Below are 144,179 nucleotides of genomic sequence, written 5' to 3'. Positions count from 1 at the left end.
GAGACCATGCGCCGCCTCCCGCTGGTTCCGCTACTACCGCTGCAGCTCGCCCTGCTCGTGGCCGCGGGGGCCCCCGAGGCTCCGGTCAGCGCGCCGCGGAGCCTGGTGTGGGGGCCCGGGCTGCGGGCGGGCGTCGTTTTGCCCGTCCGCTATTTCTACCTGCAGGCCGTCAACTCGGAGGGCCAAAACCTCACTCGCTCGCCCCCAGGTAGCGTTCGGCCGCGGGCCTCCCTCGCTCCGCTGCCCGCTCCCCTCCGTCCCCGCCGCCCGTCCCCGCCGCGACCGCGCCTCTCGGGAATCCGCCCGCCGCCGGCGTGGCGTCCTTCCCCGGAGTCCGGTCACTTCCTCTTCTCTCCCCTCCCCGGACCCGAAGGCGGGAGGCAGTTGCAACAAGAGTCTGCTGAATGAATAAATGAACTCCGAGGGCCCTTCCTTAGTTAACGTGCAAGGACTGATATTCCGAATGGATGGCTCCCAGGGTGTTAATGAATGCAGTGTGAGTCTCAAGTTGGAGATGGTCTTTCCACCCCTGACTAGTAGTTGTCTGATCTGTTACAGCTTGCAGGGAGAGCCTTCACGTGTTGAGTCATCAAGCCCAAGAATCGGATCGGGTTACACTGTTTAGCCCTAATGGGTTTGAAACAGCTCCCTGCTACACAAAGGAAATATCAGAGCAGTAGGCAGAAAGGAGGCAGTTTTGCAGACTAGGTTATTTTCTTAAGAGTTTTGAGTTCTTGAAAGCAGATTGCAGGAATTAGCGAAACTCAGAACGCATTAGGTTTTACCTCTACCGAGGGTGGATATCATCCTGAATCCCTTCTGCCCAGTCATCCTCCCACGTTTCTCTTTAATATCTTACCTTTGCAACGTCTTACAACTTGTGCCGCTAGTTTCAAGTTGTTGCCAGTCAGGATTTGATAATTTATGTCTAAATTATGTCTTGCTAACTGGCACCCTGTTTTATCAACAAAGAAACAATCAGAATACCCAGTGCCCCTTCCGCTGCCAGTGGAAAACTGAGTACTTTTTTTTTTTTTTCAGCTTTAGAAAGACTCTCCATGGCCCTAAGGATTAGAAGAAAAGATTCTTAAACCCAGATTCAGTCTTTCACCATGGGGTGTATTTTCTTCTTTATAGTTTTCTTTGTTTTCTAAAATTAATTTTATAATGTTATAAATGGGCGAGGACTTTAGAAAGAAAAGAAGATGGAAAACTAAGGAAAATATTAATTTATACATGAAAAAGGAAAGTTACATGATCCAAAAGGAAATACTGTTAATCTTACTTTTAATGAAAGAACTATAAATTAAAATAAAATTCCATTTTTTAATCTAAAAATAATGGCAAAAATATTTTAAGTGGTAATACTCAAAGCTGCTAATGAGATACTCTCAGACAATGACCTTCATCCTCTGCTGGTGGGAGCACAATTGGTCAAATGTTTCTGGAAAGTAATTTTCCCAACATATGAAGAGTCTTAAACATTTACAAACCTAATGTGCAAAAATGAGTTTCAACAGTTAGAAAATGTAATTTTTTAAAAATGTATCATTTATGAAAAATGTCCATGCCCTTTTGAAACTGATAGGTGTTGTTTCAGCGGGCTCCAAGGAGCCTGGCCCTTTATGTTTCAACACAGAAAGAATTCAACGAAAGGCAAAGTAATAGATAAGAAGTGATTGATTAGAATAGAACACTTGTGAGGCTTACAAGTGGGCAGGCAAGCGTTGCTCTCCCCTGAGTGCTTAGTGGGTTGCAGTTTTATAATCAAAGGAAGACAGGGGACGGGGAGAAGACCTTCTTTGTCTCTCTTGGGTAGATGTCACATTTCCATAAATGATTGTTTTTTGTGTGTGTGCACAGAGCATGTGCTGGGGGTCATTAACTTGATGACACCACTAGGCAGGTTGTAGGCCTTATTCTCCACTATTGTTTTATTGTTTTTAGGGCATCTGGCAAAGAGCATGTTTTGGGGGTCATTAACTTACTGGGCTCACTGGGCAGGATGTAGGTCCCATGCTACTATTGTTTGGGGGCATGTCTCCTGCTTCTGTTGCATGATTTTGTTGCTAATCAAGTTAGCTTGATTTTGTTGTTAAGCAAGCCAATCTGGCTTTGATGCTAAGCAACTTGTTCTGCTTTATGAGTCAAGCAAGCCCACATTGTTTCAGGATTTTCCCATTACTTTCTTGAGTGATCATTAATCTTACTGTGGTCTCCCAAAGCCCCCTAAATTTCCCTCTCTATCTACAGTTCCCTAATGGGGTTTCTAAGCTAACTATTTGACTATCCTACTCAATCCCTTGAATTTGACTATCCTACTCATTCCCTTGTGACCTTGAATGAGGAAAAAAACCAATTTATATCTTTATTTTCACTAACATGACTTAGATTATTTCCTTCTATTCTGAATGTAGGCAAAACCTGTTGACACTGTTATATTCCCAGCATCTAACATAATGCCTGGCAGAGTTGCTCAGTAAATATTGTAGAAGAAAAGAAAGAAGGGGTGGAGAGAGGGTGGTTGGAGTATGTCAAGATGTCAGGATACAAGTACTCATTTTCTCCTCAGTCATCCTCTACCTTCATCAGTAATGATATCTTCATAAACTTATCTTACCTCCTAGTTGTGTAGCACTTCAGTGTTTTGAACTGTGCCCTGCTTAATTTGCTCTCCTTAAGCATCCTCTGAGGTAGGAAGGGTAGATACTATTCTCTTCACTTTTCCTATAAGAAACCAGGTTAGTGAAAACAAATGTCTTTCCTGTGGCCCCACAGTGGATAAGGATCAGAGTCAAAACCAGATACCCAACCCTTTCAATATCTAGTTCAATGGTCTTTCCCTTTTATCAAATCACTGGTAATATGATCACTGTGAACCAGTTTTCACTAAGATCCTAGAGTATCCATGGTAAGCAGGAAGCCAGACATTTGGGTGGATTTCCATTTAGCCTCAAGGTGTAACAAGTTGGCCTTCAGGGACTCTGTTCCCTTGGCCAGATGGAGTCAACACTTTTGTTGCAGCTGTAGAGAGCCTTAATAAAATTCCTAAACAACAAGGGAGGTGCTGACTCCATTGTACCAGAAATGTCAGAGGTTATTTCTCCAACTATGAATTTTGGGAACCTATATGTTAACATTACACAGTGTGACAAGTTGGATTCAGAATGGGCTTTGAAAGAAGAAAGATTCAAGCTGTGTGCAAATTTTGGCTCTGCTACTCATAGGTATGAGACCTTGGGCAAGGTATATACTTAAATTCTTCAAGGGAGCCTTGGCTTCCTGATCTGTAAAATGGAGTGACAAATACCTTCCTCACAAGTTCTTGGAGGAAATAAATAAGGGAAAATGCATATGAAAATCTCAAGCTCAGGGACTGGCACAGTCCCCCTGGCTAAGTAAGTGAAATATGTTCTTTCCATATCAAAAGTCGGCAAAATTTCTGATTCTAATGATGTAAGGCTTTGATACTGCCAACCTCCTTTTGTCTCCTTTAGTCACTGCATTCTCATTCAATTAGCTATCTTTCCTAAAGAAGGGTGGATTTGTGGAATAGAAAAGCTCAAGCTGAGCTTGATTCTGTTCCATTATATTATCCCCCAGGGCAAATGAGAATTCACATTCCTTCTATCTGAAGCAATTTGAAATGGCATTCTTCTCATTTTCTCTTTTATGATATTGGAATTGCTTATTTCTATTTTAGTGTAATCAATTTAAAAATAATGAAGTGTTTTGGAAATAGCTTTCCTTTGTAAATCCAGCTCCTTCCAAAATATCACATAGTCATTAATATGCTTGTCTTATATCTGTTTTGTTTATTTAAAAATCATAAACTTACAGAGAATAGCACTATTTGATAGGAGATAAGAAGACTTTTCTGTCCTGTTTCCAGTCTGGGGAGAGAATGGTGGAAATGGCTTTTTAGTCTCCAGGCTCTGACTTCCTGATTTTCAGTCTACCATACCACATTGCCTTTCTGAAACTTGGGCGGGAAATAACGTAAAGCAATAACTTACGTGTTTCATTAAGCATTTCAGGTAATTGGCCAACATTTATAATAATTTCACATTAAGTTATTACTTTTTAAAATAAATCCCTTAAATTTATCTGTTATAGTTCATTTTTTTTTAGCAGATGTCTTTCATAATTCTATCACACTTCTTTCAAGAATCCTAAATTGTATGTGTTTGGTACTTAATTATGTAGTAGCAATATGTCAGATACTACATTACTATTACTAAATTGAAGAGACTGAGAAACATTTTTACCGACCCACAAGAAAAAATAAAACCCCTGAAGATCAAAAAAAGTAGAAACATCACTCACTAGATTTAGAAACTAAGAATAGGAGAAACAAACTTTTTCTTCAGTACTTTCAAAAATATATGTTAAATATGCTTAATACAATAAAATTTAAAAATAAAGCAACTATACTCCGATAAAAATTAATTTTAAAAACCAAAAAATATGCTTAATATTTGAATATTATGAAATATGATAATGTGAAATGAAAGACTATTTGATCACAAATTATTGTTTACTAGGACTGTGTATTTCAGAGGATTCACCACTTTTTTTTTTTTTTTTTTTTTGCGGCACGCGGGCCTCTCAGTTGTGGCCTCTCCCGCTCCGGAGCACAGGCTCCAGACGCGCAGCCTCAGCGGCCATGGCTCACGGGCCCAGCCGCTCCACGGCATGTGGGATCTTCCCTGACCCGGGCACGAAGCCGTGTTCCCTGCATCGGCAGGCGGACTCTCAACCACTGCACCACCAGGGAAGCCCTCGCCATTTTTTTTTTTTTAACAATTCCTTTGATAGGTGATTAACTGTGGTTAAGACATTAACTGATCTTTATTCTTAAAGCTCCTGAGGATCAGATCTGTAATGAGTGCAGGTATGTCCGCTGTACTCTCTGAAGAAAGAAGTCCCAACATTTATTCCTGCAACAGTATTGTTTCAAAGCCTGAAAAGTCAGCTAATATATTGCAAAATGAGAAGGGAAAGTTTGATAAGTAGGTATTGTCTATCCTGGAACAGAAAACCCCCAGAATTTTGGATTTGAAAAGGTTGTTAGATCATCCTAGTATAACTGTTTCATTTCAACTTGAGGAAACAAATTTAGAGAAGTAAACTCTAGTATTTACAAAGGTATGTGAGTTTGTGTGTACGTATGAGTGTGTTGCATTTGTGCAGAGTCTAGTAACTAGCTATAATCTCTCTCTACTTAAGGAAATGGGCTTGGAAGTATAGCTTGAAATTTGGGTTAATAAAAGGGAAATTTCTTCAGAATTGAGGTTTATTAGGTATTAAAATGGTTTACAAAGAAAGCTTGTGCATACTTTACAAGGAGTAAGTTAGATTGCCTTAGAGCTATGTCATCCTAAAAGTTTATGGATTTTTAACTACCTGGGCTTTTAAACCTACCCAAAGGAGAAAAGATAAAATAGGCAAAAAATTAATCTCTTCCTTGTTTTTTTAAGAATTATTTTATTCAATGATTTTGTTCACTCAATAAATCTTATTGAATGACTAAGGAATCAAATGTTGAATCAGATCCTTGGTTTTGAGACATAAATCAAACGTAGTTCCTGGCCTCAAGGATCTTCCAAACTAAAATAATTTTGTTTACCATTGATAGTACTGAAAAAATAACTTCTGCGTAGAGACACTTACCCGATAATTAGTAAAACAAAATAACCATGAAATAGTAGAATTACTTATAATTTTTTTTTCTTTCAGGCCAAACACTATTCAAAGTAGTAATCAAATCTCTCTCACCTAAAGAGTTAGTTCGGATTCACGTCCCTAAACCTTTGGACAGGAATGATGGGACATTTTTGATGCGATATAGGATGTATGAAACTGTCAGTGAAGGGCTGAAGATAGAGGTCCTTTATGGTGATGAACATGTCGCTCACTCTCCCTATATTTTGAAAGGTAAGTAATTATTACATAAACCAGAGCCAGCCTTATGAGTAGACTCCATGGCTTTTAGAATTCATTATGATTACCTTAAAGTCATGTGCAACAGGGTAAACATTATATATGTATCTTCTGGAGCTCAATTTAACTTGATATTTTAAGGGAGAGAAAAAACTAAGTAATTTAAAGCGATTTAAATGACAAGCAAAAAAATCTTGTGTGTTTACCGGGGTAGTTACCATCTTTAGTACTCTTCATTCTTTTGCATAGATACATATTTTCATCTAGTACCATTTGCCTTCTACCTAAAGGATTCCCATTAGCTTTTCTTTTAATGTGAGAATGCTGATGATTAGTTCTTCCAGCTTTTGGATATCTGAAAAAGTCTTTATTTTGCCTTTATTTTTGAAAGACAGATGTCTGTCAAAAATTATAGGTTGACAGTTTTTTTTCTTTTAGTACTTGAAATATACTTTTCCACTGTCTTCTCACTTGCATTATTTCCCATGATAAATCTTGCATCATCTGTATCTTTGATCCTCTGCTAAAGGTTTTCTCTTTATCAGTTTTTTTGAGCAATTGATTATTATGTGCTTTGGTGTAGGTTTCTTCATGTTTCTTGTGCTTGGGGTTTGTGGATCTTTGGGTTTATAGCTTTCATTAAATCCAGAAAAAATTTGGCCATTATTTCTTCAAATATTTTTTCTGTTCTACCCCAGCTCTCCTCCAAGAATTCTAATTGCCCATACATTAAACTTGAAATTATCCCATGACTCAATTATGCTCTTTACATTTAAAAATATGTTTTTTCTCCATTTCGTTTTGTATAGTTTCTGTTGCTATATCTTTAAGTTCACTAATCTTTTCTTCTATAATGCCCAATTTGTCATTAATTCCATCCAGTGTATTCTTCATTGCTTGATGCTTTCTCATCTTCTTGAGCTTTTCTCTAGGATGCAGTTACTTGGAATTAGTTTGATCCTTCATATTTTCTTTAACAATTTATTAGGCAGGCCCAGAGCCATGTTTAGTCTAGTGCTAATTATTCCTTACTACTCAGGCAATACATCTCTGCATACTCTATCCAACCTCTGTGAAGAATGCTTTCCAGTCTGGCTTGTATGAATAGGCACTATTCCCAGCCTTGTATGAACAATGGGTATTGTTGCCTCTAATCCTATGGATGGTTCTTTCTCTGCCTTGGATAGTTTCCTCAAACATATATATTGGTCAGTATGCCTTAAATATTTGAAGGGAACCTTGTACAGATCTCTGGAGTCCTCTCTGTGCAGTGAGTACAACTCCTACAACTTTTAGCTGCCTTGATCTCACTGGACTTTCAGCTCTTGTCTCCTCAGCTCAGTGAGACTGCTGGGCTCTGCCTGTATTCCTCCTCCATGTTCCACAACCTAGAAATTCCCTTAGGTAGTAAGCTTTAGGAACTGTAGGGTTTACCTCATTTGTTTCTCATCTCTCAAACTCATTGTCCATTGCCTGATGTCCAATGTCTTAAAAAAAATGTTGTTTCATATATTTTATCTGTTTTTTGGTAGTTTCAGGCAGGAGGGTAAATTGGTCCCTATTACTTGTCTGAAGTAGAAATTCTCAAGAAAATTGAATAACTTTAAAAAATTATTTTTATATTAAAATAAATATGGATATATTTTGAAATAATATATAAATTCTGTATAAATTATTTTTTAAATGAGTCTTCAGAATAGTTTTATACTTATGTCTGGCCACTTTAAAATTACACTGCAAGATGCCCCTAGGTTTCATATTTCCTCTTTGAGATGTGCTGATGAAGGTAGTTTTAGGGACTCAGAGGAAGAGACTTCATCTTGTCTTAAAAAATCACCACCCCTAAAGGTAAGTTGTTTTATGCTCATCAGGCATGTATAACTCATTAGAAATAAATTTTTCAATAAATTGACCGAGAGTAGGTTATATTGGGAGAGAGCATATGCTATACTAGGTTATCTAGGGTGGGGTGAAAGGGGGATAGAAGGTGAGAGCACAAGACTCTGACATTACTACTTTTACCACTGATTTGTTTAGGGCAGATTATCCCTGTCTGGATAATCTTAGAATTTACCAATAAGTCATCCCATGCTCACAGCAGTGGCAGAAACAACTCCCTGTGTTGCAGTGCATGTTAATGGAACTTGGCATTGTATGTGTTTTGCTTTCCTTAGGACCAGTGTACCATGAGTACTGTGAGTGTCCAGAAGAGGATCCTCAGGCCTGGCAGAAAACTCTGTCTTGTCCAGCCAAGGAACCACAGATTGCAAAAGATTTTGCTTCTTTCCCCAGCATCAATCTCCAGCAGATGCTAAACGAAGTTCCAAAAAGGTTTGGGGATGAGAGGGGTGCTATTGTTCATTACACGATTCTCAGTAACGTCATCTACCGGAGATCTTTAGGGAAATACACAGACTTCAAAATGTTCTCAGATGAGATTTTGCTGTCACTGGCAAGAAAGGTATGAGAATGAATTCATTGATTCTAAAAATAGTTTAATTATTTATTTGTAACATTTAATTCTTAGAATAATAATGGTAAAGAATGGAAATAGATTCCAGGCTTGAAAATGTGCATCTGTCTGCCACCTGAGTGTTCATAGGTTCTTCACCTTTATGGATATCTCTTTCCTTTAATATTTAATTTAAGTTAAATGGCTTGAGCCCCCATCCCAGGTAAGTAGGCCATATAGTGCTCTCTCAAGGTTTCTGTGAACTCCCAGACATTTACAGCTGCAAGGTGACTTCTTCAAGTTCCCCAGTCCTGCTGAATACTCCTTCCATTCAGATTTCACTTTCTACAGCAATTTTCTTGTCACCTCAAAGTAAGTTGAACTGAGGACACATTTTCCTTGTTTTATCCTAAGTGCATTGCACACTTTGTTGAATGTTGGGGTAACAGAGAGAGGTTATTTTGTGCCAATGCAGAGTAAATAAAACAAAACAAAAATCCTAACATTTAAAAATAGACATCTCTGTGTTAATCAGACTCTCAGTCATACTTGCCTCTGGGAATTTCTCACTGGTTGTTCTTGATCTTCTGGGGGTTTTTTTGTTGCTTTTTTTTTTCGGTACGCGGGCCTCTCACTGCCGTGGCCTCTCCCGTTGCGGAGCACAGGCTCCGGACGCGCAGGCTCAGCAGCCATGGCTCACGGGCCCAGCCGCTCCGCGGCATGTGGGATCCCCCTGGACCAGGGCACGAACCCGCGTTCGCTGCATCAGCAGGCGGACTCTCAACCACTGCTCCACCAGGGAAGCCCCCTTGATCTTCAAGTCTTGGCTTCTTACTAAACATGACTGGGGCTTCTGTCTTTCAAAAGACTTCTCCACATCCCCAGCAACTCCTCCCCCAGTCCCTCTATTCAGCCCCTCTTTCCACATTTGCCAAATTCCTATAAATTCCTCTTAAGCAGAGCAATTCAAACTGCCTTTAGTTATTTCTTGTTCCTGATTATGCAGAGTAAAGGATGAGGATGGGCATTTTTTACCTTTCTCACCCAGAAAGACCATCAAGGTAGTTTTCTAAATCAAAAGCCAGCTTTCCTGATGTGAGTTATACAATTTCCCAAGCACATGGAATGTAGGGCTGCAATCAATTCTTATTTTAAATAGCAGTTGCCTCCTACCTCCCCATCAGCCCACCGTAAGAGCATGTGAGCATATTATGGGCATCTGATCCTAAAGGCGGTTCTTTCTTCCTGGGCTACCATCAATCCACTCTGCCCTGTATTTCTGTATCTTGTACTCATGTGGTTTTTAACTAGGAATGATTTTGCCCCTTAGAGGAATTTGGCAATGCCTAGGGATATTTTTGGTTGTCGCAACTGGGGAGTTACTACTAGCATCTGGTGGGTAGAGGCCAGGGATTCTGCTAATCATTCTACAATGCACAGGACAGCCCCCACAGGAAAGAATTACCCAGACCAAAATATCAATAGTGCCAAGATTGAGAAATCCTGCTCTACAGTGAGAACTTCTGATGTGGCTCTTACTAATGAGCTACTAAATGATAACAGGGAAGCACTAAGGTGAATAGTCATATCCCTTTGCCCTTCCCTTTTGTTCCAGGTTCTTTGCCCAGTGACTGAAAGGAGATCTACGATAAGTGAGACTCACCTCTGGTCTTTGAACAGCTCACTCTAGTGGAACTTGTTTTTGTTATTCAGAAGTGAGGATGGGGTATAAATACAAACAAGTAATTGTACCACAACACGATAGGCCCATAAGAAAAGTAGGTACCCAGGGTTAAAATGTCTGAGGAAGGCGAGTCATAGAGGAGGTAACATTAGCTCTGAGTGTGAAGGATGAGAAAGGAGACTCCCAAGTGAATAAGTAGGAGAAGGGCATTCTAGGTGAAGCAAATTACATATTACAGTGGGTGGCATTTTCAGAGAGTAACTAAAGTTTTCTGGTACACAGGCAGATGGAAGATGGTTTCAGAGCTAAGCTAGAGTAAGAGAGTGGGGCCTGAATTCCAGCCAAAGAGTTTAGACCTTGTCCTATAGGCTTAAGTTTCTGTTAAGCTTAATAGTAACATTAATTTGGGTTTTAGAAATTTGGACAGTAATGTGGAGAGCAGATTAGAGTGGGGAGAGGCTAGAATCAGAACATCTAGTAAGGGACAACTATTGCAACAATCTAGGTAAGAGATGATAAAGGCCTAAACTAAGGCATTGACCATGGAGATAGAAATGGATAGCAGATTCCAGAAACAAACATAGATGTTATAAAAAGGCTTTATAGTGAAGGAAAACAGGGGCTTGGGTCTAACTTAATTCTCACTTAAGCAGCTGGCAGAAAAGGTGCTTGAAGCCACTCATTCACACCTTTCTACACAGTTTCCATATCTATAATACACAACAGTTTTAAATGCCACCTCTGAGCAGAGGTAGCTAACTCCTGCTCAAGTGAATTGTTATGTACAATCCTCACCCTTGATTTTCTGATACTACTGATAACTGAAAGGCATCCTTCTCTCTTCTACTATTTTCAAATTTCAGTTTTATCAGAAATATTTTAAAAGCCAAAGAACTGAAGCATTTAGTACCAAAGACTGAGGTCTTCCCAGCACTGATAAGCATTCTTTTGTTTATTTAGGTCCTTCTCCCAGATTTAGAATTTTATGTCAATCTTGGAGATTGGCCTTTGGAGCATCGAAAAGTCAATGAAACCCCTGGCCCCTTACCTATAATTTCATGGTGTGGCTCTCTGGATTCACGAGATGTTATCCTTCCAACATATGACATCACCCACTCCACACTTGAAGCTATGAGGGGTGTTACAAATGATCTTCTCTCTATTCAGGGAAATACAGGTAAAAGTCATTCTCTAAGAAAAAGCTTAGAAGTAAGAAAGGTGAAAGGAATGTTCAATCAGAGAGAGTATGTGTACATATTTAAATAACCATTGTTCCAGCACCATGAGAAATTTTCCTCTTCCCTCTTTCTGCCTCTCTTGATCCTTTACAATCTGAATTCCTTTCCTCCTATTTGATGACCTTAGGTTTATGGTACTACACACCTTTTTATTAAACCGAACTCTCTGAGTAGAAAAAACCCTGCCTTGTCTTAATAAGTCTCTATTTCTATTTAGAGCAGTTTAGTGGACTTATTTAGTAGACAAAACTAGAGACTCCTTGTAAACTCTCTAAAGGTAATGGGAAATGAAAACTGACCTACTTTTAATTTGATAACAGTAAATTCCTGAAAAATATGCTAAAATATTAAAGAGGTTGACCCCCTACAGTTACTATGTTTTATGATTTATCCCTTAGAACACTGACAGGTGTTAACTAATTACTCTTTTTAGAATAATAGAAAGAGAGCTAAAGTAATTCTTCCAGATTATTTCCCTCCCAGGAAAGAGAGGATATAAATATATATACATAGTTAAGTTATACAAAATTTATTTGCATTTAACAACATATTAGAAAAATTCTTCACTGTATTCAAAAGTGATGTGCTCAAAATTCTGAGCAACCTAAGAATTAAAGATATGTGGATGTTACTTAATTCTATACTTTGTTCTAGTCACTCTAAGAACAAAAGCCTAGCTCTTTTTTTTTTTTTTTGTGAAGCACAAAAGATGGAAGAAACTAATGCCTTGATGAGTGAGCCAAGTCATGTAATCTCTTTTTGCTTTGAACTTGATCCAGCATTATTTTGGATAATTCCTAATGTCATGCAATAGAAACTCCACTTTTTGAGTGACTTCTCACTAGTACACTAAAGGAAAAAATTAGAGCATATTTTTCAAAAGTAACATTTACTTTAGATGTGTTGATGATAAAAGAGCTTTAGCATCTTAAATGACAAAGGTAGATTAAAGATTATTATACTTATCATAATATAAAAATGTCAAATTCATAATTGTATTTTTTTATGGTCTCAAACCTCTAGGACCTTCCTGGATCAATAAAACAGAGAAAGCTTTCTTTAGAGGTAGAGATAGCCGAGAGGAGAGGCTCCAGTTGGTGCAGCTGTCCAAAGATAATCCACAGCTACTAGATGCAGGAATTACAGGATATTTCTTCTTCCAAGAAAAAGAAAAGGAGCTTGGAAAAGCTAAATTGATAGGTTTCTTTGACTTCTTTAAGGTATGCAATTAAGTCTTCCTGGATAGACATGAAGTGATAAACTTGTATTAAAAGTCAACCAGGGCTTCCCTGGTGGCGCAGTGGTTGGGAGTCCGCCTGCCGATGCAGGGGATGCGGGTTCGTGCCCCGGTCCGGGGGGATCCCGCGTGCCGCGGAGCGGCTGGGCCCGTGAGCCATGGCCGCTGGGCCTGCGCGTCCGGAGCCTGTGCCCCGCAACGGGAGGGGCCACGGCAGTGAGAGGCCCGCGTACTGCAAAAAAAAAAAAAAAAAAAAAAAAAAGTCAACCAAATAGCTGGGGTTGGGCAGATTTCTCCCATCTTGTGACCCAACACACACTTCCTTATCAGGCATAGGGAATTATGAAACTCATGCAGTTTCTTTTTTGTTGTTGTTGTTGTTAACTTTGTCTACCAAATAGCTCAGAACTGTATTTAATACTCAAAATATAGTACAAGGATTAACCTAGAGTTTTGGTATATTTCCCCATTTTTCTCTTTTTTGTATTTTTTAAAATAAACTGGTAATATAAATGTCTTTTACATAAAATGATCTTATAAATAAAGAGTATGAATTCTATGCTAGTAAAACGGGGTTCAAGTCCTGCCTCCAGTCCTGCCTCTGCCACCTAACTGTGGGGCTTTCATCTCTTAGCACCTCTCGCCTCTAATATGTGTGAGCCTGCCTAGCTCCTTCAGAGCACCATATAAGGCTCAAAGGAGATAGAGGTGTGACAATGTGACAAAATCTGACTGGCTGGTAAAGTCCTTGGTACCAGTTATTTAAGAAAAAAGTAATTACCAAATCTGTTAGTATATCCTGTTCCTCTCAGTGTGATATAATGAAGAGAGCATGGGATTTGGGCTCATAGAATAGAGGTTTATAATATCTCTGAAACAAATTTTATCATTAATTAAAAAAAAGAGAGGGAGATGATAACATCTGATTCACATTATTATAATTGAATGAAAAGTGACTTTAAATGTAAATCAAAGTTTATTAATCCAACAAATATGTCCGTACTGTGTCACCAGCATCACACTAGTCCTTAGTCTTCTCCAGGCTTCTGTCTCCTCCACTCTAAAACCGAACTTTGAGATAATAATGCCTTCCTTTTTTATACTAACATGGGTATAAGGAACAAATGAAATAAATGAAAGTGTAAATTGTTATCAATATTAAGCTTTACTAAATATAGAGCTTTGGAAATAGTTTTCTTACCTGGTTACAGAAATCTGAATTTCCCATTACATAGACATAGTTGAAATAGGTATTCCTATTTCCTAAAATTATTTATTATCTTTAAATGTGTTGTATTTATTAAAATTGACCCGTTAAATGATACTTAATGATTTTAATAAAAAGAGAAGATGTGTGTTACAAAATAAAATATAAAACTTGTAAATACTAAGATTGGGAAATAACTTCTTTATATTTAATGTTACAGTGTTGACAAGAAGGAGAAGTGAAACAAATGACTGTTAAAATTTTTGTTTATGTTTGTTTTCATCTTTTAGTACAAGTATCAAGTGAATGTGGACGGGACTGTGGCTGCTTATAGATATCCATACCTCATGCTTGGTGACAGTTTGGTTCTGAAACAGGACTCACCATATTATGAACATTTCTATATGGCACTAAAGCCTTGGAAACATTATGTTCCAATTAAAAGAAATCTTAGTGATCTACTAGAGAAAGTTGAATGGGCCAAGGTATGCTTTCTGCCATTTTAGTTTCTTTAGGCAATCACAAATTCACCAGTATTAGTTACACAAGTTCCATCATAACACAATTTAACTTGACATAATTTAGTCAAAAGAAATGTTATTTTGTGAAATTTTTGTTCCCTTGAAATATCTGAACAATCAACATCAGGACAGTTTTGAATACCCTCTATCAATATGTTTGAGGATTTTTAGAAGATTTGAAGTCCAGTGTTATATAGAATATAGATTTTTCTAAAGTATCCTTATTCATGCACACATACCAAATGCAAATTACAGATTAAAAAGACCAGGGTTAAAGTGCTTTATGCACAAGAAAACATTTAAAGCAATTATGGTACCCTTTTGTTTTCCCCAGTTAGAAAAAAAGGCACAAGTTCTTTTTTTAATTAATTTTTATTGGAGTATAGTTGATTTACAATGTTATGTTCGTTTCTGCTGTACAGCAAAGTAAATCGGTTTTATATATATACATATATCCACTCTTTTTTAGATTCTATTCCCATATATGTCATTACAGAGTATTGAGTAGAGTTCCCTATGCTATACAGTATGTTCTTATTAGTTATCTATTTTATGTCAATCCCAATCTCCCAATTTATCCCTCTCCCTACTCTTTCCCCCTTGGTAACTATAAGTTTGTTTTCTATATCTGTGACTCTATTTCTGTTTGGTAAATAGGTTCATTCATACCATTTTTTTTAGATTCCACATGTAAGTGATATCATATGATATTTGTCTTTCTCTGACTTACTTCACTCAGTATGACAATCTCTAGGTCCATCCATGTCACTGGTAATGGCATTATTTTGTGCTTTTTTATGGCTGAGTGATATTCCATTGCATATCTACCACATCTTCTTTATCCATTCTCTCTCGATGGACATTTTGGTTGTTTCCATGTCCTGGCTATTGTAAATAGTGCTGCAATGAACATTGTGGTGAATGTATCTTTTCAAATTATGGTTTTCTCTGGATAACAAGTTCTTAATGAATCACAAGTTTCCCATAAAATAAGAACTCTTTTTTTTTTTTTGCGGTACGCGGGCCTGTCACTGCTGTTGCCTCTCCCGCTGCGGAGCACAGGCTCCGGACGCGCAGGCTCAGCGGCCATGGCTCACGGGCCCAGCCGCTCCGCAGCATGTGGGATCTTCCTGGACCGGGGCACGAACCCGCATCGCCTGCATCGGCAGGCGGACTCTCAACCACTGCGCCACCAGGGAAGCCCCCAAGAACTCTTTTTTTAAAAAAGAAAAAGTATTAAAAAGCTCTTGTGTTTTATTGTGAAATTATAAAATTTACCCTTACATTGTAAGACTTTGTTTCTCAGAAGCAATGTGGCTATGGAAATAACTGGGTGCCCCTGAGGCAGAATACTTTTGTGACCCTTTATAAAGAGTCAGAATTGCTTGCAAATGGCTTTTCCTGTGGGCAGCATGATAGAATATTAGCTATTTTCTAAAAGTATAATTAGGAATGCTGACTATTCCTGGTACTGAAGGAACAACCTGTGGGTACTAATAACTGAATTTTTTATTACAACAATAATATAGTCTTTCATAGGTACCATTTTACAACAACTTTTTGGCTTAGACTACATATTTAAATAGAGCTTTTAAGAGATGTTATAAAAACTAATTCATTCTATTCTAGTTGTATTTTAATATCAGGCAGAGAGGGTTAGATTAGGGGAACAGATGATGAGCCCTAGACTTCCTGGGTAGCTAGGAAAGTACCAAGATAGTCATGATGGGGGCTGTATGTGGGCTGTTGCACTGGGCGAGGGGGGATCCAAACAGGTATGATTATTTCTATATAGCAGAGATGTCTAGGAAAGTACTTTGTCTATTTCCATAGCCTCATTCTTAAGTTATATTTTCATGTTTCATCTCTCCCATGCTGTTCACATTCAACCCTACATCTGTCCTACCTCACATTCACAATTAGCTTTCTTTGTGAGTCACAGGAGTAATCTTCATTCATTGTTTCTTTTTAAACTTTTCAGGAAAATGATGAAGAAGCCAAGAAGATTGCAAAAGAAGGGCAGTTGACTGCTAGGGATCTGCTACAGCCCCACAGGCTTTACTGCTACTATTACAGAGTACTACAGGTCAGTTCAGAGGATCCATCTGCTTGGTTGAGTGTCCTCAGACCAAATGCATGGCCTGAATGCTTGCTTCCTGGAGGGGTTCAAGAGTCAGTCAGCCTGTGGAACTCTGGCTATGCTGAGGCACCAGCCTATAGAAAGATAGCGCTAAGTCGCTTTGTGGCCTCCATATTTTTATCTCCATTCAGTATTATGAAAAACAATGCTTAGCGCCATTACAAATATAGATTAAAATCTCTGAACCTCAGAGAACATCTTTCCTCATATGGAAAATAGGAGAGTTGGACTAGAGATTATTAACATCTCTTTCTGCTCAAAATATCTACCTCTTTGTTCTCCTTACTACTTAAGACCCACACTTTTGCTATCAGTACAGGATGGAAAACAAATATTTAATTTGTTGAATAAAACAAACAAATGAAAAATACAGTTGACCCTTGAACAACATGGGTTTGAACTGTGCAGGTCCACTTAACATGTGGATTTTTTTTAGTAGTAAATACTACAGTACTACACAATCCAAGGTTGGTTGAACCCACGGACATGGAACCATGCATACTGAGGAATCACATATATGGAGGGCCAGCTATAAGTTATACACAGATTTTCAGCTGTGCTGAGGGTCAGTACTCCTAACCCCGACATTGTTTAAGGGTCAGCTTTATTTATAATCTAAAACCTTAGGGCTGAATTCTGAAGTACAGATATTTACTATACTTCCAAGAATCCAAGGATTGGTTCTTTGAATAATTAAGTTGTGTTTTACTCAGTAAAATTTAGCCAGAAGAGAAAAATAAGAAATTATATTTTTGTTGTTAACCTAAACTTATTTTTCTGTGAGGCAGAAAAAAGATAAATTTCCTCAGATGCCTGAGGCTACTACCCTCTCACAGAAAAATTAAAATGATTAATTACACCATTTATTAGAAGCAGCCTTTTCCTTAAATGAGTTCTTTTCCCTCTGCTAGTCTGGCTGTAATTTTAATAGTAGGAGTTTCTCCCTCTGATATATTAATTAGGCTCATGTACACATGTCAGTATTTTGTTGGATTTGACCCAGGACCAGGAATGTACAGCTAAATGTACATGGAACCACTGAACTGAAAAATCCAATGTATAGGAATATTTCAGTCAGTGGCCAAAAAGGAGGGACATTTCACAGGCCTGTCGCCATTTACAAAGTGTGTGTGACTACAGGCCTAAAGGAAAGGATGTGTGAAACCACCAACTTTATTGTGAGATGCTTATCATCTTTGTTCACTGATTTGAATATTCAGCAAAGTTAATTATTCATTAACACATGGAGGATGAATTCGAGAGGTGCTGTTGTTCAAGTAGGGACATCCCGTTACAAGAGTCTTCTTTCCTATACACAAAATAGTGGATGGGGCTCCTTGCTAGATTATGAAATATTGCACTAGTGCCTATAATAACTAAAGTTAAAAGGTAACTTTAGGACTGAGATAAACCAGACCTTTGGTTTTAGTCTGAAGATACATAGCCACTAGAAACAATAGCATGAGGGGAGCGGGGAGGATTCAGTGGAATGAAGTTTGGACTAATCTTTCCATTGCCTTCAAACACATTCCAGAAATACGCTGAGCGCCAGACCAGCAAACCCGAAATACGTGATGGAATGGAACTTGTTCCTCAGCCGGATGACAGTGCATCTATCTGCCAGTGTCACAGGAAAAGGCCTTTAAGAGAAGAGCTTTAAGTCAGCCCATGTTCACACTCCTGTATATGCCGGCAACGTCTTTCATGGCAGCATTCAGATGGAATCTAAGCTGTGAAGACTGTGAAGACAGCCTGGAAGACTGTATGCAGGGGACTGCTTCTCTTGGTGGCTTCATATAATGTGGATGGATAGAGCAGTGTTAGAGCAAGTATTACCAAATATCTTAGGATATTAATATCTTTTGAGTAAACACTGCTATTATCAGCATCATAGTTTCTCTGAAAAGAAAACTTGGGGATCATAGTAGATAGAGAGGTTTGCCAAAATATAAATAACTCTCTATGAAACTATTTACATTGTATTTATTGGTTTGTTTCTATCCCTTGTTCACTTTCCCTCTTCCCCTTCCAATGATGAAGAAAAAATATTTTTGCAGGGCTTTTTTACCCCCTCACTGCATAACTTCTCCTCCTACAAGCTGCTTTTGGCATTCAGTAATAGCAAGTTTCCTCTTGGAAGGTCTGATATGAATAATTAAGGAAGATGAGAATGACTCTGTTATTAAAGGTAGCTTGGAAACTATGAAGGGAAATTATTTTAAAGCTCATTCATATCTTTTTAACTAAGTTTTACCAAGGCCTGAGACAAAATTAAGGAGAGGTAGTGCCTTAAGCTAGTTAATTCCCAGTCTATCTGAGTTGGACACCCATCAAGGACAACACAGTTATTAAATTAGATGAGAGCATCCTATCGGTATCTTCATTATCTATATATTGAATAGATAAATGATAACTGTAGTCAGATAGGGATCTTTAATTCTTTTTAATCGTTAAAAGGGATGCTTGAAAAACCTCTGCAACAAGCTGCAGGAAGCCTGGTATCTTGGGATTCACTAATAAGCTAATGACAAAAGCAAGCATCCATTCTTCACTACACCCCTTCTCTATTTCACTGTGCTGTATTGCTAAGATAAAAACTTGGGAAATTTCCTTTGCTTTTTAGGACAGGGTGAAGTCTTAAGACCCAGAAATTCATTACACACTCCTTGTAATACCACCAATATGAGATTCAATTCATTAAGAACACACTCCCAAAACAAGAAATATCCACACTCCAATTTAAAAATATTTACTCTCCTAATTTAAATATTTACTCAACCTGGAAAACAGTGTAAGCACTTTAAAATAGTCATATCTATTCTTTACTGAATATCACTAGGGACACAGAATTTTTTTAACTAGACAAAAGCAAAAGCACATTTAGTAACAGTGTAATCAAAGCCAAGTATCCATGGAAAACACTAATACCCACCAGTTGTTCAAAAGCACAAGTGCACAAGTATAAAATAAAGGGCAAGCTGTACAGTGACCAGATCCTAAGGAGGAGAGGGATGTGAGGATATTTAAGTTAATATAATAACTACATTTGTCAAAATAAGCTATCAACATTTTATGTTTATTAATAAAATGTTGGAAACACCTTAAATAGCCATCATGAGGGAGTTAGCGAAATATATAGCTATACATCAAGGAATACAGTACAACCATTAAAAAGAATGACCTAGCTCTAAATGCACTATCATGAAAGATTTCCATGACAGTGTTCAGTGAAAAAAGCAAGTTACAGAACAACACATATAATGTGAAAACATTTATGTAAAAAAATATATCCATGTGGTTGAAAGTTTAGAAGGATATTCACCAATATCTGAGGAAAATGGAGAGAAGGGAATTTTTACTTTTTGCCTTGTACCTGTCTATGATATTTAAAATGTTTTTACTGTAAGTATGAATCAGATTGGACAATAAAGAAAAATACAAACCTAGGAAAAGAAAAAAATGCACAAAAGATATACATAGGAAAATAAAATGGATATTTATATTTTCCATTATGCTATTTTTAAATGTACTATGTCTAGAATTTTATATCATGTGACATATTATTTACACTTTTTTAAAAAAGTAAATTTTCTAAATAAAATTTTGAAACATAAATTTATTTTTTAAGAAAGAGTATTGAATCACCTATAGCTTTGGTATTTCTGTAACTGGGTTGGTCTAATTTTAATTCTATTATGTCTTCATGAATAAATTGATCAAAACTTCTACCACAAACACTAAATCCCTAGTGAGTAGAAATTAATATTAAAAGAAAAGATATTTGGGCTTGACACAGTTATTTTCTGTCATTTCAGATGCAAATACTGTTAAGTGCAGTGTCTTTGTCAGTTCACGCTACCATTATAACAAATATACCATAGACTGGGTGGCTTTGACAGCAAATATTTATTTCTAACAGTTCTGGAGGCTGGAAGTCCAAGATCAAAGTGCCAGCAGATCTGATGTCTGATGAGAGCCCACTTTCTAGTTTGCAGACTGATGCGTTCTCATTGTATCCTCACATGGCTGAAAGCAAAGAGAGAGGAAGCAAGCTATCTCCTCTCTCTTCTTATAAGGGCACTAATCCCATCATGAGGACTCCACCCTCATGACCTAATTAGCTCTCAAAGGCTCTGTCTCCAAATACCATCACATTAGGGATGAGGGTTTCAACATATTAATTTGGGGGGTGGGGTGGGGACAAACTTTCAGTCCATAGCAGGCAGGGAGAGGAAAAATTCTCCCCTGACATAATAAGGCCAAGGTTAGAAAAAATATAAATTTATTTGGAGGGATAGGAAATCATCCTTGTGGTGGTGAGGCATGTTTGACTTCAAATAGTTGAGGACAAAATTAACCAAACTGTAAAAATCCCTCTTTTATGCACAGAACCACAGTTTACCCTATCCCAACCACTGCTGTGCCTACCCCCATGCCAACCTCTTGTGGAGCCATTCCACTTACTGAGATCAAAGTTGTCTCTTTTAAGCCAAGTTCTCTCTGTAGACCTGTGTGGAAGAAGAAGCCACACTAAACTTTACTGTGATAAACAACACTGCAACATTTCTTAGACACAAGAAAAGAAGAAGACTGGAGTTTGTTTATTCTATAGGAAGAAATAGCAAATCCTGGAAGTGTGCATGGGGAGGGTAGGGGGTGGCTTATGTAGAGGGAGTTATATACAGCCAGAAGTGAGGAAAGAAAGTTAGAAAAGAAAAAATATTTTCATGAGCTGCCTGTTTTGTTTCACCCCCAACTAGGTGTACTTCAATACAATTTGATGCTAACTACTCAGATTCAGCATCAGATCCCACAGGTTTAGGGCTCACTGTTCCACAAGACTGCCTTTACAGACACCAGGCAAAAGTGAGGTCCCCAGGCTACCCACACTTCTGACCAACTGGCTGCAAATTCAGGGGTTCCCATGACCCCTCTCAGGTTCAATAATTCTCTAAAACAACTCAGAAAACCCAGGAAAATGCTCTACTTAACTACTACAGTTTCATTTTAAAGGATACACATAGGGCATGGTCTAGAAAGGAGCACAAAGCTTTCATGCCCTCTCTCTGGGGGGCCAGGGCATGTCACCCTCATCATTGTGCTACTAATCAGGAAGCTACACTGAGCTTTGGTGTCCAGAGTTTTGGGGCGAGTCTCATTACGTAGGCATGGTCAGTGGACTAAACCACTGACCATGTGATTGAACTCAATATCCAGCCTCCTTCCCCTCCCAGGAGGTGGATAGCTAAAGTCCCAATCCTCTAATCATGTGCTTGGTCTTTTTGTGACCAGTCCCATTCTGAAGCTACTTAGGAGTCCCACCATTAATACCTCATTAGCATAAAAAAGACTTCTTTCTATCACTCAGGAAACTCTAAGGGTTTTCAAAACTCACTACCAGGAACCAGAGACAAAGATCTGGTATATTTTTTATAATATCACAACACCTCTGAGAGCCTTGGAACTGAGGACTACCTAAGTCACCAGGCTTGATTCAAGGGAATGAAGTAGCAAGATCAACCTCACTCCAGAAGGTTTGGGACAAATACCTGACTATTACAGTATGTGTTAACCAAATCCCATATAATTTAGTTCATAGTATATGATAAGAGGATATTTTAAACAGGCAGAGTGTAGTCTCTCTCTGATTTCTAAGGGTTTTTATACACAATTTTAATGTGAGCTACTGGACAGCAAGAAGTAACATGCTTCAGATGACAGTGAATCAGATAGAGAAATATAAGAGCTGTTTCCCCTTCATACTCCACCCCACCCCTATTCTTTCACCTTCCCAAAGAGTAAAAGGAACATTCTGCCACCACCTATGTCACTGGTACCACTAGCACTGCAGCTATGGAACAAGCTCTTGTCACCTACGTGGGCTGAATAAGTCCTCTAAGGAAAATGGCTTGTCTTCTGCCCATGGAGGAATTCCTAAAGAATCAGACTTTGAAGGCTAACAGTATTTGATTGCAGGACTTCGATAGGACTGGGGGAAATCAGAGACCCTACACTTGCAGGGCACGCACAAAGTAGTGTGTGCATCGGGACCCAGGGGAAGGAGCAGTGACCCCATAGGAGACTGAACCAGACCTACGTGCTGGTGTTGAAGGGTCTCCTGCAGAGGTGGGGGGTGGCTCTGTCTCACCATGAGGACAGGGACACTGGCAGCAGAAGTTCTAGGAAGTACTCCTTGGCATGAGCCCTCCCAGAGTCTGCCATTAGCCCCACCAAAAAGCCCAGGTAGGCTCCAGTGTTGGGTCACTTCAGGCCAAACAACCAACAGAGAGGGAACCCAGCCCCACCCATCAGCAGACAAGCATATTAAAGTTTTAGTGAGCTCTGCCCACCAGAGCAACACCCACCTCTACCCACCACCAGTCCCTCCCATCAGGAAACTTGTACAAGCCTCTTAGATAGCCTCATCCACCAGAGGGCAGACAGCAGAAGCAAGAAGAACTACAATCCTGCATCCTGAGGAACAAAAAACACATTCACAGAAGGATAGACAAGATGAAAAGGCAGAGGGCTATGTACCAGATGAAGGAACAAGATAAAACCCCAGAAAAACAACTAAATGAAGTGGAGACAGCAACCTTCCAGAAAAAGAATTCAGAATACTGATAGTGAAGATGATCAAGGACCTCGGAAAAAGAATGGAGGCAAAGATTGAGAAGATGCAAGAAATGTTTAACAAAGACCTAGAAGAATTAAAGAACAAACAGAGATAAACAATACAATAACTGAAATGAAAAATACAGTTGAAGGAATCAATAGCAGAATAACAAAGGCAAGGCAGAGGAACGGATAAGTGACCTGGAAGACAGAATGGTGGAATTCACTGCTGCAGAACAGAATAAAGAAAAAAGAATGAAAAGAAATGAAGACAGCCTAAGAGACCTCTGGGGCAACATTAAAAGGCAACAACATTCGCATTATAGGGGTTCCAGAAGAAAAGAGAGAGAAAGGACCCGAGAAAATATTTGAAGAGATTATATTCGAAAATTTCCCTAACATAGGAAAGGAAATAGCCATGCAAGTCTGTGAAGCACAGAGAGTCCATACAGGAGAAACCAAAGGAGAAAAACATGGAGGCACATAGTAATCAAATTGGCAAAAATTAAAGACAAAGAAAAATTATTGAAAGCAGCAAGGGAAAAAGACAAATAACATACAATGGAACTCCCATAAGGTTAACAGCTGATTTCTCAGCAGATACTCTACAAGCCAGAAGGAAGAGGCATGATATACTTAAAGTGATGAAAGGGAAAAACCTACAACCAAGATTACTCTACCTGACAAGGATCTCATTCAGATTTGATGGAGAAATCAAAAGCTTTACAGACAAGCAAAACTAAGAGAATTCAGCACCACCAAAGCGACTCTAAAACAAATGCTACAGGAACTTCTCTAAGTGGGAAACACAAGAGAAGAAAAGGACCTACAAAAACAACCCAAAACAATTAAGAAAATGGTAACAGGAACAAACATATCAATAATTACCTTAAATGTGAATGGATTAAATGCTCCAACCAACAGACACAGGCTTGCTGAATGCACACAAAAACAAGACCCATATATATGCTGTCTACAAGGGACCCACTTCAGAGCTACGGACACATACAGACTGAAAGTGAGGGGATAGAAAAAGATATTCCATGCAAATGAAATCAAAAGAAAGCTGGAGTAGCAATACTCATATCAGATAAAATAGACTTAAAAATAAAGAATGTTACAGGAGACAAGGAAGGACACTACATAATGATCAAGGGATCAATCCAAGAAGAAGATATAACAATTATAAATATATATGCACCCAACATAGGAGCACCTCAATACATAAGGCAACTGCTAACAGCTATAAAAAGAAAATCGACAGTAACATAATAATATTGAGGGACTTTAACACCTGACACCAATGACAGATCATCCAAACAGACAATTAATAAGGAAACAGAAGCTTTAAATGACACAATAGACCAGATAGATTTAATTGATATTTATAGGACATTCCATCCAAAAACAGCAGATTACACTTTCCTCTCAAGTGCACACAGAACATTCACCAGGATAGACCACATCTTGGGTCACAAATCAAGCCTCAGTAAAGTTAAGAAAATTGAAATCATATCAAGCATATTTTCTGACCACAACGCTATGAGATTAGGAATGAATTACAGGGAAAAAAATGTAAAAAACACAAACACATGGAGGCTAAACAATATGTTACTAAATAACCAAGAGATCACTGAAGAAATCAAAGAGGAAATCAAAAAATACCTAGCGACAAATGACAATGAAAACACGACGATCCAAAACCTATGGGATGCAGCAAAAGCAGTTCTAAGAGGGAAGTTTACAGCTACACAAGCCTACCTCAAGAAACAAAAATCTCAAATAAACAATCTAACCTTACACCTAAAGGAACTAGACAAAGAAGAACAAACAAAACCCAAAGTTAATAGAAGGAAAGAAATCGTGAAGATCAGAGCAGAAATTTTAAAAATAGAAACAAAGAAAAGAATAGCAAAGATCAATAAAACTAAAAGCTGGTTATTTCAGAAGATAAACAAAATTGATAAACCATTAGCCAGACTCAGCAAGAAAAAGAGGGAGAAGACTCAAATCAATAAAATTTGAAATGAAAAAAGAGAAGTTACAACAGACACCGCAGAAATACAAAGCATCCTAAGATACTACAAGCAACTTTTGCCAATAAAATGGACAACCTGGAAGAAATGGACAAATTCTTAGAAAGGTATAACCTTTCAAGACTGAACCAGGAAGAAATAGAAAATATGAACAGACCAATCACAAGGAATGAAACTGAAACTGTGATTAAAAATCTTCCAACAAACAAAAGTCCAGGACCAGGTGACTTCACAGGTGAATTCTATCAAACATTAAGAGAAGAGCTAACACCCATCCTTCTCAAACTGTTCCAAAAAACTGCAGAGAAAGGAACACTCCCAAACTCATTCTACGAGGTCACCATCACCCTGATACCAAAACTATACAAAGATACTACAAAAAAAGAAAATTACAGACCAATATCACTGATGAATATAGATGCAAAAATTCTGAACAGAATACTAGCAAACAGAATCCAACAACACATTAAAAGGATCATACACCATGATCAAGTGGGATTTAGCCCAAGGATGCAAGGATTCTTCAACATATGCAAATCAATCAATGTGATACACCATATTAACAAACTGAAGAAGAAAAACCATACAATCATTTCAATAGATGCAGAAAAATCTTTTGACAAAATTCAACACCCATTTATGATTAAAAATTCTCTAGAAAGTGGGCATAGAAGGAACCTACCTCAACATAATAAAGGCCATATATGACAAACCCAAAGCAAACATCATTCTCAATGGTGAAAAACTGAAAGCATTTCCTCTAAGATCAGGAACGAGACAAGGATGTCCACTCTCACCACTATTATTCAACATTGTTTTGGAAGTCCTAGCCACAGCAATCAGAGATGAAAAAGGAATAAAAGGAATACAAATTGGAAAAGAAGAAGTAAAACTGTCACTGTTTGCAGATGACATGATACTATACATAGAGAATCCTAAAGATGCTCCCAGAAAACTACTAGAGCTAATCAATGAATTTGGTAAAGTTGCAGGATACAGAATTAATGCATAGAAACCTCTTGGATTCCTATACACTAATGATGAAAAATCTGAAAGAGAAATTAAGGAAACACTCCCATTTACCACTGCAACAAAAAGAATAAAATACCTAGGAACAAACCTACCAAATGAGACAAATGACCTGAATGCAGAAAACTATAAGACACTAATGAAAGAAATTAAAGATGATACCAACAGATGGAGAGATATACCATGTTCTTGGATTGGAAGATTCAATATTGTGAAAATGACTATACTACCCAAAGCAATCTACAGATTCAATGTAATCCATATCAAATTACCAATGGCATTTTTTACAGAACTAGAACAAAAACTCTTAAAATTTGTATGGAGTGACAAAAGACCCTTCAGGGAAATCTTGAGTGAAAAAAGCAGAGCTGGAGGAATGAGACTCCCTGAGTTCAGACTATACTACAAAGCTACAGTCATCAAGACAATATGGTACTGGCACAAAAACAGAAATATAGATCAATGGGACACATAGAAAGCCCAGAGATAAACCCACGCACCTATGGTCAACTAATCTATGACAAAGGAGGCAAGGATATACAATGGAGAAATGACAGTCTCTTCAATAAGTGGTATTGGGAAAACTGGACAGCTACATGTAAAAGAATGAAATTAGAACACTCCCTAACACCATACACAAAAATAAACTCAAAATGGATTAGAGACCTAAATGTAAGACCGGACACTATAAAACTCTTAGAGGAAAACATAGGAAGAACACTATTTGACATAAATCACAGCAAGATCTTTTTTGATCCACCTCATAGAGTAATGGAAATAAAAACAAAAATAAACAAATGGGACCTAATGAAACTTCAAAGCTTTTGCACAGCAAAGGAAACCATAAACAAGTCGAAAAGACAACACTCAGAATAGGAGAAAAGATTTGCAAAACGAATCAATGGACAAAGGATTAATCTCCAAAATATATAAATGGCTCATGCAGCTCAATATTAAAAAAAAAAAAAAAGCCAATCCAAAAATGGGCAGAAGACCTAAATAGACATTTCTCCAAAGAAGACATACAGATGGCCAAGAAGCACATGAAAAGCTGCTCAACATCACTAATTAGTAGAGAAATGCAAATCAAAACTACAATGAGGTATCACCTCACACCAGTTAGAATGGGCATCATCAGAAAATCTACAAACAACAAATGCTGGAGAGGGTGGGGAGAAATGGGAACCGTCTTGCACTGTTGGTGGGAATGTAAATTGAAACAGCCACTATGGAGAACAGTATGGAGGTTCCTTAAAAAGCTAAAAATAGAATTACCATATGACCCAGCAATCCCACTACTGGGCATATACCCAGAGAAAACCATAATTCAAAAAGACACATACACCCCAATGTTCATTGCAGCACTATTTACAATAGCCAGGTCATGGAAGCAACCTAAATGCCCATCGACAGATGAATGGGTAAAGAAGATGTGGTACATATATACAATGGAATATTACTCAGCCATAAAAAGGAACGAAATTGGGTCATTTGTAGAGACGTGGATGGATCTAGAGACTGTCATACAGAGTGAAGTCAGAAAGAGAAAAACAAATATCGTATATTAACGCATATATGTGGAACCTAGAAAAATGGTACAGATGAACTGGTTTGCAGGGCAGAAAGTGAGACACAGATGTAGAGAAGAAACGTAGATACCAAGACACCAAGGGGGGAAAGTGGCGGGGTGGTGGTGGTGGTGGTGGTGTGATGAATTGAGAGATTGGGATTGACATGTATACACTGATGTGCATAAAATGGATGACTAATAAAAAAAAAATCCCCTTCTCTTATACTAATTCAATAATTATACTAATAATCTCTTATCCTAATTCAATTTTTTCCTTATCTCTTGTCTTTACATAGCTTATAAATCTTTTCCTTCTAACTGGAAAGCAAGAATATTAATTTCGTTAATATAATAGTACATACTGTATAATAATAAGAAAAAGAAGAGATAAAAAAGAAGATGAGGAGAATAAGGAAGGATATGACGAACAGAGGGAAGGAAGGAAAGAAAGATTTTTATAAAACCACCCAGAAGTTCCTCTGAGTTCTGTTTCCTAGTAAATTGTCCTAGATTGAAGCAGGTGCATATAAATAAATAAATAGAAAAACTGATGGTTTTAAGTCTTAATGATCCTTTGTGACTACTTTAAACATACTTTTTCTTTTAAAAAAGTGAAATATTTTTACATGTATTAGAGCAATAGAAAAAGGTCTGAGCCTATTATTAACGAATTACTGAATTCTTCTGGACCAGGTTAAAGGTAAAATAATATTAATACATGCTCAAATAGTAACCATTATAATCTTTTTTTCCTTTTTTAAGTAATTCAGACTGGTACACCACTAAAAATATGTAGGGCTTATTTTTAAAGTAATATATTTTAAAAAAGTACAAATATACATAATGTTCCCATGACTACATTTTTACAGTTTATTATTCATAGCTACTGTGAATTAATGCATCAAGTAACTACATGAAAGGGAACTAAAGCTCACATCTGCTTATTCTGATTTGTGATAATAATTTTAAAGAACTCTGGAAACGCAGTGAGTCAATGAATTAGCCTATAGGGAATTTCTTCTGTACAATTCTGTATTATGTAGGGAACATTTTCTTCACCTGTTTTTTTTTCCCCTAGACGTTAATCTTCCTTACAAACTAATTGTATTACTTGCATGAGCATAGGAGGAAAATAGCAGAACCGGGCAGTTTCTGAGCAAGATTATTTGACATTGCAATAAGTGACAAACTAAAACAGGGCCAAGTGTGAGACATCTGGAATTCAAGCAAATCAAACTTGCTTTAGATCTGCATATTTGTGTAATTTAAAGTTATCTAGGAATTCATTTAAGAGGTCATCTGTTTTCACTTAAAAATTGGTTTAGGCTTTACCAGCTAAAGAGCTTATATTTAGAAGTAGCATTGGACTGCAGTCACGTGTCACTTATTCTTTTATCCTGCGCAGGATTTCTCAAAAAGCTAGAAGGGTCAGTTCTTTTATGTATAAACGAATAAATTAATTCAGTAGAAAGGATTTCACCACACTTCTCCAACATCTTTAAAGTCCTTGGTTGAAGCAACCGGGCGTTATAAAATATTGAGCCCAGCTTCGCAGAAAGTCCCTTCGGTTTCCCTCCCGTCCCAAATCCTTTGCCCCAAAGCCACTGACAGCCGCTGTGAGAGCTTCTAAGAGGTCCAACCACGTTCACATTCCCCGATTTTGGATCTCCGGGACTCGGAAAGGTTGGCGGCGGACCAAACTCGGAGCCGAGGGGCGGGGCCAAGAGGCGGGACGGGCGGGGCCAAGAGGCGGGACGAACGGGGCCAAGCCCCGTCTAACAAAGCGGAACTAGATTTACGTCATTTCTGTCTGCGGCGTTACCTGGGGCACAAGTGGAGCTCAAGCCGGCGGCGATTGGCAGGTGAAGGGAATGGTGTACCCTCCCCCTCAGCCGCTACTGCTCCCACTCGGCTTGCCTCTGGGGCTGCTGGGTCTGAGCCTCCTCTGGTTCAGTGTGTTGACGGCCCCAGGTCCTTGAGGTCCCATCCCTATCCAGCCCTCCTAATTAAGCCCCCATTGGGCATCTAGCCTCTCGTTTAAAATCTTGGTCAGGATTAACCCCTTCCCCCGTGTTTCCTCTCCTCGCCCTCGGTGAACTCGCGTTCCTCTGGTTGAAAAGAGCTCCCGGCCCATCTTTCGCTCTCTCAGTGCCCCACTCACCGCGCAGATACTGTCTAGTCCTTCAGGCCGAGCGGGAAATACTTAATATACCTCAAGTGTTTTTCTGCACGTTTTTTCTGTTCGATTCATGAAATGGTTTTCCGTCTTTTCATTTCATCATTTAGAGATGGAAAGGGCAAAATCGTTTTTAAGGAGGAGGCTAAGCAGTTGTTTTTTTTTAACCTCTTCCGCTCTTGGTATAAAGGACCACAGAAGAAAAGGAAAAACGAAATTACAAAATTGATAAAGATCGCGAAACACATTTGTTTATTCAATAAAACAGTAGGGGAAACAAAATGGGAAGCATAGGTTCTAATCCCAGCAAATTAATTTTAATTCTATTTTCAAACTTTTAAATAAGTAAATGGAACTTAGATTTCAAAGACTTAACTTGTAATCTTTTTCTCATGAAGCCTGAATAGATCAGCGGAGCCATGATCTATTATAATAAAAGTTTTTGAATTGGGATAGATAAAAATCTTATCTCTGAATCTGCAAGTGGAACCCGGATGTAAAATCCTCATGACCTGAACAGTGGCTTGATAGTACTTTTTAGTATCTTAGAATTTCTGAAGTGTTTTCACATTAATTTATTTGGAGCCTCATAATAACCATATGACATCAGTATTGTTTTTTATTTAAGGCCAGCAACTCTCCCTACCCCCTTTTCTTCTCTGGACCTTGTCCTTTTAAACTACTCGAAAGACTTTACCCTTAATAGCTAACAACATCTTAATGTGCCTTAATGTCTCCCATATTTTAAAAAATTTCTTGAATCCAATCCCACCTTCCAGCGAATACCCCTTATTTCTGCTCCCTGACAGCACTCCAAAGAACGTTTACATATTCACTGTCTCAGCTTTCACACTTCCTCAACACAGGCTTTCTTCCTTGCTGCTCCAATAAGCAACTTTAGTTGGCCAGATCTAATTCTTTATCCTCCATTTACGTGACTCTCCACAATTGAGCACTTATCTTTCTTGAAATGTGTGGAACTTTATCATTCCTCAGTAATGTGACTCATTTCTGAGTCAGGTAATAATTTTGAATACTGAAAAATATTTCATCACTATTTTGTGCTCTTCATAGTGTAATGGTGACATGCAGAATTAGTGTGCGTTAACATTTTCAAATGCTACTGTCTTAAATCTCGACAACCAACAAAACAATAAATCAAGCCCTGATTTGTAACGTTTGTCAATTTCTATAATATAAATACTCCCACACTGGCCAATTTCAAGCTACCAACATGCCTCAAGAACTGGAAAGATGTGCAGTAGTGCACCATGATATAGTTTACACCATACAGATACCAGTAGATAATATGCAGAGACCAGTAGTTCTCAACCTTGGGTGACTTTGCTCCCCAGGGGACATTTGGCAATGTCTGGAGATATTTTCGATTGTCACAACTGTGCTACTACATCTGGTGAGTAGAAGGCAGGGATTCTGCTAAACATCCTACTGTGCACAGAACAACCCTCACAACAAAGAACCCAGCCCAGAACATCAATGGGTCACTGTTGAGGAACCCTGCAATAAAAATAAGTAACTGCAAGAAAATAAATAGTAGTAAAAAATAGTGTAAGAAAGGAAAATTTTTTTTCTGTACTCTCAGGTTTGGTGCTTGGAGCCTGCAAATTAAACTGACAAAATACAGATTAACAGGAGAAAAGACATACAAATTTTATTTGATGTTAATATTTTAATTTTACATATATACAGGAAAGGAAGTGAAAACCCAAAGGGGTGCTTAGCCCTTGGAGCTTGTATATTATTTTAACAAATGGTGGTAAATTTGTGAAGTGACAAGACAATGGGAAAGAGATTTGGGTTTCTAGAGGTGGTAAATTGTAGGAGGGTAAATATTTGGGGAAAGCTCATGGAGAGTAAGGGTTATTTAAGTAAGGCTGGTTTGTGCAGACCCATCTCAGTGCCAGTGATAATGGTTATTTTTCTCCTCCTGGTATAGGAGAGAAGAGGGGGAACACCTTCACACAGGGAAATGTATGTCCTGCTTTTAGGCAGATAAAGGGAGGATAGAGAGCTTTTCCTACATGTGCTATTTCTCAATTTTCTTAAACTCAAAATAATCCTTATGCCAAAGTAGCATATTTTGGGGTGGTATATTCTGATCACCTTCAATAGTAAAGTAATTAGTAAGTGATGAGGTTTGAGTGTGTATTACCTTTATTTTATTTAATTGTAAGCTTAAATAATTTAATTTTAAGATAATGACTGTTTAAAAACTAACTCACAAAATTCTCAAAAATTTAAAATTTGGCTCTACTGAACCAAGTCAGCTCTAGTACATTGCCAAACCATGCCAGTCAATTTCCCATATAATTATAGTCATTCCTGCCTATTTCTATTACCTTACCTCCCACTCTTCTGTCTCTTCTCTGCGCTCCAATGGCACAGTTTTCTTCCTTTCTACCACTTCAACACACCAAGCTCCTTATCTCAAGGCATTTTTACCTTTTGTTCCCTGTGCCTGGAACCCTCTTCTACGAACATTTTCCCATGGTTCCCTCTTTGCATCATGAAAAGTAGTGTCTCCTAATTAGAGAGGCCTTCCTTGGCTGTTAGTACTAAAATACCCCTTGGTCATTCTTTATCCCTACTCTTTTATCTTCATTGCACATGTACTTCTTTTGGTATCTACAGCCATATTTTAAATAACGTTATTCTACTTATTCTTGATTTCTTTTTTTTTCTTATTTTTTAAATTAATTTTTATTGGAGTATAGTTGATTTACAATGTTATGTTAGTTTCTGCTAATAAATCAAAGTGAATCAGTTATACATATACATATATCCACTCTTAGATTCTTTTCCCATATACATCATTACAGAGTACTGAGTAGAGGTCCCTGTGCTATACAATAGGTTCTTGCTAGTTATCTGTTTTATATATAGTAGTGTGTATATGTCAGTCTTGATTTCTTTTAGATTTGGCTGTTTTCTGGTAGCCTCTTAAAATATAAAATGAGAATTTAGCTCTCTTACACCAACCATACGTACATACACACACTGATCCTCTACCCTCATCTTCCTAATTAAAAAAAAAATCATGTCATAACACTAAGTAGGTTCCAAAAATTTAATTGCATTCAATATAAAAATGAGTTATTTCAAAGCACAGTTGACCCTGAACAATGTGGGATTAGGGTTGCTGACCACTCCCTGCAGTTGAAAATTCGAATACAACTTTTGACTCTCCCAAAACTTAACTACAGTAGCCTTACTGATAACATAAACAGATGATTAACACATATTTTGTATGTTATATGAATTATATAATGTATTCTTATAGTAAAGTAAGCTAGAGAAAAGAATGTTATTAAGAAAATCATAAGGAAGAGAAAATACATTTACAGTACTGTACTTTATTTGTTGGTGCCATGAGTTTACATCATCTGTTTACATGATGAATTGTCCTTCTGTCATACCCTCAACATTATTGTCTTATATGGTACAAAGCCCCATAGACATTTTACGTATTACTAATACTAGACATCAAAAATAAAGATAATGTGAAAAAAATCATATTAATCTACTGGTATAATGATTCATGCATTGATAATGAAGGGGCAGAAATATGACTGCTTTATGGTAACCTAGTGTAATTGATGCTATTGCTTCACAGTAGCCTGGCCTATATACTAATGAATGAATTATAAAATGTTTATGTTGTACAGTGCTAATCATATTCATAGTACAGTACTGGAAACTTTGTTAACATTTTAAAACCACTTACCTGTGATGATAGACATATTCAGTTTCTCCAGTTACAGGGAGAATGAGGCACACTGTAATGGTTACTAGATTTTCACATGAAGACACTCACACACATACATAACAGATAAGTTTATTAACTATACAGCATGAAGATTATTTACTATTCATTAAGTGGAAATGTATCATCATAAAGATCTTCATCCTCATCATCTTCACGTTGACTAGGCTGAGTAAGAGGAGGGATTGGTCTTTGCTGTCCCAGGGTGGCAGAGGCAGAAGAAATATAGGAGGTGAAAAGGGAAGTAGGAGAGGCCAGCATACTCAGTGTAACTTTACAGAAATAGGTCATAATTTCTGTCTGACTTTTTGCTTTTTCATTTCTCTAAAAATATTTCTACATGGTTCCAATCCTTGTTCCACTGTTTACTTTAGTTTCAGTGCCCATAGTATAGAAGAGTCCATGTTGTAAAAGAAGTCAAAAGCAGTCTTGAATAATAAGAACTCTTCTGCCAGATCGTCTAAATGTCAATTTGTTTTCTGGCACTGCTTTTTTTACGTTTTCTTCCTTATCACCTGGAACTGGTTCAGAAGCACTCATCTCCATCAAGTTGCCTTCTAATTCCTCTGATGTGGTGTCTTAATATCGCCAAGATCCATATCGTGCAACCCTTCACCCCCTACCTTTTTTGCCATATCACAATCCCTTTCATGATTTTCTTGATTGGCTCTGTAATAAATCCTGTGAGGTCATGTACAACATCTGGACACAGTTTTCTCCAGCAGGAATTTATTGTTTCAGGCTTGATGGCTTTCGTTCCTTTTTGTATAACAACGATAGCATATTTTATGGTGTAATCCTTCTAGACTTCCACGATGGTCTCTCTATGGAGGTTCTCTGATAGAGGTTGACAGTCCTTTCCAGAGAGTACCATGTGTAATGAGCCTTCAAGGTCCTTACTGACACCCTGATCTGGAGGCTGAATTAGAGACATTGTATTTTCTGGTCAAGTAGACCACTCCCATGCATTCAGTGATGAAGGAGTTCTGAGTGACCAGGGGCATTGTCCAATATCAAAAGAACTTTAAAAGGCAGTCCCTTATTGCCAAGGTACTTCCTGACTTCAGAGACAAAGCATTGATGGAATCAATTCAGTAAAAGTGTGCTGGTTGTCTGGGTCTTCTTGTTGTACAGCCAAAAGACTGGCAGCTGGCATTTATCTTTTCCCTTCAATTATTAAGGGTTAGCAAGTTTATAAATAAGGTCAGTCCTGATCATAAACCCAACTGCATTTGTACAAAACAGTAGAGTTGGCCTATCCCTTCTTGCCTTAAATCCCGGTACTCACTTCTCTTCCTTACTAATAAATGTCCTTTGTGGCACTTTTTTTTTCCAGAATAGGTCACTTTCATATGCGTTTAGAACCTGTTCAGGGAGATAGCCTTTCTTTTCTCTTCAGCAGGCATCTGAACTCGTCTGCTGACTCTTAGTTGGCAGAAGCTGCTTCTCCTATTATCTTTACATTTTTTAAAGCCAAACCGTTTTCTAAAATTATCAAACCACCCTTTGCTGGCATTAAATTCTTCAGCTTTAGATCCTTCACCTTCCTTTTGCTTTAAGTTGTCATATAATGACTTCACTATTTCTTCAATCATATTAGAGTCTGTAGGTATGGCTTTCTTATAGCAATCCTGCACCCACATAAAAGCTACATTTTCAATATAAGACAAAAAGGTATTTCGCAAAAAGTGCAAGGTTTTCACTTGCACTTTTCACTGATGGCATAGCTGCAGTGACAGCTTCATGAATTTCCTTTCCTTTCCTTTTTTTTTTTACAGTGGTCCTTACACTGGATTCATTTATCTTAAAATGGCAGGTAACCACTGCTGCAGACCTCAATCTACAGTACATATTAAGCAATTCATCTTTTTCTTGTAATGTCTTGAGCTCTGTTTCTTGGAACACTTCCAGCATCACTAGCAGCTCTTTGTATGGGTCCCATGGTGTTATTCAGGGTTTACATTAAACATGATGAAAAATAGGTGAGAACTGAGAGAGATCACTTTTCACTGTGATATTCAATTTACTGGAGAGATGACCTGCTCATATGGAGATGATTAGTGTCACACAGCATTTTAAGCAGATTCAACACTTGAGCTCACTGCAATAGCAACAAGAGGTGGCTATGAAATTACTACACTGGTACGGTATCTTCTACAATTAATTTTATGCAGGTATGTTTAATACTGCATCTTTACATTTGTTTACTATTCTCTCAGCTGCAAATGGCACCATGTTCAGTCTGTGTGTGCATTAAGTTTTGATAAATTTTTACTTTTTATAATAGATTCGTGTATATTTTACACTAGCAAATGATGAAATAAACTAGTATCTACATATATTTTATGCTGTCATGACATACCTCTTTATTTGTTTATATTCCTTGGCTATGCAGTTCACCTATAAGTTTTTTCAGACTGTTACAAATCTCCAAAAATTTTTTCCAATATATTTATTGAAAAATTTGCATGTAAATGTACCCATGCAGTACAAACCCATGTTCAAGGGTCAACTCTAATTAAATATCCAGGGAAAGCCTGCTTTGGAGTCAAGAACCAGTCAGCAATCATGTTGTATCCAAATTCATGTTATTGGGGGTGGCATTATCATAGGGTATATAATTATGAGGTATTACTGTTGTTGTGTCATACATTTTGGGAGGATTAATATTAACATAGTTATGGTTGTATACTTATTCATACTGAACCAAGACAATAGCTTAGTTTGGGTTTTGTTTTGTTTTTTGCCCCCTTTCAGGGTGACACTTAAAATACACAAGTCAGATCATATTACTTCTCTGGTATAACCCTCCAGTAGCTTCCCATCAGAGTTACAATAAAATTCTAACTTTTTACCATGGAAAGCACTATGTAATCTGTGATCCCACTACCTCTCTGCTTTTATCTCCTATCACTCATTTTCTCTATAGTTGGCTACAGTCACACTGGCCTTCTTCCTGTTCCAGTTTCCTATTTCATTGCCTTCACACTTGCTGTTCTGTCTGCCTAAAAAGCTCTTTAGGTATATAAATGGCTCATTCCACTTCATTCAAGTTTCTGCTTAAACAACAAAGAATTAATATAATATGTAGAATTTTTAGCCTCCTTTGTCACTTATTGTATTATTCCCTCCACTAAATATTTATTTAAAACTCTTTTAATTGGTGCATTATATTAATGAAAGGTTAAAATCTGCTTCTAATCCCCAACATTCATCATACTAAACTCAGTCTAAACAAGAGGACTAAAGCAATACTAACAACAAGATCATGAACCAAGATTAAGATCCTTATGAGTGGTGTCTGATATATGTACAGAGGCATCAGGTATTGGTAGATTCCAGTTTATAGATTCCAGTTTCTAGAATGTTAAGCAAATGCTATTGATGCTACATGAGCTGTATGAAACTAAATGTAACTTCTGGCCCTGATTCCAAGACTAACTTTAGATCAATCTTCAGTGGTGAAGAAACTTTTTAAAATTTTATTTCCAATGTGTTGCAGACCATTGCTCTTGTAAAATAACAATGAATTACTAGAGAAAGAAAAAAAAATAACAAAGATCTACAAACCCACTGATCGTGTGTGTGTGTGTGTGTGTGTGTGTGCGCGCGCACCATAACAATATAAAATTTCTATAAAAACTTCAAACTACTCTCAATTTCTTTCGTTATCTCTTCTGGTAACATGCAGTTCAGAGACTGGCATAGGTCTGTGGACCACACTCAAAGTAGTATAGCTTTTAGAGATCCACTTACAGGAGATTCACTCTAAACCCTTATGACCTATCCCTCCCACACCCTATTTCTGCTATAACTTGTCAAGTTAAACCTGCAGTGAATTGTTCACCTGCTGGTGACAAACTAATTTTTAAAAACTGTTATTATTATTCAGCTAGTACATGTTCATTACAGACATAAGCGAAAAAAACATTTTAAATTCCTCCTTAATTCTATCAGCACGGTTAACATTCATATTCACATTTGTATGTACATAGTTATATATATACATACACTTATCTATTTGAATAGGGGAGGGAGAAGCTAAGACAAATAGCTTATTACAGATAACTGTTTAATAAACTGCTCTTTGAAAATTGAACATCGTAATATGAAACATTTTCCATGTCAAGGTGTACATTCACAGCATCACTTTTAATATTCTCACAGGATTCTATTTTATGAAAGCATCATAATTTATTTAACCAATTTTCTATTCAGTCAGCCAGCAAATATTACTTACTGATCACTTACTCTTGGTCTACAATTGAGAATGTTTTGGGGAAAATTATATAATTTGCATGAATTAACACTAATGGTATCTTGTGCTATCACACACACACACTCACATATGTTGCTTTATACCTTCAATCACTAAGCATTGATAACAGGGGTAAAACTCACATAAAGTTAATTATTAGAAAGCATATTAAAGACCCACAATAAATATGTCCCATTTTGTCCCAATGGGACAAAAATGTCCCATTTATGTTTAGTTTTTCACTTTTGTAAAATCTAGAAGTTATGCACTCTCATAGAATGCTTATAGGTGTAAACTGATTACCATTTTTGAGGACAATTGGCTGTGTCAAAATTTTAGTGTGCATACTCTACTCTTTTTTTATGAAGTTATGTATATCTGAGCTACATACACATCATAGAAACAAAATCACAGAGTATAAAAGAATATACCAAAATAAAATCTCCTTTTCATTCCTAAATCTAGTCCCTTAGTCCCCCTGGTCCCTCCCCAGAGGCGATCAGCAGTTTTCTTGTATCCTCTTTCAGAGAGAGTCTATGCAAATATATATATATGCATACCTTTTCTCATAACGTTTCCACTTCTAAAACTCCATCCAACAGAAATAATTGCTCATGTACAAAAATATATGTATAAGGATATTCATTTTGTAATTGTAACAGCAAAAAAACAATAGAAACAATTTGTCCAATAATAAAGAGTAAATAAATTATGACATATCTATACTTAGAAATACTGTGCAACTATAAAAAGAATGAGGAAGATCTATATGTATTAACATGGAAAATCTCCAAAATATATTGTTAAGTAAAGAAAGCAGAAAATATGTATCGTTTCATCACATTAATGCAAATAAACAATCCTCTATGGTATGTGTGTGTATATGTATATATACATATATAGTCCAAATTTAAATATATAAGAAAAGAGCTGGAAGAATCACACACCTATTAATAGAGATAAAGATAACCTTTTGAACAGAGGAGTGGACAAGAAGAAATGGGGAATGGGGGATTTTCGCTTTTTACTCTATAGTACTATATTGTTTGAAATTTTTACTACAAGAATGTATATGTGTATTATTTACATAATAACTTTTAGAGTAGATAAATCTAGGCAATGCTATGAATAATTTTGGATTTTAAGCATAAATTAAATGTTAACTAGGGAATGATATTTATATATTTTTCTAATGCTGTTTAAATATTGCCCTGTTTCTATGGTTATTTGTGAATAACCAGGTAAAGGTGTTCTGTATATTGAACAATGCAAAAGAACATGGACAGAAAAACAAAGTAATGAATTGAAGTGACCACCATGTTTCAAAATTCAGTATAATGATTTACCTGTTTTTTCCTCACATTTGAAAATTAAAATTTTGATACAATTTTTATTTATGATAAATCTCAGCAAGGTTTTCTTCTGTGTTTATCCCTTTTAATGATAGAAGTAGTGAGTGTCCTTAAAAATTATTAAAACCGATTATCACACTATTTACAAAGAAATTAACAAATCTTTTAAGTACCAAATATTCCTATTATTTATGCTAATAGTTATTTATAAGTTATGAGAATGCTTATAATGTTCAGTTATGTTATTTTTTATCCAGAATAATGCATGTGAATAGTTCTTATATTTGAAAATAATTTATATTATAATAATAGATACAATATATTGAATGGTTATGATGGACCAGAAACTGTACTAAATGCTTTACCTGTATCATCTGATTTAATCCTCACAATTCTATGAAGTGGGTACTATGCCTCCCCATATTTTACAGATGAGGAAACTGAAGTTGGAATAAGTTAAATAACTTTTATAAGATCACACAATTAAGTATGAGGTAGAATATGATTTAAACACTGGTCTGTCTTACTTCAGACCCAAAGATTTAACCTATATCCGCATGCTTCCTATGTTATTAATCCTATTTGAAGAGAAAAAAAGTCACAGAGAATTTTTTTCATAGGGCATTTTCTCCTTACTCTTAAAATTTTCAATTTTTAAAACTCAGCAATATACACAGTTAGGAAGAAAACATCTTTAGTTTTAAGCCTCCATGTAAGTTTAAACATCAAAAAAAGAAAAACAATTTAAATAAAATATGTAAATAGGTTTTTCTTTCATTTTTCCTTATAAATGATGTATCTTTTAGCAGTTTTTCTGTTTGGTCTCTGTCTCTCTAAATATAATGCACATATTAGTAGATGTGTGTTATATATACAGTCCTAAATTCTTCAGGACTTTGGGATTTGTAAATCCTTTTAAATTTAGCATTTTACAATAACAGTTCAGAATTTTTAAATTTTAAGTAAAATTATATTCACTTAGTTTGGACTATGATAAAGCATCTCAGAACCATGTTGCTACTGCAAGTGTAATGAGTGACATTTATAAAATGAAGTATTAATAACTCTGAGATTAAGTAAAACCCATGTTTCTCTCTGTGTTCAGTATAGGGCCTTTTTTCCCCTTTTCTTTTTTTTTGACCATTGGAGCCTTGTGTCCTTTATAAGGTAAACTCAGAGACTTGTGAAATTGAAAGTCTCTTTGGAGTTAATTTATTACAATGCGTTTATTTTACAAGCAATGAAATGGAAGCCAAAAGATGTTATGCTATTTGTCCGTGGTTATGTTAAGTAGCGCTGTGAACTAAAACTAAAATACATCTTCAGTCTTTCAGTTCAGTAGTCTTCCTTCCCTAATTATGTGTAAGAAAACTACACTTGCAAATCTTATGTATACCTTGTATTTCCTCTCATTATGTATACTGGAAAATGAATATAATTCCTGTATTAATTTATATAACCTAAATTTTAAAAATTCTTGCATTACACTTTTCTCATAGCACTGGGACAATATTGGAAAAATTTAATTATTTGACCTACTCAATCATTCAATTTTGGATGAGATCCTTTTTAGGATAATAAATATTTAAGTAGCATAAATAAGAATTTAGCTTACTCCAGTTTATCTGTGTAGTAAAATAGACATAAGATGAAATTTATCATCCTAACCATTATTAAGTGTACAGTTCAGTGGTATTAAATACATTCATAATGTTGTGCAACTATTGCCACCATCCATCTCCAGAACTCTTTTCATCTTGAAATTCTATACCTATTAAACAATAACCCTCCATACCCCCTCCAAACTCCCGGCACCACCATTCTTTCTGTCTCTACAATTTTGACTTCTATAAGTACTTCATGTAAAGGGAATCATACACTATCTGGGTTTTTTTTTTCAACTGTTTTTCTTTCACTTAGCATAATGTCCTCAAGGTTCATCTATGTTATATCATATGTCCGATTTCCCTCCTTTTAATGGAAGAATAATATTCCATTGTATGTATATATTACATTTTGTTTATCCATTCATTGTTAATGGATACATGGTTTTCCGCATTTAGCTATTGTTAAAAATGCTACTATGAACATGGGTGTACAGAGATCTCTCTTAGAGACCCTACTTTCAATTCTTCCAGGGAAATACCCAGATGTGAATTACTAGATCATATGGTAATTCTATTTTTAGTTTTTTGAGGAATCACCATATTTTTTTCCATAGTGGTTGTACCATTTTTTATTGCCACTAGCAGTGCACAAGGGTTCCAGGTTCTCCACATCCTTACCAACACTTTTTTGTAGTAATCATCATAATGGGCATGAGATGTTAACCCATTATGGTTTTGATTTGCATTTCCCTAATGATTAATGATGTTGAGCATCCTTTCATATGATTATTGGCCATTTTGTATGTCTTCTTGGAGCAATATCTATTCAAGTCCTTTCACATTTTAAAATCAGATTGATTGTTTTTTGTTTTTGTTGTGGTTGTTGTTGAGTTTTAGGAGTTCTCCAAGTATTATGGATATTAATCCTTTGTCAGATGTATGATTTGCAAATATTTTCTCTCATTCTCTGATTTGCTTTTTTACTCTGTTAATTGTGTCTTTTGATGCACAGAATGCTTAACTTTCATGAAGTTCACCTTGTCTGTTTTTTTCTTCCGTTGTCTTGTGCCTTTGGTATTGCCAAATGCAATGTTGTGAAGATTTTGCCCTATGTTTTCTTTGAAGAGGTTTATGGTTTTAGGTCTTACATTTGTTTTTGATCCATTTTGAGTTAAATTTTGTGTATGATGATTGATATGGGTCAAATTTTATTCTTTTGCATGTAAATATTCAGTTTTCTCAAACCATTTATTGAAAAGACTGTCTTTTTCTCCATTGAATTATCTTGGCATCCTCAATTAAAATCACTTCACCATATATGGGAGAGTTATTATTGGGTTCTCTATCCTATTCCATTGATCTAATGTTTGTCCTTATGCCAGTGCCACATTGTTTTTGAATACTGTAGCTTTGCTGTAAGTTTTGAAATCAGGAAGTGTGAGTTCTCCCACTTTGTTCTTCTTTTTCCAGATTGTTTTGACTATTCTTGGTCCCTTGAGATTCCATATAATTTTTAGGATGGGTTTTTCCATTTCTGCAAAAAAATGTCATTGGGATTTTGGTAGAGTTTGCACTGAATCTGTAGATTGTTTTGGGTAGTTTTGACATCTTAACAAAGTTAAGTTTTCCAATCCATGAACATGGGATGTATTTCCATTTATTTATGTCTTCTTTAATTTCATTCAGCAATGTTTTGCAGTTTTCAATGGACAGATTTTCACTTCCTTGGTAAAGTTAATTCCTAAGTATTTTATTCTTTTTGATGCTATTGTAAATAGAACTGCTATTGTAATTTCCTTTCTAGATTGTTCATTGTTAGTGTATAGAAATGCAACTGATTTTTATGTGCTGACTTTGTATCCTGCTACTTAGCTAAATTCATTTACCAGTTCTAAAAGGGCTTTTTGTTTTTGGTTTTTGAGGGTTTTATGGTGGAATCGTTAAGGTTTTGTACATATAAGATGACGTTATCTGTGAACAGAGATAATTTTACTTCTTCCTTTCCAGTTTGGTGTCTTGTATTTCTCTCTCTTGACAAATTACTCTGACTAGAATTTTGAGTATTATGTTGAATAGAAGTGGCAAAAGTGGATATCCTTGCCTTATTCCTGATTTCAGAGTAAAAGCTTTCAGTCTTTCACCATTGAGTATAATGTACACTGTAGAATTTTCATTTATGACTTTTATGTTGAACTAGTTTCCTTCTATTCCAAGTTTATTGTTTATTGAGTGTTATTATCATGAAAGAGTGCTAAATTTTATCAAATGCATTTCCTGCATCAATTGAGATAATCATGTAGGTTTTGTCCTTACTTCTGTTAATGTTTTATATTATATTGATTGATTTTTTAAACACAATCTAATAGGAAAAATAGATAAATAAATGAAATTAATAAAGCTTCAGTATCCTACAAGAAATACAATACTTAATATCTCAGGTGTGGTCTGGTCAATACTAGTTGAGATCCTAAGAGTATGCCTAGTAGTAGACACAGTCCCTACATCACATGTTAATTCAAATCCTGCTTGAGGCAGACGTTATAGGACTTCATCTTAAGACTTCCATTACATTACTTTCTGATTTGTATATTTTTCTACTAATTGAAGACTCAGAGATTACATCTTGTCATATGACAACTATCAGATGGAATAATCCAATGCTCTAAGTGAAAATTCATACATTTCTTTTTTTAAAAAAATTCAATTTATCTAAGCTAAAAAAAAGAAAAACCCAAAAGTGATTAACCTATTTCGCCCACCCTCCACTGTCTCTCCACCTCTGGAGGTTACCAGTCTGTTCTCTGTATCTATAAGCTTGGTTTTCTATTTACTTTTCTGTTTGTCTTTTTTTTTTTTTTTAGATTTCATATATAAGAGAGATCATAAGGTATTTATCCTTCTCTATCTGACTTATTTCACTTAGCATAATGCCCTGAGTTCTGTACATGTTGTCACAAATAGCAAAATTTTCTTATTACCTTATGGCTGAGTTATATTCCATTGTGTATATATTCCATATCTTCTTATCTTCTTTATCCATTCATCAATCTATGGGACACTTAGGTTGTTTCCATATACCACTGAACTGTTTGGCTATTGTAAATAATGCTGCAATGAACATGGGGTGTATATATCTTTTCAAGTTAGTGTTTTCATTTTCTTCAGGTAAATACCAAGAAGTAACATTCCTGGATTATATGGTAGTTATATTTTTAATTTTTTCAGGAAACTTCACATTGTTTTCCATAGTGGCTGCACAAATTTACATTCCTACCAGCAGTGCATAAGGGTTCCCTTTTCTCCACATGCTCACCAACACTTGTTATTTCTAGTATTTTTTTTTTTTTTTTTTTTTTTTGCAGTTTGTGGGCCTCTCACTGTTGTGGCCTCTCCCGTTGTGGAGCACAGGCTCAGGACGCACAGGCTCAACGGCCGTGGCTCATGGACCCAGCTGCTCCACGGCATGTGGGATCCTCCCAGACCAGGGCACGATCCCGTGTCCCCTGCATTGGCAGGCAGACTCTCAACCACTGCTCCACCAGGGAAGCTCTCTAGTCTTTTTTATAATAACCATTCTAACAGGTGTAAGGTGATATCTCATTGTGGTTTTGATTTACATTTCCTTGATGATTAAGGATGTAGAACATCTTTTCATGTACCTGTTGGCCATCTGTATGTCTTCTTTGGGAGAATGTCTATTCAGATCTTCTGCCCATTTTTAAATTGGATTGTTTGTTTTCTATTGCGTTGTATGAATTTTTTAACATATTTTGGATTTTAGCCCCTTATCGGATATATGATTTGCAAATATTTTCTCCCTTCAGTAGTTTGCCTTTTCATTTAGTTGATGGTTTCCTTTGCCGTGCAGAAGCTTTTAGTTTAATATAGTCCCACTTGTTTATTTGTACATTTGTTGCTTTTGCTTTTCGTGTCATATTCAAAAGTCATTGTCAACACCTATGTCAAGGAGCTTATCACCTTTGTTTTCTTCCAGGAGTTTTATGGTTCAGGTCCTATGTTCAAAATTTTAATCCATTTTGAGTTAATTTTTCTGTATGGTGTAACATAGTGGTCCAGTTTCATTCTTTTGCATGTTGCTGTCCAATTTTCCCTGCACCACTTATTGAAAAAACTTCTCTTCCCCCATTGTATATTCTTGTCTCCGTTGTCATAAATTAATTGATTATATATGTGTGGGTTTGTTTCTCTACTGTCTATTCTATTCCATTGATCTGTGTTTCTGTTTTTTTATGCCAGTACCATGCTGTTTTAATTATTATAGCTTTTAAATATAATTCAAAATCAGGGAACATGATGCCTCCAGCTTTGTTCTTCTTTCTCAAGATTGTTTTGGCTAATAGGAGTCTTTCATTGTTCCATGCAAATTTTAAGATTATTAGTTCTATTTCTGTGAAAAATGCCATTGGAATTTTGATAGGGATTACATTGAATCTGTAGATTGCTTTAGGAAGTATTGACATTTTAATAATATTAATTCTTTTAATCCATGAGCATGGAATGGTTTTCCATTTATTTGTGTCTTTAATATCTTTCATTAATGTCTTGTAATTTTCAATACATAGGTCAGTCACGTCCTTGGTTAAACTTTTAAAATATTTATTTATTTATTTGGCTGCGCCGGGTCTTAGTTGAAGCCTGTGGCATCTTTAGCTGTGGCACGTGAACTCTTAGTTGAGGTATATGGGATCTAGCTCCCTGACCAGGGATTGAACCTGGGCCCCCTACATTGGAAGCTCAGTGTCTTAGCCCATGGACCACCAGGGAAGTCTCCTCCTTGGTTAAATTTATTCTTAGATATTTTATTCTTTTTGACGCAATTGTAAATAGAATTGTTTTCTTAATTTCTCTGTCTGATAGTTCATTATTAGGGTATAGAAATGCAACAGATTTTGTATGTTTGCTTTGCATCCTGCAGCTTTACTGAATTCATTTATTAGTTCTAAGAGTTTTTTTGTGGAGTCTTTAGGGTTTTCTATATATAATATCATATAATATCATGTCACCTATGTGAAGAAGTGTTACTTCTTCCTCTCCAATTGGATAACTTTCATTTCTTTTTCTTGCTTAAATGCTCTGGCTAGGACTTTCAATACTATGTTGAATAAAACTGGTTACTGTGGGCATGCTTGTTTTGTTCCTGATCTTTAATGAAATGCTATCAGCATTTAACTATTGAGTGTAATGTTAGCTGTGGGCTTGGATGACCTTTATAATGTTGAGATATATTCCCCTCTATACTGGATTTGTTGAAAGCATTGATTGCTTTTTGTATCTTGAACCATCCTTGCATTCCAAGAATAGATCCAGCTTGTTCATTGTGATAATAATTTTAATATGCTGCTGTATTCTGTTTGGTAGTATTTTGTTGAGCATTTTTGCATCAGAGTTCATAGGGATATTGGTCTGTAGTTGTCTCTTCCTGTAATGTCTTTGTCTGGCTTTGGTATCACCATAAAGCTGGCCTCATAGAACGAGTTAGGAAGTGTACCCTCCTCTTCAATTTTTTGGAAAAGCTTGAGAAGGATTGGCATTTCTTCTTTCAAAGTTTGCTAAAATTCACTAGTGAAGCCATCAGGTCACGAGCTTTTATTTGTCAGGAGATTTTTTTATTACTGGTTCAGTCTTTTTACTAGATGCAAAAAAAGCATTTGACAAAATTCAACATCCATTCATGAGAAAAACTCTAACCAAAGTGGGTATAGAGGGAAGATATATCAACATAATAAAGGTCAGTTGCATCAAACCCGCAGCAGGCACCATACTCAATGGTGAAAAGCTGAAAGCCTTCCCACTAAATTCAACAATCAGACAAGGGTGCACGCTCTTAACACTACTATCTAACATAGTACTGAAGTCCTAGCCACAACAATCAGACAAGAAAAAGAAATTAAAAGTAGGGAATATGTAAAACTGTCACTGTTTTATTTTAAACATCTTTATTGGAGTATAATTGCCTTACAATGATGTGTTGGTTTATACTTTATAACAAGTGAATCACCTATTCATATACATATACATATATTCCCATATCTCCTCCCTCTTGTGTCACCCTCCCAGCATCGCTATCCCACGCCTCTAAGTGGTCACAAAGCACCGAGTTGGTCTCCCTGTGGTATGCGGATGCTTCCCACTAGCTATCTATTTTACATTTGGTAGTGTATATAAGTCCATGCCACTCTCTCACTTCATCCCAGCTTACCCTTGCCCTTCCCCATGTCCACAAGTCCATTCTCTACATCTCCGTCTTATTCCTCTCCTGCCCCTATGTTCTTCAGAACCTTTTTTTTCTTTAGATTCCATATATATGTGTGAGCATGTGGTATTTGTTTTTCTCTTTCTGACTTACTTCATTCTGTATGACACACTCTTGGTCCATCCACCTCACTACAAATAACTCAATTTCGTTTCTTTTTATGGCTGAGTAATATTCCATTGTATATATGTGCCACATCTCCTTTATCCATTCACCTGTCAATGGACACTTAGGTTGCTTCCATGTCCTCGCTATTGTAAATAGAGCTGCAGTGAACACTGTGGTACATGACTCTTTTTGAATTATGGTTTTCTCAGGGTATATGCCCAGTAGTGGGATTGCTGGGTCGTATTGTAGTTCTATTTTTAGTTTTATAAGGAACCTCCATACTGTTGTCCATAGTAGCAGTATCAATTAATATCCCATCAACAGTGCAAGAGGGTTCCGATTTCTCCACACCCTCTCTAACATTTATTGTTTGGAGATATTTTGATGATGGCCATTCTGACTGTTGTGAGGTGACACCTCATTGTAGTTTTGATTTGCATTTCTCTAAGGATTAGTGATGTTAAGCATTCTTTCATTTGTTTGTTGGCAATATGTATATCTTCTTTAGAGAAATGTCTATTTAGATCTTCTGCCCATTCTTGGATTGGGTAGTTTGTTTTTTGATATTGAGCTGCATGAGCTGCTTGTATATTTTTGAGATTAATCTTTGTCAGTTGCTTCAATTGCACATATTTTTTCCATTCTGAGGGTTGTCTTTTCGTCTTGCTTATGGATTCCTTTGCTGTGCAAAAGCTTTTAAGTTTCATTACGTCCCATTTTTTAATTTTTGTTTTTATTTCCATTTCTACAGGAGGTGTGTCAAAAACGATCTTACTGTGATTTATGTCATAGAGTGTTCTGCCTATGTTTTCCTCTAAGAGTTTTATAGCTTTATAGACCATACATTTAGGTCTTTAATCCATTTTGAGTTTATTTTTGTGTATGGTGTTATGGAATGTTCTAAATTCATTCTTTTACATGTAACTGTCCAGTTTTCCCAGCACCACTTATTGAAGAGGCTGTCTTTTCTCCATTGTATATTATTGCCTCCTTTATCAAAAATAAGGTGACCATATGTGCGTGGGTTTATCTCTGGGCTTTTTATCCTGATCTATTGATCTGAATTTCTGTTTTTGTGTCAGTACCATACTGTCATGATTACTGTAACATTGTAGTATAGTCTGAAGTCCAGGAGCATGATTCCTCCAGCTGCGACTTTTTTTCTCAATATTGCTTTTGTTATTTGGGGTCTTTGTGTTTCCATACAAATTGTGAAATATTTTGTCCTAGTTCTGTGAAAAATATCATTGGTAGTCTGATAGGGATTGCAGTGAATCTGTAGACTGGGTAATATAGTCATTTTCACAATGTTGATTCTTCCAATACAAGAACATGGTATATCTCTCCATCTGTTTTTATCACCTTTATTTTCTTTCATCAGTGTCTTCTACTTTTCTGCATACAGGTCTTTTGTCTTCTTAGGTAGGTTTATTGCTGGGTATTTTATTCTTTTTGTTGCAATGGTAAATGAGATTGTTTCCCTAATTTCTTTTTCAGATTTTTCATCATTAGTGTATAGAAATGCAAGAGATTTCTGTGCATTAATTTAGTATCCTGTTACTTTACCAAATTCATTGCTTAGCTAGTAGTTTTCTGGTAACATCTTTAGGATTCTCTATGTATAGTATCATGTCATCTGCAAACAGTGACAACTTTACTTCTTCTTTTCCAATTTGGATTTCTTTTATTTCTCTTTCTTCTCTGATTGCCATGGCTAGGACTTCCAAAACTTGTTTAATAGTGGTGAGAGGGGCAACCTTGTCTTGTTACTGATCTTAGTGGAAATGGTTTAAGTTTTTCATCATTGAGAACAATGTTGGCTGTAGGTTTGTCATATGGCCTTTATTATGTTGAGGTAAGTTCCCTCTATGCCTACCTTCTGGAGGGTTTTTAATTGTAAACTGGTGTTGAATTTTGTCAAAAGCTTTTTCTGCATCTATTGAGATGATCATATGATTTTCATCCTTCTATTTGTTAACATGGTGTATCACATGGATTGATTTGTGTAATTGAAGAATCCTTGCATTCCTGGGATAAACCCCACTTGATCATGGTGTATGATCCTTTTGATGTGCTATTGGATTCTGTTTGCTAGTATTCTGTTGAGGATATTTGCATCTATGTTCACCAGTGATATTAGCCTGTAGTTTTCTTTTTTGTTGTGACATCTTTGTATGGTTTTTGTATCAGGGTGATGGTGGCCTCATAGAATGAGTTTGGGAGTGTTCCTCCCTCTGCTATCTTTTGGAAGAGTTTCAGAAGAATAGGTGTTAGCTGTTCTCTAAATGTTTGATAGAATTCCCCTGTGAAGTCATCTGGTCCTGGGTTTTTGTGTGTTGGAAGGATTTTAATCACAGTCTCAATTTCAGTGCTTGTGATTGGTCTATGTATATTTTCTATTTCTTCCTGGTTCAGTCTCGGAAGGTTGTGCTTTTCTAAGAATTTGTCCATTTCTTCCAGGTTCTCCAATTTATTTGCATATAGTTGCTTGTAGTACTCTCTCATGATCCTTTGTATTTCTGCAGTGTCCATTGTTATTTCTCCTTTTTCATTTCTAATTCTATTGATTTGAGTCTTCTCCCTTTTTTTCTTGATAAGTCTGGCTAATCGCTTATCAATTTTATTGATCTTCTCAAAGAACAAGCTTTTAGTTTTATTGATCTTTGCTATTGTTTCCTGCATTTATTTTTCATTTATTACTGATCTGATCTTTATGATTTCTTTCCTTCTGCTAACTTTGGGGGTTTTTTGTTCTTCTTTCTCTAATTGCTTTGGGTGTAAGGTCAGGTTGTTTGTTTGAGATGTTTCTTGTTTCTTGAGGTAGGATTATATTGTTATAAACTTCCCTCTTAAAACTGCTTTTGCTAGGGCTTCCCTGGTGGTGCAGTGGTTGAGAGTCCGCCTGCCGATGCAGGGGACACGGGTTCGTGCCCCGGTCCGGGAGGATCCCGCATGCCGCGAAGCAGCTGGGCCCGTGAGCCACGGCCGCTGAGCCTGCACGTCTGGAGCCTGTGCTCCACAGCGGGAGAGGCCACAATGGTAAGAGGCCCGCGTACTGCAAAAAAAAAAAAAAAAAAAAAACCTGCTTTTGCTGCATCCCGTAGGTTTTGGGTCATCATGTTTTCATTGTCATTTGCTTCTAGGTATTTTTAAATTTTCTCTTTGATTTCTTCAGTGATCTCTTGGCTATTTAGTAGTGTATTGTATAGCCTCCATGTGTATTTTTTATGGATATTTTCCTGTAATTGATATCTAGTCTCATAGCCTTGTGATCAGAAAAAATACTAGATACGATTTCAATTTTCTTAAATTTACCAAGGCTTGATCTGTGACCCAAGATATGATCTATCCTGGATACTGTTCCATGAGCACTTGAGAAGAAAGTGTATTCTGTTGTTTTTGGATGCAATGTCCTATAAATATTAAATCTATTGTGTTTAATGTATCATTTAAAACTTGTGTTTCCTTATTTATTTTCATTTTGGATGGTCTGTCCATTGGTGAAAGTGGAGTGTTAAAGTCCCCTAGATTGTATTACTGTTGATTTCCCCTTTTATGGCTGTTAGCATTTGCCTTATGTATCGAAGTGCTCCTATGATGGGTGCATAAATATTTACAATTGTTATATCTTTTTCTTGGATTGATCCCTTAATCATTATATAGTGTCCTTCTTTGTCTCTTGTAATAGTCTTTATTTTAAAGTCTATTTTGTCTGATATGAAAATTGTTACTCCAGATTTCTTCTGATTTCCATTTGCATGGAAATCTTTTTCCATCCCCTCACTTTCATTCTGTATGTGTCCCTAGGTCTGAAGTGGGTCTCTTCTAGACAGCATATATATGGGTCATGTTTTTGTATCCATTCAGCTAGTCTATGTCTTTTGGTTGGAGCATTTAATCCACTTACATTTAAGGTAATTATTGATATGTATGTTCCTATTACCATTTTCTTAATTGTTTTGGGTTTGTGATTGTAAGTCTTTTCCTTCTCTTGTGTTTCCTGCTGAGAGAAGGTTCTTTAGCATTTGTTCTAAAGCTGGTTTGGTGGTGCTGAATTCTCTTAGCTTTTGCTTATCTGTAAAGGTTTAATTTTCTCCTTTGAATCTGAACGAGGTCCTTGCTGGGCAGAGTAATCTTGGTTGTAGGTTTTTCCCTTTCATCACTTTAAATATGTCCTGCCATTCTCTTCTGGATTGCAGAGTTTCTGCTGAAAGATCAGCTGTTAACCTTATGGGGATTCCCTTGTATGATATTTGTTGCTTTTTCCTTGCTGCTGTTAATATTTTTTCTTTGTATTTAATTTTTGATAGTTCGATTAATATGGGTGTTGGCGTGTTTCTCCTTGGATTTATCCTGTATAGGACTCTCTGAGCTTCCTGGACTTGATCAACTATTTCCTTTCCCATATTAGGGACGTTTTCAACTATAATCTCTTCAAATATTTTCTCAGTCCCTTTCTTTTTCTCTTCTTTTTCTGGGACTCCTATAATTCGAATGTTGGTGCATTTAATATTTTCCCTGAGGTCTCTGAGATTGTCCTCAGTTCATTTCATTCTTTTCACTTTATTATGCTCTGTGATAGTTATTTCCACTCTTTTTTCTTCCATGTCACTTATCCGTTCTTCTGCCTCAGTTATTCTGCTATTGATTCCTTCTCAAGAATTTTTAATTTCATTTATTGTGTTGTTCATCATTGTTTGCTCTTTAGTTCTTCTAGTTCCTTGTTAAACGTTTCTTGTATTTTCTCCATTCTATTTCCAAGATTTTGGATCATCTTTACTATCATTACTCTAAATTGTTTTTAATGTAGACTGCCTATTTCCTCTTCATTTGTTTGGTCTGGTGGGTTTTTACTTTGTTCCTTCATCTGCTGTTTTTCTCTGTCTTCTTATTTTGCTTAACTTACTGTGTTTGTGGTCTCCTTTTTGCAGGCTGCTTGTTCGTAGTTCCCATTGTTTTTGGTGTCTGCCCACAGTGGCTAATGTTGGTTCAGTGGGTTGTGTAGGCTTCCTGGTGGAGGGGAGTAGTGGCTGTGTTCTGGTGGATGAGGCTGGATCTTGTCTTTCTTGTGGGCAGGACAGTATCTGGTGGTGTGCTTTGGGTTTTCTGTAAACTTATTATGATTTTAGGCAGCCTCTCTGCTAATGGGTGGTGTTGTGTTCCTGTCTTGCTAGTTGTTTGGCATAGGGTGTGCAGCACTGTAGCTTCCTGGTCATTGAGTGGAGCTGGGTCTTAGCGTTGAGATGGAGATCTCTGGGAGAGCTTTCGCCATTTTATATTACGTGGATCTGGGAAATCTCTGGTGGACTAATGTCCTGAATTCGGTTCTCCCACCTCAGAAGCAAAGTCCTGACACCTGGAAGGAGCACCAGGACCCTGTCAGCCACACACCTCAGAAGAAAAGGGAGAAAAAAAGAAAGAAAGAAAGGAAAAAGTAAGGTAAATAAAATATAGTTATTAAAATAAAAAATCATTATTAAAAATAAAACATATTAAAAAGTAGAAAAAAACAGAAAGAAGAGAGCAACCAAACCAAAAAACAAATCCAGCAATGATTAGAAGCTCTAAAAACCATCCTTAAAAATAAAAGCAGACAGAACCCTAGGACAAATGATAAAAGCAAAGCTATACAGACAACATCACACAAAGGAGCATACACATACACAGTCACAAAAAGAGAAAAAGGAAAAAATATGTATAATGTTGCTCCCAAAGTCCACCACCTCAATTTTGGGATGATTCATTTTCTATACAGGTATTCCACAGATGCAGGGTATAAGTTGATTGTGAAGATTTAATCCACTGCTCCTTAGGCTGCTGGGAGAGATTTCCCTTTCTCTTCTTTGTTTGCAAATCTCCTGGGGTTCAGCTTTGGATGTGGCCCTGTCACCGCATGTGGGTCGCCTGAGGGCATCTGTTCCTCGCTCAGACAGGACGGAGTTAAAGTTCCAGCTGATTAAGGGCCTCTGGCTCACTCAGGCTGGGGAGGGGGAGGGGTATGGAATGCGGGGCAAGCCTGCTGTGGCAGAAGCCAGCATTACATTGCAACAGCCTGAGGCATGTCATGTGTTCTCCCAGGAAAGTTGTCCCTGGATCACAGGACCCTGATTGTGGCAGGCTGCACAGGCTCCCGGGAGGGGAAGTGTGGATAGTGACCTGTGTTTGCACATAGGATTTTTGGTGGCTGCAGCAGCAGTCTTAGCATCTCATGCCCATCTCTGGTGTCAGCCCTGATAGCTGCGGCTCACGCCCGTCTCTGAAGCTAGTTTAGGCGGTGCTCTGAATCCCCACTCCTCACGCACCACAAAACAATGGTCTCTTGTGTCTTAGGCAGGTCCAGACTTTTTCCCAGACTCCCTCCTGTGGCACACTAGCCCACTTCAGGCTGTGTTCACGCTGCCAACCCCAGTCCCTCCCCTGGGGTCTGACCTCCGAAACCCGAGCCTCAGCTCCCAGCCCCCAGCCGTCCCAGCCAGCAGGTAAGCAGATAAGTCTCTCAGACTGTTGAGTGCTGGTTAGCGCCAATCCTCTGTGTTGGAATCTCTCCGCTTTGCCCTCTGCACCCCTGGTGCTGTGCTCTCCTCTGTGGTTCCAAAGCTTCCCCCCCCCCGCCACCCCCCCGTCTTTGCCAGTGAAGGGGCTTCCTAGTTTATGGAAACTTTTCCCCCTTCACAGCTCCCTCCCAATGGTGCAGGTCCCATCCCTATTCTTTTGTCTCTGTCTTTTTCTTTTTTCTTTTGCCCTACCCATGTAAATGGGGAGTTTCTTGCCTTTTGGGAAGTCTGAGGTCTTCTGCCAGCGTTCAGTAGGTGTTCTGTAGGAGTTGTTCCACATGTAGATGTATATCTGATTTATTTGTGGGGAGGAAGGTGATCTCCATGTCTTACTCTTCTGCCATCTTGAAGATCTCCCCAAAACTGTCACTGTTTGCCGATGACATAGAGAACCCTAAAATCTCCATGCAAAAAATACTAGAATAATAAATGAATTCAGCCATTTTGCAGAATAAAAGATTAGCATACAGAAATCTGTTGTGTTTCTATATACTAGTAATGAAATATCAGAAAGAGAAAGGAAAAATATCCATTTAAAATTGCATCCAGGGACTTCCCTGGTGGCACAGTGGTTAAAAATCTTCCTGCCAATGCAGGGGACAGAAGTTCAATCCCTGTTCCAGGAAGATCCCACATGCCATGGAGCAACTAATCCTGTGTACCACAACTACTGAGCCTGTGCTCTAGAGCCCACGAACCACAACTACTGAGCCCATATGCCACAACTGCTGAAGCCTGCAAGCCTAGAGCCAATGCTCCACAACAAGAGAAGCCACCACAATGAGAAGCCCATGTACTGCAATGAAGAGTAGCCCCCACTCGAAGCAACTAGAAAAATCCTGTGTACAGCAACAAAGACCCAATGCTGCCAAAAATAAAAAAATAAAATTGTATCCAAAAAAAAAAAAAAAAACCCCCATTTAGGAGTAAACAAACCAAGGAGGTGAAAAACCTATACTCCAAAAACTATAAAACACTGAAGAAGGAAACTGAAGATGAGTCAAAGAAATGGAAACATATACCATGACTTTGGATTAGAGGAATTAATATTGTTAAAATGGCCATACTGACCAAGGCAATATACAGATTTAATGCAATTTTTGTCAAAATACCCATGACATTTTTCATAGAACTAGGATAATCCTAAAATTTATATGGAGGTGTTGAGAGCTCAAGATGGTGGAGTAGAAGGATGTGAGCACAACCCCTTCTTAGGAAAACACCAAAATCACAACTAACTGCTGAACAACCATTGCCAAAAAATGATGGAACATACCAAAAAAGATACCCCACATCCAAAGACAAAAAAGAAGCCACAATGAGATGGTAGGATGGGCGTAATTGTGATAAAATCATATCCCATACCCACTGGTGAGTGACCCAGAAACCACAGAAGTTATCCCACAGGAGTGAAAGTTTTGAGCCCCACATCAGGCTTCCCAGGCTGGGGGTCCGACAACAGGAGGAGGAGTCCCCAGAGAATCTGGCTTTGAAGGCCAGCGGGGTTTGATTGCAGGACTTTCACACACTGGCGGAAAAAGAAACTCCATTCGTGGAGGATGCACACAAAGTCTTGTGTGTACCAGGAACCAGGGGAAAAAAAGCAGTGAACCCATAAGAGACTGGGCCAAACCTACCTGCAAGTATTGGAGAGTCTCCTGCAGAGGTGGGGTCAGCTGGGCCTCACTGCAGGTACAAAGAACACTGGCAGCAGCAGTTCTTGGAAGTCCCCACTGGCATGAACCCTCCTAGAGGCCACCATTAGCCCCACCAAACAGCCTGTAGTCTCCAGTAATGCATCGCCTAAGGCCAAACAACAAACAGGGCAGGAACACAGCCCCACCCATCAGCAGACAAGTGGCTTAAACTCTCCCTGAGCATGGCCTGCCCACCAGAGGGACAAGATCCAGATCCACCCACCACTGACCAGGAACCAGCCCCTCCCATCAGGAAACCAGCACAATCCTCTTAGACAACCTCATCTACCAGAGGGCAGAGAGGAGAAAAAAGAACTACAATCCTGCAACCTGTGGGACAGAAAATGCAATCACAGAAAGTTCGTCAAAATGAGATGGCAGGGACTTCCCTGGTGGCACAGTGGTTAAGAATACACCTGCCAATGCAGGGGACACGGGTTCAATCCCTGGTCTGGGAAGATCCCACATGCTGCAAAGCAACTAAGCCCATACACCACAACTACTGAGTCTGCACTCTAGAGCCTGTGAGCCACAACTACTGAGCCCACGTGCCACAACTACTGAAGCCCACGTGCCTAGAGCCTGTGCTCCACAAAAAGAGAAGCCACCGCAATGAGAAGCCTGCACACTACAACGAAGAGTAACCCTCACTTGCCACAACTAAAGAAAACCCGTGCACAGCAACAAAGACCCAACACAGCCAAAAATAAATAAATAAATATTTTTTTTTAAAATGAGGTGGCAGAGGAATTTGTCTCAGATGAAGGAACAAGATGAAACCCCAGAAAACAACTAAGTGAAGTGGAGATAGCCAATCCAACAGAAAAAGAATTCAGAATAATAATAGTTAAGATGATCCAAGATCTCAGAAAAAGAATGAAGGCAAGGATCAGGAAATGCAAGGGATGTTTAACAAAGACCTAGAAGAACTAAAGAACAAACAGACAGAGATGAACAATACAATAACTGAAATGAATACACTAGAAGGGATCAATAGCAGAATACATGAGGCAGAAGAATAGATAAGTGACCTGGAAGACAGAATGGTGGAAATCACTGCCACAGATCAGAATAAAGAAAAAAGACTGAAAAAAATGAAGACAGTATAAGAGACTTCTGGGACAATATTAAATGCACTAACATTCGCATTATAGGGGCCCCAAAAGGAGAAGAGAGAGAGAAAGGACCTGAAAAAATATTTGAAGAGATAATAGCTGAAAACTACCCTAACATGGGAAAGGGAACAGTCACCGAAGTCCAGGAAGTGCAGAGAGTCCCAGACAGGATAAACCCAAGGAGGAACATGCTGAGACACATAGCAATCAAACTGACAAAAATTAAAGGCAAAGAAAAAATATTAAAAGCAACAAGGGAAAAATGAAAAATAACATACAGAGGAACACTGGTAAGGTTATCAGCTGATTACTCAGCAAATACTCTCCAGGCCAGAAGGGAGTGGCATGATATATTTAAAGTGAGGAAAGGATAGAACCCACAACAAAGAATACTCTACCCAGCAAAGCTCTCATTCAGATGTGATGGAGAAATCAAAAGCTTCACAGACAAGCAAAAGCTAAGAGAGTTCAGCACCACTAGACCAGCTTTGCAACAAATGCTAAAGGAACTTCTCTAGGTGAAAGAGACCAGCAACTTAAAACAACCTTGTACATATATAGACTGCTATATCAAAACCTCATGGGAACTGCGAAACAAAAGACTACAGTAGATACACACACAAAAAAAGAAAAAGCAACCCAAACACAACACTAAAGCTGGCCATCAAACCATAAGAGAAGAGAACAAAAGAGGAGGGGAAGCAAAAGACCTACAAAAACAAACCCAAAACATTAGGAAAATGACAATAGGGACATACATATCAATAATTACCTTAAACGTAAATGGATTAAATGCTCCAACCAAAAGACATAGACTGGCTGAATGGTTACAAAAACAATACATGTATATATGCTGTCTAAAGAGACCTACTTCAGACCTAGGGACACATACAGACTAAAAGTGAGGGGATGGAAAAAGATATTCCATGCAAATGGAAATCAATAGAAACCTGAAGTATCAATATTCATATCAGACAAAATAGACTTTAAAATAAAGACTGTAATAAACGAGACAAAGAAGGACACTACATAATGATCAAGGGGTCAATCCAAGAAGGAGATATAACAATTGTGAATATATATGCAACCAACATAAGAGCACCTCAATATACAGGGCAAATGCTAATGGCCATAAAGGAAGTTGACAGTAACACAATAATGGTGGGTGACTTTATTTTTTTTTTAACATCTTTATTTGAGTATAACTGTTTTACAATAGTGTGTTAGTTTCTCCTTTACAACAAAGTGAATCAGTTATACATATACATATGTTCCCATAACTCTTCCCTCTTGTGTGGTGGGTGACTTTAACACCCCTCTTTCATCAGTGGACAGATCTTCCAGATAGAAAATCAATAAGGAAACACAGGCCTTAAATGACACATTAGACCTGATGGATTTAATTGGTATTTATAGAGCATTCCATCAAAAGTAACAGAATACACATTCTTCTCATGTGCACGTGGAACATTCTCCAGGATTGACTACGTGCTGGGCCACAAAGCGAGCCTCGATAAATTTAAGAAAATTGAAATCATATCAAGCATCTTTTCTGACCACAACACTACTATGACATTAGAAATCAACTACAAGTAAAAAACACAAACACATGGAGGCTAAACAATATGCTACTAAACAACCAATGAATGGATCACTGAAGAAATCAAAAATACCTAGAGACAAATGAAAACAAAAGCACAGTGAGCAAAAACCTATGGGAAGCAGCAAAAGCAGAAAGAAACCCACACACCTATGGTCAATTAATCTACAACAAAGGAGGTAAGATGAAGCAATGGAGGAAAGACAGTCTCAGTAAATGGTGCTGGCAAAACTGGACAGCTACAAATTAAAAAATGAAATTAGAACACTCTCTAACACCATACACAAAAATAAACTCCAAATGGATTGAAGACCTAAGTGTAAGACCAGACAATATAAAACTCTTAGAGGAAAACATAGGCAGAACACTCTCTGACATAAATTGCAGCAATATCTTTTTCCATCCATCTTCCAGAGTAATGGAAATAAAAACAATAATAAACAAATGGGACCTAATTAAACTCAAAAGCTTTTGCACAGCAAAGGAAACCATTAACAAGACAAAAAGACAACCTGCAGAATGGGAGAAAATATTTGCAAACAATGTGACTTACAAGAGGTTAGTCTTCAAAATTTACAAATAGCTCATGCAGCTTAATATAAAAACAAACAACTCAATCAAAAAATGAGCAGAAGACCTAAATAGACATTTCTCCAAAGAAGACATACAGATGGCCAAGAGGCACATGAAAAGATGTGCAGCATTGCTAATTTAAACAAATGCAAATCAAAACTACAATGAGAAATCATCCCACACCAGTCAGAATTGCTAGCATCAAAAAATCCAGAAACAGTAAATGCTGGGGAGCACTGGAGAGAGGGAACTCTGTTGGTGGGAATGTAAATTGGTATAGCCACTGTGGAGAACAGTATGGAGGTTCCATAAAAAACTAAAAATGGAGTTATCATATGATCCTGCAATCCCACTCCTGGGCATATATCTGGAGAAAAACATGGTCCAAAAGGATACATGCACCCCAATGTTCATTGCAGCACTGTTTATAATAGCCAAGACATGGACACAACCTAAATGTCCATCAACAGATAAATGAATAAAGATGATGTGGTACATATATACAATGGAATATTACTCAGCCATTAAAAAGAATGAAATAATGCCATTTGCAGCAACATGGATGAACCTAGAGATTGTCATAATGAGTGAAGTCAGACAGAGAGACAAATATCATATGATACCACTTATATGTGGAATCTAAAAAAAAAAATGATACAAATGAACTTATTTACAAAATAGAAACAGACCCTCCGAGTTAGAGAAGGAACTTATGGTTACCAGAGTGAGGTGGTGGGAGGGATAGTTAGGGAGTTTGCGATTGATTGATTGTTAAAATGGATAACCAGGTTTCCCTGGTGGTGCAGTAGTTAAGAATCCACCTGCCAATGTGGATTGGGGACACGGGTTTGAGCCCTCATCCAGGAAGATCCTACATGCCATGGAGCAACTAAGTCCATGCACCACAACTACTGAGCCTGTGCTCTAGAGCCCGTGAGCCACAACTACTGAAGCCCGTATGCCTAGAGCCCATGCTCCACAACAAGAGAAGCCACTGCAATGAGAAGCCCGTGCACTGCAATGAAGAGTAGCCCCCGCTCGCCACAACTAGAGAAAGCCTGTGCACAGTAACAAAGACCCAACTCAGCCAAATAAATTTTTTAAAAATAAATGGATAACAAACCAGGACCTACTGTACAGCACAGGGAACTCTGCTCAATATTATGTAACTACCAAATGGGAAAATAATTTGAGATAGAATAGATACATGCATACATATAACTGATTCACTTTGCTGTACACCTGGAACTAACACAACATTGTTAATAAACTATACTCCAATATAAAATAAAAAGTTAAAATAAAATAAAATTTATATGGAACCACAAAACTCCCTGAATTCCCAAAGCAATACTGAGAAAAAAGAAGGAAGCTGGAGGCATAACACTTCCAGACTTCAGATAATACTATACAGTAATCAAAACAGCATAGTATTGGCATAAAAACAGACATATGGACCAATGGAACAGAATAAAGAGTCCAGAAATAAACGCACACACCTACAGTCAATTAATTTACAACAAAGGAGGCAAGAATATACATGAAGAAAAGACAGTCTCTTCAGCAAGTGGTTTTGGGAAAACTGGACAGCCACATATAAAACAATGACATTAGAACATTCCTTCACACCATATACAAAAACTCAAAGTGGTTTAAAGACCTAAATGTAAAACCTGAAACCATAAAACTCCTAGAAGACAAGATTTGCAGAACACACTTAGATAAAATCATAACAATATTTTCTTGGATCATTCTCCTAAAGCAAAAGAAATAAAAGCAAAGAAGCCCCCAACTGGGACCTACTTAAACTTAAAAGCTTTCACACAACAAAAGAAACCATCAACAAAACAAAAAGACAACCTACAGAATGGGAGAAAATATTTGCAAATGGTATGAAGAATGGGGTAATAATCAAAATATGTAATCAGAACATACAGCTCAATATCAAAAAAACAATTCAATTTAAAAATGGGCAGAAGACCTGAATAGACATTTTTCCAAAGAAGACATACATGTGGCTAACTGGCACATGAAAAGATGTTCAGCATTGCTAGTCACTAGAGAAATACAAATCAAAGCTATGAGATATTACCTCACATCTGTCAGAATAACTACCATCAAAAAGTCTACAAGTAACAAACATTGACAAGGATGTGGAGAAAAGGGAACCCTCATACACTGTTGGTGGGAATGTAAATTGGTGCAGCAAATGTGGAAAACAGTATGGAGCTTCCTCAAGAAACTAAAAATAGAACTATTATATGATCCAGCAATTCCACTGCTGGGTATATATCCAAAGAAAATGAAAACACAAATCAAAAAGATATACTACCCCCAATGTTTATAGCAGCATTATTTACAGTTTCCAAGATATTGAAACAACCTAAGTATCCATCAACAGATGAATGGATAAAGAAGATGCGGTATGTATATATACAATGGAATATTACTCAGCTGTAAAAAAGAATGAAATTCTTCCATTTGCATGTGAATGAACCTAGAGAGTATTATGTTTAGTGAAAAAGTCAGACAAAGACAAATACTCTATGTTATCACTTACATGTGGAATCTAAAAGCTAAAACAAATGAATGTATATAATAAAACAGAAACAGACCTACAGATATAGAGAACAAGCTAGTGGTTACCAGTGGAGAGTGGGAAAAGGGGAGGGATAAGATAAGAATAAAGGATTAAGAGACACAAACTACTATGAATAAAATAGACAAGCAACAAGGATATATTGTACAGCACAGTGAAATACAGTCATTGTTTTGTAATAACATTAAATGGAGTATAATATTTAAAAATAATGAAAATAATACAATATTATAAATCAACTATACTTCAGTAAAAAAGAAACAAATTGGAACATATTAGGCTATCAATTATAGGTGTCAATTTTAATTTTTATTATAGTTATTTTGATATCAAAGATCATTTTCATTATTTCCTTTATACTTTTATTTGATTTTCATTGAGTTCTAGTGGCAGTTTCATAATGGAGTATATAAAGTAATTTAAAATATACTCCTTTGCTTATTCTCTTTTAGGACTTTTGCATGGCTTGGAAACAGGAATCAGAATTTACAAAGAGAGATAGAGCTGCTAGAGTCATTCAGAAGGCCTGGAAAAGTTTCCTTGTGAGTTTATTTCAGTTTTTTGCAGCTTTATTGAGATGTAATTGATACATCATATAGTTCACCTGTTTAAAGTATACAATTCAGGGACTTCCCTGGTGGTCCAGTGGTTAAGACTTCGCCTTCCAATGCAGGGGGTGTGGGTTCGATCCCTGGTTGGGGAACTAAGATCCCACATGGCTTGTGGCCAAAAAACCAAAACATAGAACAGAAGCAATATTGTAACAAATTCAATAAAGACTTAAAAAAATAATAAAGTATACAATTCAATAGCTTTTAGTACATTAAAGAGTTGTATATCACCCTTTGCTTTATAAGTAGACATTTTTTTAAGTTTCAAAGAGTTTACATTAATTAGTTATCTCATTAACCTCACTAATATTTATTGAATTTCTGATCTGGGCCAGGCACTTTAATAATGGCTACTATGAGCAAAAGTATCACTAACTGGCTTATTTGGATTTTACCTCTAAAAATTTTATATCTTGGCTCTGGAATCAGGTTTGTGAGCAAGTGTTAGGGATATATTCACTCATTTAATATTTATTCAGTACCTACTCTTGAGGATGTAAAGTATATCTGGATTAATGTAGTAGTTTCTCACCATGCTCTAGTGTGAGTAGAACTAGTCTCCTTATCCAACAAGGAATATTCCAAGTTGATTTACTGGGTTAAGTGAGAGCCAAGAGGTGAAATGACTTCTCTCTTTTCTCTAGGATAGCATAAACACTCTGTCTGTGTGTGAAGTGGTATGGCTCTCTTTCTAGCACACAAAAATACCTTTATATCAGATAATGATGTCTTGAAAAATAATTTCCATTGTTTGCCTATGCTGGGGCACAACTACTGATTTCCAACACTAAAAAAAAAGAATTTCCTTTAAAATCTACTATTCCTTTGTTGGTTTCTAACAGCATACTTGTCATCTAGGCTTAAGCTTTTCTGTCATTTGTAACTTCTTCTCTCCCACATTCAAATCCAATCAGCCACATACCTTTGAACACCTGTTATGTTCCTGACACTGTGCTAGGCATTTTACAATACATCCTTGTGTTTAAGGAGCTTCAGTAGAGAAGCCATGTATATAAACAAACGTGGGTGTGTGTATTTTAACAAGGTAGTAGATTGAGCACACATTTTCACTGTCTATCCCTCTAGAACACAACTGAAGTGACAATGTATAGAAAGTTAACCCATAACAGAGAGAAGGGAGTTCATGAGCAAATAGGAAATTTTATCTCATACGAAAAATAAATGGTAGTATCCTGTTGGACATATCTATGTAGAAGACTTGCCTATACATACCTTAAAGAGGCACTAGTGAGATAGCTCGTTTGTCATTGGAACCCTAGAAAAGATATCAATTAGGATTTAGCAATTGAAAAAGGCTAAAAGGAGAATGACTATAGACAATGGGGTTAATCGAAGGTCTGTACATGGAATAGCTGTGCCAGTTGTCTCCACTGTCACTTCAAGACCCAAAGCTATAGGCAGGTGGATATTTATTATTAGTCAAAAATCTATTGGTAGAAGGACATTTACCATTGTGCATAAGAGAAACAAACCCAGAGTAGCCCACAGCTTTGGAAAGATGGCAGAGGTAGAGTCAAGAAAAAAGATCCTTTTGGTTCCAGAAAATCTCCTGAAAAAGAGGAAGGCTTATCAGTTCCTCAAAGCCACTCAGGCAAAGCAGGTGCTTTTGCAAAGGAAGGAGCAGGGGAAAGGAGAAAAACTCAAGTTTAAGCAACTAGAATGGTTCCTACATGAGTCCTGGCGGCAACTACGTGACAGGGTGCAACTCAGACAACTAGAAGTGAAACCTCATGGCTTGGAAGTGCCAGATAAACACTCCTTGGCCTTTGTTGTACACATCCAGATGATTAATGGGGTGAGTTTACTGGTGCAGAGGACCATTGCAAGACTTGGCCTGAATAAGATTTTCAGTGGTGTCTTTATGAAAGTAACCCTTTAAACCATAAAAACACTTCATATAGTGGAACCTTATGTGACTCGGGGATTTGCAAATCTGAAGTCTGCTCAGGAACTCATCTTTAAATGTGGACAAGCCAAGGTCAAGAATAAAATCTTCACACTGACAGACAACACAGTGATTGGGGAGCACCTGGAGAAGTTTGGTGTCATTTGCTTGGAAGACCTCATTCATGGAGTTGCCTTCCCAGGGAAGGATTTTCAGGTGATCTCAGGGTTCTTGTGCCCTTTGCAACTCTCAGTAGCCCATCATGCTACCAAGAATAGAGGGGACTTCCTCAAGGAAGGGGGTTCACCTGGCTGTCAAGGTGAATGCATCAATCGACTCATCTGACAGCTGAACTAAACCCAGAATATCTGAAAGCACAATGCATTGGAAGCATGTGTTTTTGTTTTATGGAATTGTTACCTATTATCTTCAAGGAAGACTATTTTCTGCTTTATCTTCAGAAACTGGAGGTGAAAGGTCAGGAAAAAGATGATGATGTTCATAGAAGGCACTTTTTTTTTTTTTTTTTTTTTTTTTGAGGTACAATGTTGTGGTCTCTCCCATTGTGGAGCCCAGGCTCCGGACATGCAGGGTCAGCAGCCATGGCTCACGGACCCAGCCGTTCCATGGCATGTGGGATCTTCCTGGACCGGGGCATGAACCCACATCCCCAGCATCGGCAGGTGGACTCTCAACCACTGTGCCACCAGGGAAGCCCCACAGCAGGCACTTTTCATCCCACCTCACTTCCAAGGAAAAGTTCCTGTGTGTTTTCTGTGATGACCACCATCCACCATTGAAACCAGCAAAGATTCACTCCATGGAGACAGGAGTCCTGTTTTATCACATCTTCTATCCTGGGGTTTAATATTGGTGAATGAATACCCAAGCATGAATACAAGACAGCAATGAACCAAGCCCAGGGCCTTGTTTTGGAAAGAAGCACACAAAAACAATGCTCTCTGCTATGAGTCCATGTTCTAACTTCAGTGACAGCTTGGCAAGCTCTCAGATGTGACTGTCTCTAGGTGTATCTGGTAACTTCCTTATCCTTGCCTGCAATTGGCTTAGTGCATTTCTCTAGCTCAAAATTTTAACCTACTCTTGGATCTATGAGACGGATGGACACTTTCCCCAGCCAAATGGGTTGTTTCCTGTTAAGAACATGGTGGTAGATTGCTGAACCCCTGTACCATTTATGACTCAGGGAAATGCCCCCCATTTATTTCTGCTGGGCTTCAAGATGGAATTTTCTGGTTTCCCTGATGATCAGTCCTCTTCTTAAAACCCAAATCAGAAGCTGAAAAAGAATGGATATATGTATATGTATAACTGATCCACTTTGCTGTACACCTGAAACTAACACAACATTGTAAATCAACTATAACACAACATAAATAAAAATTAAAAAACAAAACTAGGGACTTCCCTGGCAGTCCCGTGGTTAGGACTCTGTGCTTCCAATGCAGGGGGTGCGGGTTCGATCCCTGGTCAGAGAACTAAGATCTCATATGCTGTGCAGTAGCACAGCCTCCCCCAACAAAAAAAAAAAAAAAAAGAAAAAGAAAAAGAAACAAACCCTGAAGGATTATCTCTTTAAAAAATTTACATGAACTATCTGGGAAAGCTAGTTCTAGCATGGATTTGGTACTCAGCAGTAAAACCCTCTTAATTTTAGTATTTGAGAGATGCCTTGCTTAATTGTTGGCTACCTGATCATACTTCTCTAAGAAGTCTGTTGATTAACTTATTCCACCCACTTCACAAAGCTCCAAGGCAATCTTCCCCATGAGTGTGAACAGTGGAAAACTGGAGACTTACACAAAAGCACAGGATACTTACACTAGCTCCCTAGAAAAATTGACACAGACCTTCATTCGTCACTACTAATGGACAATCACCTAACATTTAAGGAAAACCAATGATGTAGAAACAGAAAGAAAAGAAAAATAAATAACAGAATCTGAAGGAAATAAAAATGGTAATCAATTTAGCTTAGATCAGTATGTTGAATGGTTCTAGGAAGGTTGTATCTGGAGACTAAATAGTACCCCATGCACTAGAAGGTATGACTGAGAAGTTGAATTTAAAAAGAGGTTAGAGGGAGGTGGAGTCAAGATGGTGGTGTGGGAAGATGTGGAGTTAACATCTCCCCACAACTGGGGTGCCTGCCAGCAGCTGGTGGGAGACTCTGACACCCAAGGAGACAGGAGGAACCCCAAAGTGAACCAGTAGGACATAGGGGGACTGATGGGGGGAGGAGAAGTGGAGGCCAGACAGAATCAGCACCCCAGAAGCTGGGGAGATCAGGAGAGGCAGGGAGGAGGGACTCTCTGGGAAGAGTGGGAGAGGACCAGAAGGTGATTGCCTGGCCCACTCAAGCCCAGGAAGCCTGCTGGGCTCCCAGGAGAGGTCCCCTGCCATGCCTGGGACCCTTCTGTTCCTTGAGCCTAAGCCCCACTCTCCACAGCCCCCAGGGCCTTTTCCAGCCCTGTAGGTCCTGAGCATTGGCCCCACCCACCACCCAAACCTCACACTTGCTTAAGCCCCACCCTCCACAGCCAAGGCCTGCGCCTCTCTCCCTTTTTTTTCTTTTCCCTCTTCTTTTTTACTATTGTGGTACTGATGTACCTTCTGGTTGTTGATTCTTCTGTATTTTTATTTTTATATTCTTCCTAACATATCTGTTAGTTTCTTAGTCTAATTTTATTTTTTACTTTGTTGTTGCTTTTTTTTTTTTTTGCCAGCCCAGGTGGCTTGCAGGATCTTAGTTCATGAGCCCAGAGCCAGCCAAATCTCCTAAGGTGGGAGCTCCAAGTCCGAACCACTGGACTAACAGAGAACCTCAGACCCCAGGGAATATTCATAGGAGTGAGGTCTCATGGAGCTCCTCATCTCAGCACCAAGACCCAGCTCTACCCAATAGCCTACAAACTCCAGTGTTGGAAGCCTCAGGCCAAACAACCAGTAAGACAGAAACGCAATCCCACTCATTTAAAAAAAAAAAAAAAAAAGAGAGAGAGAGATGGCAAAAAAATATGTCACAGATGAAGGAGCAAGGTAAAAACCTACAGGACCAAATAAATGAAGAGGAAATAGGCAATCTACCTGAAAAAGAATTCAGAGTAATGATAGTAAAGATGATCCAGAATTTCGGAAATAGAATGGAGGCACAGGCTGAGAAAATACAAGAAATGTTTAACAAAGATCTACAAGAACTAAAGAACAAACAAACAGAGATGAACAACACAATAACTGAACTGAAAAATACACTAGAAGGAATCAATAACAGAATAAAGGAGGCAGAAGAACGAATAAGTGAGCTGGAAGACAAAATAGTGGAAATAACTGCCAAGGAGCAGAATAAAGAAAAAAGAATGAAAAGAATTGAAGACAATCTCAGAGGCCTCTGGGACAACAATAAACACACCAACATTCGAATTATAAGGGTCCCAGAAAAGAAGAGAGAAAGAAAGGGCCTGAGAAAATATTTGAAGAGATCATAGTTGAAAACTTCCGTAACATAGGAAAGGAAATAGTCACCCAAGTCCAGGAAGCACAGACAGTCCCATACAAGATAAACCCTAGGAAAAACACACCAAGACACATGTTAATCAAACTAAGAAAAAATAAATTCAAAGAAAATATATTAAAAGCAGAGTTTTTTCTGTAATTTAAAATATTTTTATCAGAGTACTTTGTGTACTTCTTTAAAATAAGTAAAATAATGTAAAAGAACTTACACTAGAAAGCAAGTCTTTACCCCATCTCACTACCTTTCACCTTCATACTCTAAAAGCAACCACTTTTATCTATCTTTTTGTTTTAGATCTTCTAGTCACTAGTTCCATGCTTCAAAATAATACGCTTATTATATTTTACTTACCAACTTTCGAAGTTATCTGTTGACTTTCTGCAAATATGATTAAAAATTTACCTTACTTATCCTCCAAAACCCTACTTACCTCCTCCCTGAGTATCATAAGTCATTGTTTTAATTCCTCTGTTTCTTACCTTGCTGCTTCAAAGACCTTTGTTTCTTGTTCCATCATGCTAACAAAGGATCACTTGACTCCTCATTATATATGATGAGGATATAAATATCCCTATCCTGTTCTTCACATATCTTCCAGTATTGAAATTCCCAAGTTCCATCACCTCTCCCTTGTCAATATTCACTTGGAGGAGTTTTTCAAATATCCTGAATACAAATCCTTTATTGCAATATAAAATATCATCTTCCAGGGTACCTCACTTCCCTCTTAAAGGTGTTTTTGCTGTCTTTAATTTTAATAAGATCCAGTTTATCACTTGTTCTTTATGGTTAGTGCTGTCTGTGTCCATTTAAGAAGTGTTTATGTAGAAGGTACTGTCATCAAGATGATGTCAAAAGTCCAGGTCCCCCAGTATTCCAGGACGTTTCTTGGGAGGTGCACTCAGGTCTTGCCTCATGAGGACCACTGGGGGAATCTGCAGGGCTTGACCACTGGGGATTTGATAGAGACAGAGGAAAGAGGGGGAGGGCTGACAGCAACCTGTGCTCAGATCTTGGCAGTTTGCATTACCGCTTACAGCAATACCTGAGCAGAGATCTCAGCCAGGCTCTGCCCATCTGCAGAGCTGAGCCAGTGGCCCCATCTAGCCAGGGAGCTCAGTTGGCAATTCTACCTGATATGGGTCCCAAATCAAAGGGCTTTACTGACTACAGAACCTGTTTTATGGCCACACTTAGGCAAGGAAGCAAATTCGCAGTCCCACACAATTTATGAGCATAGTCTTCAGTCCTGCCAACCAGGAAGCCTAGCCAGTCATAGAGCCCAGTAACAGATCCAAGCCTATGGCCCTGCCTAATTACTGAGTACAAACTGCAGCCAGGGACTTCCCTGGTTGTGCAGTGGTTAAGAATCCACCTGCCAATGCAGCGGACACGGGTTCGAGCCCTGGTCCGGGAAGATCCCACATGCCGCGGAGCAACTAAGCCCATGTGCCACAACTACTGAGCCTGTGCTCTAGAGCTCGTGAGCCACAACTACTGAGCCTGAGTTCCACAACTACTGAGCCCGCACACCTAGAGCCAGAGCTCCACAACAAGAGAAGACACTGCAAGGAGAAGCCCACACACTGCAACGAAGAGCAGCCCCTGCTTGCTGCAACTAGAGAAAGCCCGCGTGCAGCAACGAAGACCCAACACAGCCAAAAATAAATAAATAATTTTTTTTTTTTTTTTTTGTGGTATGCGGGCCTCTCACTGTTGTGGCCTCTCCCGTTGCGGGGCACAGGCTCCGGATGCGCAGGCTCAGCGGCCATGGCTCACGGGCCCAGCCGCTCCGCGGCATGTGGGATCTTCCCGGACCGGGGCACGAACCCGTATCCCCTGCATCGTCAGGCGGATTCTCAACCACTGCGCCACCAGGGAAGCCCAATAAATTTATTTTTTAAAAAACCTTTTAAAAAACTGTAGCTAAGGGGAGCCTAGCCAGTGACTCCACCCAAATGCAGAGCACAGCCTATGACCCCACCCAGCTAGGGACCCTGGACCCCACCCAACCAAGGAGCACAGTCTCTAGACCCCCCACAACTGCATGATATAGCTGGAGGCCCTGCCCAACTAGAGAGCCTGGCCAGTGACCACCCCCAACAGAGGAGCACACCCAGCAGCTTACCCCATCACAAAACTCAGCCTACAGCTTTGCCCAACTTTGGGGCAAAGCCTATGGCCCTACCTGATCACAGAACACAGCCTGTGGCTGCATCCAACCACAAAGCCTTGCCTGTAGCCTTGCCCGAACATGAAGTCTGGCCAGCAGCATCATCTGGTAAGAGAGCACATCCTGAGGCCTCACCTAACCAGGAGTTATTGCAGAGCCCAGCCTGCAGCCCTGCTCAGTTGCAGAGTCCAGCCAGTCGCACCTCCCTGCCAGGGAACACAGCCTATGACTTGGCCTAACCAGAGGTGATTGCAGAGCCCAGCTAGTAACCCTGCCTGAAAACAAGTAAGCCATCATGCCCACCCGAGAACATGGGCAGTGACCTCACCCAAATTGACACCCCAATAGCAAGCCTCCACCTGCCCATGGATGCTACCAGATGACCCATCCATTACCCCAAGCTGAGCTAACCGATGAAAGTCTTTCTCTGCTGAAGGGAACCTCTAGAGTCTGGAAGAAAAGACCACTTACTCAGATGCACAGATACCAAAGTAAACATGACACCACCAAAAGAAACTAATAAAGCTCAAATAATTTACTCAAAATATAGGTCTGTGAACTGTCTAACAAAGAATTCAGAATAATCCTCTTGAGGAAATTCATGAAACTACAAGAACATGTAGACAGACAACTACATGAAATTGGGAAAAAAATACATGAACAAAATGAGAAGCTCAACAAAGAATAAAAGCTATCCTCCAAAAAGCCAAAAAGACATCCTAGATCTGAATAATAAAAAAACTGAGCTAAAGAATTCCAACAGCAGACTTGATCAAAAAGACAAGAGATAAGTGCCGGCAAGGATGTGGAAAAAAGGGAATCTTGTACACTCTTGGTGGGGATGTAAACTGGTACCACCACTATGGAAAGCAGCATGGACATTATTCAAAAAATAAAATAAAAAATAGAGCTACCATATGATCCAGCAATTTCACTTGTGGATAATTTTCTGAAGGAAATGAAATCACTACCTCAAAGAGACAGCTGCATCCCCATGTTCATTGCAGCATATCTACACTAGCCAAGACATAGAAACATCCTAAGTATCTGTTGACAGATGAATGGATAAAGAAAATGTGATAATGTTTTATATATTATATTATATATAACATTTAATATTAGTATAGCATATTAATATTATTTATAATGGAATATTATTCAACCATGAGAAGGAAGGGAATCCTGCCATTTGTAACAACATGAATGGATCTGGAGGGCACTATGCTAAATGAAATAAGTCAGGCAGAGAAAGATGAATTCTGTATAATGTATGCTCTCATTTATATGTGGAACCAAAAAAACCCTGGACTCTTAGATATAGGGGGTATGTTGAGCTGGAAGGGGCGGTGGGGGTGTAGGGGAGGGATGAGTGAAGATCATCAAAAGGTACAAACTTCCAGTTATAAGATTAATATGTTCTAGGAATGTAACGTACAGCATTGTGACTCTCGTTAACAGTATTGTGTTAAATAATTGAAAGTTGCTAAGAGAGTAGATCTTAAAATTTCTTACCACACACACAGTAAATGGTAATTATGTGAGGTGAAGGATGTGTTAACTAAATTTTTGTGGTAATCATTTCACTATATATGTAGATCAAATCATCATGTTGTATACTTTAAATTTACACAATGTTATATGTCAGTTATGTCTCAATAAAGATGCAGAGGAGTTAGAAATATTTGTTTAACCTAAAGTCAGAAGATATTTTCCTTATGTTTCTTCTAGAGGCTTAGTTGTTTAGTTTCACATTGAGATCTGGTATCCATCTCCAACTAATGTTTGTGTATGATAACAGGGACAAAGGTCATTTTTTTTCCTTATGGATAATCAAACTACCAGGTATCTTTTATTGAAAAATACCATCTTTCCACAATAAATTGCAGTGGTACCTTTGTAAAGTCATGAAATCATATATGTGAACTGTTTCTATAGTTTCTACTCTTGCATTGGACTATTTGTCTATATTTGGGTTAACATGACATTGTCTTAATCTGTAGCTTTATAATAAGAGTGGATATATGGTAATACAATCCTCTAACTTTGTTCTTCAAGATTATTTTACCTATTTTAGGACTTTTGCATTTCCATATAAACATTGGAATCAACTTATTTTAATTTCTAAAAAATATTTGTTGACATAATTGGGATTGCATTAAATCAATTGATCAATTTGGGGAGAACTAATATCTTACTATGCTGATGGTTTTTTTTTTAACGTGGCATATCTCTTCATTTATTTATATCTTCTTTAATTCCTCTCCATAATGTTTTGTAGTTTATAGTGTAGTTTATAGTTTTGTAGTGTATAGTCTTATACATCTTTCATTTGATTTCTAGGTTATTTGGCTTTGTATGCTAAAGTAAGTGGTGTTATTTATTAAATTTTATTATCTAACTGTTCATTTCTAGTTTATATAAATATTTATTTTTATATACTGGACATTACTGGGCAATAATAAGTGTAAATATACTGGACAATAAGTGTAAATATACACTTATTATTTCTAATTGCTTTTTTTTTTAAACATCTTTATTGGAGTATAACTGTTTTACAATAGTGTGTTAGTTTCTCCTTTACAACAAAGTGAATCAGTTATACATATACATATGTTCTCATATCTCTTCCCTCTTGCATCACCCTCCCTCCCACCCTCCCTATCCCACCCCTCTAGGTGGTCACAAAGCACAGAGGTGATCTCCCTATGCTATGCGGCAGCTTCCCACTAGCTATCTAATTTACATTTGGTAGTGTATATATGTCCCTGCCACTCTCTCACTTCGTCACATCTTACCCTTCCCCTTCCCCATATCCTCAAGTCCATGCTCTAGTAGGTCTGTGTTTTATTCCCGTCCTATCACTAATCTCTTCATGACATTTCTTTTCTTAGATTCCATATACATGTGTTAGCATACAGTATATGTTTTTCTCCTTCTGACTTACTTCACTCTGTATGACAGACTCCAGGTCTATCCACCTCATTAAAAATAACTCAGTTTCATTTCTTTTTATGGCTGAGTAATATTCCATTGTATATGTGCCACATATTTTGTGGTACGCGGGCCTCTCACTGTTGTGGCCTCTCCCGTTGCAGAGCACAGACTCCGGATGCACAGGACCAGCAGCCATGGCTCACGGGCCTAGCTGCTCTGCGGCATGTGGGATCTTCCCGGACTGGGGCACGAACCCATGTCCCCTACATCAGCAGGCGGACTCCCAACCACTGTGCCACCAGGGAAGCCCTCTAATTGCTTTTTAATAGGTCCTTTCAGATTTTTAAAAAAGATTTTATTGAAGTATAATTGATTTACAGTGTTGTGTTAATTTCTGCTATACAGCAAAGTGACTCAGTTATACATATATATATTCTTTTTCATATTCTTTTCCATTATGGTTTGTCACAGGATGTTGAATATAGTTCCCTGTGCTATACAGTGGCACCTTGTTGTTTATCCATCCTATATATCATAGTTTGCCTCTGCTAATCCCAAATTCCCATTCCTTTCCTCCCCTACCCCACCTCCCCCTTGGCAACCACAAGTCTGTTCTCTGTATTGGTGAGTCTGTTTCTGTTTTGTAGATATGTTGATTTATATTGAATTTTAGATGCTACATATAGGTGATATCATATGGTATTTGTCTTTCTCTTTCTGACTTACTTTGCTTAGTTTGATAATCTCTAGATCCATCCATGTTGCTGTAAATGGCATGAATTCATTGTTTTTTGGTATTTTTAAAAATTCATTGTTTTTAATGGCTGAGTATCTTTCAGATTTTCCACTTAATCATGTCATCTTTGCATGAAGACTTTCATTTTTCCTTTGCAAACTTTATACCTGTTATTTCTTGTTCTTGCTTTTTTGCACTGACTAGACCCTCCAGCACAATACTCAAAAGAATTATGAACATTCTTGTCTTTTTCCTGAACACAGAGAGAAGGCATATAATATTCCACTGTAAGCTAAGATGTTATCTGTAATTTTTTGTAGAAACTCATTATCTGTTTAAGGAAGTTAACTTAATTCCTCATTTGCTAAGATTTTTATTCTTGTTTTTATGAAAATTCTGGGTATTGAATTTGATCAAATGTTTTTGCTGCTCCTAAATGGTCATATGGTCTCCTTCATTCTCTTTACGTGGTAAATTACATTCATTGATATTCAAATGTTAAACCAACCTTGCATTCCTGGAATAAACTCCACTTTATCCTGATTGTTACCCTTTTGATATATCCTGGATTTGATTTGCTAAGCATTGGCTTAGGATTTTCTGCATATTTATTTTTAAATTCAATTTTTCTTTGTTGTAATGTCCTTGCCAGGTTTTGTATCAGTATTATGCTGGTCTCCTAAAAGGAATTGGGAAGTATTTCTTCTTTTTCATTATCTCTAAGAGTTTGTGTGATTGGTATTATTTTTTCTATAAATGTTTGGAATAACACATTAGCAAAGCCATGTGTGCTAGGAGTTTTTCATATAGAAAGGTTTTTAATTATGAGTTCCATTTCTCTAATAATACAGGACTATTCAGATGTGTGTTTCTTCTTGTACCCATTTTTATAAACTACTTTTTCAAGGAATTTGTCCATTTTGTTTGTTTGTTTTTATTTAGGTATAATTGACATATAACATTATATTAATTGCAAGTGGGCAACATAATCATTCAAAATTTGTATATATTGTGAAATAATCACCACAATAAGTCTAGGTAACATCTGTCACCATACATAGTTACAAAAATTTTTTTTCTTGTGATGAAGACTTTTAAGATTTACTCTCTTAGTAACTCTCAAATATTCAATACAGTACCATTAACTATAATTCACCATGCTTTACATTACACCCCATGACTTAATTATGCTATAACTGGAAGTTTGTACCTTTTGACCCCCTTCACCAATTTCTCCCACCCCCACCCCCCACCTCTGGCAATAATCATTTTGTTCTTTTTATCTATGAGCTTATTGTTGTTGTTGTTTAAATTCCACATATAAGTAAGATCATATGGTATTTGCCTTTCTCTGACTTATTTCACTCAGCATAATGTTCTCAAATTCTACCCATGTAGCTGCAAATGGAAAGATTTTATTATTTTTTATGGCTGAATAGTATTCTGTTATATATATATACATATATATGTGTATGTATGTATATATATATATATATATATATATATATATATATATATATATATATATATATATGTCACATCTTCTTTATCCATCAATGAGCACTTAGGTTGTTTCCATACTTGACTCATGAAAATAATGCTGCAATGAACATGGGGGTGCATATATCTTTTTGAATTAGTGTTTTTGTTTTCTTTGGATAAATACCCAGAAGTGGAATTGCTAGATCACATGGTAGTTCTACTTTTTATCTTTTGAGGAATCTCCATACCATTTTTCATACTGGCTGAACCAATTTCCATTCATACAAACAATGCAGAAGCATTTCCTTTTCTCCACATCTTTGCCAGCACTTGTTATTTCTTGTTTTTTTGATAATAACCATTCTAACAGGTTTGAAGTGACATCTTGTTGTGGCTTTGATTTGAATTAAGGAATTTGTCCATTTTGTTTAAATTGTCAAATCTATTTTGGCCAAAATTTGTTTATAATCTCCTTTCATTATCCTTTTAATGTCTGTAAGATTTGTAGTGGTATTGTTAATAAGTGTTTTCTCTTCATTTCTCTACATCTATATTTCTAGGAGTTTATCAATTTTATTAATCTTTTTAAAAAAACTGATTTTTGGCTTTGTTGGTTTTCTCTATTTTAGCTTTATTTTCTATTTCATTGATTTCCAATCTTATCTTTATTGTTTTTTCTTTCATTCTGGGGCTTTGATTTGCTGTTCTTTTTCAAAGTTCTTGGGATGGAAAATTAGATCTTAGATTTTCAACTTTTATTCTTTTTATAATATATGTATTTTGAACTATTAAAGTTCTCCCTTCAGCATTTCTTTAGATTTATCCACACAAGTTTTGATATGTCATATAATTTTTACCTCAGCTTGGAATATTTCATAATTTTCAATGTAATTTTTAGAACCACATTGATTAATGACTAAATATTTAGTAATTTTCTAGTTATCTTTTTATTATTGATTTCTGGTTTAATTCCACTGCAGCCAGACAACATACTTTAAATGGTTTTAATAACTCAAAACTTGCTTGGTACAGAAAAATTCTATTTTGATAAATGTTCCATGTGATCTTGAGAAAAAAATGTATGCTTCCATCAGTTAGGTCAAGTTTGTTAATTATGTTGTTCAAATCTTTCATAGCTGTCTTAGTCTGTTTGGGCTGCCATAACAAACTATTATAGGCTGGGTGGATTATAAACAACAGAAATTTATTTATTATAGTTCTGGAGGCTAGGAATTCCAAAATCAAGGCACTAGCAGACTTGGTACCTGTTGAGAACCTGCTTCCTTGTTCTTGTTATGTCCTCACATGTTGGAAGGAATGAGTGATCTCTCTGAGCCTTGTTTTTTTCTTTTAAATTAGTTTTATTAGTTACCTATTTTATACAAATTAGTGTGTATATGTCAATTCCAATCTCCCAATTTATCCCATCACCACCACCACCCTCCCCGTTGTCCCCGCTTTGTGTCCATACATTTGTTCTCTGCATCTGTGTCTCTTTCTGGCTTGCAAACCAGTTCATCTGTACCATTTTTCTAGATTCCACATATATGCATTAATATACGATATTTGTTTTTCTCTTTCTGACTTACTTTACTCTCTATGACAGTCTCTAGGTCCATCCACATCTCTACAAATGACCCAGTTTCATTCCTTTTTATGACTGAGTAATATTCCATTGTATATATTTACCACATCTTCTTTATCCATTCGTCTGACTGAGCCCTTTTTTATAAGGGCACTAATCCCATTCATGAGGGCTTTACCCTCATGACCTAATCATCTCCCAAAGGTCCAGCCTCCTCCTACCATCACCTTGAGGGTTAGAATTTCAATATGAATTTTGGAGCGACAGAAACATTTAGTCTATAGCAGGAGACTTACTAATTTTTTGCCTATTTGTTCTATCAGTGCTTGAGAGAAGTATGTTAAAGTTTTCCATTATGATTAGGGATTCATTTATACTCCTGGTAATTGTGTTAATGTTACCTTTATATATTTTGAAGTAACGTTGTTAGGTACATATCAGCTCAAGATTGTTACATCTTATTGTTGAGTCAAACCTAATCAATATGAAATATTGTTTCTTATATTTTCCAAAATTTTTGCCTTAAAGTCTATTTTATTTTGTATTGATAAAGTTACCTTAGTTTAATTTTGGTTAGTGTTTGCATGGTACATTTTCTTATTCTGTTACTTTCTAACTTTTTGCATCCTTTGTAAACAATACAGAGCTGGATCTAATTTTGGTTAGTCTTAAATAATCATTGTCTTTTAATTAGCATGGTTAGATCATTTATATTTATTATAATTATGGTATTTGTTTAGTTTAAGTCTACCATATTGCTGTTGCTTTTCTACTTATCAACTGTTCTTCATGTATTTTTTCCTGTTTCCCATTTCTTTGTATTATTTAAATGATTTAATATATCATTATTTTCTTCTGTATTAACTTTTTGGTTATTTTGATTGATTTAAGATGTTCATAAATTATTTGCTACTCTTTATGTTGAGAGGTTAGGGGCAATCTTCTTCCTTTTATTTAGGCTATTTTAGGCTTGCTTTACCACTAAAACCAATAAAATAGAACATGACATTCTGGGACCTCTAAGTTTAGGTAATAAATATGGAGAACAGTACGGAGGTTCCTTAAAAAACTACAAATAGAACTACCATACGACCCAGCAATCCCACTACTGGGCATATACCCTGAGAAAACCATAATTCAAAAAGAATCATGTACCACAATGTTCACTGCAGCTCTATTTACAATAGCCAGGACATGGAAGCAACCTAAGTGTCCATTGACAGATGAATGGATAAAGAAGATGTGGCACATATATACAATGGAATATTACTCAGCCATAAAATGAAACAAAATTGAGTTATTTGTAGTGAGGTGGATGGATCTAGAGTCTGTCATACAGAGTGAAGTAAGTCAGAAAGCAAAAAACAAATACCGTATGCTTACACATATATATGGAATCTAAAAGAAAAAAATATGTATATATATAAAATATATGTATATATATATATGCATATGTATGTATATATACATATATATGGTTCTGAAGAACCTAGGGGCAGGATAGGAGTAAAGACGCAGATGTAAAGAATGGACTTGAGGAAATGGGGAGGGGGAAGGGTAAACTGGGACGAAGTGAGAGATTGGCATGGACTTATATGTACTACCAACTGTAAAATAGATAGCTAGTAAGAAGCAGCCACATAGCACAGAGAGATCAGCTCAGTGCTTTGTGACAACTTGGGGGTGGTATAGGGAGGGTGGGAGGGAGACGAAAGAGGGAGAAGATATGGGGATATATGTATATGTATAACTGATTCACTTTGTTATAAAGCAGAAACTAACACACCATTGTAAAGCAATTATACCCCAATAAAGATGTTAAAAAAATAAAAATAAAGCAGTGCCCAGCTTAAAAAGAAAAAAAAAAAAAAAAAAAGCATTGCAGGGGGCCCAGGCTCAATCCCTGGTCAGGGAACTAAGATCCTGAAAGCTGCGTGGTGTGGCCATAAAAAAGAAACATTGCAGTGTCCATGTCTGTGTCATGGAATGCTCATTCTGGATGAAGCCAGCCACAAGGTACAACAACCCTGAAACTGCCATGCCAAGCTAGCCTAATGGAAAGGCTGTCTACAGAGATTCGTGGTTTGTCATCCTCAGATTTATCAGCTATTCCTTCCCACTTACAAGATACATAAGTGAAAAAGCCATTTTCAATATTCCATCACCAGCAGATAAAACATAAAAAGAACCAAGAAACAAGACTGATAGCTAGAATTGAGGCCTCTGACATAGGGCCTCACTTGAGTCATCCCAGCCATTCTCAGCTTTGTAATCCATCTCAGATGAAGCCTCAATCACTGTGGAAATGAGACCAGACATCCCTACTCTGCCCTACCATAATTTGCAACCCATAATTGTGAGCATAATAAAATGGTGGTTGTTTTACATCACTAAGTTTTGGGGGTAGTTTGCTACACAGCAATAGATTACCATAACAGTTACATATTATCTTAATGGGGTAACTTAGAGTTTACAATATGCATCCTTGACTAATTAATGCCTACATTAAGTTGGTACTTTTACCCTTTCCAGAACAATGCAAGAATCTTAAAACGGGTTAACTCCCTTTATCATCTTTCCCTTTTGTGCTATTTGTTGTCAGATATTTTTCACTTACATTTTTGTTTTAAATATAGAAGACATTATTTTTATTGCCTTAAACAATTAGTATTTACTTTTTATTGTGGTACATAACATAAAATTTACCATAATAACCAATTTTAGGTGTACAGTTTAGTGACATTAATTACATTTACAACGTTGTGTAGCCATTTCCACTATCCACTTCTAGAACTTTTTCATCATCTCAGACAGAACCTCCTGTATCCACTAAACAATAACTCTCCATCCTCCCCTGTCCCTTAGGCCATGGTAACCTCTATTTTACTTTCTGTATCCATGAATTTGTCTATTCTAGGTAGTTTGTATAAGTACATTTGTCCTTTTGTCTCTGCTATTTCATTTAGTATAATGTTTTTAAGTTTCATCTAATTTATAGCGTGCATCAGAATTTCATTCCTTTTAAAGGCTGAATAATATTCCATTGCATTTATATAATGTTTTGTTTATCCACTCCCTTTTAACAGATCTTGGGTTGTTTCCACATTTTGGCTATTGTGAATAATGCTGCTATGAAAATTGTTGTATACGTATCTGTTTGAATACCTCTTTCAATTCTTTTGGGTACATATCTAGAAGTGGAAGTACTGGATCATATTGCAATTCTATGTTTAAATTTTTGAGGAATGATCAAAATGTTTTCCATTGTAGCAGCACCATTTTACATTTTCACTAGAATGCACACAGTTTCCAATTTCTCTACACTTGCTAAAACTTATTTTCTATTTTTTTTTATGATAGCCATCCTAATGGATGTGAAGTTGTATCTCATTGTGATTTTGATTTTTATTTCCTTAATGACTATGATGTTGAGCATCTTTTCATGTGTTTATTGACCATTCATAAATTTCTCTGGAGAAATGTGTATTTGAGACTTTTGCTCATTTTTGAACTGGGTTTTTTGTTGTTGTGATGTGGGAGTTCTTTACATATTTTGGATATTAACCCCTTATCAGGTATCTGCTTTGCAAATATTCTCTTCCATCCCGTGGATTGCCCTTTCAGCCTCTTGACTGTGTCCTCTGCCATGCAAAAGTTTTAAATTTTGATGTAGTCCACTCTATCCTTGTTTTTCTTTAGTTGCTGTGCTTGCAGGGTAATGTCCAATAAATCATTGCCAAATCCAACGTCATGAAGCTTTTCTCTTATATTTTCTTCTAAGAGTTTTAGGTTGCAGCTCTCATTTTTAGGTCTTTGATCCACTTTGCATTAATGTCCAATTTCATTATTTTGTATGTGGATATCCAGTTTTCCCAGCATCATTTGTTGAAAAGACTGTCCTTTCCCCATTAATAATCTTGGGACCCTTGTCAAAGTCAATTATATATGTAGGAGTATATTTTTGGGTTCTCTATTCATTCCATTGGTCTTATGTCTGTCCTACTGCCAATGCCAAACTGTTTTGTAGCAAGTATTGACATCAGGATATGTCTGGCTATTTGGGGTCCCTTGAGATTCCACATGAATTTTAGAATGTGCTTTTATATTTCTTTTAAAAGTGACATTGGGGGCTTCCCTGGTGGCGCAGTGGTTGAGAATCTGCCTGCCGATGCAGGGGACACGGGTTCGTGCCCCGGTCCGGGAAGATCCCACATGCCACGGAGTGGCTGGGCCCGTGAGCCATGGCCGCTGAGCCTGCGCATCCGGAGCCTGTGCTCCACAACGGGAGAGGCCACAACAGTGAGAGGCCTGCATACCGCAAAAAAAAAAAAAAAAAGTGACATTGGGATTTTGATAGGGATTGCACTGAATCTGAAGATTACTTTGGGTAATATTTTCATTTTACCAATATTAAGTCTTCCAATCCATGAACAGGGTATGTCTTTCCATTTATTTATGTCTCCTTTAATTTCAGTATTCATTATTTATTTATTTTTTATTGGGGTATAGTTGTTTTACAACATTGTGTTAGAGTCTACTGTACAGTGAAATGAAGTAGAGTTCCCAGTGCTATACAGCAGAATCTTATTAGTTATCTGTTTTATACAGATATGTCAACCCCAATCTCCCAATTCATCCCACCTCACCCCCCACTTTCCCCCCTTGGTGTCCATACATTCAGTATTCATTTTTATTTCTCCAGATATTTACACCTTCCAGGGACCTTCATTCCTCCCTACAGTTCTGTGTTTCCCGGTGGTATTACTTTCCTGCAACATAAGGAATTCCTTACAGTAGTTGTCGTAGGGCAGATCTCCTGTGAAAAATTCTTTCAGCTTTTGTTTGTTTGAAAATATCTTTATTTCACTTTTGTTTTTGAAGGATATTATCAACATGATAGAAACCTAAGTTGTCATGTTTTGGGTTTTTTTTTTTCCCCTTAGCACCTTAAATATGACATTCCATTCTATTCTGGATTCCATGGTTTCTGTTAAAAAAAAAAAATCAAGGACCAATTTTACTCTTTCATCCCTGAAAGTAATGTGTCTTTTATTGTCTGGATGCTTTTAAATTGCCTCTATGTTTTGTTTTTAGCAGTTTAAATTCGATGTGCTTATGTGTCATTTTCATTTTTTGTCCTACTTGAATTAAGTTGACGATAGAATAATCCAACAGAGTCCACCCCTTGTTACCCTAGCATACTTCTTCTAACCATATTTAACTTCCAAATAATGTCAATATTAAAATTATGCTTCCACCTAACATGATACAACTATCCCTCATATAGATTAAAAAAAACTAACCCTCTTCCCCAAAGTAATTTTATTTATCTTTCAATCATTTTTATTTCTCTTCCTGCTGAGTCATACTCCACCTATGATATCTTGTCATATAAATACTAGATGCAAGGTTAAGCACTTATATTTATTTCCTACTGCTGCTATAACAACTGCCAAAACCTTAGTAGCTTTAAACAACAAAAAAATGTTATCATACAGTTCTGGAGGCCAAAATCTAAAATGGATCTCACTGGGCTAAAATTAAGATGTCAGCAATGCTGCATTCTTTCTGGAGGCTCTAGGGAAGAATTTGTTTTCATGCCTTTTCCAGCCTTTAGTGGCTGCCCACATTCCTTGGCTCATGGTCTCCTTCCATTTTCAAAGCCAACAGTGACCTACCAAGTATGTCTCACATCACGTCACTCTGGGGCTGACTCTTCTGTCCCCTCTTTCACTTATATGGACTCTTTTTTTCCAAATTATAAGGTTCCCTCATTTTTTTTTAGTGTAGTTGTTCACTGGCATGAGGAACTCAAAATGGCCAGGTGAGGGCTTCCCTGGTGGCGCAGTGGTTGGGAGTCCGCCTGCCGATGCAGGGGGCGCGGGTTCGTGCCCCGGTCCGGGAGGATCCCGCGTGCCGCGGAGCGGCTGGGCCCGTGAGCCATGGCTGCTGGGCCTGTGCGTCCGGAGCCTGTGCTCTGCAACGGGAGAGGCCACAACAGTGAGATGCCCGCATAACGCAAAAAAAAAAAAAAAAAAAAAAGGCCAGATGACAGTATCAGCTTCCATTTTAATGGAACTGTTGGTGTGTACCTTGGTGGAAGCCTTCCTCCTGTGGGTTCTAAGGCCTTTATATCCACAGAACCCAAAGGTACAAGGACAGGAAGCAAAATTTTCACTAGTGGATTATTAGAGATAATATTGAGATGGAGCCACTTTCATTTCCACCCTTTAATTTTCAAACCCATAAATGCTGGCTGGCATAGATTCAGATCATATTCTATAACATGAAGGACATCACTGTAGCCTGAAAAGTGTTGTCAGTGGAACTCTAACTGTAACTGAGTCTCCAAAATGCCATTCTACCAGGCCAAGTGCTTTAGGGTAATGTGGAACAAGGTAATGTCAGTGAATTTCATGAGCATAGGCCCATTGATATGTTGCATTTGCTCTGAAGCAAGTTCTCGGATCAGAAGCAATGTTATGCAGAATATAATGACAAGTGAATGAAACATTTTGAAGGTACACAGATAGTGGCTTTTGTAGAAGTATTGTGTACCCAGGAGTATAAATTATCAATTCCAATAAGAATCAAGTGTTGCACCTTCCATAATGGAAATGTTCCAACTAACCAATGTGCCACAAGAAGCTGGCTAATTCCCTCAAGGAATGATGCCATATCAGGGGCTCAGTGTTGGTCTCTGCTTTGGCACAGTGGGCACTCAGCAGTAGTTGTAGCCAGATATAGTGCATAAAAATCCATGTTGCTGAGCTCATGAATAACCTCCACTCATTCATTCCTGTTGCGATGGCCACTATGTTCATGAACCCATTGGGCAAGGAGAGCAGTGGCTAGGGAAATAGACTGACTGACTCCAAAGAATGGGTCATCTTGCCTACTTGATTATTAATAATCTTCTCTGCTGAGATTGCTTTTTGATGAGAACTGACATGGGACACAAATGTCTTCATGCTTGGTGCCCATTTGGAGGGGTCTGACCTCTTCCGCAACAGCTTTCTAACCATGTTCATTCCAAATCCCTGACCATCCAGCAAAGCCATCAGTTATTGCCCATCTGTAGATCTGTACCTCTGGCCATCTTTTCTTCCAGGCATAATATACAATAGGTATGCTGCTTGAAGTTCTGTCCCCTGTAAGTATTTCTCTTCAGAGCTACCGCTGAGTGAGGCTGCATATTATATATGGAACTTCCTTTGGGTCACACTTTGCACTTGACCTCCTGAGGCCTGCTAGGTCCTGAGTTTGACCAATAGAATTCAAACTAAGTGATGCTGTGTGACTTCCAAGACAAGGCCTTGAGAAGCCTTGCAATTTCTACTCTGTCTCTCTCTGTCTCTTCTCTCTCCCTCTCTCCATCTCTCTCTCTCTCTCTCTCTCTCTCTCTCTCTCTCTCTCTCTCTCTCTCTCTCTCTCTCTCTCTCTCTCTCTCTCCCTATCATACTTTGAAACGTACATGCTGTGAAGAAACTCTAAAGTGAAAGTCTATATGGAGAGAGAAGCCCAGCCATCACAGAGGTTCCAACAATCCAAGCTGAAGACCCAGTATATGTGTGTGAGACCATATTAAATCACCCATCTCCAGCTGATCTGGCAACTGACTACAGCCAAATACATGAGTCCAAGCAAGAACAGCAGAAGTTCCCCGTCAACCCACAGAAAGCAGTTGTTGCTTTAAGTCACTAAATTTGAGGGTGGTTTGATATAATAATCTACAAATTTAGAAGATACTATTCAGATTTTAAACCATCATAAATTTTTCTTGATACTCAATTTGGGGTTTTACTTAAGAAATTACATCTTCCTTTCAGAAAGAATATTATTTGTGTTGAGGTGAGGTGCACCATCTTCCACAGGCAATTGCAATAGGACTTCAAATTTTCATATTGGTATTATGGATTACTTCAACTTGTATTTATTTGATTTGATTTAATATAAGCAAACTGAGGGGTCAGGGAATGTTTACCAAGAGTTATTAAGGTTTTGGGGAAGGATAAGGTAGGAGAGGGTTACCAAAGATATCTTTCCAAGATAGAAGAATTGTTTGCAGTTGTTTGACTAAATTTGCACTAACAATAAAAGTAGATAGGGTTTGTAAATCAGTGGAATTACCACAGGAATGAGGAGGATTCTGTAATGATAATAGATAATACTTAATGAGTGCTTTTTTATGCCAGAAGTTGTTCTAAGTGCTTTACAAATTTTAGCTCATTTATTCCTAACCATAGCTGTATGAAATAGTACTGTCATTCCCATATTTTAGATAAGAAACTAATCATAGAGGTTATGCAATTTGTTCAGGATCACACAGCTAGCAATTACTAACACTTGAGCCCAGACAATATTATGCCATGTTCAGTGTTCTTAACCACTAGGCTGTATTTTGTCTTTCTCCTAGATTACACTGGAGTATACGAAAGTGACCCAACCAAAGTTTTGGATATTTTATTTATAGTTGCTAGTGATACCATTACAAATTTAAGGGTTAAAACTCTTTGTGAGAATAATACCAATATTGCCTGACTTGTCAAAGCAAACCTTTATTGGATAATAGTTCTAAAATCTAGTTTACATAGGTAAAATCTATTTTATGATTTTTACTCATTTTGCCCTAATTAGGAAAAAAGCTAATTAGAGGTAGAAAACCCAGTTTTGACCATAAAATCTTATGTGTTTGAACCTCTAGAATGTCGCTGTATTCCAACACTTTAAAAGTCTGATTAATATAAGAAGACAAGGAGAGCCACGTCAGATACTGAAATACATTAATCCTAAAGAGGTAAGGACATTATTTATTGATACAATATATTTTCCCCCCTTAAAAATGTGTGGCTACTTTATAAATTCAATGTGCTTGTATTTCTCTTTTAACTTTTTAAATTAAAATATTACACACATATAGAAAGTTCATAAAACATAAATTTATAGCAACTGAATCATCACAAGCAAACCCCCGTGTAACATTCACCCAGATCAACGGTTTCATACTTCAAACCACTGTCTTTGGGTGCCCTGCAAATCACTGCCGACTCTCTTCTTCCAAAAGGTAAACACTATTTTGAATCCTACCACTATACTTTAGTTTTCTCTGTTTTAAAGCTACATATAAATAGAATCCTATAGTATACTTTTGTATCTAGCTTTGTTCATTCAACATTGTTTGTGAACCTAAACTTCATTCATTTCACAGAAATGATGGTAGTATTCCATTTTATGAATATACTGCTATTTATTCATTCTACAATAGGTTGACATTTGGACTTTTTCTAGTTTATGGCTATTATAAAGGCTGCTTCTGAGACTATTCTTACTCATGCTTCCTGGCTAACAGGTCCACAAATTTCTTTTGGTTTCTATTTAACCTAGAAACAGAATTGATGGATGGAAGGATATGCTAAACTATTTTCCAAAGTTATTGTATTAATTTGTGTTCACTGTCAGCAACCTTTGGGAATTCTTGGTGCTCTACATCCTCAGCAACACTTAATATTGTCAGTTTTTAATTAGCATTTCTCTGATTACTAATGAAGTTGAGCATCTTTTAGAGGAGTTGTGCTTCTGATTAAAATTCTGTATGTGATTTCTCAGGCCTGACGACAGGCAATTACAAAGCCTTTACCTGACAGGACTCACAAGGCAAAGCTATCCTCACCTCACACTAGACATGGTGCAAAGTCAGTGCATTACAGTCACTGAAGGGAGTTAAAGACAAGGACTCAGGACCCTCTCTGTCCATGAATTTAGGCATATTTTCCCAGCCCCAAAAGCCTTCACTCCTAGGTCTTTCTCTTTTTTTTTTTTTTTTTTTTAGTATTTTTATTGGCATATAATTGCTTTACAATGGTGTGTTAGTTTCTGCTGTATAACAGTGAATCAGCTATAGATATAAATTAATTCCCATACCTCTTCCCTCTTGCGTCTCCCTCCCACCCTCCCTATGTCACCGCTCTAGGTGATCACAAAGCACCAAACTGATCTCCCTGTGCTATGCGGTGCTTCCCACTAGCTATCTATTTTACATTAGATAGTGTATATATGACCATGCCACTCTCTCACTTCATCCCAACTTACACTTGTCCCTCCCCATGTCCTCAAGTCTATTCTCTACATCTGTGTCTTTATTCCTGTCCTACCCCTAGTTCTTCAGAACCTCTTTTTTAGATTCCATATGTATGTATTAGCATACGGTATTTGTTTTTCTCTTTCTGACTTACTTCACTCTGTATCACAGTCTCTAGGTCCATGCACCTCACTAAAAATAACTCAATTTCGTTTCTTTATATAGCTGAGTAATATTCCATTGTATATATGTGCCAATCCTCTTTAACCATTCATCTGTCGATGGACACTTAGGTTATTTCCATGTCCTGGCTACTGTAAATAGACCTGCAATGAATATTGTGGTACATGACTCTTTTTGAATTATGGTTTTCTCAGGGTATATGCCCAGTAGTGGGATTGCTGGGTCATATGATAGTTCTACTTTTAGTTTTTTAAGGAACTTCCATACGGTTCTCCATAGTGGCTGTATCAATTTACATTCCAACCAACGGTGCAAGAGGGTTCCCTTTTCTCCACACCCTCTCTAGCATTTATTGTTTGTAGATTTTTTGATGATGGCCATTCTGACTGTTGTGAGGTGATACCTCATTGTAGTTTTGATTTGCATTTCTCTAATGACTAGTGATGCTGAGCATCCTTTCATGTGTTTGTTGGCAATCTGTATATCTTCTTTGGATAAATGTCTGTTTAGGTCTTCTGCCCATTTTGGGATTGGGTTGTTTGTTTTTTTGATATTGAGCTGCATGAGTTGCTTGTATGTTTTGGAGATTAATCCTTTGTCAGTTGCTTCATTTGCAAATATTTTCTCCCATTCTAAGGGTTGTCTTTTCACCTTGTTTATGGTTTCCTTTGCTGTGCAAAAGCTTTTAAGTTTCATTAGGTCCCATTTGTTTATTTTTGGTTTTATTTCCATTTCTCTAGGAGGTGGGTCAAAATGATCTTGCAGTGATTTATGTCAGAGTGTTCTGCCTATATTTTCCTCTAAGAGTTTTATAGTGCCTGGCCTTACATTTAGGTCTTTAACCCATTTTGAGTTTATTTTTGCGTATGGTGTTAGGGAGTGTTCTAATTTCATTCTTTTACATGTAGCTGTCTAGTTTTCCCAGCACCACTTATTGAAGAGGCTGTCTTTTCTCCATTGTATATTATTGCCTCCTTTATCAAAAATAAGGTGGCCATATATGCATGGTTTTATCCTTGGGCTTTCTATCCTGTTCCATTGATCTATATTCCTGTTTTTGTGCCAGTACCATATTTTCTTCATTACTTTAGCTTTGAAGTATAGTCTGAAGTCCAGGAGCCTGATTCCTCCAGCTCCATTTTTCTTTCTCAAGAAAGCTTTGGCTGTTCAGGGTCTTTTGTGTTTCCATACAAATTGTGAAATTTTTGTTCTAATTCTGTAAAAAGTGCCATTGGTAGTTCCATAGGGATTACACTGAATCTGTAGATTGCTTTAGGTAGTAGAGTCATTTTCACAATGTTGATTCTTCCAATCGAAGAACATGGTATATCTCTCCATCTGTTTGTATCACCTTTAATTTCCTCATCAGTGTCTTATAGTTTTCTGCATACAGGTCTTTTGTCTCCGTAGGTAGGTTTATTGCTAGGTATTTTATTCTTTTGTTGCAGTGGTAAATGGGAGTGTTTCCTTAATTTCTCTTTTAGATTTTTCATCATTAGTGTATAGGAATGCAAGAGAGTTCTGTGCATTAATTTTGTATCCTGCTACTTTACCAAATTCATTGATTAGCTCTAATAGTTCTCTGGGAGAATTTTTAGGATTCTCTACGTGTAATATCATGTCATCTGCAAACAATGACAGATTTACTTCCTCTTTTCCAATTTGGATTCCTTTTATTTCTTTTTCTTCTCTGATTGCTGTGGCTAAAACTTCCAAAACTATGTTGAATAACAGTGGTGAGAGAGGGCAACCTTGTCTTGCTCCTCATCTTAGTGGAAATGCTTTCAGTTTTTCACCATTGAGAATGATGTTGGCTGTGAGCTTGTCATATACAGCCTTTATTATGTTGAGGTAATTTCCCTCTATGCCTACTTTCTGCAGGGTTTTTATCATAAATGGGTGTTGAATTTTGTCAAAAGCTTTTTTCTGCATCTATTGAGATGATCATATGGTTTTAATCCTTCAATTTGTTAATATGGTGTTCCACACTGATTGATTTGTGTAATTGAAGAATCCTTGCATTCCTGGGATAAACCCCACTTGATCATGGTGTATGATCCTTTTAATGTGCTGTTGGATTCTGTTTGCTAGTATTCTGTTGAGGATATTTGCATCTATGTTCACCAGTGATATTAGCCTGTAGTTTTCTTTTTTTGTGTGACATCTTTGTATGGTTTTGGTATCTGGGTGATGGTGGCCTTGTAGAATGAGTTTGGGAGCGTTCTTCCCTTTGCTATATTTTGGAAGAGTTTGAGAAGAATAGGTGTTAGCTGTTCTCTAAATGTTTGATAGAATTCCCCTGTGAAGCCATCTGGTCCTGGGTTTTTGTGTGTTGGAAGGATTTTAATCACAATCTCAATTTCAGTGCTTGTGATTGGTCTGTTTATATTTTCTATTTCTTCCTGGTTCAGTCTTGGAAGGTTGTGCTTTTCTAAGAATTTGTCCATTTCTTCCAGGTTCTCCAATTTATTTGCATATAGTTGCTTGTAGTACTCTCTCATGATCCTTTGTATTTCTGCAGTGTCCATTGTTATTTCTCCTTTTTCATTTCTAATTCTATTGATTTGAGTCTTCTCCCTTTTTTTCTTGATAAGTCTGGCTAATCGCTTATCAATTTTATTGATCTTCTCAAAGAACAAGCTTTTAGTTTTATTGATCTTTGCTATTGTTTCCTGCATTTATTTTTCATTTATTACTGATCTGATCTTTATGATTTCTTTCCTTCTGCTAACTTTGGGAGGTTTTTGTTCTTCTTTCTCTAATTGCTTTGAGTGTAAGGTTATGTTGTTTATTTGAGATGTTTCTTGTTTCTTGATGTAGGATTGTATTGCTATAAACTTCGCTCTTAAAACTGCTTTTGCTGCATCCCATAGGTTTTGGGTCATCATGTTTTCATTGTCATTTGCTTCTAGGTATTTTTTGATTTCCTCTTTGATTTCTTCAGTGATCTCCTGGCTATTTATTAATGTATTGTTTAGCATCCAAGAGTTTGCATTTTTTAAGAGATTTTTTCCTGTAATTGATATCCAGTCTTATAGTATTGTGATCGGAAAAGATATGATTTCAGTTTTCTTAAATTTACCAAGGCTTGATCTGTGACCCAAGATATGATCTATCCTGGATACTGTTCCATGAGCACTTGAGAAGAAAGTGTATTCTGTTGTTTTTGGATGCAATGTCCTATAAATATTAAGTCTATTGTGTTTAATGTATCATTTAAAGCTTGTGTTTCCTATTTATTTTCATTTTAGATGATCTGTCCATTGGTGAAAGTGGAGTGTTAAAGTCCCCTACTATGATTGTATTACTGTTGATTTCCCCTTTTATGGCTGTTAGCATTTGCCTTATGTATCGAAGTGCTCCTATGATGGGTGCATAAATATTTACAATTGTTATATCTTTTTCTTGGATTGATCCCTTAATCATTATATAGTGGCCTTCTTTGTCTCTTGTAATAGTCTTTATTTTAAAGTCTATTTTGTCTGATATGAAAATTGTTACTCCAGATTTCTTCTGATTTCCATTTGCATGGAAATCTTTTTCCATCCCCTCACTTTCATTCTGTATGTGTCCCTAGGTCTGAAGTGGGTCTCTTCTAGACAGCATATATATGGGTCATGTTTTTGTATCCATTCAGCTAGTCTATGTCTTTTGGTTGGAGCATTTAATCCACTTACATTTAAGGTAATTATTGATATGTATGTTCCTATTACCATTTTCTTAATTGTTTTGGGTTTGTGATTGTAAGTCTTTTCCTTCTCTTGTGTTTCCTGCTGAGAGAAGGTTCTTTAGCATTTGTTCTAAAGCTGGTTTGGTGGTGCTGAATTCTCTTAGCTTTTGCTTATCTGTAAAGGTTTAATTTTCTCCTTTGAATCTGAACGAGGTCCTTGCTGGGCAGAGTAATCTTGGTTGTAGGTTTTTCCCTTTCATCACTTTAAATATGTCCTGCCATTCTCTTCTGGATTGCAGAGTTTCTGCTGAAAGATCAGCTGTTAACCTTATGGGGATTCCCTTGTATGATATTTGTTGTTTTTTCCTTGCTGCTGTTAATATTTTTTCTTTGTATTTAATTTTTGATAGTTCGATTAATATGGGTGTTGGCATGTTTCTCCTTGGATTTATCCTGTATAGGACTCTCTGAGATTCCTGGACTTGATTAACTGTTTCCTTTCCCATATTGGGAAAGTTTTCAACTATAATCTCTTCAAATATTTTCTCAGTCCCTCTCTTTTTCTCTTCTTCTTCTGGGACCCCTATAATTCGAATGTTGGTGCATTTAATGTTGTCCCAGAGGTCTCTGAGACTGTCCTCAGTTCTTTTCATTCTTTTTCTTTATTCTGCTCTGTGATAGTTATTTCCACTCTTTTTTCTTCCATGTCACTTATCCGTTCTTCTGCCTCAGTTATTCTGCTATTGATTCCTTCTCAAGAATTTTAAATTTCATTTATTGTGTTGTTCATCATTGTTTGTTTGCTCTTTAGTTCTTCTAGGTCCTTGTTAAACATTTCTTGTAATTTCTCCATTCTATTTGGAATATTTTGGATCATCTTTACTATCATTACTCTAAATTGTTTTTAATGTAGACTGCCTATTTCCTCTTCATTTGTTTGGTCTGGTGGGTTTTTACTTTGTTCCTTCATCTGCTGTGTTTTTCTCTGTCTTCTCATTTTGCTTAACTTACTGTGTTTGTGGTCTCCTTTTTGCAGGCTGCTTGTTCGTAGTTCCCATTGTTTTTGGTATCTGCCCCCAGTGGCTAATGTTGGTTCAGTGGGTTGTGTAGGCTTCCTGGTGGAGGGGAGTAGTGGCTGTGTTCTGGTGGATGAGGATGTATCTTGTCTTTTTGGTGGGCAGGACCACATCTGGTAGTGTGTTTTGGAGTGTCTGTGAACTTCTGATTTTAGGCAGCCTCTCTGCTAATGGGTGGGGTTGTGTTCCTATCTTGCTAGTTTTTTGGCATACATTGTCCAGCACTGTAGCTTGCTGGTCATTGAGTGGAGCTGGATCTTAGCATTAGGATGGAGATTCAGTGGGGGGGTTGGGGGGTGTTGGCCGTTTGATATTATGTGGGGCTGGGAGGTCTCCGGTGGACCAATGTCCTGAACTCAGCTTTCCCACCTCAGAGGCTCATGCCTGACATCCAGCTGGAGCACCAAGACCCTGTCAGCCACACGGTTCAGAAGTAAAGGGAGGAAAAAAGAAAAAGAAAGAGAGAGAGAGAGAGAGAGAGAGAGAGAGAGAGAGAGAGAAAGGAAGAAAGAAAACTGAATAAAAATAAAATAAATTTATTAAAAATTAAAAATGTAATAAAAATAAAAGAAGAGAGCAACCAAACCAAAAAGCAAATCCACCAATAATAACAAGTGCTAAAACTACAAAAAAAACCCTGACAGAACACTAAGACAAATGGTAAAAGCAAAGCTATACAGACAAAATCACAAAGAAGCACACACATACACACTCACAAAAAGAGAAAGGGAAAAATATATATACATATGTGTATATATATATATATATATATGTATATATGTATATATATATGTATATATATATGTATATATATATATGTATATATATATGTATATATATATATGTATATATATATATATATATATACATATATATATATATATAAAGAAGAGAGCAACCAAATCAATAAACAAATCTACCAATAATAATAAGCTCTAAATACTAAACTAAGATAAACATAAAACCAGAAACAAATTAGGTGCAGAAAGTAAACCCCAAGTCTACAGTTGCTCCCAAAGTCCACTGCCTCAATTTTGGGATGATTCGTTATCTATTCAGGTATTCCACAGATGCAGGGTACATCAAGTTGATTGTGGAGATTTAATCTGCAGGTCCTGAGGCTGCTGGGAGAAATTTCCATTTCCCTTCTTCGTTTGCACAGATCCTGGGGTTCAGCTTTGTATTTCGTCCTGCGTCTGCATGTAGGTCGCCTGAGGGCCTCTGTTTCCCACCCAGACAGGGCGGGGTTAAAGGAGGGTCTGATTAGGGAGCCCTGGCTTACTCAGGCCAGGGGGAGGGAAGGGTATGGAATGCAGGACAAGCCTGCAGTGGCAAAGGCTGGCATGACTTTGCAACAGCCTGAGGTACACTCTGTGTTCTCCTGGGGAAGTTGTCCCTGGATCATAGGACCCTGGCATTGGCAGACTGCACAGGCTCCCAGGAGGAGAGATGTGGATAGTGATCTGTGCTTGCACACAGGCTTCTTTGTGGCTACAGCAGCAGCCTTAGCATTTCATGCCCATCTCTTGTGTCCGCACTGACAGCTGTGGCTCGCTCCTGTCTCTGAAGCTCATTTAGGTAGTGCTCTGAATCCTCTCTCCTCGCACACCCCGAAACCATGGTCTCTTGCCTCTTCGGCAGGTCCAGACATTTTCCCAGACTCCCGCCCAGCTAGCTGTGGTGCACTAGCCACCTTCAGGCTGTGTTCACGTGGCCAACCCCAGTCCTCTCCCTGGAATCTGACCTCTGAAGCCCGAGCCTTAGCTCCCAGTCCCCACCCGTCCCAGCGGGTGAGCAGACAAGCCTCTCAGGCTGGTGAGTGCTGGTCGGCACTGATCCTCTATGCAAATCTCTCCACTTTTCCCTCTGCACCCCTGTGGCTGCGCTCTCCTCATGGCTCTGAAGCTTCCCCCACACCCACCCCCCCGTCTCTGCCAGTGAAGGGGCTTCCTAGTGGAAACTTTTCCTCCTTCACAGCTCCCTCCCAGAAGTGCAGGTCCCATCCCTATTGTTTTGTCTCTGTTTTTTCTTTTTTCTTTTGCCCTACCTAGTTACGTGGGGAGTTTCTTGCCTTTTGGGAAGTCCGAGGTCTTCTGCCAGGGTTCAGTAGGTGTTCTGTAAGAGCTGTTCCACATGTAGATGTATCTTTGATGTATTTGTGTGGAGGAAGGTGATCTCCACGTCTTACTCCTCTGCCATCTTGAAGGTCCCCCTCCAAGGTCTCTTTATCTGTGGCCATGGCCAGAGGTCTTCAAACATCTCTGATGAGACCTCCTTATGCAGGAAACCTTGAAGACACTTTCCTTATTCCGAGTCAATTTACTCTGACCCTCCTCTCTCAATTTTTCACCCCCCCCACAAACACATACATACACATAAAACTGCCAGAGCCTTTGTAAAGGACTCCCCCAACAGTGAGACAATATCCTCCTGAAAGGGGAGTTTTTGCTTCCTCTGGTTTTAGGCTCTTTAGACTCCTGTTTGTTACCTTCAAAGTCAAGGCATTCTTTCATTTTCTGCTTGTTGTTTTAAATAGCTACTACCACACTGAACAGCTCAGCTCTCCCTCTACCAAATCAGCTGAGCTTCTGACAGCTTCTTTTTTTTTCATGCCTTTTATACCTGTATTGTCTCTCTTATTCTTACTGGTTTTTACCTGTTCTTTATGTACTCTTTATACAAGCCCTTTTCCAGTTATCTGTGTTACACATATTTTTCACTCAATGATTTGACTTGTACTATCTTAATAAAGTCTTTCCAATGATTTTTAGAAATATTTATATATTTATTTAGGCTGCATTGGGTCTTAGTTGCCATGTGCAGGATCTTCGTTGCTGCATGCAGGCTCATTAGTTGCAGCATGCGGGCTATTTAGTTACAACGTGCAGGATCTTTACTTGCAGCATGTGAACTCTTAGTTGCAGCATGCATGTGGGATCTAGTTCCCTGACCAGGGATCGAACCCATGCCGCCTGCATTGGGAGCACAGAGTCTTAGCTGCTGGACCACCAGGGAAGTCCCTTCAATGATTTTTTTAATTTAAAATTTTAAACATATACAAAACTGGAAAGTAATAAGCCACCATATACTCCACACTCAGCTTCAAGAATTAGCATTTCATGGCCAATTTTTTTTCATCTACAACTTTATCCACTTTCCCCAGCTCCTAAGTTAATATTATGAAGCATGACTGTTGTTTGATGAACAAAGTTCTTAATTTTAATGTAGTCCAATTTATCAATCTTTTTCTGTATGATTGGTGCTTTTTTATAAACTGCCTCAACCTCAAGGTCATGAAAATATTCTCTTACATAAACTTTACTGACTTGCCTTTCATACTTACATCTACAGTCCAACTGGGATTGATTTTTGTGTATGGTGTGAGGGAGAAGTCAACTTTCATATTCTTCCATATGGACATCCAATTCATTATACACCATTCTGCAGTACCATTTTATCATAAATGAAGTAACAATTTATATATGGTTCTGTTGCTGAATCTGTCTGTTTCTGTTCCATTTGTCTAATTCCTACCTTTGTATTTTTTTTTTAATTTTTATTGAAGTATAGTTGATTTACAATGTTGTGTTAGTTTCAGGTGTACAACAAAGTAATTCAGTTACATATATATGTGTGTGTGTATATATATATGTATACACACACACACACATATGTATACATATCTATTCTTTTTTGGATTCTTTTCCCATGTAGGTCAACATAGAATATTGAGTAGAGCTCCCTGTGCTATACAGTAGGTCCTTATTAGTTACCTCATATACAGTAGTGTGTATATGTTAATATCAATCTCCCAATTTATCACTTCCCTGCATGTTTCCCATTTGGTATGCATAAGTTTGATTTCAAGATCTGTGAATATGTTTCTTTTTTGTAACTAAGTTCATTTGTATACTTTTTTATTAGATTCCACAAATAAGTGATATAATATGATATTTGGCTCTATCTATCTGACTGACTACACTTATATGGTAATCTCTAGGTGCACCCATGTTGCTGCAAATGGCATTATTTCATTTTTTATGGCTGAGTAATATTCCACAAAGGTTCACTTTCCTGGTGTGGCTTGCTGGGGCCATGGGGTGAAATACAGACATTTTTCTCAGAAATAATTGTGTATTTTGACCTGTCTGCCAGTTGCTTGAGGAACATGTACAGAGGCTTGCCTTTGTTTCATCTGCTTCCATGCAGTCCCAGGGCTGGGCCAGCTTCCAGCCTTTAAAGTCATATCCTGGAAAAGATGAGGCTGAGGAGGAAGATACATGGGGATGTCTAAACAAATAGAAAATATATATTGTTTAAAAAAGATAAAAAGCAGATTAGTGATTGCCAAAGGCTAGTGGGGAGAGGGAATGGGGAAGACTGCTTAATTGGCATAGGTTTTCCTTTTGGAGTGATGAAAATGTTCTAGAAATAGTGTCTGTACAATATTGTGAATGTACTAAATGTCACTAATGATACATTTAAGTTGTGTGTGTTTCACCACAATTTTTTAAAAATGTTTAAAAAACTATTGGAATTTTAAAACACAGACCTATTAGAACATGGACTTGAGGATATGGGGAGGGGGAAGGGTAAGCTGTGACGAAGTGAGAGAGTGGCATGGACATATATACACTACCAAACGTAGGGTGGATAGCTAGTGGGAAGCAGCCACATGGCACAGGGAGATCAACTAGGTGGTTTGTGACCACCTAGAGTGATGGGATAGGGAACGTGGGAGGGAGGGAGATGCAAGAGGGAAGAGATATGGGAACATGTGTATATGTATAACTGATTCACTTTGTTGTAAAGCAGAAACTAACACACCATTGTAAAGCAATTATACTCCAATAAAGATGTTAAAAAAATTTATTGGAATTTTTATTGGGATTGCATTGAATATTTAGAACAATTTTAGGAAAACTGACATCTTAACAATATTGAGACTCCAATACATGAACATTTGTGGAAATATGGAGATGTGTCACCCAGATTCCTCTTCATAAGAAGACTTATTACACAGTTGGAAGGAGTGTAATCAGCAGACAACCTCCAGTGTCTCCTGCAGAGAACTGCATCACCCTAAGTCAGCTGCTTCCAGGGCAGTCTGTACCTAGTGAGTGAGTAGTGTGTGGGAGTGGGGGTGGGGAAGTGGATATAAAACCAGACTGAGATTGGGCAATATTCACTCTAGAGTTCCCTGCAAGACTGGCCAAGGCCTTGTGGGGCCTGTATTGCAGTTCAAGTTCTTCCTTCCCCTTCCTTTCATAGGTGGTGATCCCTAATAAACACATAGTGCCCAGACTTCATATCAGCATCTCCTTTCAGAAAACCCAACATGCAACATTAGTTAGCTCTTCTGTAATTTCTGCACAGAGGACTTGTACATCTTTTGTTTGATTTATATCTTGCTTTTTCATGCTCCTATAAATGGTAATTTGAAGAAATTTCTCTTCCAATTTGTGTTGCTGGTATATAGGTAGATGATCAATTTTGTTTATTGGCTTTCTTCCCAAACACATTGTTATGCTTATTTATTAATTCTAATAATTTATAAATATATTCCTTTGGATTTTCTCCATAAACAATCATATCATCCTCACATAATTAGTTTTATTTTTTCTTTTCCAAAAGTTATAAATTTTATTTCATTTTCTTGCCCTTCTGCACTAATAACACTTTGAGTTAATTGGTGAGTAGAAATGGCAACCACTATCTCATTCCTGACTTCAAAGGGAAAGGGTTCAATATTTCATCATTAAATATAACACATACTATACGTTTTTTTATTTTAAAAACAGCTTTTATCTGATTAAGAAAGTTTCCTTTTATTCTTATTGGGCTAAAAGAGTTTTGTTTCTTTTTCTTTCATTCCAAGAATGGATGTTAAATTTTAAGACATTTTTCTGCTTAATTGAGATATCATTTTTCTTTTATTTGAATGTTAAACCCACTTAGCTTTCCTGTATACACACATTTTGATCATAATATTAAGAACAAGAGGTTAAGTCCTTTGTAAATATCACTGAATTTACTTTGCTTTTATTTTGCTTAAATTTTTGCACCTATATTCATGCAGACCATGTGATTTACTTTCTTGTATTTTCTCTGTGAGATTTTGGTATCAAATTTGGTTGGAATCCTACAAAAGTGGGGAAATGTTACTTCTTCATTTCTTTTCTTTCTTTTTTTAAAAACATCTTTATTGGAGTATAATTGCTTTACAATGGTGTGTTAGTTTCTGCTTTATAACAAAGTGAATCAGCTATACTTATACATATAACCCCATGTCTCCTCCCTCTTGCGCCTCCCTATCCCATCCCTCTAGGTGGTCACAAAGCACAGAGCTGATCTCCCTGTGCTATGCGGCTGCTTCGCATTAGCTATCTATTTTACATTTGGTAGTGTATATATGTCCATGCTACTCTCTCACTTCGTCCCAGCTTATTGTTCTCCCTCCCTGTATCCTCAGGTCGATTCTCTACGTCTGTGTCTTTACTCCTGTCCTGCCCCTAGGTTCTTCAGAACCTTTTTTTTTTTTTTTGGTTCCATATATATGTGTTAGCATATGGTATTTGTTTTTCTCTTTCTAACTTACTTCACTCTGTATGACAGATTCTATGTCCATCCACCTCCCTACAAATAACACAATTTCATTTATTTTTATGGATGAGTAATATTCCACTGTATATATATGCCACATCTTCTTTATCCATTCATCTGTCGACAGACACTTAGGTTGCTGGCTATTGTAATAGAGCTGCAATGAACATGGTGGTACATGACTCTTTTTGAATTATGGTTTTTCAGGGTATATGCCCAGTAGTGGGATTGCTGAGTCATATGATAGCTCTACTTTTAGTTTTTTAAGGAACTTCCATATGGTTCTCCATAGTGGCTGTATCAATTTACGTTCCAACCAAAAGTGCAAGAGGGTTCCCTTTTCTCCACACCCTCTCCAGCATTTATTGTTTGTAGATTTTTTGATGATGGCCATTCTGACTGTTGTGAGGTGATACCTCATTGTAGTTTTGATTTGCATTTCTCTAATGATTAGTGATGCTGAGCATCCTTTCATGTGTTTGTTGGCAATCTGTATATCTTCTTTGGACAAGTGTCTATTTAGGTCTTCTTCCCATTTTGGGATTGGGTTGTTTGTTTTTTGATATTGTACTTCATGAGCTGCTTGTAAATTTTGGAGATTAATCCTTTGTCAGTTGTTTCATTTGCAAATATTTTCTCCCATTCTGAGGGTTTTTTTGTCTTGTTTATGTTTTCATTTGCTGTGCGAAAGCTTTTAAGTTTCATTAGGTCCCATTTGTTTATTTTTGGTTTTATTTCCATTTCTCTAGGAGGTGGGTCAAAAAGGATCTTGCTGTGATTTATGTCAAAGAGTGTTTTTCCTATGTTTTCCTCTAAGAGTTTTATAGTGTCCGGTCTTACATTTAGGTGTCTATCCATTTTGAGTTTATTTTTGTGTATGGTGTTAGGGAGTGTTCTAATTTCATTCTTTTACATGTAGCTGTCCAGTTTTCCCAGCACCACTTATTGGAGAGGCTGTCTTTTCTCCATTGTATATTCTTGCCTCCTTTATCAAAGATAAGGTGACCATATGTGTGTGGGTTTATCTCTGGGCTTTCTATCCTGTTCCACTGATCTATATTTCTGTTTTTGTGCTAGTACCATGCTATCTTGATTACTCTAGGTTTGTAGTATAGCCTGAAGTCTGGGAGCCTAATTCCTCCAGCTCTGTTTTTCTTTCTCAAGATTGCTTTGGCTGTTCAGCGTCTTTTGTGTTTCCATACAAAATGTGAAATTTTTTTGCTGTAGTTCTATGAAAAATGCCATTGGTAGTTTGATAGGCATTGCATTGAATCTGTAGATTGCTTTGGGTCATATAGTCATTTTCACAACGTTGATTCTTCCCATCGAAGAACATGGTATATCTCTCCATCTGTTTGTATCATCTTTAATTTCTTTCATTGGTGTCATATTTTTCTGCATACAGGTCTTTTGTTTCCTTAGGTAGGTTTAATGCTAGGTATTTTATTCTTTTTGTTGCAGTGGTAAATGGGGGTGTTTCCTTAATTTCTCTTTCAGATTTTTCATCATTGATATATAGGAATGCAGGAGGTTTCTGTGCATTAATTTTGAATCCTGCTACTTTACCAAATTCATTGATTAGCTCTAGTAGTTTTCTGGTAACATCTTTAGGATTCTCTATGTATAGTATCATGTCATCTGCAAACAGTGACAGATTTACTTCCTCTTTTCCAATTTGGATTCCTTTTATTCCTTTTTCTTCTCTGATTGCTGTGGCTAAAACTTCCAAAACTATGTTGAATAGAAGTGGTGAGATTGGGCAACCTTGTCTTGTTCCTGATCTTAGAGGAAATGTTTTCTTTTTTTTTTTAACACTGAGTGTTATTTCTTCCTTAAAAGTTTGGAAGGATTTGCCAGTCAAGCCATCTGTGCCAGAATTTTTCTTTGTGAGAAAATCTTAAATTACAAATTCAGTTTATAGTTATAGGTCTACTCATATTCTGATTTTTTTTTTTTTTTTTTTTTTTTTTTTTTTTTTTTTTTTTTGCGGTACATAGGCCTCTCACTCTTATGGCCTCTACTGTTGTGGAGCACAGGCTCTGGACACACAGGCTCAGTGACCATGGCTCACGGGCACAGCTGCGCCGCGGCATGTGGGATCTTCCTGGACCAGGGCATGAACCCATGTCCCCTGCATCGGCAGGTGGACTCTCAACCACTGCACCACCAGTGAAGCCCTCTACTCATATTTTGTATTTATTGTTTTGCTAGTTTTGATAAGTTGCATTTTTCTAGGATGTGTTCCATTTCATCTAAACTTTCAAATTTATTTTCATTAAGTTGTTCTTAATATTCTCTTATGATCTTTCTAATCTTATGATCTTAGAATCAATAGTAGTTTCTATTTCATTCTTGATATTGATTATTTGTATATTCTCTTTCTTGACCAATCTTACTAGGGTTTCCCACTTTTATTAGTCTTTCCAAGAAACCAACTTTGAGCTTTGTCATTCCATTCTTTTGTTTATTCAAGTTCCTTCTTCACCATTTCCTGCTCCTAATTATTTCCTTCTTTTTATTTTCTTTGAATTGTATTTGCTGTTGTTTTCCAACTTTTGGAAGGGAATGTCAATTTACTGATTTTCAGTATGTTTTTAGCATATACATTTTGATATATCATATTTTCATCATCCATTTCAATACAAAATATTTTAAAATTTCTACTTTGATTTCTTCTGGTAATTTAGAATTGCATTTTTAAAGTTTCAAACATCTGGAAATTATTATCTTTCGTGAAATCTATCTTTATCTTAATCACACTGTGATTTTCAATCCTCTGTTAGTAATCTATTTTTTCAATATTGTATCTGTATTTGAAAAGTAGATGTATTCTGCAGTTGTTGAACACAGTACATAGATGTCAATTAGGTCAAATTTGTGAATTATGTTGATCAGACCTTCCATATGCTTACTGATTAGTTTTGCTTACTTGTACTATCAGTTACTGAGAGAAGTACATTAAAATCTCCCATTATAAGCCTGGCCACCATAGAAGAAAGCTCTGTTGTTGAGTGATGCACAAAGTGTGGGACAGTAATTACATCCTGTCTCCCCATGCACCAGATCCTGCCTCCTGGGGCACTAAGAAGGGCTCCCATCCTGTGTCCACCAGAGTGGGCTCTCATGCCCCCTGTCTACCTCCTCCTCTGTACCTCCTCCCCATTGGGGGGTGGCTCCTGTGCTCCAGGGCAGCTGTGGAAGCAGATGACTGTAGGAGGCTCACATGCAGCAGTGGGGCTGAAATCACAGCTGAGTGCCAGGGGCCATGCAACTAAGGAAGAAGAGCTGAAATCTCTCCTCACAGCTGTGCAAACCATGGATTTACACCCCCACGACTGGCTTTGTACACTGAGTACCTGCAGAACATCTGAACAGACAGTGAGTGTTCCTGCAGCCAAGACAGGTCTCGCTTTAGCTGCTGCGGACTTTGTGGCCACCTACAGGTGGAGGTTGGGCCGGGCCAGAGGTCTTAACCTTCCAAGACTGATCCAGGAAATATGAACAGGCCAATCACAAGTACTGATATCGAAACTGTGATTTTAAAACTTTAAACAAGCAAAAGTCCAGGGCCCGATGGTTTCACAGGCAAATTCTAACAAACATTTAGAGAAGAGTTAATGCCTATCCTTCTGAAACTCTTCCAGAAAATTGCTTAAGCAGGAACACTCCCAAGCTTATTCTTTGAGGCTACCATCACCCTGATACCAAAACCAGACAAAGGTACAACACAAAAAAGAAAATTACAGGCCACCATCACTGATGAACATAGATGTAAAAATCCTCAACAAAATAGTAGCAAACCAAATCCAACAAAACAGTAAAAGGATCATACACCATGATCAAGTGAGATTTATCCCAGGGATGCAAGGATTTTTCAATATCCACAAATAAATCAGTGTGATACACTGCATCAACAAACTAAAGAATAAAAACCATACAATCATCTCAGTAGATTCAGGAAAAGCTTTTGACAAAATTCAACACCCATTTATGGTAAAAACTCTCCAGAAAGTGGGCATAGAGGGAACCTACCTCAACATGATAAAGGCCATAGACGACAAACCCACTGCAAACATCATTCTCAATGGTGGAAAATGGAAAGCATTTCCTTTAAGATCAGGAACAAGACAAGGATGTCCACTGTTGCCACTTTTATTCAACATAGTTTTGGAAGGTCTAGCCATGGCAATCAGAAAAGAAAAAGAAATTAAAGGAATCCAAATTGAAAAAGAAGTAAAACTATCACTGTTTGCAGATGACATGATACTATACATAGAAAATCCTAGAGATGCTACCAGAAAACTACTAGAGCTCATCAATGAAATTGGTAAAATTGCAGAATACAAAATTAATATACAGAAATCTTTTGCATTCCTATACACTAACAACAAAAGATCAGAAAGAGAAATTAAGGAAACAATCCCACTTACCATCACATCAGAAAGAATGAAATACCTATGGAATAAACCTACCCAAGGAGGCAAAAGATCTGTACTCAGAAAACTATAAGGTGCTGATGAAAGAAATCAAAGATGACACAAACAGATGCAGAGATATATCATGTTTATCATGTTTTTGGATGGGAAGAATCAATATTGTGCAAGTGACTATACTACCCAAAGCAATCTACAGATTCAGTACAATCCCTATCAAATTACTGCTTGCATTTTTCACAGAGTTGGGACAAAAAATTTTATTACAATTTGTATGGAAACACAAAAGACCCCGAATAGCCAAAGCAATCTTGAGAAAGAAAAACAGAGCTGGAAGAATCAAGCTCCCTGACTTCATACTATCCTACAAAGCTACAGTAATCAAAACAGTATGGTACTGGCACAAAAACAGAAATGTAGATCAATGGAACAGGATAGAGAAAGTCCAGAGATAAACCCATGCACCTATGGTCAATTAATCCATGACAAAGGAGGCAAGAATATACAATAGAGAAAAGACAGTCTCTTCAACAAGTGGTGCTGGGAAAACTGGACAGCTACATGTAAAAGAATGAAATTAGAACACTCTCTAACACCATACAATAAAATAAACTCAAAATGGATCAAAGACCTAAATGTAAGGCTGGATACTATAAAACTCCTAGAATAACACACAGGCAGAACACTCTCTGAGATAAATAGCTGCAATATCTTTTTAAATCCACCACCTTGAGTAAGAAAAATAGAAACAAAAATAAACAAATGGGACCTAATTAAACAATGCTTTTGCACAGCAAAGGAAACCATAAACAAAACAGAAAGACAACACACAGAATGGGAGAAAATATTTGCAAATGATGTGACCAACATAGGGTTAATCTCAAAAGTATACAAACAGCTCATGTAGCTCTAGGTCAAAAAAAACAACAACCCAACTGAAAAATGGGCAGAAGATCAAAACAGACATTTCTCCAAAGAAGACATACAGATGGCCAAAAACAACATGAAAAATGCTCAGCATCACCAATTATTAGAGACATGCAAATCAATACTACAATGAGGTATCACCTCACAAACTGGTCAGAATGGCCATCATCAAAAAATCTATAAAGAGTAAATACTGGAGAGGGTGTGGAGAGAAGGGAAGAATCCTACACTGTTGGTGGAATGTAAAGTGGTACAACCGTTGTGGAGAACAGTATGGAGGTTCCTTAAAAAACTAAATATAGAACTATGGTAAAATGATCCAGCAATCGGACTCCTAGACATATATCTGGAGAAAAACATAATTTGAAAAGATACATGCACCCCAGTTTTCATTGCAGCACTATTTACAATAGGCAAGACATGGAAGCAACCTAAATGTCCATTGACAGAGGGGTGGATAAAGATGTGGTACATATATATAATGGAATATTACTCAGCCATAAAAAAGAATGAAATAATGCCATTTGCAGCAACATACGTGGACCTAGAGATTGTCATTATGAGTGTAGTAAGTCAGACAGAGAAAGACAAATATCATATGTTATCATTTATATGTGGAATCTAAAAATTATGGCACAAATGAACTCAATTCTAATACAGAAATAGAGTCACATATGCAGAAAACAAACTTATGGTTAGTAGGAGGGAAAGGGTCAGGGGGACGGATAAACTGGGAAATTGGGATTGACAAATACACACTACTATACATAAAATAGATAACTAATAAGGACATATGGTATAGCATAGGGAATTCTACTCAGTATTCTAATGACCTATATGGGAAAAGAATATAAAAATAGTGTATATATGTATATGATAACTGATTCACTTTACTTTACACCTTAAACGAACACAGCATTGTAAATCAACCATACTTCAATTCATATAAAATAAAATCCCCCTCTATCATCAAAGATTTGTGTATTTTTTCTGGTAGTTTGTATAATTTGAGGCCATGTATTAACTGAAAACCAATTTAGGATCATTATATCTTTCTTGTCAATTGAACGTTATATTACTTTGAAGTGTCTCACTTTATCTCTAGTAATACTCTTTGCTTTATGGTTCAAAATCTCTGATACTAATGTAGCCACACCACTATTTTTCATTATTGTTTGTATGTTATATCTTTCCCATTATTTTACTTTCAACTTTCTGAATCTCCATATTTTATCTGTGTCTTTCTTAGGCAGTATATTGTTAGTTAATAGTTTTATCCAGTATGATGCTCTGTGTCTTTTGTTGGAGCACTTAATGTATTCACATTTAATGTACTTACTGATATTTTGGGACTTATATATACTTATACATATATGCTTGTTTTGGGCTTATTATTTTTATTCTTAAAACTTCCCCTCTCTATTATCATTCTTTTATGCTTATATGAGATATTGCAATATGCATATTTGACTTATGAAAATCATATAAAGGTTGGCATTTTTATCTCTTCCCAATGTACTTATATCCCTTTAGCCCTTCTTACTTATATATTCTTGCTGTTGTACTTTTAAATTCTCTTTTGCTGGATTATATGGTAAGACTATGTTTAGTTTTGTAAGAAACTGCCAAGCTATCTTCCAAAGTAATTATACCATTTTTCATTCCAACCAGCAATGAATGAGAGTTCCTATTGCTCCATATTCTAACTAGCATTTGATGTTGTCAGTGTTTTAGATGTTAGCCATTCTCATATTATTTAGAGGTATCTCATGTTTTAATCTACAACTTCCTTTTGACATATATGTTGAACATATTTTTATTTGCTAATTAGCTATCTCTCTATCTTCTTTGGTGAGGTAGCTTTTCATATCTTTGCCCATTTTAAAAATTAAGCTCTCCATCTTCTTATTGTTTAGTTTTAAGGGTTCTTTCTATATTCTGGATAGCAGTCTTTTATCAGATGTGTATTTAGCAAAGATTTTTTTCCTTCTGAGACTTCTCTTTTCATTCTCTTAGCAGTGTTCATCACAGAACATTAATTTTAATAAAGTCTGTCCTTTCCATTTTTTTTTCTTTCATGAGTTATGCTTTTGATTTTGTATCTAAAAAATCTTCAACAAACCCAAGGTCACCTAGATTTACTCCTATGTTATCTTCCAGGAGGTCTGTATTTTTGAATTTTACATTTAGATCTATGAACCATTTTCAGCTTATTTTTGTGAAAGTGTAAAATTTGTGTCTAGGTTCATTTTTTTAAAATTTTGCATGGGATGTTCAGTTGTTCCAACACTATTTGTTAAAGACCATCCTTTCTCCATTGAATTGCCTTTGCTCTTTTGTCAATGATATGTTAACTATATTTATGTGGGAGCCTATTTCCTGGCTCTTTCTTCTGTTATAATGGTCTTTTTACTTATTCATTCACCCATACCACACTGTCTTTTTAATTAATTAATCTATTAATTTATTTATTTGTTTATTTTTGGCTGTGTTGTGTCTCCATTGCTGCACGTGGGCTTTCTGTAATTGCAGTGAGTGGGGCTACTCTTTATTGTGGTGCACAGGCTTCTCCTCATGGTGACTTGTCTTGTTGCAGAGCATGGGCTTTAGGCACTTGGGCTTCAGTAGTTGTGGCACAGGGGCTCAGTAGTTGTGGCTCACAGGCTTAGTTGCTCCACAGCATGTGGGATCTTCCTGGACCAGGGCTTGAACCCACATCCCCTGCATTGGCAGGTGGATTCTTAACCACTGCACCACCAGGGAAGTCCCTACACTGTCTTGATTATTACAGCTTAATAAAAAGTCTTGAGTTGGGTAGTGTCAGAACACCAACTTTGTTCTTCTCCTTCAATATTATGTTGACTATTTTAGGTCTTTTACCTTTACATGTAAAATTTAAAATCGGTTTGTCCATTCCTACAAAATAACTTTCTGGGAATTTGATTGGGTTTTCATTGAATCTTTAAATCAAGTTGGGAAGAATGGACATCTTGACAATATTGAGTCTTCCTATCCAGGTATATGGACTAACTCTTCTTTCATTTAGATCTTCTTTTATTTCTTTCATCACAGTGTTGTAGTTTTCCTCATATAGACTTTTACATATTTTCTTAGACTTATACCTAAGTATTTTACTTTTGTGGCACTAATGTAAATAGCATTGTGCTTTTAATTTCAAATTCCAATTGTCCATTGCCAGTGTACACAATTGACTTTTGTTATGTTAACATTGTATCCTCCAACATTATTATAATTAGTTCCAGGAGTTTCTTTGTTGGTTCACTGAGATATTTTATATAGACACTCATGTTATCTGTGAACAAAGATAGATTTTTTGTTCTGTTCTCAATTTTTGCACATTTCTTTTCTTATCTTACTGAATTATCTAGGATTCCAATATGATGCTGAGTAGGAATAGTCAGGGGACTAGTTTCTCACCATTAAGTATGATGTTATCTGTAAGTTTCTTGTAGATGTTCTTTATCAAGTTGAGGAAGTTCCTGCCTATTCTAGTTTGCTGAAGGTTTTTCTTGGGGACTTCTTTTTAGAAATAAAATTGTACAGAAACAGAAGAAACACCATGAGTTCCCCTCCTTCTGTTCCTTCTCTACTTGCCCTAACTTGGAGTTATTCCTCATCAATTTTTTAAATTGAAATATAATTGACTTATACTATTTTATTAGTTTTGGGTGTGCAACATAGTGCAACACAGTGATTCCATATTTTTATACACTACAAAATGATCACCATGATAAGTCTAGTTACCATTTGTCACCATACAAAATTATTAAAATATTATTGACTATATTCCCTATGTTGTACATTATATCCCCTGACTTATTTATTTAATAACTGGAAGTTTGTACTTCTTAATTTCCCTCACCTATTTTGCTCATCCCTCCACCCCCTCATCCCCTCTGGCAACCACCAATTTGTTCTCTGTATCTATTAGTCTGTTTCTATTTTGTTAGGTTTGTTCATTTGTTTTGTTTTTCAGATTCCAGATGTAAGTAAAATCATACATTATTTGTCTTTCTCTGTCTTATTTAACTTAGCATAATACCCTCTAGACCCACCCATATTGCTAAAAACAGCAAGAATTCATTCTTTTTATGGCTAATATTCCATTACCATATCTTTATCCATTCATCTATGCATGGACACTTAGGTTGTTTCCATATCTTGGCTATTGTAAATAATTCTGCAATGAACATGGGGCTGGCAAATATCTTTTTGAATTAGTGTTTTTATTTTCTTTGGGTATTGCTGGATTTTATGGTAGTTTTTTTTTCTTCTAGTTTTATTGAGATATAATTCTCATACAGCACTGTATGATGTATACAGTATAATGATTTTGCCTTACATACATGATGAAATGATTACCACAATAAGTTTAAAGAACATCCATCCTCTCATACAAGATACAAAGTTAAAGAAATAGAAAAAAAGTATTTTTCTCTTGTAATGAGAACTCATAGGATTTGCTCTCTTAACTATCATATATATCATACAGCAGTGTTAATTATATTTATCATGTTTTACATTACATCCCTTGTATTTATTTACCTTATAACTGGAAGTTTGTACCTTTTCTCTGCCTTCATCCACTTCCCCCTCCTCCTCCCCCCCAGCCTCTGGTAACCTCAAATCTGATCTCTTTTTCTGTGAGTTTGTATTTTATTATAATTGACCTACAACACTGTGTTAGTTCCTGTTACACAACATAGTGATTCAATATGTCTACACATTTCAAAATGATCACCACTATAAGTGTAGATAGATAGATTTATTTATTTATTTATTTATGGCTGGGTTGGGTCTCGGTTGCGTTGTGCGGGCTTCTCATTGTGGTGGTTTATTTTGTTATGGAGCATGGGCTCTGGTGTGCAGGCTTCAGTAGTTGTGGCTCGTGGGCTCTAGAGTGCAGGCTTAGTAGTTGTGGCACATGGGCTTAGTTGCTCCACAGCATGTGGGGTCTTTCCAGACCAGGGCTCGATCCCATGTCCCCTGCATTGGCAGGTGGATTCTTAACCATTGCACCACCAGGGAAGCCTAAGTGTAGATTTAATATCACTATACAAAGATATTACATAATTATTGATTAATTTGCCCACACTGTACATTTCACATGTGTAACTCATTTATTTTGCAGCTGGAATTTTGTACCTCTTAATCTCCCTCACCTATTCTTTCTTCTCCCATCTCCCTCCTTTCTGGCAGCAACTTGTTTGTTCTCTGTATCTGCAACTCTCTTTCTATTCTGTTCTATTTGTTCATTTGTTTTGTTTTTTAGATTCCATATATAAATGAAATGATACAGTATTAGTCTTTCTCTGTCTGACCTGTTTCAGTTAGTTTAATATCCTCTAGGTTCATCTATGTTGTTGCAAATTGCAAGATTTCCTTCTTTTTTATGGCTGAGTAATATTCCATTGTATATATGTACCACATCTTCTTTATCCATTCACCTAATCATGGGCACTTAGGTTGCTTCCATATCTTGGCTATTATAAATAATGCTGTAATGAACATAGGGGTGCATGTATCTTTTCTAATTAGTATTGTAATTTTATTCAGATTAATACCCAGGAGTGGAATTACTGGATCATATGTTAATTCCATTTTTAATTTTTTTGAAATCTCCATTCTGTTTTCTACAGTGGTTGCACCAATTTACATTCATAACAATAGTGCATAAGGGTTCCCTTTTTCTCCACATTCTCACCAACACTTGTTATTTGTTGTCTTTTTGATAAAAGCCATTTTGACAGGTATGAGGTGGTACATTATGGGTTTTTCCTTTTTTTTTCTTAATTGAATTATAGGTGATGTACAATATTATACAAGTTATGGGTGTACAACAGAGTGATTCACAGTTTTTAAAGGTTATACTCCTTTTATAGGTATTATTAAATATTGGCTATATTCCTTGTGTTGTACTATATATCCTTGAAGCTTATTTCATACATAATAGATTGTACCACTTAGTCCCCTACTCCACATTACCTGTCCCCCTTACCTCTCCTCACTGGTAACCACTAGTTTTTTCCCTATATCTGTGGGCCTGTTTCTGTTTTATTATATACATTTATTTGTTTTATTTTTTAGATTCCACATATAAGTGATAATATAGAGTATTTGTCTTTCTATGTCTGACTTATTTCACTTAACATAATACTCTCTAGGTCCATTCATGTTTTTGCAAATGGCAAAATTGCATTTTTTAATGGCTGCAGAGGATCCTATTGTGTATATATATATATATATATATATATATATATATATATATATATATAAACATATTCTTTGTCCATTCATCTGTTGATGGACACATGTTGCTTCCATATCTTGGTTATTGTAAATAATCCTGCTGTGAACATTGGGGTGCATGTATGTTTTCAATCTACTGTTTTGGGGTTTTTTGGATATGTACTCAGGAGTGGAATTGCTGGGTCATATGGCAGTTCTATTTTTAGTTTTTTGAGAAACTTCCATCCTGTTTTCCACATTAGCTGTACCAATTTACATTCCACCAACAGTGAACAAGGGTTTCCTTCTCTCCACATCCTTGACAACATTTGTTATTTGTGTTCTTTTTGAATGATAACCATTCTGACAGGTGTGAGATGATATCTCATTGTGGATTTGATTTGCATTTCTCTAATGACTATCAATGTTGAGTATCTTTTCATATGCCTGTTAACCACCTGTATGTCTGGAAAAATGTCTATTCATTATCCAAAAGTGGGAAAAATACCCACTTTTTAATTAGGTTGTTTGTTTGAGTTTTATGAGCTCTCTATATATTTTGGATATTATCCTTTTTCAGTCATATCATTTACAAATATTTTCTTCCATAGATTGTCTTTTTGTTTTGTTGATGGTTTCTTTTGCTGTGCAAAAGCTTTTACATTTAATTAGGTCCCATTTATTTTTGCTTTTGTTTCCTTTGCTGTAGGAGACAGATCCAAAAAAATATTGCTACAATTATTCAAAGAGTGTTCTGCCTATGTTTTCCTCTAGGAGTTTTATAGTATTTGGTCTTACATTTAGGTCTTTAATCCATTTTATTTTTGTATATGGTGTTAGAGAATGTTTTTATTTCATTATTTTACATGTGGCTGTCCAGTTTTCCCAGCACCACTTATTGAAGAGACTGTCTTTTCTCCATTGTATGTTCTTGCCTCCTTTGTCATAGATTAATTGACCAAAGGTGCATGGATTTATTTCTGGGATCTCTATTCTGTTCCATTGATCTATGTCTCTGTTTTTGTGCCTGTACCATACTATTTTGATTACTGTAGCTTTGTAGTATAGTCTGAAGTCAGGGAGGGTGATTCCCCCAGCTTTGTTCTTTTTTCTCAAGATTGCTTTGACTGTTCAAGGTCACTTGTGTTTCCATACACATTTTTAAATTATTTATGCTTGTTCTGTGAAAAATGCCATTGGTATTTTGATAGGGATTGCACTGAATCTGTAGATTGCTTTAGGCAATATGGCCTTTTTTTTGGGGGGGGGGGGTGGCTTGTGGAATTTTTGTTCCCTGACCAGGGATTGAACCCATGCCCTTGGGAGTGAAAGCACTGAGTCCTAACCACTGGATCACCAGGGAATTCCCCAACCATTTTAGCAATATTAATTCCATGAGCAGAATATATCTTTCTATTTTTTGTGTGTGTCATATTCCGTTTCTTAAATCAGTGTCTTATAGTTTTCCAAGTACAGTTCTTTTACTTCCTTGGTTAGATTTTATCCTACATATTTTATGCTTTTTGGTGTAATTGTAAGTAGGATTGTTTCCTTAATTTTTCTCTCTGATAGTTCATTGTTAGTGCATAGAAACCCAACAGTATATTACTGTATATTACTTTTATATCCTGAAAATTTACTTAATTCCTTAATTAGCTTTCATAGTTTTTGGTGGTGTCTTTATGATTTTTTATGTATAGTATCATGTCATCCACAAACAGTGAAAGTTTTACTTCTTTCTTTCCAATTTGGATTCCTTTTATTTCTTTTTCTCATCTGATTGCTGTGTCTAGGACTTCCAATACTATGTTGAACAAAAGTGGTGAGAGTGGACATCCTTATCCTGTTCCTGATCTTAGAGGAAATGCTTTCAGCTTTTCACCATTGAGTATGATATTGGCTGTAAGTTTTTCATATATGGCCTTTATTATGTAGAGGTATGTTCCCTCTATACCCACTCTGTTGAGATATTTTCTATCATAAATTGATTTGAATTTTTCAAAAGTTTTTTCTGCATCTATTGAGATAATCATGTGAATTTTAATCTCCAATTTGTCAATGTGGTGTATCACACTGATTGATTTATAGGTATTGAATTATTCTTGAATCCCTGGGATAAATCCCACTTGATCATTGTATATGATATTTTTTGGTATTTTTTTCTGAGTATCTACTATGTGCCATTGCTTCACACAGACATTATCTCATTTATTTATCACCAAGTAATATCTATGGGCCAGATATTACTATTTTCCAGCTGATAAAACCGAGACCTAAGGAGGTTATTTGATTTCCCCAAAGTCACACAGCTATTATATATGATATTTTTAATGTATTGTTGAATTCAGTTTGCTTTTTGTTGAGGATTTTTGCATCTGTATTCATCAGTGATATTGACCTGTAATTTTCTTTTTATGTGGTGTCTTTGTCTGGTTTAAGTATCAGAACGATATTGGCTTCATAGAATGAGTTTGGAAGCATTCTATCCTCTTCTCTTTTTTGGGGGGGAGTAGTTTGAGAATGATCAAAGTTAACCTTTCTCTAACTGTTTGGCAGAATTCACCTGTGAAACTGTCTGGCCTTGAACTTTAGTTTGTTGGGGGTTTTTTAATTACTGATTCAATTTCATCACTGGTAATTGGTCTGTACATATTTTCTATTTCTTCCTGATTCATTCTTGGGATACTGTATGTTTCTGGGAATTTATTTCTTCTAAGTTGTCCATATTATTGGTGCATAACTGTTTGTAGTAATGTCTCATGAGCCTTTGTGTTTCAGTGGTGTCAGTTGTAACTTCCCTTCTTTCATTTCTGATTTTATATATTTGAGCCCTCTCTCTTTTTTTCTTGATGAATATGGATAAAGTTTTCTCAATTTTGTTTATCTTTTCAAAGAACTACCTCTTAGTTTCATTAATCTTTCATGTTTTTATTTTTTGGTCTTTATTTCATTAATTTCTTCTCTGATCTTTATGATTTATTTCCTTCTATTAACTTAGGGTTTTGTTTTTCTTTTTCTTGTTCTTTTAGAAGTAAGGTTAGATTGTTTGAGATTTTTCTCATGTTCTAGGGAAGGATTGTATCTCTATAAATTTCCCTCTTAGAGCTGCTTTTGCTGTGTCCCATAGGTTTGGGGTCATTGTGTTTTCATTCTCATTTGTCTCTAGGTATTCTTTTGATTTCCTCTTTGATTTCTTCAGTGATCCATTAGTTGTTTAGTAGCATATTCTTTAGCCTTCCCATATTTGTGTTTTTTGCAGTTTTTTCTCATAATGTTGTGATTGGAAAGATGTTTGATATGATTTCAATCTTATTAAATTTATTGACAATTGTTTTGTGGCCTAACATGTGATCTATCCTGGAGAACGTTCCACATGCACTTGAAAAGAATGTGTATTCAGCTACTTTTGGATGGAATGTACTCTATGTATCTATTAACTCCATCTGGTTTAATGTGTCATTTAAGGACAGTGTTTTAGTATTGATCTTCTGTCTGGATGATCTATCCTTGATGTAAATGGGGTGTTAAAGTCCCCTACTGTTATTGTGTTACTGTCAATTTCTCCCTTTATGTCTGTTATTATTTGCTTTGTATATTTAAGTGTTCCTACAATTGTTTTATCTTCTTTTTGGATGGATCTCTTCAACATTATGCACTGTCCTTCTTTGTCTCTTGTTACAGTCCTTGTTTTAAAGTCTATTTAGTCTAAGTATTGCTACCTGTCTTTCTTTTGATTTCCACTTGAATGGAATACCTTTTCCATCTCCTCACTTTCAGTCTGTATGTGTCCCTAGATCTGAAGTGGGTCTCTTGTAGAGTCTTGTTTTTGTATCCATTCAGCCACCATATATCTTTCGATTGGAGCATTTAGTCTATTTACATTTAAAGTAATTATTAATAAATATGTATTTATTACCATTTGTTCATTGTTTTCTGGTTGCTTTTGTAGTTCTTTTTTGCTCCTTTCTTCTTTTGCTCTCTTCCCTTGTGACTTGATGGCTATCTTTATGTTATTTTGGGTTTCTTTCTCCCTTTTTGTGTGTGTATCTATTATTTTTGGTTTGTGATTACCATGAGTTGTGTATATGTGTGTCCATATATTTTTTTTTCTCACAGATGGGCATTTTATTTTCCCACTTTTTGCTGCCCAACTTCTGTGCATCTTCCTATGTTTGTGGACTACACCCCTTTGGGGTGGAAATCTCTCCTATACAGATTTTTTAAAATTGAAGTATAATTGCTTTACAATGTTGTGTTATTCTCTGCTGTACATTGAGGTGAATCAGCTATATGTATAGCCCTCCCTCTTGGACCTCCCTCCCACCCACCCCCCATCCAACCCATCTAGGTCATCACAGAGCACCGAGCTGACCTCCTCATGTTATAACAGGGAGAGATAGCAGGTTCCCACTAGCTAGCTATTCTACACATAGTAGTGTATATATGTCAATCCTAATCTCCCAATTCATCCCACCCTCCCCTTCCCCACCATGTCCACATGTCCATTCTCTACATTTGCATCTCTGTTGCTGCCCTACAAATAGGTTCATCTGTACCATTTTATTAGATTCTACATATATGTGTTAATATACAATATTTGTTTTTCTCTTTCTGACTTACTTCACTCTGTATGACAGACTCTAGGTCCATCCACATCTCTACAAATGACCTAATTTCATTCCTTTTTATGGCTGAGTAATATTCCATTTACATTTAGTCTATTTACATGTAAAGTAATTACTTTTTAAATTTTTTTTTTTTTTGGTGGTACATGGGACTCTCACTGTTGTGGCCTCTCCCATTGTGCAGCACAGGCTCTGGACGTGCAGGCTCAGCAGCCATGGCTCATGGGCCCAGCCACTCCGCAGCATGTGGGATCTTCCTGGACCGGTGCATGAACCCATGTCCCCTGCATCAGCAGGCAGATTCTCAACCACTGCGCCACCAGGGAAGCCCTTAAATTTTTTAAAAATTTATTTTTTGGCTGAGTCAGGTCTTAGTTGCAGCACGCAGGATCTTCATTGAGACATGTGCGCTTCTCTCTAGTTGTGGCATGAGAGTTTTCTCTTTTCTAACTGTGATGCATGGGCTTCAAAGTTCATGGGCTCTGTAGTTTGTGGCACGCAGGCTCTCTAGTTGAGGTACATGAGCTCAGTAGTTTTGACATGCATGCTCAGTTGCCCTATGGCATGTGGGATCTTAGTTCCCGGACCAGGTATCAAACCCGAGTCCCCTGCATTGTAAGGCAGATTGTTTATCACTGGACCACCAGAGAAGTCCCTAAAATAATTATTGATAAATATGTATTTATTACCATTTGTTCACTGTTTTCTGGTAGGTTTTTTTCAGTACCTGGGCCTCTCACTGCTGTGGCCTCTCCTATTGGGGAGCACACTCTCCGGACGCACAGGCTCAGTGGCCATGGGTCACAGGCCCAGCAACTCTGTGGCATGTGGAATCTTCCCAGATCGGGTAACGAACCCATGTCCCCTGCATCGGCAGGCGGACTCTCAACCACTGTGCCACCAGGGAAGCCCTCTGGTAGTTTTTGAAGTTCTTGTTTGTTCCTTTCTTCTTTTGCCCTCCTCCTTTGTGATTTGATGGCTGTCTTTATGTTTTGGGGGGTTTCTTTCTCCTTTTTTGTGTGTGTATCTATTATAGGTTTTTGGTTTGTGATTACCATGAGGTGTGTGTGTCTACATAAACATTTTTAAAATTTGAAGATCTCTTAAGTTTGAAAGGATTCTAACAAACCTGGATTTGTACTTCTGCCACCCTTTCATGTTTAATGGTTTTGATATATTTTACATCTTTTTGATTTTTGAATCCCTTAACTCCTTATTGTGAATTTAGATATTTTACTACTTTTGTCTTATATACATGGTTGATCTACTACCTTTACTGTGTGTTTATACATGTTGATCTACTAGCTTTATACCTGGTTGATCTACTACCTTTACTGTGTGTTTGGATTTTTCCTTTCATAATTTTTATATTTCTAGTTGTGGTCTTTTCTTTTCCACTTAGAGAAGTCCCTCTAACATTTCTTGTAGAGTTGGTTTAGTGGTGCTGAGCTCTTTTACCTTTGCTTGTCTGTAAACCTCTATACTTACTTCAAATATGAATGATAGCCTTGCCAGGTGAGTAATTTTGGTTGTAGGTTTTTTTCCATTTATTACTTTGAATATATTCTGCCACACCCTTCTGGCCTGCAAAGTTTCTGCTGAAAAGTCAGCTGATAGTCTTATGGGAGTTCCCTTGCATGTAACTAGTGGTTTTTCCCTTGCTGTTTTTAAGATTCTCTTTTATCCTTAATTTTTAAAATTTTAGTTATAATGTGTCTTGTGGACCTCTTGGGGTTTATCTTATTTTGGACTCTCTATGCTTCCTGGGCCTGGATGACTGTTTCCTCCCCCAGGTTAGGGAAGTTTTCAAATATTACTTCCTTAAGTAAATTCTCTGCCTGTTTATCTTTTTTCTCCTTCTGGGACCCCTATAATGCAAATGTTAGAATGCTTCATGTTGTCCTAGAAGTCTCCTAAGCTATCCTCATTTTTAAAATTCTTTTTTCTCTTCTCTGTTCAGCTTGGTGATTTCCACTATGCTGTCTTCCTTAAATGTTTGGTAGAATTAACCAGTGAACCCATCTGGGCCTGGTGTTTTCTACTTTGAAAGGTGAATTATTCATTAAATTTCTTTAATAGCTATTGATCTATTCATATTGTCTATTTCTCCTTATGTGAGGTTTGGTAGGTTGTGTCTTTCAAGGAATCAATCCATTTAGTTTAGGTTATCAAATTTGTGAGCATAGAGTTATTCATAAAATTTGTTCATTATCCTTTTAGTGTCCACGGAATCAGTAGTGATGACCCATCTTTCATTTCTGATATTTGTATTTTGTGTTCTCTATCTCTCTCATTGCTGCTGCCCAGCATCACAGGACAGAGCGAGTATGATACAGTGTATCACTAGCCTGGGAAAAGATCAAAATTCAAAATTAGTAGTAGGGTTTCTACTGAATGTGTATCACTTTTGCACCATCATAAAGATGGAAAATTTTAAGTCAAACCATCATAAGTCAGGGACCGTGTGTGTGTGTGTGTGTGTGTGTGTGTGTGTGTGTAATTTTTAGCCAGGAGAAAATTATGCAAAACTAATATTGTCTTTCAGGCTGAACAATTTAGGGTAACATCTGTTTTCTCATCTAACTTAGTATAGTCAGGAGACACGTTGGGGACCAAGAATTTTTTTCTCTACTTTCCATTTGGTGTGGGGCACTAAAATTTAGAAGATCAATTATATACAATTCTTACAAAATTTAAACATGTATTTTTTATTTAATAAAAGCTAGCTAAGAAAGGTCATCTGTTGTTTAACTCAGATTCACCAGTCACACTTTTTTCTCTGAATTTACCTGGAAGATATTTAATATGAAAATCATATATTTGAGGAATTTTTAAAAAACTTCTGTTTTATGACTAACAAATCACCTGACTTTTACACTTTTACATTACATAGAAAGGAAACATAGTTTGGTATCATTTTCCCAGTTATAATGTAAGCTGTTTTACTTATTGGGTGTCTATAAGAAAATAAATCCTAAGATACGTTCTGATTTAAAATTAACTATTTGATGTTTATTCACTTCATCTATTTATAAATAATCAATATTCAACAACTGTTTAACATAATAGAGTGAGAAGTTGTGAACTGATATATACAGAATGTTGAAGACTAATTTTTTTTTTATAGGCAGAACTTCTAGATGCTGCTGCTGGCATTAATGTACGATTCAGATTAGGTGGTGTAAGTATGGATAAATTCTTATTTAGTACTTTTAAAGCACATTTACATGAAATTTAAAAGATGTAATTTTAAAAAACATACGCCATTTTTCTAATTAAATTGAAATGATCCTTTGAACTTTTCCAACTATAGGTTAAATTTCCACCTGAAATATACTATAAAATTTTCACTCACAGACATATTGAAGATTTGTGTGCTAATAGCCCTAGAGATTACACAAAACTTCCAGCAAAACATACATCTCATATTAAAAGTGATAATCTTCAAGAAGAGGATTATAGTGGCTGGTATCGTCGTATAGAGAACAATGACTGGAGGCCTGTTTCTGATAAAGTAAGAAAAGATAAATCTTAATACTTTTAAATATTATGTGCTTACAAACCTGTCTTTCTGAAAATTAATTTTTAGATTATTTTTAAAAATAATGAATCCTACTAATTTAACTGATAAAATTTGCTTAACTATTCTGTGGTTACTAATATACTTCAAGATACAGCAATAATATCTTTTTTTTTTTTTTTACACTTACTTCTACTTTTAATAATCATCTTTGAATCTAGGCTATCTTTAGATACTCTCTGGTACTCAGCCATTACCCATCTTTATAACAAAGCAAATCTGAAGATGTTTTTGATTCCATATTAATCCTTGAACAAGAGGTGAGCGTTCTTGAGAATAGTATGCCATTTTCTCTATAGAGCTTGTAACAGCAGACATTAGTGGGAGATCATTTGGATTTTCATGGTGTTGGAAAATTTAACATGTGTTCATATGAACAGAAAGATTTTAAATATAAATAGTTCCTAATGCATATATGTGATTCTAAGACTTTTCTATAGACCCCATGTTTAATCTTTTTGTGGAAATAATATCTATCTAAGGATATTTGTAAACTTATATTTTTAAAGTTAACATTAGCTGGTTCTATAGCTCTGGATATTTGTTTATATGGCTGCAAATATCTTCATTCAAATCTTCAATCTCTGGTATACAGATTGTAGAATGTAGTATACTGAATATACTAAGTATGAAAAGTGAAAATGATCAAAGTGTGAATTCATTCATTCATTCAAACTTTATTGCATACCAACCAGATGTCAGGCATTGTACTAGACGCTTGGGAAGCAATAGTACATAAGAATAGTCTTTTCCCTTAAGTAGTTTGCTTTTAATTAAGGAGAAAGTCAAGTAAACAGGATTTTTCAGTACAGTGCAGTGAATATGTGCTTTAATAGAGGCAAATTCAGAGTGCTGTGGGGGGTAACAAACTTTCCTCTTTGTTATTTAATGTGTACGTGGTGAGGGAGGAAGAATGAATTAGAAATAGGAAAACAGGCAACCAGTTAGCATAAAGTGTCAAAAAGGGGAAACCACAAAGTCTTAGGACACAATGGTGAGATTTCTATATTCTTTGAGTGTACCCATATTCCTTGAGGATTAGAGTCTTCAAAAGTCAATAGCACCTACTGGCCAGATCGGTTCTTATGAGAAACTAAAACACTCTTAGAATATGTCTATTCATTTATTCATTCAACAAATACTTATTAAATAGTACCTCAATACACTAATATTCCTATGGCATGTGCTTCTTAAGGTTCAATGCGCCATTCACTTAATTAGAAATATCATAAAGGGGTCTATCCTTTCCTCTATTTCTATTGGCATATTCCTACTGAACTCACAGAAGTTCTTTTCTATAGTCAGATAACCGTTCTTTTCTATAGTCAGATAACCTCATAATCAATAATCCAATATTTTGTGTATTCATTTTTCATTTCTCAATAGTTTTGGAAGTCTACTGAAAATGTAATGGTGGGAGACAAAAAGGAAAGTGAATTCCATTTCTCTAAACTGAAGAGAAGGCAAGATATAGAAAAGAAAAGAAAAATTAGAAAAGTAGAATGGATGCGGCAAATGTAAGTTGATGAAATACTTAGACTTACTAAAGACGTATACAATCATTTTTTTTAGATTGCTATCACTACTAAACTAACTACATGTTACTTTAAAAATAAGACGAAAGGGCTTCCCTGGTGGTGCAGTGGTTGAGAGTCAGCCTGCTAATGCAGGGGACACAGATTCGTGTCCCGGTCCGGGAAGATCCCACATGCCACGGAGTGGCTGGGTCCATGAGCCATGGTCACTGAGCCTGCACGTCGGAGCCTGTGTTCCGCAACGGGAGAGGCCATGACAGTGAGAGGCCCGTGTACCACAAAAAAATAAATAAATAAAATAAGATGAAAGATTACAGTATATTTTTAAAAATACATAGAAAGCAAGTACTTAATAAGTGCCTGCTAGACACTGTTAAGCTCTGGGATATAAATGGGAAAAGACAGATTCTCTTTGACCACAAGGAAATCATAATCTTTTGGAACATGAGATATGAAAATCATCATTTACTCTTATATATGAGATAACTTTAATATGACACTCTAGACCCACTCTATACCATTCTCAAACTTTCTTTCTCCCCTAAAGAAACTGACTTGTATAGATTACACTAAAATTCATTCTAGACCTATCTAACAAATATTAAAAGCAAGTCTCCAAAGAATCAAATTGTTTCCAAGTTTACTTGACAATGTACAAGAACAAAGCCCCCAAATATTTAAAGGAACACAAAAAACTCAAGTGGTCAAAAATCTATAAAATTCACAATATCTACCATATAGTAATCAATTATCAGGCACTCAAAGAAGCAGGAAAATATATCCCTGAGAAGAAAAAATAATATCAGCTGACTCACCAAAAATATCTTTTAAAAATAAAAATGGAAAAAAACATTTCAGTCAGACAAAAGCTGAGTTCTATCACCATGAACGGACCAGCAGTATAAAGAACTTTTCTTCCTACTACTTTAATCTCTTATTTATTTATTTATTTATTTGGCTGCACCAGGTCTTAGTTATGGCACATGGGCTCCTTAGTTGAGCCACAAAATGTGGGATCTAGTTCCCCGACCAGGGATAGAACCTGGTCTCCATGCATTGGGAGCAAAGCGTCTTATCCACTACACCACCAGGGAAGTCCCTACACTTCCTTTTTTTTTTTTTTTTTTTTTAACATCCTTATTGGAGTATAATTGCTTTACAATGGTGTGTTAGTTTCTGCTTTATAACAAAGTGAATGTTATACATATACATATGTTCCCATATCTCTTCCCTCTTGGATCTCCCTCCCTCCCGCCCTCCCTATCCCACACTTCTAGGTGGTCACAAACCACCTAGCTGATCTCCCCGTGCTATGCGGCTGCTTCCCACTAGCCATCTATTTTACGTTTGGTAATGTATATATGTCCATGCCACTCTCTCACTTTGTCACAGCTTACCTTCCCCCTCCCCATATCCTCAAGTCCATTCTTTAGTAGGTCTGTGTCTTTATTCCCGTCTTACCCCTAGGTTCTTCATGACCTTTTTTAAAAGGTAATTAACTAACTACTAAACTATACACTTAAAAATAGTTAAGATAAATTGTTAAGACAATAAATTTTATGTTGGTTTTACCACAATATTTTACATGATAGGTGTTACATTTTAAACTAATGAGTTAATATTGATGTTGCCAATCAGTTCCTGATTCCACAATTATAATCCTTTTCTCTTATATTGAAAATCTTCATCAAACAAAACATAATTGTGTATTTTTTCTGACATTACAAGTAAATAGTTCCAAAAAATCACAATACAATATCAACATATAGATGCAATTACTGAATAAAGTTCAAAAACATTTTTAATGTAATTTACTATTTAAAGCAGAAACAGTGAAAATGTATATGTATTATGGTATTTACAAATTTATAAAAGTGCAGAAGTAAGTACATGATAACAATACCACAAAGGTTGAAAAAGATGAAATGGAAATGTACTGCTGGAAGGTCCTTATACTACACATGAAGTGGTATAATATTGCTTGAAGTAGACCATGATAGTTAAATATATATACTACAAACCCTAAAGCAACCATAAAATCAACAACAAGCAATATGTAAACCTAATAAGATAATAATGAAGATAAAATAGAATCATAACAAACAATCCATCCTCTCTTGGATGAGGAAAGGAAACAAAGAACAGGGAGGACAAATATAAAATGAATAGCATGGGGCTTCCCTGGTGGCACAGTGGTTGAGAGTCCGCCTGCCGATGCAGGGCACACAGGTTCGTGCCCCGGTCCGGGAGGATCCCACATGCCGCGGAGCGGCTGGGCCCGTGAGCCATGGTCGCTGAGCCTGCGCGTCCAGAGCCTGTGCTCTGCAACGGGAGAGGCCACAGCAGTGAGAGGCCCGCGTACCGCAAAAAAATAAAATAAAATGAATAGCATGATGTAGGTTAACACCAACCATATCAATAATCATATTAAATGTAAATGGTCTAAGTGTCCCGAATAAAGACAGTGACTGAGAGACTGGATAAGGAAGCAAGACCCAACTATACGTTATGTACAAGAACTAAGAGAACAAATAATTAAAATTAAAAACATAGAAGAGGACTATGCTAACAGTAATCAAAAGAAAGATGGGGTGACTATATTAATATCAAACAAAGTAATAAAGAGGGGTAAATTCATCAAGAGAACGTAATCCTAAATGCTTATTTACCTAATACAGCTTCAAAATACATGAAACAAAAACTAATAGTACTGAAAGGAGAAATAGACAAATCAAAAATTATAATCAGAGATTTCAAAACCTTTTTCTTAGTAATTGATATAACAAGCAGACAATAAATTAGTAAAGATGTAGAAGACTTGAGCAACACTATCAACCAACTTGACATAATTGGCATTTATAGAGCACTGAACCCAACAAAAGAAAACACATTCTTTTCAAGTGCACATGAAACATTCACCAATATACACCATATTCTGAGCCATAAAAAAAAATCCACAAATTTAAAAGAATTAAAATCATACAAAGGAGGTTCTCTGATCATGATGAGATTAAAAAAGAATTTAAAACAATAAAATAACTGAAAAATTTCTGGAAAATCTCCAAATATTTGGATATTAAACAGCATATATCTAAATAATCCATGAGTCAAAGAAGTCATAAGAGGAACTTGAAAATATTTTTGATTTAATAAAAAATGAAAATATAACATTAAAATTAGGGGATGCAGCTAAAGAAGTACTTACAGGAAAATTTATAGCATTTTCTATGAGGCAAGTGTTATTGGATATAAAACCACTCAAGGCTTATGAGAAAAAAAGATATTACAAGAAAATAACAACCAATATCTCTCATGAACATAGATACATGATAATAAATAACATTATAAACAAATGGAGTTTATCCCAGGAATACAATATTGGTTTAACATTTGGAAATCAATCAATGCAATCCACCATATTAACAGACTTAAAAAACAAAACTGGATATGATCATCTCAAAAGATGCAGAGAAAATACTTACAAAATTACCATTTGTAATGAAAACTCTTGGCAAACTAGAAATAGATGAGAGCCTCCTCAACTTGATAAAGGGTGTCTATAAAAAGCCTGCATCCAACATGATAATGGTGAATGGCTGAATGCTTTCTCTCTAAGATCAGGAACAAGGCAAGGATGTCTGCACTCACCACTTCTTTACAACATTGCATTGAAGTCCTAGTCAGTGCAATAAGGGTGGCAGGGCAGAGTGGTGGGGGAGACACTAAGATTGGAAAGGAAGAACGAAAACAGTCCTTGTTCACAGTTGACATGATCACCTAAGTACAGAATTCGAAGGAATCTACTAAAAAGCTACTGGAACTAATAGGTGAGTTTATCAAGGCTGTGAGGTACAGAAACCAATGGTATTGCAACAAACAACAAAAACATTTACAGTAGCATCAGAAAATATGAAATACCTAGGCATAAATTGAGGGGAAAATCTACATGACCTGTACACTGAAAAGTAATACATATTGCTGATAAAACTTAGAGAAGATTTAATAAACAAATAGCCATTAGATAATAATGGACCAGAAGATTCAATATTGTTAATATGTCAGTTCTCTCCAAATTGATGTATAAAGTCAATGTAATCACATTCAAAATTTCCAGCAGGGTTTTATGTGGAATTTGACAAGTTGATTTGAAAATTTATATGTAAATGCAAAGGAACTAGAATAATCAAAATAATTTTGGAAAAAATTTGGAGAACTTACATTACCTGATTTAAAGACTTATTTTAAAACTACTGTGGGCTTCTCTGGTGGCGTAGTGGTTGAGAGTCCCCCTGCCAATGCAGGGGACACGGGTTCGTGCCCTGGTCTGGGAAGATCCCACATGCCGCGGAGCGGCTGGGCCCGTGAGCCGTGGCCGCTGAGCCTGCTCGTCCGGAGCCTGTGCTCTGCAATGGGAGAGGCCACAACAGTGAGAGGCCCGCCTAGCACCAAACAAACAAACAAACAAACAAACAAACAAACAAAAAAACTACTATAATCAAGACCTTGTGGAGGCATCCCTGGTGGAGAAGTGGTTAAGAATTCACCTGCCAATGCATGGGTCATGGGTTTGATCCCTGGTCCAGAAAGATCCCGCATGCCATGGAGGAACTAAGCTTGTGTGCCACAACTACTGAGACTGCACGCCTAGAGCCCGTGCTCTGCACCAAGAGAAGACACCACAATGAAAAGCCCGTGCACCGCAACAAGAGTAGCCCCCACTCGCCGCAACTAGAGAAAGCCCTCATGCAGCAATGAAGACCCAACACAGCCAAAACTAAAAATAAATAAAATATAACTTTATTTTTAAAAAAGACATTGTGGTACTGGCATTAAGATAGACATACAGATCAATGGAACAGAATAGGCAGTTGAGAAATAGACCCACACACATACTGTTAAATGAGTTTCAACACAGGTGTCACGGCAATTTAATTGGAAAAGGATATTCTTTTCAACAAATTGGATACTCAAATGCAGAGAAATGAATCTTGATCCTTATCTCACATCATATATAAAATTCATTTGGAAAAGATCATAGATCTAAATATAAGAATTAACACCATAGTGCATACAACTCAATATCAAAAAAACAAACAACCCAATCAAAAAGTGGGCAGAAGACCTAAATAGACATTTCTCCAAAGAAGACATACAGATGACCAACAGGCACATGAAAAGATGCTCAACATCACTAATTATTAGAGAAATGCAAATCAAAACCACAATGAGGTATCACCTCACACCTGTCAGGATGGCAATAACCAAAAAGTCTACAAATAATAAATGCTGGAGAGGATGTGGAGGAAAGGAAATCCTCTACACTGTTGGTGGGAATGTAAATTGGTACAGCCACTATGGAAAACAGTATGGAGGTTCCTTAAACTAAAAAGGAGCTACCATATGATCCAGCAATCCCATTCCTAAGCATATATCCAGCAAAGACAGAAACACTAATTTGAAAAGATACATGTACCCCAATGTTCATAGCACCACTATTTACAATAGCCAGGGTATGGAAACAACCCAAGCCCATCAACAGATGATTGGTTTAGGAAGATGTGTGTGTATATATATATACATATATGTATATATGTATATATATATATATATATATATATATATATATTAGCCATAAGAAAGAATAAAATAATGCCATTTACAGTAACATGGATAGACCTAGAGAATATCATACTAAATGAAATAAATCAGAGAAAAGACAAATATTACATGATATCCCTTATATGTGGCATCTAAAAATAATACAAATGAAACTATATACACAACAGAATCAGACTCACAGACATAGAAAACAAACTTATGATTACCAAAGGGGAAAGTGTGGAGAGGGATAATTTAGAAGATGGGATTAAAAGATACAAACTACTATACATTAAATAAATAAGCAACAAGGATTTACTGTATAATACAGGGAACTATATTCAATATCTTGTAATAACCTATAATGGAAAATAATCTGAAAAGTATGTATATATCTGAAAAAAATCATAAAATAAAAGCAATGCAAGAGATATGGAAACATATGTATATGTATAACTGATTCACTTTGTTGTAAACGAAAAACACACACTATTGTAAAACAGTTATACTCCAATAAAGATGTTAAAAAAATATTTTTTAAATTTTAAAAAGCACTTTATGAGACCTTAAAAAAATCAGAGTTAACACCATAAAATATCCAAAAGTAAGCAAACAAGAAAATCTTAGTGACTTTGTTTCTGGCAAAGATTTCTTAAATAGGACACAGAAGGCATGAAGTATAAAAGAAAAGATTGTTAAATTGCACTTCCTCAAAGTTAAAAGCTTTTGTTCTCCTGAAGACACTTTTGCAAAAATAAAAATGCAAGTCACAGACAGGAAGAGAACATTTGCAAAATATGTACATGATAAAAGTCTTGTATCTAGAATATGTTAAAAAAAAAAAAAAAACCTCTCAAAATTCAATGATAAGAATACAACCTAATTTTAAAATGGGCAAAATATCTGAGCACTCTACCAATGAATATACAAATAGCAAAAAAGCACAAGTGAACTAATGACTATCATCATTAGTCATTAGGAAAGTGCAAAACAAAACTAATGAGATACCACTGCACAACCACTAGAATGGCTAAAACAGTCTGTCATACCAATTATTGGCATGGATATGGAGCAAATGCAAACTGGTACACACACTTTGGAAAACAGTTTGACAGGTTTTTTTAAAATTTTACAAGTTACACACATCTACTATTAAATCCAGCCATTCTACTCAGATATTTACCCAAGAGAAATAAAAACATGTCTACAGAAAGACTGTAATGCAAGTTCATAGCTGCTTTATTTCTAATAGCCCAAAACCAGAAACAACCCATCAACACAAATGTCAATGGATAAACAAATTGTGATAGATCTACACAAAGGAATACTACTCAGCAGTACAAAGGAATGAATTGTTCATACATAACAACATGGATGAATCTCAAAATAATGATGCTGAATGAAAGCAATCAGTCAAAAAAGAGTATATATTATATGATTTCATTTACATAAAATTCTGGAAAATACAAAGAAATCTAGAATGATACAAAGCAGATGAGTAGTTGTCTGGAGATGAGGGTGGGGGAAAGGAGGGAGGGAAGGATAACAAAGTAGCACAAGGAACTTTGGGGGGTGATGGATATGTTTGTTTCTTTTATTAACAGTGATTGGTTCACAGGTGTATACTTATGTCAAAACTGTTCAAATTGTACAGCTTAAATACAGTCTACTGTATATCACTTATACCTCACTAAGTTGTAAAAAAAAAATTTAAGAACATGATCAGACAATCAGAAGATCTCCATGGAGTAATCCTTCATCCCCTGTGGTTGCAGGGTGAATTGGAGGCAATCCAGGGGCAAGTTGAAAGGGTCACAAAGTCATAGTGCTTGCAGTGCAATCAAAAGACCTAGACAGGTCTTGTGCACTAAGCTAGCTAAGGACATTAGTGGGGAAGAAGTGGAATGGTGAGAACTGGGATGGGGATATTTGGGCAGACATAGACAAAGCTGAGAACCTTGAGCCTTCAAACTCTCCTGCTGATGGAGGAAACCCTCCTCCCTGTTTTGAGGAAACCAGCCCTTCTCTGCATAAAGGCCTTTCACTGACTGCACCTGGCTCAGTTGGCCCACACACTTATGCCGATTCTCCTTAGGATTCCCCCACAACCATTTCCTCAATGCCTCCAGTCCACACTGAGACGTATCTCAGGACAGCCCAGACAGAGAGGAACAAGATCTACTCCAGGAGGAGATGACATTTATAAACCAAAAGAGTTCCGAGAATTTACCAATCTGTATTGACAGGAGCTCAGAAGCATGTGTGAAAGTGGATTCTAAGGTGTTCAGACGTTGATTGGGCTGAATTTATTGATATGGCCACACTCACCTGAGGTTATGGATTTAATGTGTTGGATTGAGTATCCAGAAATAAATGGTGTTTAAGGACTTCCCTAGAGGTACAGTGGTTAGGACTCTGAGCTTCCACCACAGGGGGCATGGGTTCGATCCCTGGTCAGGGAACTAAGATCCTGTAAGCCGCACAGTGCGGCCAAAAAAACCCAAACCAAACCAAAACAACAACAGAAATGCTGTTTGGTCTGTTAGGTTGGCTCATCAAAGCCTGAATTCAACCAAAGCTCTACAGTTACGAAATGCCTGAACTTCTCTAGTATACTGTAGAAAAGGATTTCTGAAGGCTCAGGGAATGCATATATTTGTTCCTATTACGTGCAATATGTTTAGCCACCCACTGGCTATAACCACAGTGGGACCCAGAGGATATCCTCTTCATCAGGTTATTAAGAAATTAGGGGAGCAGCAGAATTCTTGATGAATTTGTGGTCGCTGTTCTTTATAGACTGAAGATGACAGTGGGGAAAATTGTGATGGAATTTGTTCCTTTAGTTCACTGGGAATAATGGAACTTTGAAGTGGTAGAAGTCAGGTGGTGACACAAATTGCAGCTAAGCTTCCTCCAGATGTGGTTTCTTTAATGGAGCAAATCAACACTGTCCCTAGCATCTGTTAGGCTGTTTTTGACCTGGCAAATGTGTTCTTTCCCATCCTGATCAGTAAACAAAAAGAGAAGAGTTTGCATTTACATGGAAATAACAGAGTGTATCTTTACATCTTGCTCTCAGAGCTATGTCAGCTTTCTTGCTCTTGTCCCCAGGGGCATGGTATCTCAGTTCCCATAAAACATCATGCCTGTCCTTTACACTGGTGACCTTATACTAAATGACCATGGTGAGTAGAAAATGACAACTCCCTAGATGACTTAACAGGACAAGTACACACTAGAAGGGGGGAGATAAACTTGGCAAAAAGTTAAGGGTCTGCCACATAGCTGAAGCTTATAAACATTTTGGGATATCCTTTCTAAAGTGAGAGGCAAGATTCTGTACCTTGCACCTTGAAGACACACAACACTCTCTGGATTTGGGAGGTAAAATATGCATGCTGCTCTAACCCATTTAGTAGGTAATTAATAAGGCTAGCAGGTGCCAGTGGGACATGGTGTAAAGAAAAACATGGTAGCAGGTTCAAAATGTGGTCAAGCTGCCCTACCACTTGGGCATTATAGCCCAGCAGTCCAAACAATATTAGAAATGTCTCTGGCAGACAGTGAAAGACTGTATGGAACTTCTAAAGAACCCTAATAGGAGGGTCATAGCACAGACCTCTAGGGTTTAGGAGTAAGGTAGTGCCCATCTCTGTCAAAAGCTATTTGAAAATTTGTTCCAGGCTTGCTACTGTGTCCTGGTAGAGACTGGAAGCTTGTCAGTAGGATACCAAGTGCTATGTGATTATGAACTGACCTGGATTTTATCTAATCCATTGAACCGTAAAACAGAGTATACAGCATCATTTCAGTATAAAGTAGATGTATATATGAGAATGGGTCTGAGAAGGTCCAGAAGCCCAAGGGTAAACTGTATGAGCAGGTGGCCCAGACTTCTTCAACACCTACTTATGCTACATTGGATCCTCTTCATCTCCATACTTCTGGCTTCATGAGGAGTCACTTGTGACATGTTAACAGAGGGAGAGTATATTAGGTCTAATTCACCGTGGATCTGCACAGGATGCTGGCAACATCCAAAAACAGACAGTCACTAGATTACAATCCCTCAACTGGCCCAGAAAATGGTGAAAGGATATTCTCCCAGTGAGCACAACTGAAGGAAGCTCCACTTCATATACAAGGGGGGTTGGGATCTTATTGACAGTGGGCAGTAGCTAAAAGTTTCTCAGCTGATTAGGGACTTGTAAATAAGTTGGAAAACTGGTGATTAGGTCTGGGGAGAGATATACTCAGAATGGGCACTAAATATATTGGCGTCCTTGTGAATGTCCTCCAAAGGGCTTAGATAAGGCAAAAGCTGTCAGTAGTCAGATGGATAAGATGATCCATCCCGTGTATGTCAGCATTTTCCGCCACTACTCAGTGATTGCCCAAAGTGGCCAGGGTTACAGGGATGCCAATACCATTCATTACAGAATGCCTTATCCATCATCATTTTATTACATACAATATTATCTACAACCAGGAGACCCATGTACAGCAAAGGAATTGTGGTAATGGGCTCAGAACAACAAAATACACTCATCATTACCTAGAAACAGCTGGCTTTGACAGAATGGTGTTAAGACTTGCTGAAGCTCAGGTATAGCACCAGCTGGGAGCCATCTAGTAATAAGCCAATGCACATGAATAATAATCTTTTTTATTTCTTTTCTCTTTCCTATGTTTATTTATTCTCAAAACAATCCTCATCCATAACTGAGCTCTGTTATTTCTAATTATATGGCCATTTCCATCTCAAACTCAACAGGTCCAAAACTGAATTTCTTATCTTTCACATCATAAAAGTGGTTTCTTTTCAGTATTCCTCCTGGCCTCAGTTTATGACACCATCATTTACCTAGTCATCCAAGCCAGAAATGTAGATGTTGTCCTAGCCTTCTTACCTTTCATAAGCTCTTATGTGTAATCTGTCATTAGGTTCTATTAACTGTGCTTCCAAAGTATCTCCGAAGTCTGACATTTCTCTCACTCCCCACTGTAGCATCTCATCATTCTCAACTCTACTTCACCGGCCAAGTCCTTCTAATTGGTCTCTTTGTCTCTAATATCTTCTCCATCTCTATATAAAGACAGGTGATTTTTTAAAACATAAATTAAATCACTTCCTTACCTGAAACATGTTAGGGGCTCCCCATCACCTACATCCCACATGATATTCTTTATCCTTAGGTTGCTCTTTTCTGGCTCCAGCTACATGGCAACAAGATCTTCATCTTTTGATACTTGGCTCAAATATCTCCTTCTGAAGCCTTCTCTGACATACCTAGGCATAGTTAAGCACTTCGTTTTGATGTGCCACATAGATCTTCTATATAGTCAATTGTCATGTTTTTGCTATTATCTGTATATTTGTCTGCCATCTCCACTAGGACTTTTAGTGCCTAAAGAACAGAGATTCTGTTCTATTTCTTAATTAGCACTGGGCCTCAGACACAGTAGATGCTTAATGAATGTATGTTGCTTGTTTGCTGAATGAATGAATGCATTAATCCTTATGGCTGAGTGTCGTTTCCGTTTTATAAGGTTGCAGGGGATGAATGAGAAATTTTACTTTGTGTGCTTTGGTAATTGATGGCATTTAAACCCTTCCATTTGACTGTTGCTGAGAATCAACAGTTAACAAAATCAACAAAACCTTGATTTTTTTTAACCTCTGTCTTACTAAAAGAATTCTGATTTTCACATCTGTTCCTTTCCTGTGTACCTACAGATCTTAGCTCTCCTTGACCTCATTTCCAATTTCAACCTTGGTTCTTACTAGGTCTTTGCATTTAAACTTCTCTCCCTGTCATGAGTTTTAGAAAAAATTCAGTTTAAAAATTTAAACATTAAATTTTTTAGTTTAGAAAAAATGAGAACATTTAAAGTGAATATATTACAATATTATTTATAAAGTCAAATTTTATATTGTATTTGTTTTCTTTTTAAAATAACACTCTTTATAAAACAAGTTATGAGTATTATAAAGCAATCTTTATTTCTGATCACTATTGTATTTGAAATTCTGTTCGTACTTGCTAACTTGTTTTATGACTATTATAGACCACTTAATAGTGACTAATTTTTAAAGAGTTCAAAACAGAATTACATTATTGAAATAAGTTTTATAATTCTCTTTAAGCAAAGTATGAGAGCAAAAATAGATATTCTCTATTCCCTGAACATAATAGGCACCCATGTTTTAAATGAATGAATGAACGAATGATGGTACCCATTGGCCCAGATTTATTAATTAATTCTCATGCCACAGCAAAAATGCATTTAGAAATCAAAAATGCTGGAAGGCTGGGGGTGAATGCATTTTTTATGAATTCCTTCGTGTTTTACCTTCCCAAATATACAAACACTTAAGATTAGAGCTGGAAACCTGGATGCTGTTCCTTTTTTTTTTTTAATCTCATGGATTATATCCATGTAAAGTCTGACAAAGCAGAAACTTCATGAGTGCAGGGACATATCTTGTCACTGTCATATTTCTTGCTACAGGATTATATAAGCCTTCTTTTATTGATTGTTTACTATGTGCTAGTCTTTGTCCTAAATGCTTTACAGGGATTTACACTTCTAAACCTCTCAAGAAAGCTAGGAGGAAGTAGTGGGTTTTTTTGAAGTATAATTGATTTACAATATTATATGTTTCAAGTGTACAACATAGTGATTCAATATTTTTAAAGATTATACTCCATTTAACGTTATTATAAAACAATAGCTATATTTTCCTGTGCTGTACAATATATCCTTGTTGCTTATCTATTTTATACATTGTAGTTTGTTTCTCTTAATCCCCTACCACTATGTTGCCCCTCCCCCTTCCCGCTCCTCACTAGTAACCTACTAGTTTGTTCTCTATATCTGTGGGTCTGTTTCTCTTTTGTTATATACATTCACTTGTTTTAGATTCCACATATAAGTGATAACATAGAGTATTTGTCTTTCTCTGACTTATTTCACTTAGCATAATACTCTCTAGGTCCATTCATCTTTTTGCAAACAGTTGAATTTCATTCTTTTTTATGGCTAATATTGCATTATATATATACATACCACATCTTCTTTATCCATTCATTTGTAGTTGGACACTTAAGTTGCTTCCATATCTTGGCTATTATAAATAACCTTACTATGAACATTGGGATGCATGTATCTTTTCAAATTAGTGTTTTCATTTTCCTTGGATTATATATACCCAGCAGTGGAAATATGGTATTTCTATTTTTAGTTTTCTGAGGAACCTCTATATTGTTTTCCATAGTGGCTGCACCAATTTACATTTGTACAAACGTTCCCTTTTCTCCACATCCTCACCAAAATTTGTTATTTGTAGACTTTTTGGTCAACATTCTGACAGGTGTGAGGTAATATCTTGTCGTGGTTTTGATTTGCATTTCTCAAGTGATTAGCGATGTTGAGCATCTTTTCTTGTGCCTGTTAGCCACCTGTATGTCTTCTTTGGAAAAATGTCTACTCAGATCTTCTGTTCATTTTTTTAATTGCATTGTTTGGTTTTTTGATATTGAGTTGTATGAGCTGTTTATATATTTTGGAGATTAATCCCTTATCAGTCATATCATTTGCAAATAGTTTCTCCCATTCAGTAGGTTGCCTTTTCATTTTGTTGATAGTTTCCTTTGCCGTGGAAAGATTTTAAGTTTAATTAAGTCCCATTTGTTTATTTTTGACTTTATTTCTTTTGCCTTAGGAGACATATCCCCCCAAAATTGCTATAACTTATGTAAAATTGCATCAAAAAGAATAAAATACCTAGAGATAAACTTAATCAAGGAGATGAAGACCTATACTCTAAAAACTGTAAAACACTGATGAAGGAATTTGAAAATGATACAAAAAAATGGAAAGACATACCATGTTCTTGGACTGGAAGAATTAGTATTGTTAGAATGACCATACTACCCAAAGCAATCTACAGATTTAATGCAATCTCTATCAAAATACCCAGGACATTTTCCCCAGAACTAGGACAAATAATTCTAAATTTATATGGAACCACAAAAGACCCTGAACTGCCAAAGCAATCTTGAGAAAGAAGAACAGAGCTGGAGGTATCACTCTCCCAGACTTCAAACTATGCTACAAGTCTACAGTAATCAAAACAGCATGGTATTAGCACAAAAACAGACACATAGATGGATGGAACAGAATAGAGTGCCAAGAAATAAACCCACACACTTACAGTCAATTAACCTACAACAAAGGAGGCAAGAATGTACAATGGAGAAAAGATAGTCTTTTCAATAAGTGGTGCTGGGAAAACTGGACAGCTCCATGTAAAAGAATGAAATTAGAACATTTCTTCACACCATACACAAAAATGAACTCAAAATGGATTGAAGACCTAAATGTAAGATCTAAAACCATAAAACTCCTAGAAGGTAACATAGGCAGAGGTGGTAGTATTATGATCACCATTTGAAGGAAGAGGACACATGCCCAGAAAGGCTAGCTTATTTGGCAAAGATTATATAGCTAGTAAATTATAGAAGCAAGATTAAAAGCCAGGTAGTTTGATACCAGTCCTTGCTCTACACCACCTCTAAGCCACTTCCAATAAATGAGTGTCAAATTAATAAATTAATACAAAATTTCAGAATAGGTTAACCTTTAAAAAGGAATATCAATGTAGACCTTAAAATGGAAAACAAACAAACAAACAAAAAACCCACTATATTATAATATTCTTGGTACTAACTTCTCTCTACTCAGCTCATGTTCAGTGGATGCATTCATTTATGTGCTCAGACTAATATAAGATAGAACAGTGTTGCCAAAGGAGTCTGGACTTGGAGTCAGGTTTGAATACTGGCTCTAATATATACATGTTTACTTCTTACATGATCTTGAACAATTTCTTAACTTTTCCAAGTCTCAATTTTCTCATTCATAAAATGGGAATAAAAATAACTGTGACAATAAAACTAAAAAGCTATCTTTTTAAAGAGAATTAAAAATAATGTATAAAAAGTACCTGACACAAAAGAAGATGTTAATATCACTCTTCCTTTTACCTCTTACTCTTTCCTTTTTCCCCTTCCCTTCTCGCATCCTATCTGCCATTAGCCACATGACTTTGTAAAGGTTACTCTTCCAGGATTTATTGCATCACCTATGAAACAATTGGAGTAGTTATCTCCAAGATCCTATGACTCTATAATTCTATGATTCAGTGATTTAATACTTAGCTTTTCTTTGTATCACAACAGTACAACTTACTGAGAGGTGATTTTGAAATGAAGCTTCTCTGGTTAGTGTGGCTGATTAAATTCCTTTGTTTTTTCCAGACGATGCCATCACATACAACTTGGCTTAGCAGTATTTGAATTAAATAGGATGAAAATTTGGTTTACTATGTAAATAGTTTCACAGCAATAATATAGATTAACTGCATCCACTAGCAGTCACATATTTCGAAGGATTTACATCTCCCTTCCTTTCCTCTATGTAGGTACTACACAGGAAACCTGGAGGCTAAGTCAACAAATCGTGAAACTCTAGGTTTAATTCACACAGCAACAAAAGGGCTAATAAGAGCTATCGAAGATGGTGGAATAGATTCTGTGATGGAATGGGAAGTGGATGAAGTGCTGAACTGGACAAACGCACTCAACTTTGATGAGTAAGTACATGTTGCTATTCTTGGGGAGCGAGGGCAGGCATCAGATATTTTTCTTTCTAATATTTCCTACTCCCATGTTGAATCTTCAAAAAAAACCTTGAATGTTTATTATCTGTCTAGAAAGAAAATAAGAGGAAATGAGGGAGAAAGATAAAAAAGGGATGATCTAAAAGTAGAAAAAAGAAAAATAGATTTGGGTGTTCTTTATTAACAGACTTTATTCTTATGCCTTAGTCTAAGTCTGTCTTACTTTGGGATATAGAAACAAGGCTAAGAACATGAAATTAATTAATATAAAGAATTTCCTCAGCCTGTATTCACCAATCTTCCTGTGTGGGACATTAAAAAATTATAATTTTTCAGTGACATACTTCGGTCCTTGAAAAACATTTTTAGGCTATGTTGTGTGATGGAAATTTTAAAATACTTCATATACCCATCAGGGCAATGCAGATCAAAACCACAATAAGATCCTGTTTCATACCCACAAAGATAGCTATAATTAAAAAGACATATGGTACCAGTGTTGGCAAGGATATGGAGAAATTGGAGACCTTATATACTGCTAGTGGGAATGTACAATGGTATAGCCATTTTGGAAAACAATCCAGCAGTTCCTCAAATGGTTAAACATAGAGTTGCCATACCAGCCAGCATTTCTACTCCTCAGTATATACACAAGATAAATGAAAACTCATGTCCATAAAAACTTGTACATGAATATTCATAACATCATTATTCATAAAAACAAAGACTGAGAAACAATCTATTCATCAGCTGATGATTAAAATGTGATATATCCATACAATGGGATATTATTTGGCAATAAAAAGAAATGCTGATCATGCTACAACACTGATCAACCTTCTTAGTAAAAGAAGCCAATAACAAAGGACCACATATTGTATGGCTCCATTTATATGAAATACCCAGAATAGGCAAATTATATGGAGACAGAAAGTAGATTAGTTGTTTCCTAGGGCTTAGAGATTTATGGGGATTGGGAAGTGATGGCTAAGGGGTGTGAAGTTTCTTTTTGGAGTAATGATATGTCCTAAAATTGATTGTGGTGATGGATGCACAACTCTGTGAATACACTAAAAAGCCATTGAATTGTACACTTTAAATGGGCAAATTTTATGGGATGTTAATTATATCTCAATAAAGCTTTAAAAATATTCACTATTTACTCAGCTACAATAAAGAATGTGAATACTGCATGGATGAAGAGGAAGGAAAAATAAAATGAAGATGGTGTTAGTAAAGAAACATAAGAGAAAGGAAGACATTTGGAAGAGGGAGATAAGAACATGAAATAGGAAAAATTAGGTTGACCACCATTGAAAAATAGACCAGAAAAAAGAGGCCATTAAAAATGAATATCTGGGCTTCCCTGGTGGCGCAGTGGTTGAGAATCGCCTGCCGATGCAGGGGACACGGGTTCGTGCCCCGGTCCGGGAAGATCCCACATGCCGCGGAGCGCCTGGGCCCGTGAGCCATGGCCGCTGAGCCTGCGCGTCCGGAGCCTGCGCTCCGCAATGGGAGAGGCCACAACAGTGAGAGGCCCGCGTACCAAAAAAATAAAAATTAAAAAAAATAATAATAATAATAAATAAATAAATAAATAAAAATGAATATCTGCTTAAAAAAAAAAAAAGGCCAGAGGAAGCAGAGAACAATGAGAAAAGGAAAGATGAGGGAAACAAAGAAAAAAGGGAAAGAATGATTAAGAAAAAAGGAGAATGAGAAAACAAGAATAATAGAAAAAAAGATAATTATGGGAAGAATATATTAAAATAAAAATAAAAAAGGAAAGATAAGAAGGAATAAAGAGCTACTCACCCATAGTAGATGTGCTAAAATATTTTTTAATAAATAGTGAAAAGATTTTATGACTCAGTAACCCCAATATCTTGTCCAGACCATAGTACTGGGATTCCTTATAGACAGTACATTTGTGGTTACTGAGGCACTGAATAAATACAGATGGTAATAATGATGCAAGAAATGACATCCAAAGAAAGGAGTCATAATGCTGTAGTTTTTCCTTTCCTAAGAGGGTAAAGCAAGGAGAGAGAGGTAGGGGAGGTCCATTTTGAATGAGCTTATGAGGGCAGGATAGAGAATTCTCTCAGGCAAGCTTTTGAAATCCTGCTCTGCCTTTCCCTTATACAGTTGGCTAATTCAGCAAAGGGCCAGCTAGCTTCAGTGAAAGATTACAAAATAATCCACACCCAGTATCCTATATGCTATCACTACTGGAATACAAAAGAATAAAAACAATTCAGTTCAAAGGGAAGAAATAAACGAGCATCTCAGTCTACACAAGACTTTCCCCACTATCATCCCCTAACACCCTTCTCTGGTAGGTGAAGAAGATTCCTAATGGCTTCCCTTCGTGGAGAAAAGGATAAAAACAGAATAAACCAGGAAGACTTGAAGTGGTTTTTTGGTATCATATACTCTGTATGTAGTGGGATAAGTACATCTAGCTTTGATATGGTGAGACCTAAATAGATATTTCTCCAAAGAAGATATACAGATTGTCAACAAACACATGAAAGGATGCTCAACATCACTAATTATTAGAGAAATGCAAATCAAAACCACAATGAGGTATCACCTCACACCCGTCAGAATGGCCATCATCAAAAAATCTACAAACAATAAATGCTGGAAAGGGTGTGGAGAAAAGGGAACCCTCTTGCACTGCTGGTGGGAATGTAAATTAATACAGCCACTATGGAGAACAGTATGGAGGTTCCTTAAAAAACTGAAAATAGAACTACCATATGACCCAGCAATCCCACTACTGGGCACATACCCTGAGAAAACCGTAATTCAAAAAAGAGACATGTACCTCAATGTTCATTGCAGCACTATTTACAATAGCCAGGACCTGGAACTAACCTAAGTGTCCATTGACAGATGAATGGATAAAGAAGATGTGGCACATATATACAATGGAATATTAGCCATAAAAAGAAACAAAATTGAGTTATTTGCAGTGAGGTGGATGGACCTAGAGTCTGTCATACAGAGTGAAGTAAGTCAGAAAGAGAAAAAAAGATACCGCATGCTAACACATATATATGGAATCTAAAAAAAAGGTTCTGATGAACCTAGGGGTAGGACAGAAATAAAGACGCAGACATAGAGAATGGACTTGAGGATACGGGGAGGGGGAAGGGTAAACTGGGATGAAGTGAGAGAGTGGCATGGACATATATACACTACCAAATGTAAAATAGATAGCTAGTGGGAAGCAGCCACATAGCACAGGGAGATCAGCTCGGTGCTTTGTGACCACCTAAGGGGGAGATAGGGAGGGTGGGAGGGAGGTGCAAGAGGGAGGGGGTGTGGGAATATATGTATACATATAGCTGATTCACTTTGTTACACAGCAGAAACTAACACAACATTGTAAAGCAATTGTACTCCAATAAAGAAGTAAATAAATAAATAAAAATAAAATAAATTAAAAATGCAGATACCTCATGTTTCCAAATTATGTACAACCTCTATCAGTTCGTTCTCTGACTTGAGCATAATTTGGCACCCACTTGAGCATAATTTGGCACCCACCTACTTGGAATTGTTAGAAAGCAAGTTTTTCTACTGATCTCTAGACAACAAAAATTTCAGATGGAATCCAGCATGATTATTTGGGAATATTTCAGTAGTATTACTGACCACAGCCTACTGATTATCTCAGGCAAGACAAGAATTTGCAAAGACCTTCCCCTATCTGAGAGCAGACATTAGGAGAACACCTTCTTCCCAGTATATTTATGGTCTCCACAGTCTACTTTCCTCTTAGATCTTTGTAGTTGTCTAGATATTTGTAACTGGCTTTATAATACCTTATTTGATGAGAATTTCAAAGTCATTTTTCCCTTCAGAAGAATTGGTTGCCACTAATTCCTTGGAGAGTATCCTTCAAAATCTATAAACAATTTTTGATCATTGGACCATTAGAATGACATACATGTGTTGAACACTGATATTGAGTGATACAAACCAGTTTCTTCCCAAAGGCTTTTGTGCTAGCCCCTTGTTATGACAGGTGGATGCTCTCCTGGGAAGAAACCATGTACAACTTCAGATGCACAGGGCAACAATATCAATTGAGTACAATATTATTATAATTTTGAAGAATGGATTGGATAGAGCCAACTTCACTCTTGGACTCAAGGACACTGATGAGTACTGTTGCAAATTCCGTAGTATCCAGAGATACATTGCTGCAGGTGCCTAGAACATAAAGCAATGCCTGCAATGCTGTTACTGAGTCACCTACAATGCCACATAGTGGCTACTCTGCCTACTGCTGGCATTCATCCTGATGCATTTTCAGGGGTGCATTCTCTAGAGAGATGGATGTTCCTCTTCCAGGATCTTCATATTTTTCAAACTGCAAGTGAAATTTAACATAACCCATTAAGTCATCAGCAGCTGGGATATCTTAAATAATTTCCTGATGTTCTATTAACCCTGTTGGTGAGAGCTCTCAGTGGGTAGTTTCTATGTCTGAAGTTGCCCCTTTGATTTCTAAGACAGGTAGTTATATTGCCTCTCTGGATAGGGATTTTCCCCAGGCCATTAAGATGTTAAATTTATACTCCTGAGGGATTCATGGTAGAGTCCACATATACTTTACTCTGCTAGTATCTAAAAAGAAATTTCAAAAACTTCTTAGAGAGACAGATCAGCTTTATTATATAAACAGCATGATAAGGATATAATCAGATTGTTGCTTCTATTTGTAAAGCTTTGATTTCTCATTGGCTACTGCTGTCATGTTCCTGATGAGGAGTTCTTTTTTAACAATTGAATAAATTCATATCCTGATCTCACGTAAAGCAGGGTCAGTGATCAACCTTAAATATGGCATAAGCTTTTGCCCCAGACTGTCAGGATTTAGCATACAATCGATCAAAGGTCCTTTATCTTGGTACCTTGAAGGTGGAATGAAAATCTTTCAGTATATAAATCTAAGGAAGCAGAGTTATTGACACCCACTATTCATAGTGCTCCTGAGCAACCACTGAAAGCACAGTCTGCCTAATTTAAGGTTAAGCCAGATTGAACTGTCAACTAAGAGGTCCTGGAAAGGGTTTAAACCACCTGCTGTTATCTTGCATCTTTTCATTTAACAGTGACCCAGCACTATCTCATTTAAGGCCACAGAATAAAGTTCTTGGAGCAACAAGAGGTAGAAGTAACAAGAACGAGCTGACTTAGACACAGTATTTTATTACAATTAAACACCATTGCATAATATATACCTTCTTATAACAAAAAATTCAGGAATACAAAGTTAACAAAAGTAAAAATAATTCAAATGAAAATCAGTGTTTCCTGAATTACATGACAATTCTAATCCTCCTCCTCCTTTCTCAGCCAGCTTCCTTTTAGCACCTGCTGTGATCAACTCCTTACCTGATTTCTTGGGTACAGTTGTAAGAAAGAAGGCTTGGGAAAGGGGGATACAGAGACCAAAATGTGATGCAACAAGTCACAGGAAACCTGGGCCTTGGAGCTTTCTCTCATCTTCGTAGTTCATCATACTTGTCCTTCCCTATCTACCTCTTCTTGGGCTACATCTGTCTCCCTATTTCAGTCTCTATTTAGGGAACTGAAGTGGCAACTGCATGTACCCTGCTTGAATATGATCTCATGTTTACTGGACACAGCAAAGACAGCACCATGTCTCTAATAAGATCATAAACTAAATAATTTAAATGTATACCTCAGAGATAGTAGGTCTGGCAATGCAGAACCAAGGAGGTTTTGTTGCTGTAGTTTTCCCATGACTTTTTTCCTCTCAGAGTTTTCCATTCGTACTTTTAATTTAGAAGTTAACTAACATCTTAGTTGTCACTTAGTTGAGGATATGATCTAGCAGGAATGGAACAGGATAAAATAAGGAGACATGTGTTGGTGGGAGGCCAAAGGGCACCAACGTGGTAGATGGTGGGCACCATTTTTATACCTCCTCCAACTCCTTGTCCTGTGGGTTGCCTTAGGTGCATGAGAGCTACTTGGATGTGGGAAAGTCAAGAAATTAAACATTTGGACTAGTGAATTTGTCACATTAATCTAAGGTTTCATAGATAAAGTAGAATTTTAGAAGTAGTCTAAGTATGTACTAATGAATCAATTTATTACTTACTAATAAGTCAATTTAATTTAGTGAATGTCTATGTAATGTGCTTAGGTACATTGCCAACTGGAAGGAAATTGCTACAAGCAACTCTTCAGCTAACTTCAAAAGTAGGTGATTTTTTTTAGCAATAATGGGAAATTCTTATAAACAAAAACAGTACTTTCCAGACATGTACACATTTCTAAGCACCTAACAAACACTTCAGCACTCTGCACAGTATATAGACATAAATAAATTTGCCAAGTCATTTTTGCCTTTATATGTAAAATTGTTATTTGAGAATAGAAGGAAATTTTCTATTTTATTTAGAGTTGGATAAAATTTTTTTAAAAAATAATGAATCCTTTTAAAATGTTGCATATCATGTTTCAGTAATAATTTTTAATGAGCAAACTTCACTTGGCAAAATAAATGCTATTCTAGAAGTATCAATAATTCTAACATAGCCAAAGCCTAATTATAGTTTTCATATAATCTGAGTGTATGAGTTCTGTCCCACTGTCATCTGTGATTGGCAGTAAAACAGAGGTTATAATTATGGAGTGCTGATTCATAACTGCCTGGTTTTGATTTTGGGCTCTACTGTTTACTGTCTGTATGATCTTGGGCCAGTTACTTGGTCAGTTTCCTCATCTATAAAATGAAAATAACAATAGTACCTAGCTCATATATTGTTGTGAGATAATAAGAGATAATATATGTAAAGGCATAGAATAATAGTGCTTGGCACATAGTATGTACTCTATAAATGTTAGCTATTATTAGCTTGAACCTACCCACTTATTTACAACTCATTGCCACCACCACAGTCCAAGTTGCCATCATCCCTCTGCAGGCTTCTGCAACGGTCTCTAAACTTATACTCCTCCAGTCCATTCCCCACACAATAGATAGTGACCTACAAATTTAAATCAGCATAATTAAATCAAAACACTTATTTAACAAACTATTCTTTAGCAATTACCATGTGGAAGTGCTGTCTTAGAGTGTTTTATAAAATTGATTCATTTGATCTTCAGAACAACCCAATGAGATAGGTTCTATTATCTACATTTTACAGACAAGCAAAGAGATGCCAAGTTACTTGCTCAAGGTCAGTTCCTGTGAGGGCCAGGATTTGAATTAAGACTAGGTAGCTCTAGAACCCATACTCTTAACGAGGACTACCCCTGATGCCTCTTATAGTTTTCCACTGCGCTTGGAATAAAACCCTAACTTTATCATGGCATTCTGGCTCTGGTCTAGCTTTCCACCCTTATCATGTCCCACTCTCTCCCCCTGGCTCACAACCCAGCATCACTGGCATCTAGCCTGGTCCTCAAACACTCTGTGGTTTCCACTTCAGAGGTTTAATGCAGTTGATGGCCTTCTGGAGAACAGGTTTAGGCAACTCTTGTCACTTGAGGGCAGGAAGTTATTTGTTTTGTTTACTACTGAGTTCCGAATGTGTAGAACATAGTAGAGTCTCAATGGCAGGAATTTTGTACTCGAAAGGAATGACAAGTACAAAAAATGGAAGCAGATAATATAAATTACTGAGCTAAAAGAGATTATTGTGAAAAGAAGGAAAGATATAGCATGGTAATTGGAAGGAGCATAAGAGCAAGTGAAAATTATTTTAAGTAATGGAGATCTGCATCAAAACTGAGGCAGTAGAAGGTGATATATTGAAGATGCTGGCATTGAAAAGAGTAGGGAATGTGTGCCACTTCTTCAAGAAGCATGAGGAAATCAAATCCAGAATTTGAACTTTAGCTCTAGGGACAGAAAAGGCTTCTCTTTGTTTGTGAATAAAGAACTGTTAGCTAATAGTTAATTGTGGAGTACTAACTAAATGCCAAGTTCTTTACATGCACCATCACACTTAGTTCTCACAAAAATATGCTGAGGCATGTGCTATTATTATCCCCATCTATCCCCTTTATAGAAGAGGACACTGAGACAAAGGTTAAATAACTTGCTTCAAATTACAGAGCTAGCAAAAAAAAAAAAAAAAAATTATAGAGCTAGCTAGTAGTAGGTCAAACCTCAAACACAGATCCTACAGAGCCTTTTGTAAAGATGGATAATAAAATATGGTAGTGGAAAGTAGGATGATCTCAGAAATTTGGGACATTTATTGTTTCGGTTAAATAGGATATAAAGATATCTTCTCTAAGAGTGGTGAGAAGGAATGTGGAATAGACCTTACCTGGAATGCAGTAGCATATTGAATAAGTCTATATCCTGTCATATCTTGCATCTTTCTAAATATTTGTCATTCCTCTCTAGGTTTCAGGTTTGAGCAAGCACAGGAAAAAAAATATGACTATAAAGATATATTGGAAGAGGAAATGGGAACACAAGAAGATACTTCATTTGACAATATTTATGAAGGACCAACTTTCACTAGACTAAAGCCTGATTCCACTTATGGAATATAAGTATAACTATATAAAAATATAATTATAAACTACAATTTCTTTTCTGAGCTTTAACCCTTCAAGCCCTGATTCCATCAGAGATAGTTTATTCTGGCTGGAATGACTTGTATATTCTTGGCACAGAATCTAGCCCAATTAAAAGTAAGGAGGATTAAACAGAAATAGAACATCAGACTGAATACAGTAGCCATGGAAAATGTAGAAATTATTCCTGGTATTCTGCGAAACTGTAGTATTCTAACAATCACACTTAAATAAAAATATTATACTTAGGTGCAAAAAAACCCCTCAGTCTGATTGTTTTTCTTCTTTATTTGAAGCATTCTTTATTTGTGCATTTCTATCAGGCAGAGCCCTTTCTCCATTAAAAAAAGAAAAAGGGCAGTGTAGCAAGTTCTCCTTTTATTAGAATGCAAAAGCCTTACTAGTGAAGTAAGTCAGAAGGAGAAAAACAAATACCGTATGCTAACACATATATATGGAATCTAAGAAAAAAAAATGTCATGAAGAGATTAGTGGTAGGACGGGAATAAAACACAGACTTACTAGAGCATGGACTTGAGGATATGGGGAGGGGGAAGGGTAAGCGGTGACGATGTGAGAGAGTGGCAGGGACATATACACACTACCAAATGTAAATTAGATAGCTAGTAGGAAGCTGCCACATAGCACAGGGAGTTTACCTCTGTGCTTTGTGACCACCTAGAGGGGTGGGATAGGGAGGGTGGGAGGGAGGGTTGATGCAAGAGGGAAGAGATATGGGAACATATGTATATGTATAACTGATTCACTTTGTTATAAAGCAGAAACTAACACACTATTGTAAAACAGTTATACTCAAATAAAGATGTTAAAAAAAAAAAAAAAGAACTTAAAGAATCAAAAAAAAATAAAATAAAGTGAAAAAAAAAAAAAAAAAAGCCTTACTAGAATCCCCGGTGCCATTCAGCTTAGGCATCTTTGAACAAAACTGGGTTACAGGGGCACCATTAACTAAAGGAGCCAGAAAAGCAAAAATCTGTCTCTTAGCTTCCACAG

The 144,179-nt window shown here is 36.8% G+C and overlaps 2 protein-coding genes and 1 pseudogene across 3 annotated transcripts in view; all 3 read left to right on the top strand.

The window, feature by feature from the left end:
• POGLUT3 (protein O-glucosyltransferase 3) overlaps positions 1-20,041 on the top strand; it is a 20,121-nt gene extending 80 nt beyond the window's left edge. Inside the window, exons 1-8 of one of the 2 annotated variants that reach the window (XM_059068275.2) lie at positions 1-208; positions 5,740-5,937; positions 8,118-8,404; positions 11,040-11,256; positions 12,341-12,537; positions 14,052-14,246; positions 16,264-16,368; positions 17,957-20,041. The exon at positions 1-208 is cut by the window's left edge and continues 78 nt beyond it. In XM_059068275.2, coding sequence (XP_058924258.1) covers positions 7-208; positions 5,740-5,937; positions 8,118-8,404; positions 11,040-11,256; positions 12,341-12,537; positions 14,052-14,246; positions 16,264-16,368; positions 17,957-18,082 — 1,527 coding nt within the window. In that variant the 5' untranslated portion in view covers positions 1-6 and the 3' untranslated portion in view covers positions 18,083-20,041. The remainder of the gene's footprint in view (positions 209-5,739; positions 5,938-8,117; positions 8,405-11,039; positions 11,257-12,340; positions 12,538-14,051; positions 14,247-16,263; positions 16,369-17,956) is intronic. The other variant, XM_067038894.1, reaches the window with a different exon arrangement.
• Positions 20,042-61,830: 41,789 nt separating this feature from the next.
• C7H11orf65 (chromosome 7 C11orf65 homolog) lies at positions 61,831-143,141 on the top strand. The gene is made up of 8 exons (XM_059068276.1): positions 61,831-61,911; positions 85,036-85,128; positions 117,303-117,356; positions 117,489-117,689; positions 119,142-119,272; positions 134,379-134,549; positions 140,770-140,825; positions 142,990-143,141. The coding sequence occupies exons 1-8, from the start codon at positions 61,831-61,833 to the stop codon at positions 143,139-143,141; spliced, it is 939 nt and encodes a 312-aa protein (XP_058924259.1).
• Positions 63,500-64,231, top strand: LOC131759319 (large ribosomal subunit protein uL30-like; annotated as a pseudogene).
• Positions 143,142-144,179: the final 1,038 nt, after the last annotated feature.

The sequence above is a fragment of the Kogia breviceps genome, chromosome 7 (assembly GCF_026419965.1).
Source record: "Kogia breviceps isolate mKogBre1 chromosome 7, mKogBre1 haplotype 1, whole genome shotgun sequence".
NCBI classification, from domain to species: Eukaryota; Metazoa; Chordata; class Mammalia; order Artiodactyla; family Physeteridae; genus Kogia; species Kogia breviceps.
This window is presented reverse-complemented; position numbering and strand designations above follow the sequence as displayed.

Bases quoted from the DNA above. Each gene is read 5' to 3' on its own strand.
- C7H11orf65 (XM_059068276.1), top strand. From the start codon at position 61,831: ATGGCTTGGAAACAGGAATCAGAATTTACAAAGAGAGATAGAGCTGCT. The intron at 85,129-117,302 runs GTAAGGACATTA...TTTTTTTTATAG, and splicing joins AATACATTAATCCTAAAGAG to GCAGAACTTCTAGATGCTGC. The intron at 117,690-119,141 runs GTAAGAAAAGAT...ATTTCTCAATAG, and splicing joins GGAGGCCTGTTTCTGATAAA to TTTTGGAAGTCTACTGAAAA.